We start from the raw sequence: 121896 nt of genomic DNA, 5'->3' as shown, positions 1-121896 counted from the left end.
CACCACAATCATTACATTTAATTTCATAAATTTCATACAGATTGTTTATTTTATTATTATTTTTGTTAAATATTTTATTGTGAAGTTATTAGGTTTGTTTGTTGGTTTAAATATTTCTTTATTGTAAGTTTTAGTAATTTGTTCAATGATATTATTAGCGTGTAAATACTTCATATATATTTTCACATTTTTGTGTCTTATGTATTTTTTGTAATGTTATTTTGTTTTGATAGTTGTTTTTTATAAATATTACTAGCTGACCCTAAATAAAGCATTACAGAATTCACAAAATTTAACCTTTCACTTAACCCCCTGTTCCCTTTCCCTATTCCCCCTTTTTTATATATTTCCTTTCTACCTTTTTTCTTTTCCCCCATTTCTGTTTTTTCCTCCTTTTCCAATTTTCCTTTTCTTTTTTATTTTTCCCTTTCTACCATTTTCCTGCATGTAAATTCATCCAGTAGTTTTTTAGTCTATAGCAGACACACATATGAACTTTGCCTTATTTATATATATATATATATATATAGTCTGTTTGTATATTTCTTTGTTTGTTTTGTACCACCTAGCGGATATAGTTTTTGAAAAATATTTGTTTTCACGCAACTAATAAATATTCTGAATATAAGCCAAATTGGACCGTAAATACAATTTTTCAAAATATCTTAAATCTAGCGCCACCTATTGGGTCCAAAACTAATTTAGAAATCATCGCGGGCATCACACAACTCACCAAATTTTCATCACAATTAGAAGAATGTCTGGAGCACATACTGAATAAACAAACATTAATTTATATATATATAAGATTAATTAACATAGCATCATATACATTTTCAATTGATATATGTTTTATGTTTATTTTTTTAAACATCAAAATCATAGGTTATTTTTTAATTTTTCTTTGTTATTATGGGTGTACTGGATTGCTCTATTAATCATATTTGTATGTACATGGTTCATTTTAGTATTTTTAATTTTAACAGTTTTAATATCTTTTGAAAAAATGCAGTTTAATTAAATGAATTCAATTATGACTAAGGATGCGGGATACCACAAAAGTACTTTCATTATAAAATTAAGGTAAGATTATCCTATCTTAATATTCTATACTAGATGGTTTAGAATGTAATATATATATATATATATATGCACACCTGAATGTGAGGCTATCAACATAGCCTCACATTTCATTTAATTTTGTATATGTGTATTTTTCAAATATGCTAATGCAGTGAGTCACAGTGATGAGGGAGTTTAAACTTGATACTTGCATGTAGGGTCTACTTGTTAATCAAACATATGTAGTGCATTGTACTCTGAAAATCACTGCATTTCTGACTGTCAAATAGTGAGGATGTCAGAAACGAAAAGTCTATCTTCTTGCGCAGAATTGTGCAAGTTTTATAAATTTTCAGCATGATAAGGTTGGCTATGAAATTTTTCCTTGCAATCTCTAAAAATCAAAAGAAGTACATCGGTGCAAAAACTTTCTGGATACATAAATATAAATATTCCATAAAATACAGGGTTATCATAAAAGAATGGTGCGGTTTTGAACATGGTTTAAATTAAAACAGAATTACTTACAGTTTATGTTTTTATTTTTCAAATTTGTCATCTCAAACATTTTTTTACATAATTAATAAATTTCAATATGTGCGCCCTTAGTCGCTCGACAAATGTCCAAACGATACTCAACTTCTCTCCAAACATTAGTTAACATTTCTTTGTTAATGGTTGTCATTGCTTCATTAATCCTGTTTTTTAAGTGATTTAGGTGGCGAATGTTTTGTGTATAAACAACGCTTTTGATGTACCCCCACAAGAAAAAATCGCAAGGTGTCAGGTCTGGACTCCTTGGATGCCAAAGTATGGGTCCTTGCCGGCCTATCCATCGATCTCCAAATTTTTCGTTCAAAGCGTCAGTGACCAATGCATTGAAGTGAGGGGGAGCACCATCTTGTTGGAAATGAAGTTGATGAATGTTTTTGAGTTCATCCGCTGAGGAAAGCAATAATTGGTTAACATGTCAAGATATACAACTCAATTAATTGGTTTTTCAGCAAAGAAGAAAGGCCCTATTACACGATTTTTCATCACACCACACCAAACATTAACTTTAGGCAAATCGCGTTGTTTCTCAATAAGTGCGTGTGGGTTTTCAGAGCCCCAAATTTGTGAATTGTGTCTGTTAACACATCTATTCACATGGAATGTAGCTTCGTCTATAAAAATTATATCATCTAAAAATGATTCATTTTCACTTATATTCTGTTCGACATTTCAACAGCGAAATTGTAACGTTTTACAACCATCATCGGGTTTCAATTCCTGCAGTATCTGGATTTTATAAGAGTGTAATTTCAGTTTTTTATGTAAAACTTTGTGAACTGTTGATTTTGGAATACCTAATTCGACGCTTCGACAGGGGATGGACTTCCCAAGACTTCTAATTGCCAATTGTCTAATTAGTTCAACCATTTCGTCTGGTTCACTTGGTCTGCCGGTTGATTTCTGTTTCTTAGCCGATCCAGTTTCTTCGAATTGTTTGAACCAACGTGTTATGTTATTTTTGTGTGGTGGAGCTCTTCCGAATTCACATCGAAACACACGTTGAACTAAAATTATGGATTTTAATTCAGCCATCAATAAAACACACTTTGCTTTGTCTTTATCCGCAACAACAATACAAGAACTGGCGTTGTGGTTACAACTGCTGATAAACAAACTTTTGGGTTGGAGGCTTTCAGGGATACCAATATAACATCTAGAAATTTCACTACAATCTTCCTATGAATTACTGAAACCGCACCATTCTTTTATGATATTTTTTTTTTTTTTTTTTGTCTTCAGTCATTTGACTGGTTTGATGCAGCTCTCCAAGATTCCCTATCTAGTGCTAGTCGTTTCATTTCAGTATACCCTCTACATCCTACATCCCCAACAATTTGTTTTACATACTCCAAACGTGGCCTGCCTACACAATTTTTCCCTTCTACCTGTCCTTCCAATATTAAAGCGACTATTCCAGGATGCCTTAGTATGTGGCGTATAAGTCTGTCTCTTCTTTTAACTATATTTTTCCAAATGCTACTTTCTTCATCTATTTGCCGCAATACCTCTTCATTTGTCACTTTATCCACCCATCTGATTTTTAACATTCTCCTATAGCACCACATTTCAAAAGTTTCTAATCTTTTCTTCTCAGATGATAAGCTCCGATTGTCCAAGTTTCGCTTCCATATAAAGCGACACTCCAAACATACACTTTCAAAAATCTTTTCCTGACATTTAAATTCATTTTTGATGTAAACAAATTATATTTCTTACTGAAGGCTCGTTTAGCTTGTGCTATTCGGCATTTTATATCGCTCCTGCTTCGTCCATCTTTAGTAATTTTACTTCCCAAATAACAAAATTCTTCTACCTCCATAATCTTTTCTCCTCCTATTTTCACATTCAGTGGTCCATCTTTGTTATTTCTACTACATTTCATTACTTTTGTTTTGTTCTTGTTTATTTTCATGCGATAGTTCTTGCGTAGGACTTCATCTATGCCGTTCATTGTTTCTTCTAAATCCTTTTTACTCTCGGCTAGAATTACTATATCATCAGCAAATCGTAGCATCTTTATCTTTTCACCTTGTACTGTTACTCCGAATCTAAATTGTTCTTTAACATCATTAACTGCTAGTTCCATGTAAAGATTAAAAAGTAACGGAGATAGGGAACATCCTTGTCGGACTCCCTTTCTTATTAGGGCTTCTTTTTTATGTTCTTCAATTGTTATTGTTGCTGTTTGGTTCCTGTACATGTTAGCAATTGTTCTTCTATCTCTGTATTTGAACACTAATTTTTTTAAAATGCTGAACATTTTATTCCAGTCTACGTTATCGAATGTGAATAGGATAATAGGGACAGAAAAAACCATTTCATTAGAAAAGAATGATCTCAACGGGAAACATTCATTTCTGACAAAAAATGTGAAACATGAACCATTGTGTAGTCCTAAAAATGTGTATCTACCTCCACCACATATCAAACTATGATTAATGAAGAATTTATCAAGGCCATGGACAATACTCCTGAATTCATGTACTTAAAACAGAAATTTTCTAAAAATTTTTGATGCAAAAATTAAAGAAGGAATATTTGTGGGTCCACAAATACAAGCATTAATCCACAAAGAAAAGTTTGAGGAACTATTGAATCCACTGAAGAAAGCAGCTTGGCAAGCATTCAAAAATGTTACAAAGTTTTTTGGGAAATCGAAAGGCAGAAAATTACCATGATATTTTCAACATTCTTATAACATCTTATAAAAATTTGGGTTGTAATATGTCCTTAAAAGTACACTTCCTACACTCGCACCTAAATTTCTTTCCGGAAATCATGGCGCAGTGAACGATCAGCATGGGAAACACTTTCATCACAAAATTTCAGTTATGGAAAAAAGGTATCAAGGCAAATGAAATCCTAATGTGCTTGCCGATTATTGTTAGACCATCAAGAGGGATGCTTCACAGGCAAAATGTAGAAAATCGTCATTTCTTTCTTTCTTTCCTTCCATGATGGGGAAAAACTGATAACATATTTGTACTCAGGAAAAAAAATCCTATCAGAATCACATATTTTTTTTCTTGATAAAAAAAATTTTTTTGTTCCCCTGTGTTATTAGTACTAAACACAACCATTAATTATTAGATAATGTAATAAATTACTAAAAGAAATTTAATGATATTATATAAGTAAAATTATTGCATATTTTCACAAATACGTAAATATTCATTTACTATTCATTATTTTAAAATAAAATGTTTAATAAATAATATTAATTAACCATGTGAAAACTTAATTATTAAAACAAAATTAACAATTTTCAAAATGCTTTATTAATTTAACAGGAGTAGTGGGTATAATGGAATAAACTAAATATATTCTAGTAATTCCTTGATAAAGTAATGATTTACTACAAGTTGATCGGGGGGTTCCACCTCTGCACCACCACTATGTTCATTATCCTCATGCTTGTGAGAATAATAATAATAATTAAGTAATATGATAAATAACAATTAAAGCCTGTCTCGTGCTGATCAAACTTAGCAAGCAACAGTTTGATCAGCACAACAGTGAAAATTTATGAAGTATGCATGTTCCAGAATAGTCAGCACCCTTCTTAAAAATAGTAGTTATAATACAAAATCATTTTGACAGTTCTTAGTAATACCTAACACACCATGAGGAGAAGGTGACTATACTGTACTTCTCTTTTTTTTTTTAATTCATTTTATTTTATATTTATAACCTTTCATGTATTTTGGGTAACAGTTTGTGAAAAACATAATCTAACGAATGTACTTGTATACAATATTTACAGCTTTTCTCTCTGGAGTATATATATATATATATATATATATATATATATATATATATATATATAGGCAACACACAAGAAACAATGACTCTCCAAGCAGACTAGCCACTTATTGAGTCTGCTCATGCGACTTATTTATTATAACATCAAAAAAGCAACTTTAGGTAGAAGCTGAAGGAGCTTGAGAGTTATGGGCAAGTCTAAATGAATGCCTTTCCTAAGTCTAAATTCATAATTAAGTACATAAGCACTATTAGTCCCTTGATGCCCCTAAGTACAGAAACATATGACCTAAATGGCATCCACATGTAGAAACCCTTTACTATCAAAAGCCATAAACGTTCTCCTCATCAACTTATTATGCAAGCACATTAATTTTTACGCACAGAACAAGAAGATATTAACAAATTGTACAAGTAGACAATACCAGATTGCTATCTCGTATCCGTAAGCCGTACAGGCCAATAAAGGTTACAGTTTAATAAAATCATTTATCTAGGACATTATTTAGTCATTTCATATAACTTTTATGATATTGTATTGTAATTATATGTAAATCCTCGATAAATAAATAAATAAAGAGTACAGGGCAAATAACAAATAAGTTGATAAGTATCCTTAAGTTTCAAAACAGAATGAAACCAATCACAAAGTGAGCCATGACACAAAGTAAATCAGTGAGACTACTAGAACAGAATAAATAGCCAATCCATCACAAAAATCCCTTACTACATTTATCTAAGAAATCTTTTTCTTATTAACAAAAGAAGCTTTTTGTTATTGAAAATATTTAACATAAATAAATACACTTATTTATGTTAATAAAATATTTATTGTAATAAACATCACAATATGATATTATCAGTCTCAAGCAATGAAATAAGTATATTTACAATAAATTAAAAAATATATCGTTACAGTAACTAACTGTAAGAATAAACTAATAAAAAAAATTAATTAAAAAAAATATTTATAAATTAAGAATTATTATAAAAAACTTAAAAAGATTAAAAATGCCTTATAAAAAAGACCCAAGTTTTTATTAATGAAGTCAGAATTTAATGGTTCAAACTTTTGGTAAGTAGTCAATAAACTAAAAATTAAAGAACACAGAAAAAATACTTGGGTCTGTTATTCGCCCTATACTCTGTAATTATTTTTCAAGAATTTATATAAAATTATAACACAATATGTTAAAGGCAAGGAAGGAAATATAGTGGGTGAATACGAGTGGAACAAAAGGAATGAAAGAGGGGATCGACGAGTTTTGCACGAAGTATAATTTAGTACTTGCCTACACCCAGTTTAAAAATCATAATAGAAGAATATACACATGGAAAAAGCCAGGTGATACTGTAAGGTATCAGATAGATTATATCATGGTTAAGCATAGATTTACAAATCAACTCGTCAACTGCAAAACTCACCCTGGAGCAGACATTGATAGCAACCATAATTTAGTGATAATGAAATGTAGATTGGGGTATAAAAACCTGAAGAAAAGGTGTCAGATGAATCAGTGGAATTTAAAGAAGCTTGAGGAAGAGGAGGTAAACAAGATTTTTGAGGAGGCTATCACAAGAGGTCTGAGTAAAAAAGATAAGGTAGAAAATGTAGAAGAAGAATGGGGAATGTTAAAAAGGAAATTCTTAAATCAGCAGAAGCGAACTTCGGCGAAACAAAGACAACTGGTAGAAAACCTTGGATTTCAGATGATATATTGCAGCTGATGGATGAACATAGAAAATAAAAGAATGCTACTGATAAAGAAAGTAAAAGGAACTATCGACAATCAAGAAATACTACAAACAGGAAGTGCAAACTAGCAAAAGAAGAGTGGATTAAAGAAAAGTGTTCAGAAGTGCAAAGAGAAATGAACATTGGTAAAATAGACAGGGCAAATAGGAAAGTTAAGGAAAATTTTGGGGTAAATAAATTAAAATCTAATAATGTGTTGAACAAAGATGGTACATCGATATTTAATATGAAAGGTAAAGTCGATAAGTGGGTGGATTATATTGAAGAGTTATATGGAGGAAATGAATTAGAAAATGGTGTTATAGAAGAAGAAGAAGAAGTCGAAGAGGATGAAAGGGGGGAAACAATACTGAGATCTGAATTTAAGAGAGCATTAAAGGATATGAATAGCAGAAAGGCTCCTGTAATAAACTGAATACCTGTAGAATTACTGCACAGTCCAAGTGAGGAAGCGATTGATAGATTATACAAACTGGTGTGCAATATTTATGAAAAAGGGGAAGTTCCATCAAATTTCAAAGAGTGTTATGTCATGATACCAAAGAAAACAGGAGCAGATAAATGTGAAGAATACAGAAAAATTAGCTTAACTAGCAATGTATCAAAAATCTTAACTAGAATTCTGTACAGAATAATTTAGAAGAGAGTGGAAGAAGTGTTAGGAGAAGACCAGTTTGGTTTCAGGAAAAATATAAGGACAAGGGAAGCAATTTTAGGGGCTTAGATTAATAATAGAAGGAAGATTAAAGAAAAACAAACGAACATACTTGGCATTTATAGACCTAGAAAATACATTCGATAATAAAATGTTCACCATTTTAAAAAAATTAGGGTTCAAATAGAGATAGAAGAACAATTGCTTACATTTATACGAACCAAACAACAGTAATAATTGAAGAACATAAGAAAGAAGCTATAATAAAAAAGGGAGTCCGACAAGGATGTTCCCTATCCTAATTATTTTGTAATCTTTACATAGAACTAGCAGTTAATGATGTTAAAGAACAATTTAGATCCGGAGTAACAGTACAAGGGGAAAAGATAAAGATGCTACGATTTGCTGATAGTATATTAATTCTAGCCGAGAGTAAAAAGGTCTGAAAAGTCTGATTTTTACATTCAGTACATGAATACCGTTAACTGTAATATTATATTAGTGGCCTAAACTATTTCAAAACATCTACAAAATGCAAAAAACATATCTCATGGACATGGTCCCTGTACATAAATGCTAGTCCTGAAACACACATATGTTTCTTATACAATGCCATCAATAATTTATTCACTAAATAGATAACAAATAACTGTGATCGCCTAAAAAAAAGTCTACAGTTGACATGGAGCACTGATTAACGGATCTTTTTATCTTCATCAGTTAAAAAAATGTTGAAATAAATATACCAGGATTACCTACACATTCATCTTGTGTTCTAAATAATAATTAAAAATGACTGCATAAATAAAATAGATAAAAGAGTAAAGTAAATCATTAAAAATATTAATAAATTGTAAAATAAAACACATTAATTTACCTCAAGAGCATGTTTAAAACAGAAATGCTAAGATTTAACTAAAAGAAAATAAAAATATGAAAAAATATAATACAATTTTATGCACAATAAAATAATAATTTATTGAATTTGAATCTCTATTTTGCATAATTAAAGATTTATAAAAAACACAGAACAGCTTCTTAATTACTTTCAAACGTACTTTACAACAAACAACACAACTTCTGGCACGTAAACACCTGTTGGTCGCAGTGTTGAAACCTTACGGCATCCTAAAATAAAATTAAGTTATATTATATGATTAAACACTATGATTAGTAAAAACTAAAATGTATTGTTAACAGTTTCTAAATATCGTAAATGTTTTTTTATAGTATGAAATATGTATAACTTCCTTTAAATGGGAAGTTACATTAATATAATTATTTAACATTAACATAAATACGACAGAAAATAAACGTAAAACTTTTGAATAATTTTGACATTATACAAAATAAATATTAAATTGCAATCATTGTTTTTCAATGAAAGTGGCAATTTTATTTAAGTCTGCGTTCATTTAAGAAAAATTAAATTATTGTAGAGGTTTAATCACATGGTTTATTATAGTATAATATATCTACTTAACACCATATAATTTAAATATTTATTTATTATTCTCAAAAAAATCATAGTACACAATTCCTTTGTTTTATAACATTGAACAGAAAAATTCTTAGATTTTTCTTGATTAAGCCCCCCAACAATTGAATGAGAATGATTATAATTTTAGTTTGTTTGCTTTTTATTTTCATATACCATAGGTTTTTTTAGAACAAATTTATTTTTGATACTATTACATAGTATTACAAGTGATATGTATATCTTGTAGAAGAATAAAACAACCTTTGCTTGCTAGTCAAAGTAGATGGTCAAGTTTGGTGCTGACCTCCATGGCATGAGTGGTAGCGTCTCAGACTTTCATCCGGAGGTGCCGGGTTCGAATCCCGGTCAGGCCTGGCATTTTCACATGCTACAAAAAAGGTCATTCATCTTGTACTCGGAAGCAGTACCTAACGGCGGTTTTTTAACGGTCCCGGAGGTTAAAAAAAATTAAAAGTTAGGTTTGGTTAAATTTTATTTATTTTCTTGTTTCTGTGGAGCAATCTAAGTAATTGCAGTGGTACTACATTAGTAGTAGGCGATCTACTAATATTATGTCCATAATATTATTATTATTATCTACCAATATTTTGTCCATAACTTGGTGTTGTGATATCTCTGTTATGATAAAAGTTAACCCAATTTAAGGTTTTGTTGTTGATTATCACAACTAACATTGCTAAATAGAAACAAGAATGATTTTAATATTTCACACTTTCAATTGCCATACAAAGTTTATTTACGGTCAATGAGTTGTAGTGCTTGATTTCTAAATCATCTTGAAAGATTAGCTGCAGTTGCTTAGCAATTAATAAACAAGCCATAACCTCTCTTGTGAGGTGTAGTTCTATACTCAAGAAAAAAGTTGACTTTATTACAGTTATTTGTTCATCATAATGTCAGATTGTATTTTACATTCGGCAGAAATTGATTTTTACGTTTCTCAGATTTCATTATCAAAAATTGAAGATTTGGGTTCTCTTGGGTATTGTACATTATATTAATAATTAAAATACTTATGCTATTCTGTTAAATGACTAAGAACCTGTAATTGTATTTTGTAGGGTATATTGAAAAAATTGTATATATGCTTTTGATTTAAATCTTATTATGAAACTAATAAAATTAATATTCCAAGGAAAATAATATCTGCCATTCTTTACAGAGTAATTTTTATAATTATACAATTTCTTGTTTACTTAAATATAAATTTTGAGCATTAATCTAGAATAATAAAACCAAATAACTGAATTTTAATTTAAAAAATTGGGAAGTTTAAAAAATCCAAGTATGCTTTTTTAAAACTGAATAAACCTTACCTACAGCTGTGCTATCTTATATCCTACAACAAGCACTTTCAGAGACTACAGATAGACACAGTGAGTGCAATCATGTTGTTAAATGCAAACCATCCTGTAAATACTTGTATTTCTGAAACAATCGTAGTTTTACACAACCAACCAGATCTATTTTACCCTTTAAAATTAATTTTATACAATAAATAAATAAAAGTATTGTTCCGATCAGCACATAATTATATATTAAATAGATCACTTAAGAAATGAGTACATATGCTACTGCATTCATGAAAAAGGAACTGCCCAGTACTTGCCTGAATCATAGTTATATCATGGTAAATCTTTGTCAGAAAAGAATCACAAAATAATTTTGAATAGAGATGTAGAAAATTCAGGTTTTTTTAATATGTATTACAAGGGCTGCCCAGAAAGTAACTTGCGTTTTGGAATAACAAAAACAACAGTTGTTGGAAAATATCTATTAATACAATTTTAAAATACATTCTTAAACAACTTTTGCATGTATTCACTAAATAAATTTGCTGATCTCTACAGCAGTGGTAGTGTCTCAGCCTCTCATCCAGTGGTTCCGGGTTTGAATCCTGATTAGGCATTGCATTTTTCATAAGCTACAAATTTATCTGGGCTAATGACCATAGCAGTTAAGCCTGTAATCTACAAAAAAAGAAAACAAATAAATTGAGATTTTGTTATAACTGTGGATGAGCTTCATGAAAAAATTCTGTCACCTGGCTTTTCAGCCACTCGGTAACACCTTCCTGTAGCCCGTCATTGAGATCTTTTTTGGTAAGCAAGTACCACATTTATTTTTTTCTCAAAAATAACAATAAAAACATACATTTTTACATTTATATAACAATAACCAAATAATATTTTTACCAAAATAGGACTAATTTTCCATATTAACATTAAATCTTAGATTAGTTTTCTATTTTGGATTAGTATTTTTTTTATTTCCACTCATCAATTTTATTCAAACATAGGTCTTCCAGATGTACCTGAGAGAGGTCCAATGTAAACATTATTGCTTATAATTATAAATATAATCTAACCTAACTTAACCTATACTCGCTTCACTTCTCAACTTTGACAAGTGAGCAAAAACAAGCATAGAATAAGTTTGGTTAGATGATATCTATAATTTCTCTACAAATAATTTCAAATAGCCATTGATCTGGAAGAATAAAGTGGTAATCTTACTGAAAAAGGTTCCTACAATTTCAACAAAACATGTAGTTGCCAGTCAGTTTTCATCTAAAGAAACAAATTTTAATCATTTGGTGCTAGATCTAGGCTATACACAAAATTATAGAAAATTCTCTATCCAAATTTTACCAAAATGTTCTTGAGTACTGTGAATGAAGCACAAACTTTCATTGTCATGTTTGAAGAAAATCCAGAAGCCAAACCAACATGTTGCATCACTTGTTTTGCATTGCTTTTCATAGCAATTTTTAAGGTCTCATAATGCACTTCTGTATTTACTTTAGTGCCATGCTCCATGAATTTAATAAAAATTACACTTTTTCCATCTCAGAAAACTAGCCTTCACTTTTCTTGCAGTGTTTTTTGACATTTTCACCGGTTTTTGGAAAGTGTGTGTGTGTGTGTGTGTGTGTGGGGGGGGGTCCCATTAGAAAAGTCAAAACAATTGCCATTGGCTGCAATTTGTGTTAATCTGAAAGAAATTTTGGAACCCATGAACTGCAAAACTTACAATAACCCAATTTTTTCATCAACTTCATTCAAAAGGCTACATGAAATTTTTACCCAAAAAAATATAATCTACTTCACTTCACAACTGGTGGAATTTTCTAGTGATACAAATTTTAAACCCTCATAAAATATCAACAAGAAGTATCATGGTCGTTCACATAGCGCAGTTCAGTGGGTACAGTACAAGTCCATATTTTATGCCCTAGAAAGACAGGTTTTTTAGTTCTTTTTTCAAGGATTTTGCCATTATTTTTTTTTATACAGAGAAAAATATATTGATAAAACTCTTTTCTTTTTTATAATTATTATTGCTAATTGCTTAGCATTTCAGTTATTTCATTCTATTTTACGGACCTTATTTTATTAACTTAAGTATACAGTTATTATATTTTCTCAGTACACCTACAATTCTGTTGTTTTGTCCTCTGTAACTTCACTATAATTTTTTTTAAACTTTTTATAATTTCTGGTTACACATAAAATAAAATAACTTCTTCTTGTATAGCACTACTTTTGGTGACTTGTCTGCGGCAACACCATGTTGATAAAATTTAAAATAAGGTTTTCATCAAAAAGTAGAGAATGGATTTTTAAAAATCTTTTGTACACTTTGTACTTAGTATTTATTATTGTCCTTTTTATAGGGGAGCATGAGTGCAGATGTGTGTTTTATTATTGTAGTGTTCATGACTTTTCATACTCGTATTTTATTTTTGTTCCTCTTTGAAAAGCATCTGTAATTTCATACTAAGATTTTTCCATAACATTATACAATGTTTAAATGCATAAACCGAACAGGATTCAAAAGAACTATAAAAAAGCTTTAAAACAAAGATTAAGGGGAATAAATGTCTAAGATTAAGGATTAGGGAAGGTAGATGATTTAAAATATAAATAGGTTAATGGGTTTTATCAGCTAAAGCCTTTTTTAGTTTCTCTTCAATTAAAGCCTATTGCAATATTATGAAATCGCTTTCAATTTAATTTTTAATGTATACTTTGTTCTCCATAAAGCAAAATGATATGTTTGTTTATATCTTTATTCTACTACAGTATATTGTTATACATAACAAAAATAATTCTATTATAAACACTAAAGATGGAATTAATTTTGTTACTTTATTTTCAAACTTATCTGATTCAAAAGTATATCTCAAAAACATGTCAATTCAAACAAAATTATATTTTAAATCATTAATTATGTTTATTTTACGAAATTTATTGTCAGTTATTTAAGTGCTTTTTCAGCTGGTTTGAAAAACATAAGCGTCTACAATTGCTGCATCAACAAAGTGTTTTGGAAGCCAATGAATCAAGTCATGAAAAAGTGAAAGAGTTAATTGTCTTTCACAAGAAGGTAAACTCTATGGTATATAAATTTAATAAAATTAATTCTCCTTTTATTGTATTTGTCCATATCATCTTCTGTACTAATTATATCAAGACAAAAGTAAAACGTAAAACTTTCCACCAACAGAACATAATCTAACAATATTTCTTATCTTATCTTATTGTTTCTTCAATTTTTACATTAAAAGTGCTTTCAAGGGTTTCACTCATCGTCAGTTAATCAAAGATTTTTAAAAAATTACACATTTAAAATTGTCACATATTTTGTAACATGTAGTCAAAAATTAAAATAAAATATTGCCTGTGGCCAGCCACACATACAGTACAGTACTAATTTTATATGAATTTTACGTAATAATTTGTACAAATGTACTGCTATCTATGGCAGTTTTGATAAGAAAATCATTATTAAATTCCTTCTGCATATTAATCAAGTTGAACTTTTGTCTATATAATATGTTTCTAAAATGTAATTTTTTATTGTTATTATCACATTCTTTTGTAATTTCAATTATTTTTTAAATTTGTATCCAAGTCGATGGTGGAATGTTTTTTAACTATTAAATGTCAGCAACATTAGAGAAACCTAACTTAATGTTTTTTTTTTTTTTAAATCTAAAGTGTTTTGCAAATCTGCAAATGATCAAAGAGAAGCATATTTGAATAACTAAAAAACTATCATTGTTAGAGAAAAAAGTGTGAAATGAAATAAATTTTAATTTTTTTTGTAAAGAATTCGATTCTGCGATAAAAAATGTAGGTTCTTATTTAAAAAAAATTACGTTGACCTTGAAATGATCTGTATTTGACCTTATTTAGGACAAAATAGGTTGTGAACGTATTTGCCTTATAAAATGGAAAAACTTTAATAGGAAACATTTTTTCCTAAAATGTGTAGTTTGTGAGATTGGTTTTTGATTTTGGGTTGGTATAGTGGTGAACGCGCCTTCGCAAATCAGCTGATTTCGAAGTCGAGAGATCCAACGCTCAAATCTTAGTACAGTTACTTTTATACGTATTAGAATTCTTGATCGTGCATACCGGTGTTTTTTTGGTGGTTGGGTTTCAATTAACCACACATCTCAGAAATGGTCGATCTTAGACTGTAGAAGACCATACTTCATTTACACTCATATAATCTTTTGAAGTAATACGTAATGGTGATTCCCGGAGACTAAACAGAAAAAAGATGTCTAATTTTAAATAGACCACCCGGTATGTTATTGTTTAATATATGTTAGTAAACTAGTTGATTTTAAAAACAATGCGTCTTTGCGCTAATAATGAAACTATGTTGTACCCAAAAAAACAGCAACAAAATAATGTAATGATGTAATTTAATACATTAATTTGAAATAAACTTATTCTGTTTGTCAAAAATTATTAATTTTCATTATTGTCTGCCTTGAAAAAAAACAGAAATTAAGTTTTTTATTATTGTGACTAACATTTGAACAGAAAAAAATTTTCTAATGTACAAAAATATAGAGTAGAGATGTAGAGAGTAATAATAATAATCTATAGAGTAGTAATATTTTGTGATTTGTTTTCAGGTTGAATTACTGGTGTTTGAAGCTATCACTGTTAATGTATGGAGAGAAAAAGTATTTCCTAAAATACTTAAGAAGGAACTTAATCCAGATGTGACATTTCCACTATATATAATAGTATGATTTTCTGTTTTATTATCTTAATTAAATTAAATGTAAAACAACGTAGTTGTTTTAGGAAAAGTTTTGTTATGCTTGCTGAATGAAAGGCTTTTTCTAAATCTTTTCAGGTTTTGAATCTAAAATGTATATTTCATGCAAATTAGTTTCATATGAAATACAACATTAGGTATATTTACTTTGTATATTTATAAAATGTGAATATTTTATTATATTAATATTTCTTATTCTTCATTTCATTTGCTACTGTTTCTGTAGTTTATTAAAAGATTACAAATTTTTATATAAAAAGCTCTTGATCAAGTAAAACAGGTTCTTTGAGAATGATTCTGGGAAATTTTAAATGTATAGCAAAGTTTTATAATTGGAAGAAACTTTGTGTTTTGCTCTAATACGTAAAAAATTATTGTTGCCTAAAAATAAAAATAATTTTATTATAAATTAGCTCCAGTACATTAATTTAGAGCGATAATTAGACTGAAACGTCAAACCTAGTAATAATTTGATTTGTTTTCTTACTATCTTGTACATTAGTACCTAGTGGTGACATGCATAAAATTAAATTTGATTTGGTTTTGACTTGAATTTTATATAACTTTTCTCAAAATTTAATATCATTACAGTTCTGTGAACCATTTTATAATTTTGAGGTCAAATATCATAAAAAGTCACTAATATTTTTTACCAAAATTAGTGTTTTTAAAAAATGTTATTACTGCATTATACTGGATGAGCAAGTCAGAATTGATACATTACGGATTAAACATGTAACATTCTATCAATGAAATGAAAACTTAAATTCAATTTTATAATTACATTTTTTTTTTGTCTTCAGTCATTTGACTGGTTTGATGCAGCTCTCCAAGATTCCCTATCTTGTGCTAGTTGTTTCATTTCAGTATACCCTCTACATCCTACATCCCTAACAATTTGTTTTACATATTTCAAACGTGGCCTGCCTACACAATTTTTTCCTTCTACCTGTCCTTCCAATATTAAAGCGACTATTCCAGGATGCCTTAGTATGTGGCCGATAAGTCTGTCTCTTCTTTTAACTATATTTTTCCAAATGATTCTTTCTTCATCTGTATGCAGCAACGCCTCTTCATTTATCACTTTATTCATCCATCTGATTTTTAACACTCTCCTATAGCACCGCATTTCAAAAGGTTCTAATCTTTTCTTTCCAGATACTCCGATTGTCCAAGTTTCACTTCCATATAAAGCGACACTCCAAACATACACTTTCAAAAATCTTTTCCTGACATTTAAATTAATTTTTGATGTAAACAAATTATATTTCTTACTGAAGGCTCGTTTCGCTTGTGCTATTCGGCATTTTATATCGTTCCTGCTTCGTCCATCTTTAGTAATTCTACTTCCCAAAAAACAAAAAAAATTCTTCTACCTCCATAATCTTTTCTCCGCCTATTTTCACATTCAGCGGTCAATCTTTGTTATTTCTACTACATTTCATTACTTTTGTTTTGTTCTTGTTTATTTTCATGTGATAGTTCTTGCGTAGGACTTCATCTATGCCGTTCATTGTTTCTTCTAAATCCTTTTTACTCTCGGCTAGAATTACTATATCATCAGCAAATCGTAGCAACTTTATTTTTTCACCTTGTACTGTTACTCCGAATCTAAATTGTTCTTTAACATCATTAACTGCTAGTTCCATGTAAAGATTAAAAGTAACAGAGATAGGGAACATCCTTGTCGGGCTCCCTTTCTTATTACGGCTTCTTTCTTATGTTCTTCAATTATTACTGTTGCTGTTTGGTTCCTGTAAATGTTAGCAATTGTTCTTCTACCTCTACTATTAAATCTAATGCAGTTATTAATGTTTTCATGAAAACAACAGTTCCATTTAAGTATAAATCAACTTAATTATCTTGACATATGTAATGAATGTAATAATAAATTATTTTTATGATTATAACATCAATAATGCAGGCAAAAAAAATAATTAGCTTAATATTTAAAATAAAAAAAAAAAAAAACTTGGTAAAAATTATTTTAGGAGAAGCTTTGGTAAAACATACTTGTAAAACTGTGTGCTGTGATGTACGTAGAACCGCTTCATTAAAATAAAAATGTGAGTACATACAGCAAGCAAACAAACAAACAAACAAACAAACAAACAAACAAACAAAGGCATCATACTTTTTGATGGAAGGGATTAAATATTTGTCCCTTATCATTATTCAGCAGTGAAGTTCACATATAATTGTTGAATTTCGAGTAAGTTTTCCAGCTACCTAATTTGTGTTAATTATAAAAAAAAAAAAAAAAAATAGTTTTTAAGACTTTCAACTAATTTCAGAAAACTGATATCTATCCTCAATAATGCCAGTAGTAACATTAAACTTTTTGAAAACGCAGGAATTTATTAAATGATTTGTGAAGTCAGTGATTGTAAGTAATATGTGTAATAGAAATTAAAAAAAAGGACTAAAACTTGAATAAATGAGCCTTTAGTTTATTATGAATACAAAAGACCAATGAAATTGACTTCAGCCAAACATTGCCTGGAAATTGGTTAAAATATAATTTTGTTAGAAAGAAAAAGTTTGAAAAATACTTGTTACAAACAGGAATTGTATAGCTGGGAAACTTACTTTATAAAAAATTATGTAGAAACTTCCTATTCTTTAATAATGGTAGGGTACTAATATTCAGTAGTCCTTTAAAATTTTAACTTCATTAAAAATAATTCTATGAAATTTTCTGTTGTAAAAACATTAAATTGTTATTCCTCCCTTGAAATGTGTTCATGGAAGGGGGTATGTATATGATCCACTCATATAAATGCTATCTTAACAACTGTATATACGGGTGTTCATTAGATTGTTGAAAGCAACATGTGTTTGGATATGTCATTTATTTTTAAGGCAATTTTACACTTTTGACTGGGTTTGCCTAAAACAATACATCTTACTTTTTGATCAATACATTTTTTTTCATATGTTTATTTATTATTTGGTTAGGTTTGTTTTATATCGACTGATGATGATTGTTTAACCATCAAAATGGCCATCTTTTTATAGAAATAAGAGTAGCCTTATTTACGAACAATCTTTGAACATTTCTTTGTTTTCCAATCTTATTTCAATAATCTCTCACCATATCTCCTTCTTTGGGTTTGATAGATGTATCATGAGACTACGGCCCTCGGTCTGCTTCAAAATATCCTTTACCATCAAGATAGTGCTGAGGAGCTTGGAGATTCTGCGGTTGATTTGGTTGATTATTGTGTTTTAAATATCTTACACCTTATTAACTGGTATGTTTTTATATTAAGGTTATTATAATTTTGTTTGTGTATTATTTTTTTATACGTAATTAAAATAAGAAATAAATATATTTGAATAAAATTCTTTATCTATGTTAATAAGAGTGGAAATCTGCTTTACAGCATCATGTCTGAACTGGCAAACATATCTGACAAAACTTGCAAAGTAGTTCAACCTTGATTCCAACTGGGTATTATGATCAAAACAAAATTACAAAGATGTACCTTATGGGTCCCAAAAAAGGAGGAAATTCAAAATTTGAAAATTACTGGACCATTTGGTCTTATTTTTAGTACATTATACAATAGGTTTGGGCTAAATTGTTATTTAGCCCATAAACCGAACCCATAAAGTAACCGCTGCAGAATCGGTAGGATATGTTGGAATGACATTTTATGAATTATACCGATAAATTAAGTAAGAAAAAATAAAACATAATTTAAATGTTGCATTTATTTACCTTATTGTTACAAAAGATGTTCAAAATGCCCAGTCTGGGCATCAATGCACTTTTGTGCTCGACTGATCGATCATATTGAGAGTAGTTTGACACAAAAGTGTTGTTGTCAGTTGTGTTGATCTCTCGTTGAATGTTCACCTTCAGTTCATCAATATTGCTGGGATTAGATGCATAGAATTTATCCTTTAAGTAGCCCGAAAGGAAAAAATTGCAAGTAGAGAACTCTGGGGAATGTGGAGGACACCGTCCTCTGCTGACAGCTCGTTCATTTGTGAGAGCTGCATGAACGCGATTCAGCAAACCGTTTGATGTGTGACTCGTTGCGTCGTCTAGTTGGAAGAAGCTGTATTATTTTTAATTGCGTATAGAATTTTTCGAAAATTGTGTGGTAAATCCGTGTATTGACAGTCCGGTCAAAAAGTCATGGTCCCACTATAAGATTACCAGAAATGGCACCAAACACCAATTTTCTCATCGTGAAGTGGACACTCGAATATCCAGTACCTGGTGTTAAGCGAATTAACATGGCCAGATAAATGAAACCGTGCCTCGACTTACACGAAATACGACAGCGGGTTTATCTGCCCACCAATAATATTTTTGAGAAGCCAGTTGCAATAATCAAGTCGCTTTCGGTTTGTCTGTCTCTTTCAGTTGCACAGTTGTAACGCGGTACGGTTTCAGTTTTAATTAATGAAGAATTTTACAAGATGTGTATTTGACATCGATTGTTGGAATAACTTTCATATTGATTTTTTTGGTCCGGCCGTAATTGCCCTTTCAATATCGGCAATGGCCTGTGGAGTCCTAACGGAAGGTTGCCTATTTCGTTTTACATTTGAAACCAAATCTGTTGTACGTCACTTTTTTTAAACTAAATCGTGTATGCTACTCTACGCTGGGATGCAGGCATTCGGAAATTTTTCTACAAGTACTTGACGTGATTTTTCAAATGACCAGAACAAATATAGGCCTCAACGATAGCTATCCTCTACTGGATTGAATAAGGCATTTTACACAAATACACTGTAATCATCTGACAAACGGCAGGAACATCAGTAATAACCTATACATTCACTAGACGCGCTAGTTGTGTGAGAATCTTACGTAAATAGTATTCGGTAGCGGTTTCATTATGGTTTCGGTTTTATATTTCTCACTGTATATATGTATATAATAAATAAAATAACTAATGTTTATAAACAGCAAATCTTAATTTTTAGGTAGTTCAACTACGTAAATCAATATTCTATGAGAGAAAAAGAGATTGATGTTACTATTAGTTGACTTATCTACTGTGAAAGCATATTCAAATTTGCTATTCTATTCTGCGATTGTCCTATGCTAACTCACTTTAAGAAATGCTGTTGTAAACAAACTGCGTGGTGTTGTAATGGACTGTCTCAGAATTTACGCTTACAAATCAGTCAATAATGTAAGAATGATTCATTTAGCATTTTGATGTTTTCATTTGGCAGTGATTGAACGAATTATTTATAAATTACATGACATCTATATTTATACAGTTATATCAGTGTTACGAAATCACAGTATAATAAAGTATTATAAATACTGGTAACTGACATTACTAAACAATCGCACATGCTGCATCTCACTTTTTAAATAATAGCCAAGATAGCTCTTTCACTGAACACGGTATAAGTTAGGTTGTTATTACAGGCATTAAGTTCAGCCGAGTTTAACAAAAGAAACAATTTTTTTTAATTCATAGCAATATTTGGGATAGAGCTGAGGGGATTATCTGGGCAAAGCTGGATGCACAGTTAGGTTAAATGTAAATCATGTTTATTTGATTTGAAGTTTATTTATTTACGATTTAAAGTTTGAAAGCTCGTTAATAAATTTTATGTTGCTGGTAATATAAGAATATATTTCTCTGAACTAGGTGGTCCCATAGACTTAATTTTATGCTAAAGCTATTGAATTTCAGTAATAATTTAGACTAAGCTTACACATATTATGGCGTTACATTGTAATATATATAATATATTCTGAATTTGTTATTAATATGTTTATATTCATTACTATTATAACTTTTGTTTTAACAAACTAATATAATATATTTGTAAAGTTTTTGGTAAAATAAGTCATTAAGTAACATTTTAATTTTTGTACGTTTCTTTTTTTCATTTGTTCATTTATCATTTGGTTAAGTTTATTTTATATCTGCTGATGATGATTGTTTAAGAATTTAAAATGGACATCTAGTTTTAGAAATAAGTAGAAATTGTTTGAATTTGCAAACAATTTTTTAACACTTTTTCATTCATTCAAGACAAGCAACCAAAATTTTATTGGAAATGAAAATTACATTTTCAGATTTTTTGAAAATATTTTTTTTATCAAAGGTGTATTGGTATAAAAAATACAGTATTGCCATAAACCAAGTAAAATAAAAAAAATGAGAATTTGAATTGTTATCAGAAAGAATTGATTTACTTTTTGATATTGCCGCTTTCAAAGTAATCCACCAAGGATACAACACAAGTCAGCATTTATTTCCCATCTCCAGAACATTTGTTGAAAGTATTTTTTGTTATATCCTTTAGTTCAATTGATGATTTTTTTCTGTATTACATACATTGTTGCAAATTATTGTCCTTATAATTTTCTCTTAATCAGTAGGAATAAAAAAAGTGGTACCAAATACATAGAATATGGTGGCTGCAACAGCACTGTATTGTTATTTTGGTTAAATAATTTCAAATTAATAGTGAAATATGAGCTGGATTGTGATCATGGAGTAAATCCAAGTATTGTTGGGCTAAATTTGTGATGATTTTTTCAGATTGTCTCATGTAAATGGTGTAGAATTGTTAATACTGTTTGTTGACAATTCAACTTTTTGATACGAATTCCTAATGGATGATTGACATGGTAATGTAAAAAAAACAATCAGGAGAACTAGGCAATCTAACAGTATGCTTTTTTAAGTCTTGCCTATTGACGAAGCTTCAGTTAGGATTATTGAATTTTTGTTTCAATATTCTAAACATACACCCACTATTCATAACCATATATGACATGTTTGAGTATTTCTGAGCAATCAGCGATGTCAGGTAACAGTTCTTCTGTGTTGTTGGCTTTATTAAATTTCAACAGTTTTGGAATAAATTCTGCTGCTACATTTCTGTAATGTCAGTGGAAATTGTTTCACACAAGCTGTAAGAAATTCTAATCTCTTCAGCAATTTCTATAATAGTGATTCGACAATAACACTGGGTAAAAAAATATTTTTTTTGTCAGGAAGAAAATTATGTGATTCTGATAATATTTTTTCTCCTGAATTCAAAATGATATCAGTTTTTCCCCATCACGCAAGGTTTCCAAGAGACAAGCATTTATAATTTCAAACATTTTAATACTCTCTGCATTCGTAACTAAACAATATTCTAACATTTTACTCACCTAGAAACTAAGAAATGATGATTTCCTGCTATATTTTGCCTATGGAGCTTCCCTCTTGATGGTCCAACAGTAATCGGCCAGCATATTAGGATTCCATTTGTCTTGTTACCTTCCGTAGCTGAAATTTCCAGATGAAAGTGTTCCATGTGCCATTGTTCACTGTGCCAAGAATTTCCATGAAGAAATCTAGGTATGAGTGCAAGAAGTTTACTTTTAAGGACATATTACAACCCAAATTTTTATAACATGTTATACGATTATTGAAAATATCACGGTAATTTTCTGTCTTTTGATTTCCTAAAAAACTCTTGAGTAATATTTTTGAATGCTTTCCAAGCTGCTTCCTCCAGTGGATTCAATAGCTCCTCATCATGTATTAGTGGACCCACAAATATTCCTTCTTTAATTTTTGCTTCATTAATTTTAGGAAACTTCTGTCTTAAGTACATGAAACCAGGAGTATTGTCCATGGCCTTGATGAAATTCTTCATTAATCCTCTTTTGAAATGTAATGGAGGAAAATACACAATTTTAGGATTACACAACTGGTCATGTTTCACGTTTTCAGGAATGATTGATTTGCATTTAGGCCATTCTTTTCTAATGAAATTGTTTTTTTTTGTTCCTACTAAACTATTCACACAAAAAACAACCGTACTTTGTGTAACAAAGTTGCAGACCAAGTATAAGTGCAATTACCTTCAAATCACCACAAATATTACATTCATACACTGCATATTGAAGTTTTTCCAGTATAAATTTATAGTTTTCATATATTTCTTTCTTACTAGCAGGGTGAGCCACAGGTACTAATGGGAATTTATTGCCATCATGCAAAAGCACAGCTTTTAAACTAACTTTAGGGGAATTGATGAACAATCGCCATTCTGTTGCGTTATGTTCATTACAAAGGTTCTCCATAATAGAAGAAATATCATAACAAATCACTAAGACATTTTCTTCAGAACAATAGTCCTTAAATTCTGAATGTCGATTATAATAAGAACACATCATTGTATTATTTTGAAGAAGATTCCATCCTTTTAGCCAGAAAGCAAGCATTTCAGACTTTTTTTTGGATAACTTTAAATCTGATATGAGATTGTTAAGATTTTCTTGAGTCTTAGAGGAACTACTGTTCAAAAGTTGTGTCACTAGAACCCTTTTTCTTTCTTACTTCCATGAAGCTCTTTCATGGTTCTTTCATGAAGCTTCTTTCTTACTTCCTCTGAGCTCTTTTCATCTGTCACATGTTCTGGAAGCTTTGATATGGGCAATTCTTCGCAGTGTGGAACTGGTCACACTGCAGATTGCAAGTTAGGGTACACTACTGTGTTTTGATTTTGACGTAATCCTTGTAATGTTTTTAAGCAAAAATAACAGTCAGAAGAGTGATCTTTGGGTTCCCTCCAAATCATAGGGATAGCAAATGGGTTGTGGCGTGTGCCATTTTCACACTGCAGATTGCAAGTTAGGGTACACTACTGTGTTTTGATTTTGACGTAATCCTTGTAATGTTTTTAAGCAAAAATAACAGTCAGAAGAGTGATCTTTGGGTTCCCTCCAAATCATAGGGATAGCAAATGGGTTGTGGCGTGTGCCATTTTTCCATGCAGTGAGAAGTTTATAACGCGATAAACAACAGATTTGTGGCACCCAGGCCCTGTTTTGGTCCCCGACTTTACACACAAAATAAAGTTTGTAATACTTTTTTACTTATTGAGTAAGATTTCGCCTTTATGACTTATGCATTAAATCACCACATACATAACAAAAATTGTTAGGATGATTTAAACAAACTCTAGGCATTTTGTAACTAACGACTAATTAAAAGAAATAAAGTTGTAAATATGTAATTCACAATAATTCAGACACAAAGCATTCATAATGATGTATTTAATGGTTCACTACTATCTTAGAACTGGCGTCGTTCTGATGATTGTATGCATCACTAGATCACGTTTGTACATGTCTATACACATCTAAATCTGCAAAACAATAGCAAAGCTACCCTTTGAGTTAGCTCATTCGCTTCTATCATGTTTACAATGCTCTAGGAGCTTTTACTTGACAATGGACAAATGGACGAAAAAATGTTCTAAAATATTTATAAAAATTAAAATAACAAAAAACTGTGGGTAATGGAGAAATTCCGAATACAAATTTGAATACAGGATAAAAAACTGCATTACATGCACCTATTGGTATTCGTGAGACAAAAATCATGTTGACTATTGTAATTATTGATCATAATATTTTTTGTTTTGTTGATGTGTTAAAAAAAAAAAGATCAGTTATATGTTAGAATGTCCACTCGTTAGACATCTTTTTCATCTTCACAGCCTTCTTGAAAGAATTTTTACCACTCGTTATTATTCATCATTATTACCGTCAAGTTAATTATCCCTAATCTTTAAATAAGGAAGTAACATCAAATTAAAAAAAAGAAGAGTGTATTCAAGTATTGTAGTGCGGATACAATTTGATGCACCAAAGTCAATTTTATGAACAAATTGAACCCAGCCACAACTCCCAGACAATAAATAAGCTAATCATAAACCCCCCTGGTCATGCATCAAAAATCATAACTAGAATTCTATACAGAAGAATTGAGAGGAGAGTGGAAGAAGTGTTAGGAGAAGACCAATTTGGTTTCAGAAAAAGTATAGGGACAAGGGAAGCAATTTTAGGCCTCAGATTAATAGTAGAAGGAAGATTAAAGAAAAACAAACCAACATACTTGGCGTTTATAGACCTAGAATAGGCTTTCGATAACGTAGATTGGAATAAAATGTTCAGCGTTTTAAAAAAATTAGGGTTCAAATACAGAGATAGAAGAACAATTGCTAACATGTACAGGAACCAAACAGCAACAATAACAATTGAAGAACATAAGAAAGAAGCCCTAATAAGAAAGGGAGTCCGACAAGGATGTTCCCTATCTCCGTTACTTTTTAATCTTTACATGGAACTAGCAGTTAATGATGTTAAAGAACAATTTAGATTCGGAGTAACAGTACAAGGTGAAAAGATAAAGATGCTACGATTTGCTGATGATATAGTAATTCTAGCCGAGAGTAAAAAGGATTTAGAAGAAACAATGAACGGCATAGATGAAGTCCTACGCAAGAACTATCGCATGAAAATAAACAAGAACAAAACAAAAGTAATGAAATGTAGTAGAAATAACAGAGATGGACCGCTGAATGTGAAAATAGGAGGAGAAAAGATTACGGAGGTAGAAGAATTTTGTTATTTGGGAAGTAAAATTACTAAAGATGGACGAAGCAGGAGCGATATAAAATGCCGAATAGCACAAGCTAAACGAGCCTTCAGTAAGAAATATAATTTGTTTACATCAAAAATTAATTTAAATGTCAGGAAAAGATTTTTGAAAGTGTATGTTTGGAGTGTCGCTTTATATGGAAGTGAAACTTGGACAATCGGAATATCTGAGAAGAAAAGATTAGAAGCTTTTGAAATGTGGTGCTATAGGAGAATGTTAAAAATCAGATGGGTGGATAAAGTGACAAATGAAGAGGTGTTATGGCAAATCGATGAAAAAAGAAGCATTTGGAAAAATATAGCTAAACTAAGACAGACTTATAGGCCACATATTAAGGCATCCTCGAATATTATATGCTTTAATATTGAAGGGACAGGTAGAAGGAAAAAATTGTGTAGGCAGGCAACATTTGGAATATGTAAAACAAATTGTTAGGGTTGTAGGATGTACGGGGTATACCGAAATGAAATGACTAACATTAGATAGGGAACCTTGAAAAGCTGCATCAAACCAGTCAAATGACTGAAGACAAAAAAATCCCCTGGTCTTGATATATCATCCTGATCAAAAATTTTTAACATCTTCCACTGTACATTATAACATTTTTAATGCATATTCTTTTTCCATCATTTTTAAATAAAATAAATCAGTAATAATAAAATACAACCTAATTACCCAGGTGCCAAATTTGAACTGTGCATCTAATATGACTAAAAATATTGATACGCATTATCAATAACGATGACAGTGTTGCCATTGGTTAGGAAAAAAACTTTGTTGAAAAGATGTGGCAGGCAGAGTTTATAAATTCTTGTTATTTTTTGGTCACATCTCATTTATTACTTGGCAATCTTAAAAAACTGCAGATTAATAATGTTTAATAAGCCCAGTGCTACATTTTTACAAACTGTTGTATACTCATAAGATTAAATGATACTGGATCTGTCCTTGTTATATTTTTGTAGCACTTATTTTTCTCTCAGAAAAACTGAAAATTTTGATAAATAATTTTGAATTCATTGAAAACAATGAAATAAAGTAGGTTAGCTGAGGAATTTTACTTGGAAATTTATAGATTTTGTTTGTTATTTTATTTGATAATATTTTATCTGTAAATTTTTATATATTTGTTTAGTTATAAATATGTGGATCTTGATATTGAAATTCAAGACTTGTCAGTAGTAGAAGACTTGCAGAAAAAAGAAAAGTCTGTGGCATTTGATATTGGAACAAGATGTGTGTCAGTGCTACGTTACATGGTTGAAAATTTAAACAGGTGAATTAAAGTAAAGAATATATATTTTGTTCATGTGGTTGATTTTTAAATATTAAGCAGTATTTCTTGTTTATATTTTTATTACTAGATATGAGGTGACATGTTTCAAAAGTAAGAAACAGTTGATAATAAAAGATGCTTGCAATAATGAATATCTCTATGCAGTAGGTTAGTTTAAACCGGTTCGTTTGCTAGCTATTGTTGTTCTGTCACAGTTTATTTTTGCCTTAACATTGGCAGTGGTTAGTGATGCATTCAACAGTAAACATCCCATCAGTTATGTAATTCAAAGTGTGATTCAGTTTCTCTAAAATGTTTCCAAAATTCATGTGGTTATAGTGAAGCGTGATAAGTTCATAAAGAAGAGAGGAGTGGAAGGGTTGTGCAGTGGCAGCTCGTGTATAGGCACTGTGGAATTGCAGCATCCCTATTTCTTGATATTATTGATAACATTTAATTATGAGTCCTTTTTCTTTAATTCTTTCTTTATACTTATACAATATATAATCCTTAAGCTTAATGTCAGTAGCCATTGTCCAGTTTATGAAAAAGATACAAAAATCTTTGTATGGAACTGTGCGCTTACAGTTCCAGTGTGTGGTGTTTGGCTGTTGTATGCATGCGCATGTAGGAAGCTGCACGCGATGCTGCGAGGGAGAGATAGCACTGTAACTCCTGCAGTTCCAACCCTGGTGTGTTGGTGGAAGGTAGTTTTTTTTTTTACTCTGCATGTATATAGAACATTCCTTGTTCATTCCCTTTTCTAGTTTAGTTGGTGGAAGGAGTACGATAGCGGTTTAGTTGTTTTTTCATTAGCAATCAGAAGGTGGTGGAAAGCAAGTGCTCTTTGATCGCCAAATCTGCCCAAAAACATGCTGGATGAAATGGGCAAAGGAGAAGGTAATTAGTGTAAAAACTAATTATGTATTTGTTTCTGTGTACATAGAAATTTAAATTAAACACCATTGGACTATAGTGTTTTTAAGCGAAAATTTTATTAAGTTACTATCTAATAATGCTGAAATATATTATCTGTATTGATACTTTTATTATTTATTTGGGTAAACCAAATACAATTTTTGGTACTTACGTATTAACGCCACTGCAGCTACAGCTTTATTTAAAAACAAAGTAGTCAATCAGATTTCGGTGGAAAATGAACAGTCTCTTTATTAATTATAATAAATGGTTATTTATATTTATTTATTTTATAAATATAATTTAACCAAACTTAACCTATGCTCGCTTCGCTCTCTAACTTTGACTAATTAACACCGTAATTTGTTGAGTATTTATTTAATAAATTCAGTAATTATTGCAATTATTTATTATTTAAATAATCAAAACACTCCTGTTAATTAGTCAAGGTTAGCGAGCGTAGGTTAAGTTTGGTTAAATTATATTTATAAAATAAATAAATATAAATAACCATTTATTAAAATTAATAAAGAGACTGTTTTGAATCTATGTTAAACTCTATATCGGCCCATTTTCCACCGAAATCCAATTGACTACTTTGTTTTTAAATAAAGCTGTAGCTGCGGTGGCGTTAATACGCAAGTACCCAATTTTTAAGCAAAATGTGTTTAAAAATTGTGTACCTTATTCTAAAGTGTAGAATTAGGTTATTATCCTGCTTCCAGCTATTCTATTTGATTCATTTTTTTTTTTTTTGATTGTTTTATTTTACAAAAAACTTTAACCATGCCTTGAAAAGGTCCAGAAAAAAATATTCTGGAGCAGCACCCCTACTAATTTTATCTACGAGCTGCCACTGAGCGTGTGTTTTTAGAACTATAACCTAATTGAATACAAATTCTTGAGAAAACTGATGCTTTTTAGCTAGTGTTCTTGTTAACAAAATTTCCATACATTTCACAGAGTATGTTGTACAGAATGGTTACTGTAAAACTAGGCTATCATTGATCGTATGAAAGGTGGGTTCTGAATATTATTGTTGTGCACAATAATTAAAGAATGGCATCTATGCATATATTTTCAGTCTGTTACAAGAGCGAGGGGAAAGTTTTATCCTACGTCATATCTTGTGATGAAACATAGATTTTATATGTCAAAGTTCATCAAAGCCAAAAAGTCATCTCAGAAGATTGTGGTGGGATAAAAAAAGATGCTCTACTGCTAGTTTTAATTACCCTAAAAACAACAATCACAATGGAAGGAAAGTGTACTGTGAAACACTTTCAAACTAAGGTATGATTCAGAAATGGCAATGCAGGATGTTGTTGTCAGGAATTGCTCTTATTTATGATAAGATACCTCACACAATGTTGAGAAGATTCATTAATACTGATGGAAACTACTTATTTATCATCTTTTTGCTGTCTGGACTCCACATTAATGACTACCATGTTGTCTCTTATATAGCGGCTTGGCTTTTAGTTGTTCAAGGACAGTTACAGAGTTGAAATCGAGAATAATAAACAGTAATAAGTTTTTTATTGTCTTAATTTTTTTTAATGAATTAATCACTTCTTATTTTTGAAACGTGCCTTGCATTTTTTTAAAAGAAAAACGCTATGTTTGTTAAATACTGTGGATATGGATCTGTTTACAAAATATAACAACTATGCAGTTCACCTCTGTTATTGGACTAAGGAAATAATACTGTCTTTCTTTTTACAGTTACGGTATAGATAAACCACCTTATGAATTACTGTAATCTTTTGTTTTTTGTCTTGAACCTGCGGATGAAAGGCTAACCGATTTACCTTTTTTTTTTTGTCTTCAGTCATTTGACTGGTTTGATGCAGCTCTCCAAGATTCCCTATCTAGTGCTAGTCGTTTCATTTCAGTATACCTTCTACATCCTACATCCCTAACAATTTGTTTTACATATTCTAAACGTGGCCTGCCTACACAATTTTTCCCTTCTACCTGTCCTTACAATACTAAAGCGACTATTCCAGGATGCCTTAGTATGTGGCCTATAAGTCTGTCTCTTCTTTTAACTATATTTTTCCAAATGCTTCTTTCTTCATCTATTTGCCGCAATACCTCTTCATTTGTCACTTTATCCACCCGTCTGATTTTTATTAACATTCTCCTATAGCACCGCATTTCAGCGGTGCTATAGCACCGCTGAAATGCTTCTAATCTTTTCTTTTCAGATACTCAGATTGTCCAAGTTTCACTTCCATATAAAGCGACACTCCAAACATACACTTTCAAAAATCTTTTCCTGACATTTAAATTAATTTTTGATGTAAACAAATTATATTTCTTACTGAAGGCTCGTTTAGCTTGTGCTATTTGGCATTTTATATCGCTCCTGCTTCATCCATCTTTATTAATTCTACTTCCCAAATAACAAAATTCTTCTACCTCCGTAATCTTTTCTCCTCCAATTTTCACATTCAGTGGTCCATCTTTGTTATTACTACTACATTTCATTACTTTTGTTTTGTTCTTGTTTATTTTCATGCGATAGTTCTTGCGTAGGACTTCATCTATGCCGTTCATTGTTTCTTCTAAATCCTTTTTACTCTCGGCTAGAATTACTATATCATCAGCAAATCGTAGCAACTTTATTTTTTCACCTTGTACTGTTACTCCGAATCTAAATTGTTCTTTAACATCATTAACTGCTAGTTCCATGTAAAGATTAAAAGTAACAGAGATAGGGAACATCCTTGTCAGGCTCCCTTTCTTATTACGGCTTCTTTCTTATGTTCTTCAATTATTACTGTTGCTGTTTGGTTCCTGTACATGTTAGCAATTGTTCTTCTATCTCTGTATTTGAACCCTAATTTTTTTAAAATGCTGAACATTTTATTCCAGTCTACGTTATCGAATGTCTTTTCTAGATCTATAAATGCCAAGTATGTCGGTTTGTTTTTCTTTAATCTTCCTTCTACTATTAATCTGAGGCCTAAAATTGCTTCCCTTGTCCCTATACTTTTCCTGAAACCAAATCGGTCTTCTCCTAACACTTCTTCCACTCTCCTCTCAATTCTTCTGTATAGAATTCTAGTTAAGATTTTTGATGTGTGACTAGTTAAACTAATTGTTATGTATTCTTCACATTTATCTGCCCCTGTTTTCTTTGGTATCATGATTATAACACTTATTTTGAAGTCTGACGGAAATTCCCCATTTTCATAAATATTACACACCAGTTTGTATAATCTATCAATCGCTCCCTCACCTGCACTGCGCAGTAATTCTACAGGTATTCCTTTTATTTCAGGAACCTTTTTGTCATTTAAATCTTTTAATGCTCTCTTATTCAGATCTCAGTATTGTTTCTCCCATTTCATCCTCCTCAACTTCCTCTTCCTCTATAACACTATTTTCTAATTCATTTCATCCGTATAACTCTTCAATATATTCCACCCATCTATCGACTTTACCTTTCGTATTATATATTGGTGAACCATCTTTGTTTAACACATTATTAGATTTTAATTTATGTACCCCAAAATTTTCCTTAACTTTCCTGTATGCTCCGTCTATTTTACCAATGTTCATTTCTCTTTCCACTTCTGAACACTTTTCTTTAATCCACTCTTCTTTCGCCAGTTTGCACTTCCTGTTTGTAGCATTTCTTAATTGCCGATAGTTCCTTTTACTTTCTTCATCACTATCATTCTTATATTTTCTACGTTCATCCATCAGGTGCAATATATCGTCTGAAACCCAAGGTTTTCTACCAGTTCTCTTTATTCCGCCTAAGTTTGCTTCTGCTGATTTATGAATTTCCTTTTTACCATTCTCCCATTCTTCTTCTACATTTTCTACCTTATCTTTTTTACTCAGACCTCTTGCAATGTCCTCCTCAAAAATCTTCTTTACCTCCTCTTCCTCAAGCTTCTCTAAATTCCACCGAATGATCTATGCAATCAATATATTTCTTTTTGTCATTTTTTAGAACTGTTTATAATCACTTTCAAATTACTTATTACTTTTGTCTGTTTTATTTGTTATGTCTATTACTATGTTAAAATTTATTTTCAGTCCGTTACATTTAATCATTTATATTTTTTTAGGGTAAAGTCTAAGAAAGTTTTTTCAATTAAAAAATAAATTATTTAACAGTTTTTAACTGTTAAAATTTTACAGTTCAAATTGTTTTAATTTTATGATATGAATAAAAATTAAATTATAAAAATGATGATCTGATTTGAAATTTTAATTATCATAAACTGTTTTTAAAATATGATGATGCTTGCTAAATAAATAGCAAATTAAACATATTAATACCCAGTATTCAGTTATTTCTGTGTTTTTTTTGATAAAGTATTCTAGATCTTTTACTAATATTCTTAAAAGCTAAGCTTTTTTTAAGGGCTTAGTAATAAAAAAATGATTCCTTTAAAAATTATGAAAATGAATCTAGTAGTATTTTTAAAAAAATATTTAAATGAATTATTTTTTGGGGAAAAAAGTATTTCCTTTTTATTTCTCAACATAATTTCTGTTTAAAACTGTACATTTAGTTCAATGATGCTTAAGTTTTTTGAACTTATTCTTAAAATATGATGTATATAGACAACTTCAAAATTGAGAAATAACAAATGGTCTGGTAGGAAATTCATCATTTCATGTAAATTCGCTTTCAACAAGCTATTTCTTGATATCTGAAAAAAAAATAATAATTTGAAAGTGCTGTTATGAAGATGTGACGAGTAAAGAGAATATGAAAACATTTTGCTGACACAATTACAGAAGAGTGAGCTAATGCACTGGTTTGGTGAGTAAGAACAGTCTTTTCCATCAAGTGTGGTTGATTTTTCTGTATTTCCTTATTTAAACCATCTGTAAAAATATAAAATTTTATCTGGTTACAGCTTTTCTTTTCTCCAAAAAGACAATAAAGATTTTGCTGTCACGAGCGTCCCAAAAGAAAGCACCCTCTACCTTTTTTGAAGGAAGTTCTCATATGTGTAACGCACTGCTTGAATTGTCAGGTCAGCAGTGATAAATTCAAGTTTCATCAACTGTTATAAAACAGCAAAAAAAATTTTCTCAATTATGTTCAAAAAGCCTGCAAAGAAATATTTACTGGGTAAAAATTTTGATAGATTTTAAGAAAATGCCACACCCATCTTACAGACAGTTTTTACACAAGTACATATTTGTGTAAAGTATTATGAACCCGCTCATTTGAGATGCCTATTGTCAAAAAGCAGGCATGTATTTTCAGTCTTATGTTCTCCATAACTATCTCATGGATTTTCTCAATATTACCTGCAGTTGTATTCTCGACAGACCTGGAATGTCAGCATTTTTAGTGCTTATATGATAACTTCAAAAAAGACCACTTTTAAACTGTTCTAATCAATCGAACTAATCATTTTCATATTTTTAAGTGTCCCGCTAGTCCGATTTTCACGATTCAAACGGTGTATGTATCACCAGGTCTAGCGTTAACTGTTTAACGTATCGGGTACACTCTTGATCGACCGGATCTTGGTTATCCAGAAATTAAATCGTTTAGTCCTATGTTTTGATTGCACTCGCTCACCGTTAAACGTACTGATTCTATCTTTCGCTAAATACGCTCAAAGATGTGCGCCAGCGCAACTGTAAAATATACACTTATGTAGATTAAAAAGTAGAAAATAAAAAATATATAATAAAAATTTAAAACGTTCATAAATTAAATGCACTAAAAGGTAAAAATATAATTTATAAGTCATAGTTTCAGATTAAAATTTGAAGCTATGACTCTCTCATAATGTTACACATCACCATCAAAGCTTGCTGTCAAATCCATTCTGAGATACCGTCCTAAAATTACTTTTTTTACATTTTAATGGGTTTAATTTAAGAGTGGTTTTTAAAAAATTTTTTACTTATTTTTTTATGATTGTTTTTTTTGTGATTGTTTTTCTTTATAAACTAATAACCCAACAAGAGGACCGGAATGTACCGATCATTACCGGAAAATCCCGATTCGTTAGTATCAATTTCAGGAGTTGAATTTCTAATTTAACTTCCCTTATATCAATTTTTATCATTAAAAAAAAAAGAAGTATTTCTAGAAATTTCTTACATTAATTTCATCATACTGAACATCTTATATAAATCATTTCATATTATAATATGTAGAACAAAAAACAGGTAATTAATGGTTGTAATTGTCGGGTTTTCTTAGGTACCAGCAGTTAAATATAGTTTTTGTTTATTATATTATTTACTTCGTATCTTGAAAAAAAATTTAATCCATAAATAATTGTAGAATTGTAGATGAAATCTAAATTAAAGTTTAATATTAGAATAACACTTATTATGAGTAGAGTGATTACTTCACCAAAATATTTATTTGCTATTTAAATGACATTTCAGCCTTCCACTGGCCATAACTACACGAATTTATCAACGGCATGATGTTCCGCTTCTGTTTTGTCAACTTATCGAACTATCTCCATGGACGAAATGGGATGAAAAAGGACGCATGTATAAATTTAACGGTAATTTCAGCAATTAGTGTATCTTTTAATGAATAATATTAATAAAAATTTGATGTGGACACCACATGACTTCCTTGTATGCCTATTAAATTAAATATACACATTTTTAAAAGCACATAAAATTTTATTTCATTAATAACTTCTGATATTTTTTTCTTGTTATAATTGAATTTATTATTTATCGTAAATTTGTTTACAATCACAGGTTAATAATTATTAATAAATCAATGTATTTAAATAAAAAAAAAAAGTTAAAAAAAAGGAAATGAAGTCTGATTTGAACCGATGTCTCTTCTTCTGATAAGATCCAAATATTTCAATAATTAAAATTTCATTTGGCCATAATTCTGGAACTGATCAAAATAAGTACCACTTATTAAGTACTCTTTGAATAAGGGCTTATTACTGCAGTAATGAAAAAAATTATTTTGGATCATTCTTTTGGCTTCAGTCGATTGCAATCAAAAGGGAAGTTGCATAATTAGATGTTACAGCAGTCCTAAAACCAACATTTTAACAACCTACGGCTAATTGTTTTTGAGTTGTGCGAAATACATATGTACAGACACACCAAAATTAGTCAAAATGGATTCAGGGATGGTCAAAATGGATATTTCCATAGAAATCTGAAATTTTTCTCGATCATAATACTTCCTTTATTTTGTACAGTATTCTTTTAATCGGTGGCAGCTCGTGGCTAAAATTAGTGGAGGTGCTGCTCCAGAAAAATTTTTACTGGGCCTCTTCAAGGCCATAATTAAAATTCTCTGTAAAATAAAAGAACTGAAAAAAAAACGAAACAAGTAGAATAACTGGAAGCAGGAAAGTAATCTAATTCTACACTTTCTCACATTTAAGAATACGGTACACGATTTTTAAGCACATTGTACTGAAAAACTTATTCGGTTTAACTGAATAAGTAATAAAATCTCAATACAGATAATATTTTTTAGTATTATTAGATAATAACTTAATAAATCTCTGCTTAAAAACACTATAGTCCAACGGCGCTTAATTTAAATTCTATGTACACAGAAACAAATACGTATTTAGTTTTTACTGATTACCTTTTATTTCGCTCTTCCAGTGTGTTTTTGAACAGATTTGGTGATCAAAAAGCCCATACTTTCTGCCATCTTGTAATTGCTACTGAAAAAATAACTAAACTGCTTTCATATTCCTTCCACTGACTAAACTAGAAAAGGGAACGAAGGACCGTTTCATACACATGTGGAGTAAAAAAAACTACCTTTCACCGGCACACCAGGCTCGGCATTGCAGGAGCGACACGGGTCTCTCTTCCTCACAGCTTTGCATGCAGCTTCCTATGTGTGCATGAGCACAACAGCCAAACACCATGCTGCTGGAACTGAATCACACAATTCCATACAAATATTTTTTTATCTTTTTCATTAACTGGGGGATGGCTACTGACATATTAAGCTTAAGGATTATATATTGTACAAGTATAAAGAAAAAAGGACTAATTATATTAAATGTTATTGATAATATCAAGTGGAAGTAGGGGGTGCTGCAGTGCCACAGTGCCTATATGCGAGCTGCCACTGTGATTGCATTTAAATATTTTCATCGAAGGACAAAATTTTCTTGTAAGAGCTAGTGAGAATTTAATCATTAGACAACCTTAAATGCCTGCTATTTCTAAAATATGAAAATATATTTAAACAAATTAAAGCTGTCTGAAAGTTAATTGGTTACCCTTTATTTTATTTAACTAAACACCGCATAATGATGTTTAGTCTTTTATTTCCATACCTAATTTTCTTTTTTTTAGTTTGATTTATGTTTTAGTTTAATTTATTTGGTGTAGGTAGATTTCATAAGAAAGCTATCTATTGTAATGGGTACCATGATTCGACTTCCAGAAAATTTCAACATATCTTCACGTTTCACATTCTCCAGACCCCAAAACCACCGTCAGTTCAAAAGTTTGTATTTGCATTTATTTATATTTCACTTTCTTGTGGACATGATAAGTGCCGGAATTTTCCGCCAATCACTTTCAAATTGATACATAAAATATAACGACCCAAAATTTCAGTCGAATTCGTTAACAGGCAAAATTGGACAATGGGGATGGAAATAGGGGGCTTTTTTGAAAAAAAAAAAAAAATCGGTATAATTTTCTTATTAATTAAAATATCGAATTCGTTTAAGGTTCCTACTATTCTTTTGATAAGGGCCTAAAACTTATCTAAGTAAAGTTTTTTTATATTACCAACCATTGGCCCAGAGGGTGGAAAAAATTGGGTTTTGAAGACAAAAAAAAAATCATACCTCCCTTAATAGGCACAGTATCAAATCAGTTTAACATGTTCATTAGTCCTCTAAAGATTACCTAAAACTTTTGTCTGAAACAATTTTTGATATGACCAACCCTTACGGCAAGGGATGACCAAAATTTTGCTAGAATTGTAAGAAAATGCTAAACATGTGAAACTTTTTTTGACGTGTAACCATTGTAGTATTGAGTAAATTTGAAGTTTTTCTTAATTAATTTTTATCCCCTACTTAGCAATAGTGAAATCTACCTTCACCTTCCAGCGTGCCGAAAGGGATGTTTTTATTTTGGCAGTCGTGGTTTTTATCTTTATAATTTTTTTATGATCATCGAGAAAAATTCACAATTTGAAAACTTTTGATTATAACGTATTTAATGTACTAAGCCAAATGAATGAATTGTAAGCATTTCAGTTTATTTATTTAATTTGCGTATACCAATGTAAACTTACAGATTTCTCAAGCTATTGAGTTCCTTGAGAGTCTTTTTATTAACCGGATCATGAAACAGTTTTCTGGGATCCAAACAACTAATGGCTAAACTCTCCAATTGTCTCGTGCGACTCATTGCTTTGTAGGCCTGACCCTTGGCAAAGATGCGAGTGCTCAGATCTACGACAGCTTTATCTAGGGTAGTCCCTTGTAGTTTATGCACTGTCAAAGCCCAGCACAATATTAGTGGCAGCATATGCCGTTCCACTTTACTCTGTCCTCCTAAAGCATCAAATTTTGATGGGCTCGATCCTCAATCCGATGTCAACAGCATTACCTGTAATCATATCATCATCGAATTCTACAAAAACTTTTGTAGGAGCTCACCGTGCTTAAACTGGTCTCAGCTTAGCGCAGGCCATTAAATTTTTTTGAGTATATCAATCAATTTTTGTTCTGTTTGGTTCAATCGTGATTTTGTATTATTGTAGTAAATACTTCGTTAGAATTTTGAAAATCAGAAGATTGTTTCTAAGATATAACAGCATTTCTGAATAACATTGATCTGTTACATTGAGATGTACCTGATGCATGCAAAAATTAGACGATGGAATCTGCTGCTAGGAGATTTGATATATCTAGAGTATTGAACTCAGAGTTTGGTGAGAGATACAAATTGTAGATATGCAATATTAAGGGGATAGAGTTTTTTACAGGAATAGCAGGAATGAGGGTAGCTGGTGGTGTCCTTGTAGCCGACACCTCATTCTGCATGACCAACTCCACAATTTCTCTGCTGCCTACCAGACAGTCATATCTCTCACACCAATAGCCTCTGAATGTTTCTGCAGCATATTATAGAAGGTGTGTTTTTTGGAAGCACATTATTAATGATTCATGTGCATGGATCAATACTTTTAACATCTTCAATACGGGACCGAAAACCTCTTAATATTCCACTTGTAAATAAATATAGTTATAGATAGAATTACAGATAAATAATTATATGAAAAAATTAATTTTAAGGGATTCAGTTTTTCTTTATTGAGATGTTGATTTTAAAAAAACTCTGATGCCTGCCTGGGGTTGGGCGGTTCCTCAACCATATCCTCCAGTATACAAGGTGATAGAGGGGAATATTTTGAAAAATGGGAAGTCGCAGACAACATCCCAGAGAGGGTAGTTGTGTGGCCTTCCTTAACAGGGAGTTTATTAGATCGTTTACCGCCAGCTGTATTTATTTCTGTCCGTACAGGTAAAACTTTGGGGATGGGAAGACCTTAAGAGGGATCCCAGTAGTGTCAGTTTCACCAGCTGCTACTAACGACTTCATATTCATCTTCATTAGCTCTGAAATAATTACAGTAAGTAAAGCAACCTGGTCAGATAACATCTGAACAAGTTTTTTCAGCTCATTGCAGGATCTGTACTGTTGAATACCTGCATTTTCAGGAGCTTTACTTGATGTAGCGATGGCAATAATCTTATTTAACCAGGTTACGAGAGTTTTGTGGCTTTTTATATTCTTTTTGTGCAGCTGGGAAGGATAGTTTATTCTTAGAAAGTCACTCAGTCTTGTTTGAGACTTGGCTAAATGTGTATCTTGGCTGAGACTTTATTGAAAGATGTCATAATATTACCGAGGTACTGAAGATGATCTCAAGTAAACCCCATAAGGGCTAGGTACGGAGATGGTGGCATAGCGACCAAAACCGTCAAATAGAGGGTGTTTCCCCTATGAGGTCAGGATGCTCCGTACATATTTTGAAAATTGCCTTCTCTTCTTTAAAAGTTGAGAAACCTCGGAAGCGAGACGGGTTAGGAATGAATGTTGTACTTGAACTGACAGGTAACAAACTTTTATTTTTTCCGGTGGTACTGGAAGGTTAAGAGTCAATTTAAGATAAAGTGTTGGTTCTTCCATTCCATTCTGCCACTTCATTATTCACTTAACATCAACTACTTCCTGGGGATGAAGCTCATCAGCAATTTCCGTAATATTCATATCCAGAAGGTCATGGCAAAAAATTATCCTTTGTCTTGTAGTTGTTCAACGTTTTGTAGCACACCCCATTACGTAAACGCGGTGTGCCACAAATCACTTGTATGATTTATGTCATCCATATTAGTAAGATGTAAAAGAGATAGACTCTGCTCATTATTATAAATGTTTCATTCAGAATCGATCCGTCTTGTAATTTTCTGATGTTCTTTGTGGAACCGCTTGAACCTGTTACAACTTTATTAATTAGGAAAGGGGGGAGACCTTATGAAGTAACCTTCCTGTTTATTTCAAAGAACTACAAATATGATGTTCTTATATTGGAGACTTAATTTGTCACCATTTAAACTGACATTTTGTTCAGAACTATCCTTGTCGGACAATGCTGAGCAAGGCTTCTTCACAAGACTAAAGTTGGTGGTTTTTTCAGATGAACCACCAACTATCATATTAGTATTTTGTGGACTTGTAATTTTGGTTCCATGAGTATTGGCGATATAATGGTCCACTCCAACAGAGCACACGTGTACTGGAGGTAGAGCTAAATACAACTGGGCACCCAGGTGCTCAGAGGACATCGTTTGAGACTCACTATATAGAGCCTAATGGCTGTAATAACGCTAATGAGTTAATACCCATCGGCATGATAGTTTCCACCTTGAGGTAAGATTGCATTTCGTAAGATGTCACAACACCATCAAGTTTAAATGTAAGAAGAAACAGGGTAGGATGTTGTTGTGAAAGAGTATATGCAGTGGCGGCTCGCATATAGGCACCCCCCCTATTTCCAGTTGATATTATTGATAACATTTAATATAACAAGTCCTTTTTCTTTAATTCTTTCTTTATACTTGTACAACATATAATCCTTAAGCTTAATGTCAGTAGCCAACCCCAGTTTATGAAAAATTTGTGTATGGACAGTTGTGGCTTCACAGTTCCAGCAGTGTTTGGCTGTTGCAAGCATGTGCACATAGGAAGCTGCACGCTAGGCTTCAAGGCAGAGAGAGCACTATCACTCCTGCTGTGCCAACCCTGGCATACTGGTGGAAGGTAGTTTTTTTTTTTACTTTGCATGTGTATGGATTTCTTGTTCATTTCCTTTTTTAGTTTAGTCGGTGGAAGGAATATGAAAGCGGTTTAGTTGTTTTTTCAGTAGCGATTAGAAGGTGGCAGAAAGTAAGGGCTCTTTGATTGCCAAATCTGTCCAAAAACACGCTGAAAGGATGAAAGAGAAGGTAATTAGTAAAAACTAATTATGCATTTGTTTCTGTGTAGATGGAAATTTAAATTAAGCATTGTTGGACTATAGTATTTTTAAGCGAATATTTTATTAAGTTATTATCTAATAATACTAAAAAATAATACATGTATTAACATTTTATTTTTTATTCTATTAAAAGAAATATGGCTATAACCGTGTACCGTATTCTTGAATGTGATAAAGGGTAGAATTAGATTATTATCCTGCCTCCAGCTATTGTATTTGAATCATTTTTTTCGATTCTTTTATTTTACAGAAAACTTTATCCATGGCTTTGAAAAGGCATAGAAAAAACTTTTCTGGAGCAGCAGCCCCACCAATTTTAGCTATGAGTTATAATTAGCTATCGAGTGATAATTTTAGCTATCACTGGGTATATGTTGTAATTTGTGTAGTGGTTCTTGGTGTAGATTGTGTGCATAGTATAATGTGTTCAGCAGCTTTGTGTGTAGTGGAAAGGAAAGCTGCAGAGCCTAGGACCATGGGTATACCACCGCCTCCCCCCCCCCCTAGTCATAAGTGTAAGAGTCCCTGTCGGGGAGCAGCAGAATTAGGAAGAATGCTGAAATTCTGAAGAAGGGAATAACAATTCAAGCTACAGCATCTAAATAAGTGCTTTCTCATGTACTAATTGTGAAGTCTGTATTTTTAACTAGAATATTTGAATGTAGATTAAATACATTTTTAAGAAAACAAAAATTTTAAAGTTTCCAAAATGAATTGTATTTATTCATACCTGTTTTGATTTTCAGTGCCAATATTTTGTTTACGATATTTGATTATTAACATAAACAATATATGTTTATAGCTAATTTAATCCTTCCTTGTTTTATTTGTAGATAGTAAATGGAAAAGAATCGGTAAACATCAGGAATCAGTTATCACTGTGACAGAAAGTCAAGTTTGGTTAGCATTGCGCCATATTTTGATGGATGAGAGAGCACGACAAAATTATGAAATTGATGATTTTAGAAGAAATCAGATTCTCAAGGTATATTTAATACATGATTATTCTAAATATTTTTTATAGTATATGATTATAAATAGTCTATTAAACCAGTTTAGATAAATATGCAAGTTTTCTAAAAAAATATAATATACAAAATTAGTCTATTTGAAGCAGAATCTATTTAAAGATATTTGAAAATAGTTTTTACTTTCTGGAGCTTTGAAACATTTCTGTTATTAAGAAACTTTCAATTGTAGCTCAGTTATTATGTACGAAGTATACACGTATCAGACTTGGAGAGGTTTACAAACAGGAAAGGTTTACTAATATTATCTGGATTTAGAAGATATTAATATTGTACAATTAAAGTAAAGCTTAATTTTAATCATATATAATTTTTAAATTTATTATAAGAAAGTTTTAAGTGTATAAAATTAATGAAAACATCACATTGGAGAAAAATATCAGTTAAGTTGGTCACACTGTGTTTAGCAGGGCTACCTTTGTTGGTTATTTATAAAACAGCTGTGTATGCAGTTATTTTGTGTCTTTGGTAATCTAGTGTAATGTTACACTAGACAGTATTTGGTAAAGTTATTAATTAGATTTTTTTTTCATTTTTGTGTCAGTGTTTTTGGTTTTTGCTACACTTTGTGTAATTTTTTTATTGCGACCATTCAATTTTATTAATTTAGATGAATCTTATACAAAGAAAATTTCAAACTGAAATTGTAAACACCACAAATATATTTTGTCTCAATATCAAATTACAGCACATTGTCAGGTAAATTTAAAAGCTGTCAATTTCATTATCTGCCTGAAAAAAGAAAACCGTTCTATCAGAGAAGGATCATAAAAATAAAAAAAAGAAGTAAATGTGGTAGAAATATCCTTCCCCTACTAAAGGGCATTTGTGTGTATGTGTGTGTGTGTGTGTGTGTGTGTGTGTGTGTGTGTCTCCCCCTCCCTTGGCACCCTCTCACTCCCTCTCCCCTGTCACCATCTCCCTCCCTCTTTCATCTCCCTCCCTCTTTCATCTCCCTCACCCCTTGCGCTCTCTCACACCCTCTCCCTCTCCCTCCCAATCTGCCTGCATCCCTCCATCCCTCCCTGTGTTTGTGTGTTTCTGTGTGTATGCGCGCTTTCTTTTTCCTTAGCCTTCAGGAATTACTGTTCAGATATTACTTCAGAGGATGAATGAGGATGATATATGTATGAGTGTAGTCTTGTACAATCTCAGTTGACCATTTCTGAGGTATGTGGTTAATTGAAACCCAACTACCAAAGAACACCGGTATTCATGATCTAGTATTCATATCCATATAAAAGTAGTTACTTTTATATGGATTTGAATACCTTTATTAGGATTTGAACGCTGGAACTGTTATCTTCCAAATTAGTCCCCGTTAGCTGAGAACATGCTTACATGATCGAACATACTACCTGTCAAAAAATCATAAGATATGCTTATAAAAAATAAATAACAGTAATAATAATTATAAATTTTACTACTGTTCAATATTGTAGCATATCATAAAACAACTATTTTCTATACAAACAAATCGATACTGAAAGTACTATCAATTATCCATTTAGATTAACTTATTTTCTAATGAGGAAGGGTGCTTAACTGAACATTGACGAACCCTTTTTCACTTTTCCTTAATCAATTTTCATCATTTAAAAAAAAACAACCATTTTTATACAAGAGATAATCAATTTTGGACATCTAATAATAGCATTCAGAGATGCCACCTGCCAGGGCTACCTGACCGGAGGACCTACCTGTAGAGGCGTGCCATTGCATCCCCTGCGGCTAGTATATATATTTATATTATTTAATGTGAGTTTATTATTTTAAATAATTGATATGGACTTTAATAAAGTCTATTTTTTATTTTATATATTAAAGTTTTTTCCGTGTCTTCCATTCAGGCAAATGTTGAAGTAGTTCCTTTTTTACCTGTAGAATAGGATATTTACCCATTTTTGATGTGAAGTATATAATGTTACAGTCACAAAAATATCTTTTTTTTATCATAACAGTGGTGGCGCGTAGCTAAAATTAGTGGTGGTGCTGCTCCAGAAAATTTTTTTCTTGGCCTTTTCAAGGCCATGGTTAAAGTTTTCTGTAAAATAAAAGAACCGAAATAAAAATGAATCTAATAGAATAGCGGGAAGCAGGATAATAATCTAATTCTACACTTTATCGTATTCAAGAATCTGGTATGCGGTTTTTAAGCTCATTGTGCTTAAAAACCATATTGGGTTTAACTGAATAAATAATAAAATGTTAATACAAATTTTTTTTAGTATTATTAAATAATAATTTAATAAAATGTTTGCTTCAAAACACTATAGTCCAACAGTCCTTAATTGAAATTTCAATGTACACAGAAACATACGTAATTAGGTTTTACTAATTACATTCTCTTTTGCCCTTTCAGCGTGTTTTTGGACACGCAATCAAAGAGCCCTTGCTTACTGCCATCTTTTGATTGTTACTGAAAAAACAACTAAACCGCTTTCATATTTCTGCAACCAACTAAACTAGAAAAGGGAACGAACAAGGAATATTCCATACACATGTGGAGTAAATAAAAACTACCTTCCACCAGCACGTCTCTCCCTTGCAGCCTCGTGTGCAGCTTCCTATGTGCAGATGTGCACAACAGCCAAATACCACGCCACGGAACTGCGAAGCGCACAGTTCCATAGAAATATTTTTGTACTTTTTCATGAACTGGGGGATGGCTATTACCATTAATCTTAAGGATGGATTATATATTGTACAAGGATAAAGAAAGGATTAAGGAAAAAATAACTCATTATATTAAATGTTATCGATAATATGAAATAGAAATAGGGGGTTCTGCAGTTAAAAAGTTCTGGCCCCGTGCTAAAAAACTTGTGTTTTTACTGCTACCGGTAGTGATAATTTGCTTTCTAGAAGTAGAGCGTGCCTATGTTCACATCGTCGGGGCGACAACAATCAGTGGCTGTTAGTCAACCTGCGGTTCTGTGGAGTTTGAGCTACTCAGCCGTGTAGTGTGTTGCAGCAGTGCCACTGTCGGCTAAGTAAGGACGTTTCCTCGGTTGCATCGTGCCCCCATTTCATAGGTTCATGAGGCCAAAGAATTTTTCTAGATCCTCTGGCAGGTTCGGGAAGCGATTCTCTCCGACCTTGCCGGTGATATGACTTAGGAGATTTTAGACTACTCGAGCGGGTTGTGAGAACGGACGGCCTTGCTCGTGTAAGAGATTGTGAACGCTTAACAGATCTTAAGATAGGTGATAGTTTCATTCAGGCTGAAAATGTAGTGCCTGGCGTTTCAGTCGGTGCTATTTAATTTAAACTGCTATGGAGCAATCTATAGGTTGTTTGGACGACTTGGTCGATGTGGCCAAGTACCTTTTTTCTTTCTTTTTCCTGTTTAGCCTCCGGTAACTACCGTTTAGATAATACTTCAGAGGATGAATGAGGATGATATGTATGAGTGTAAATGAAATGTAGTCTTGTACATTCTCTGTTCGACCAATCCTGAGATGTGTGGTTAATTGAAACCCAACCACCAAAGAACACCGGTATCCACGATCTAGTATTCAAATCCATCTAAAAATAACTGGCTTTACTAGGACTTGAACGCTGGAACTCTCGGCTTTCAAATCAACTGATTTGGGAAGACGCGTTCACCACTAGACCAACCCGGTGGGTTGTGGCGAAGTACCTAGTAGCTGGTAGCCCGGTGAACCCTTCCAGCCGAGAAGGTCAATTGGCAGGTCTCAGCAAAGGAGATCTCGGAGGTCTGTATGAGGATTGTGGAGCGTCCTTGTGCATCGGCGGATTGAACTAAAATTCCTTCCGAAATCTCTGCGTCGAGCTGTGCCGGGAAAACTGTAGTTGGAACCGTGCAGGGAGAGCGAGACTGTGGAGGGCGCCTTGATTGGCCGGAGGTAGTCGTATTGGCATCGGGCAAAGGTCAGATAGAATGTGTGGTTATTAAAACTGGATTTAAGCTGTCGGCGGAGCGACGACTGCGCTACCGAGTGTGCGGGTGACCATTCAATCGTGGCGTAGCGTCGTTTCGACGAGAGAATTTTTGAACGAACATACACGACTGTCGGTGAGATGGCGACTGCACTACGGGGTATCGATTCCATGCGGCCGTGGTTGTAGCGACATCTCGACGATAGTATTAAGTGAAGTAAATGTCACGCGGGGCTCTGCGATGAAGCTAAATGGGAATAGAGGTCTGTCCGCCACCCCCTTATGGACCAGACCGGAGTCCAGCTATTCCTAAGTGAGGGGGTATGAACTGAAAATGAGTTCACTGAGGGAGCTAGAAGTAAATTCCGTTGTTGCGGGCAACATTACTATGGGTTTGTTGTTATTACTATTACCTCGATCTAAGCGACATTTACAAATTGGCTCTGTAAAATGTAGAATTAGACACGGGGTTCGTGGTTCTGCGAACTCGGTTAGCTAGTTCAGAGGGCAACGATGTAGGACACAAGATGTCCGAATCAGGCCTACAACGAAGGGAAAAGCCGAGTTAAAAAATCACCGATGTAAATGTCTACCGAGGCATTTACGTCGGTGGCATCCCAACCGAGGCCTGGCTTATTACTGTGAGGTGTAAGCAGTTGCACCTCACAGTAATAATTCGACTTCCTAGCCCTAATGGGCTTTGACGAAACTAGAAGCGGGGGGGGGGGACCGGAATAGTCACAAAATGGACGTCTTCCCCCATGGGGGTATGGATGTGCAGGGCGCCTGGCTTATTGCTGTGACTTGTAAAAAGTTGGAAGGCGAAAGAACACTCCCGTTAAAGCGCATCAAAGCTACGAACGGGGGGGAGGTGGCGACCGGAAGCGTCACAAGGCGGGTGTCTTCCCCTACGGGGTTGGGCGCTTCCTCACGAAGTCGAGGATGGTGAAGAACAGTGATGTGTTGGTCGGCCCTAATCCGGAGGTCTCTGGGGCTTAGCCTTCTATGGGGAGGTCTGGTTCTGGGGCTGATGGCTTGATCGAAAAGTGCGGTCCGCACGGACTAAATTCTTTTCAAAGAAGGAGTCTCGGAATTCGGTGGTGTCAAATCTGTACAAGGCGTGGGGTTCGCGCTTCCGCGGTTTCTGTCACTTAGTTTGAGGGAATTATGTTAGGATGTTATGGATGTGAAGATGTCCGTTTGAGGCTTTTGTAAAGACAAAATTTGATTTTTATTTTACTGATGCAAATGTCTGCCGAAGCATTTACGTCGGTGGCATCCCGACCGAGGCCTGGCTGATGGCTTTGAGATGTAATCAGTTAGAGGGTCTAAAGACGACCTCCAGTAAAGCCCCTCAGGGCTAGGAACGGTGGGTGTGGTGTGGCGACCGGTAACGTCAGAAGGTGGGTGTCTTCATTCTACGGGGTTGCGATGGAGGCTCGACAGTTAGTCGACACTTACCTGTCCGAGGGCAGTTTGATAATTGCTGAACTGGCTTTAAAGTTGAAAGCCACCGTGATCGGATCATTCTTAGACAGATCGTCCTTCTTCTTATCTTTATTAAATGCAGGAGGAAGGATCGGTAAGCTCTCTTCATTTTTATTTAGATCTGTGTTTGTTGGTGCGTCCTGTTGTAATCTTTCTTCATCTTTTTTTATTAGACTTGTTTGCTGCTAGGCACCCTGACATTGTCTAACAGTTGCACAAACGCGTCCCGATCAATATTTTGAAAATTAGGTTAGTAGAAAAATCCTCTAAATATTGCATTATAAATGTGTAAAATCTGAACAGATATTTCACAACGCAACCCATTGTAGTTAGATTTGATATATCTACCGGTATTTTAGCGTTTGTAACAGCACTTTTTTTGGCATTTACCATTCTATCTTTGCTAAACAAACAAGTTTCATCGATACATTTTTTAATCTAATGCTCCCTAAGATACACATAAGCCTTCGGCTCCATTCTAACTTTTTTATCGATAACAATTTTATTTCCTTTGAACACAACGTCCTGTTTTCCGATCGTCCACCGATCGTTTACGTTTTTCACTCCGTACACGTTTTCAATTTGTCAATTTTCTTACGTTTAGCCGTTACGACCTGGCCCAAGTAATGCTTTGCACTATTACCGGTGACGGTAAGGTTTAAAGAATTGGTTGCGGTGTAAAAAGTCTTTTCCTAACTGTCGGTGTAGATACTCCATCCTCATCATCTGCCTCCTGCTTTAGTTCTTGTCCAACTTCATCCTTTTTTGTTTCATTCTTCATATTTTGTTTAAATGTTTCCTGAAGCTCACGTAAAGGTCGACAGTTTGTTTCAAATGCGTTTGTAGGACTTCATCCGTCTCCATTATTCCTTGGGTAATATCATGATGTTTTCTTTTAATCGAATCTTTTATTCTATTTCCATAACCACCTTTTTCGAGGTGGACGGTGTAACATCATACTTGATCGACATCGTAATGACCGATTACATCCCATTCACGTCATTATTTTATTTCGACAGATCTAAAGAACATTGCATGTTTCTTATTTCATTGTAAAAAACGAACATCGATTAGAGAGATGTTAATCCTTACAGGGCGTCCTCGTCTTGCGATACACGATTCGCGGTAATACTGCGTAACACCTTGTTCAATAGATGGAATCAAGAGTTTTGTACTGGCATTTTTAAATAAAACATATTTTTACATACCAACCCACAAAGGAATATCCACATCCACCGAGCGATTATGTTGTGTAGTCTTTGCAATGGATTTTTGGGAAAATCTTCTAATCGGATGTTGATCGCCTTGCGGAATATAGATTCAACAAATAGCTGTTGAATAGGCAAAATTCATCCGGCTTTGCCGCCTCATATTCACACCAACTTCGTAGCAAGTCTTGGTTTTGGATTTCAAAGAGACCACTACCACAGCTTTAATTTTTATATTTCAATCCGAATATATTGGCGTGTAATTGTAATGTTGGTAACGCTGTCTTTAGGAAATCACTGGAAAAGAGAGCCTGGGCTTTATTGCTACCAATATCGAAGGGTATCCCTTCACGTCTGATTGGTAAGGTTTCCGGTACATCGTCGGTAAACTGTACTCCGTAGGCCTTGTCGACAAAACATTTTCGTCCATAAGATGTAGCCAGACGGTACAAAGTTTTAGGTGATCTTATCGGTGTAGTTCGTTCTGTTATCACAATACAACATCTTGCTCCTCCAAGTCGACTACCATACTCTAACATGTGCATGTAGACATTTGTATAATGTATGGACGCGTGTCGGTTTCTTAGCTACAATAATGGGTTTTTATATATTTGCGGTGACGATCGAAATGTTGAGATAAAGTTCCAACCATGTCGGACTGTAGTGTTGAACATGTTTTTATCGTAAATCACGAAGTTGATCGGCAGTCCGTATTTATCGCATTCTTCTAGAAACTTTAACCGTGTACGCTTGTTGAAAATCTTTCCTTCGCTAGTAATCAATAGCAACACTAAAGGATATTCGCGATTTAATCGTTTCACATGACGCCAACGCCTTCTATCTTTATTTTCACAGTAGTGTACCCGTCGGCAAACGCAGTCGCCGCATAACTTTTCACTTTCGGTAAAGTATTTCGAGAATAGGGTATTTTGCGGTTTTTCTTTAAGGTGTACCGCGTTTGCGTTCGGAATGCCGACCTCGTAGCTGTTTATACTTACTGCTGTAACTCAATTGATCTCTTTCGCAAAGATATCAAAGCTTATTCGATCTCGACCGTTGTCTATATCGCTTTCCTTATCCACACATACAAATCCATGTTTTGTTTTCCACACTTTTCCACATAGGCTTTTAAACTGTTCGAATTTCATATCGGTGTTTACATGATCGTTATATATGACGAAAATTGAGATTGTCGTACTCGAATAAAATAAGTAGGTTGGCATTGTCGCGTACCAAGTGTTTACCCACATTAGAATACGTTTGTGTGAGATAGATGTTATTGTGACGTCCCATAGAAAAGTACTTATGAATCTTATGTTGTTTTTTGGAAGCCACCGTCGAAAATCATTATCGAATTCGGTTTAGCCTCGTCAGGAGCCATTACATAGACGTTTTCAGAATAGGCAAAATAACTGATCTGCGGTATACCGGTCATGACCTGGTACAGCGATTTGGAAAAAACATAATTTATTTTTGTAAGCCGTCGAGTGGCAACAACAAATTGAATAGAAGATTTGTTTTACCGCAATCATATGGTCCGCAAATAATACATCTGATTGTGTTTCGTAACAGAGGTCCGTGTCGTTTTTTCCCCCCGCCACCTTCTCCTCCACCAGTATATTGATTGAAATTTTGGAGCGCAATATTACCGACTTGACGTTTCAACCTCATGTTTATGACTGACGTGTTCACCGTACCAGATACGTGTTATTTATCCAACTGTTGTGCTTACCGTCGAACCCTTGCCACTTGAAAATCAATTTATCACCATTTCTTCGTAAGACTTTCGCTACTAAATACACGTTATTTTTAACGTTAGTTTTAGTGAGCTCTTCACCGTAAAATTTACCACTCAACATTTGACCGTGAGTATCCATCAGCGTGTAAGTACAGGAACGTGTATCGTCGTGTACGTTTTGTACATTATATATTTCATTTGTCCAATTCGGTAAATATTGTTTGGCGAACGTCTTTAAATTTGCTTATAGTCGGTCACCGACTTTGAATTTCGGTAAAGTAGGCTTTCGATAAAGTACCGTATTTAATCGTCTTAAATCGATATCTTCGATTTTCTTATTTACATCTTTCGAATTCATTCTGATAGTGCACTGACGGGTATTGTTGTATTGAACAATTAATTTCGGTAGCAAATCTAACCACTTGTAAGTACCCTGTTCGGTAAATTTTGTCTTTCTTATTTACATCTTTCGAATTCATTCTGATAGTGCACTGACGGGTATTGTTGTATTGAACAATTAATTTCGGTAGCAAATCTAACCACTTGTAAGTACCCTGTTCGGTAAATTTTGTCTTCATCGTTGTTTTCAGAGTTCGTTTAAAACGTTTGATGATCGAAGCTTTTTTATCCGAATGTGGTATATTGATTTATATTGTACAAATATAGTGGGGAAATAGGAGTACGGACGCCAAATCAGAGATGGCGGACAGTCCGCCATCTTAGAATTCAAGATGGCCGACCACATCCACCTTGATTTCGTGCCTCATCTCTACAAAATCGGCTTCATATAAACCATTTATACCCTTCAGTTCAATTTTTCTGGTAAGGAAATTTCGTTGAGCCTGACTAGTTCTTTAGCTATTGCCGCCTTGACGCTCATTGTCATACTGACTGTATTTCGTGTGGATACAAATATAAGAAGAAGAAAACAGTTTCTTTTTTTTTACCCGCCTCACCACTTGCTTTGTGTCTCACCGCTCACTTGTCAGTCATATATTTTAAAATGGGTACGCGCATCCCGTCAACTACTAAAATATATATGATATTCAATCAATTAAATTTATCTCGAGTCAGAAATTCGCTGCCACTCCTAGATCGCTGAATGCCAGCAAGTACGTGGTGTCCACAAACACTAAAGCGCTTGGAGCTTTAATTGCCTGATGGCCAGCCATAACTCTCGGGTAGCTTCCCACAACAGCGAGGTAGGAGTCCTGCATAAATCTATGCAAGGATCTTCCCTTAGTCCTGGCGTGCCATTCTTGCTGGCATGCTTCCATCGCGAGGCTGTAAAGCCTCCTCCGCAGGCGGGAGATGGGCAACAGTTCGAAACTAAGAACCGGTGCATTGAGATCACCGTTCCGCTCCGGTACAGGCCCAACTCGAAAACGCATCCCAGATACCTCAGCCTCCCTGCCTCTTCGAAATTTCTTCATGGTCGCCTCAACTTTCACCACAAAATCGACTGGGAGAGCCTTTCCCAATAGAGTATTAGTCTCGTAGGAGGTTGTTTTAAAAATAACAGTGCATACAATTAAGGTTCTGCGCTGGGCACTCCTTAAATTTTGAATAAGTGCTTAATTTCTTTCCTACCTATGCGCCCAAACGGACGCCGCGTAAGAGGTCATACTTTTGAAGAAACATAGGTACACTATGTACAAATGACCGCCCGACAGCCCGTAATCCTTTCTAGCAATCCTACACTTAAGCATCACAGAGACTGCGTTCGTCGCTACTTGCCTAATGTGTTGCTAAAGAGTAACTTCTAATCAAACAAAACACCTAGGTACTTATGAACTCTAACTTTGCTAATTACACAGTCTTTATACTTAATACGGGGGTTACGACTGTATGATAATTTGTTTGCACCCTTCAGAAAAATAAACTTCGTCTTGTGCACAGAAATCCTTAAATTTTAGTCCATCCAGCCCTCTACGGTTGACAAAGCCGTCTGCGCTCGGTCTTTTAATTGCGGTCGTGAATTGCTACGAACTAACAGGAGATAGTCATCGGCGAAAGCCTGAGCCGTGACCCCTTCCGGGAATGTCAGTCTCAAAAATCCGTTGAATACCAGGTTCCACAGCAAGGGACCGAGAACGGAGCCGTGGGGGATTTTCCCTGGTGACGAACTTTTCAACAACTAGGTGCGCATCCTTAAACAAACCCGTGCGATCAGACAAGTAGTCACGTACTACGGCCTGCAGGCCTACGGGAACATTGCGGCGTTCCAACACATTGAGGACAGCCCTCCAACATAAGGAAGGAAATGCTGCATCTGTATCAATAAAAATTGCCAAAACATGTTTACTTACGGCGTTTTCCACCTCGGCAAGAGAATTTAAGATGCAATCCTCAGTGCTAATTCCTTTCGTCAAGCCATACTGGCCTCGATTAAGAAATGAGTTCATATCGATGCTTTCCCAGAGCCGTTCTACAACCAGCCTTTCAAGCAATTTGCCAATTACCGGCAAGAGGCTGATGGGTCGATAACTGCTGACCTCACTCGGATCCTTTCCTGACTTGGAAAGCACGCTAACCAAAGCCATCTTCCAACAAGTCGGAAAGCAACCCCAGTTTAGGCACCCCGAGAACAGTCTGCCAAGCGGCTCTCTTATGACAGGCAGCAGATGATAGAAAATATCCGGGAAGTATCAATCCCCGATGCCTTTTTTTCAGTGCCATTCGAGAAACCACTCGGTCTATATCTGCAAGTTCCATTGCCCGTACGCCAGGGAATGGTGTCTCACCCGCCCTAACGCCGACTTTGCTTCATCCTCCGGACCATCTGGAAACAGAGTATCCAAGAACGCCTGGTAAGACGCCACAGATTCTAAAGTATGGTCACGACCACCAAACTCGCATCGAACACTGGACAGCAGGTGCAATGGCTTTGGCCGATAACACGTCTTAGTTAGCTGCCTGGGTTTGCGCTGCAACTCATGCATGGTATCTTGCCAAATCTTGAGTTTGGCTTCCTTGATGGCATGAACTCATTACTGCCGTAGTTGGCATAGATGGCATAGCTGTACTCATTACTGGCGCCTTGGTAAATCCGCAGACCCTCAGCGCGCACGTCATCCACGATGATCCCCGTTATGGGGCGACGCTGGTATCTTCTCCTAGCGGACCTAAATCTTGCGCGCAGCATGCTAAGGTCAGAGGACCACCACTTTTTCCCTGGTTAATCTCTGCGTTTAAGAGACGGCTGTCCAGAAGCAGCGGTCATGACGGCTCCAGACACTCTCCGATCAGCGGAGAGTGATCACCAAGGTGACGTCGATGTAACTTTCTCCCGGTTTGTGAGACAAGGTCGGCGGTTGTTCTGCCTCGTTAAGCAAGACTTTCCTGGCTTCAACGAACTGTGCGAGACCAGCGGCTCTGGGGTCAGTGAGTGGTGAACCCCAGACGGAAGACTTTGGCGTTAGCGTCCAGAGCAGCCAGCACTCTGAATCGACGCCAGGGAGACCGTCCAGAATCCGCCCCAACGTCGCCAACAAGTCATCGATACTCCATCCAAGCTGTAAGTATCCCGATATCAGTACAACATCGAGCGTACCCCTCGTGATTCGCACTGGTTCCGACTCAAGTCTTTCCCGCACAGTTTCACGCAGAGGTTTTAGCTGAATTCTTCGTGCAATCCGCTGGTGCACGTGAGGGTAGGGCCTCCCCCATTGTGGAGACCTCCGTGACCTCTTTCGAGGACCGTGGATTCGGCGGAGACCTTCCCAGTGACCTTCTCGGCAGGAAGATGTCACTGGTAACCAAGTCCTTGGCTAAACGAACAAAGTCCTCCAGGCAATCTCCCCTGGATTGCTCCATAATAGCTTACCAACGAGAAAATATACACCAACTGCACTGCCAGGCACTACAGCTGCAGTTTGAAAGAATCCTATCACCTATCACAAAACAAGTGAGCGTTCGGCTTAGGCTACTCCGAGCAAGGCGGCCTGTCCTTACGCAATCCCGCTCGAAACAGTCAAAGCTTTAAAGCTGCTATTATAGACCACCGGCGAGGTCGGAGCGAAATCGCTTCCCGAACCTGCCAGAGGATCTGTAACTTTCCTTGGCCTCACGAACTACGAAGATGGGGCACCGACACACAAAGAAAACGCCCTTATTTAGCCGACGCTGCCCCTCCTGCAACACATTACGCGGCTGTTCCGTATAACACTTCGCAGTAACGCAGGTTGACCAACTGCCACCGATCGTTGTACAGCCCCGACGACGTGTACGTAAAACACTGTTCTTGCAGAAAATCGTACCGGTATTGCAAAGCAAGTTTAGAGTACGGGGCCAGAGGCCTAGAAGCGATGCATTCTCTTTGAATAGGAACGCCGCAATGTTCCCGTAGCCCTGCAGCCCGTGGTACGTCACTATTTGTCTAACCGTACCGCTCGGTTTAAGGTTCTGCACCTTGTAGAAAAATCAGTCACCAGGGTAAGCCCGCAGGGTTCTGTTCTCGTTCCCTTGCTGGGGAACCTGGTATTCGACGGATTTCTGGGTGACATTCTCAGAAGGGGTCACGGTCCAGGCATTCGCGATGACTCTCCTGTTAGTTAGTGGTAATTCAAGATCACAGCTAGATCAACGGGCGCTGGCGGCTTTGTCAATGGCAGAGGGCTGGATGGGCATGCAAAATTTAAAGACTTCTATGCCTAAGACTAAGTCTATGCTTTTGAAGGGTGCAGAAAAAATATCATGCAGTCATAACTTTCACATTCAGTATAAAGGCTGTAATCAGCCGAGTTAGAGTTCATAAGTAGCTAGGTGTTTTGTTTGACTAGAAGTTACTCTTTAGCAACACATTAGGGAAATAGCGACGGAGCAGTCTCTGTGATGCACAAGTGTAGGAGGATTGCTCGAAAGGATTACGGGCTGTCGGGCTGCCATTTGTACATGGTGTATCGAGGTGTCTTCGAAAGTGTGACCACTTGGGTTGTGTCCGTTTGGGTGCATAGGTTGGAAAGAAATCGAGCCGTTATTCAAAATTTAAGGAGTGCCCAGCGCAGAACCTTATTGCATTAACTTGAGTATTTAAAACAGACTTCTATGAGGCTACTACCGTATTGGGAAAGGCTCTACCAATCCATTTAGTGGTGAAAGTTCTGGCGAGCATGTGGACATTTTGAAGACGTAGGGAGGCCGAGGTATTTGGGATGCGGTTTTGAGTTGCGCCTGTACCGGAACGGATCGTTGATCGGTCCTTGTTTAAATTTTTACAGGACTTGGGTAGATTAGATGGTTTGCCTTGAGCTCGCTTTTCAGGGGAACGGGAGCCCAGGTGCTCTTCAACCACGCGAATTTGGACCAATATTTATTACTGTTCCACCTGGCCGCTTATGAGCTGTGCAGCTGCAGGTAGATCCAGTCGAACGAACACATGATATTCGACTGCCCAGATCTTGGGTGGGGCCAGAACTCGGGTTACCCTGGAACTTAAAAGAGGTCAAGGGGAAAATCGGCCGCTAATAAAAGGCGAGTCAATGTGGGCCGCATTGTCCGACCATGTGGGAGTTCCTTGATGATGTTGTTTAGTTAAACCGGCATCAGTAGTTTAAGGGATATAAGACTCCTATCGCTTACTGTAGGAAGCTACCCTCGAGAAATGGCTGGCCATTGGTCAAATGTAGCTCCAAGTGTTATAATATTGTAGACAGGTACTTGCTGGCATTCAGCAACCGGGTATGGTTGCAAATTGCTGTCCTTGACAAGTAAATTTTAATTTATTGACAAATCATATATTTTAGTATGTAGACAGGTTGCGCCTACCCATTTTAGTGATTTATGAGAAGTGAGTACTAATTTATGTGGAGCACTGCTCACTCTTCTTAAATATAGCTAATATAGCAGTTATGTTTAGCAGTTGATCCTATTAAAAACAATCTTGTCGTTACACAAAACACTTTCGTAAATATGAGAACAGTAGACAATATATTCAGTCAACGAGCGGCTACCAATAACACTGAAAAATGTATTACAAAGTCAAAGAAAACAGTTACATTTGAATCTGACATGCAAGCATGTGGTGTGGAAAACCACGCTTATTCCACTCACGCAGTTAGGTAAGCTGTAGGACCTAATTAGGATATTGGTCGCTAAACCGTTTTGAGACACAGTAGCTGTTTGTGGCACAGGTATTTGGTCTAATGTGGTGGTGAGAGAAATGTCAGACAAACCAAGCTAACCACCAGGTTTATGGCAAAAATGGGTACATATAATACTTAGGGAGTACATCAAGGGAAACCAGTTTTAATACACTTATCTGAGCAATATAAAAAATACCAGAATTAATTATAGAATAAAAAATAGAAAAAAATTGAGGCTCATATTTATAATTACGATATATATAATACAAATAATTTATAATATAAAAATAAATTAAATATGAGGATTCTAAATAAATAACAATTCAGAAGGTTAATGAAAACTATTTGAGCATCTTGTGCTCAAGATGCACTGAACGAAGATGCCAAAAATTCTGATTTAAAAATTTTTTTTTAAAATTAGTTTTTATTAAAAACTCAGCGCAAAAGTAATATTATTACTGTAAAAGAAAAATAATTTTAAGTAAATTGATGTAAATATCTTTTAGATGGGACAGTAATTTACTGAAAATAGCAATAGAAGCATAATACAACCTTTTCTCGTAAGTCAAAGCATTATATTGAGTTATATAAAAACAATTTTGGTGACTAGTTTATTTAAAGTGATGTCTGTGTTGTTTTGGCTGTTTACATAATTCATGTTTATAGGTACCAGTGATCTCACATTCCGAAATAGTATTTGTTCAGAATAACTGACTGAGCAGTAGATCTTCTTAAAGCAGATGATCGCAGAAAAAAATGTATTTCTTTCAAATAATAATATCTATTTATTGATGCGATTTGTTACAGGTTCAGCGACATTTAACAGAGGTTGTTTTAGATCAAATTTCACCATTAGTGGAGTTAAAATATTGTTTCAGTTATATGGAAATGGGATCAGCAGGTGCTGGTGGAAACATTAAAAAACCATTTATACTTGAAGTAATAGCCGAGGTGAATTAAAAAAGATCTTGCTTTTTATTTGTGATATTAGTATAAGCACAGACAAGTTAATTTACTGTTTTAGACAAATCTTATTTTATTGTATTAATTTTTCTCATTTCTTTTTAAAGGAGAAAAAGGTAACTGTATGAAATATAAAATAAGGTCCTAACCTTATTTTATGCCATATGCGCTTCAAAAACATAGATACATATGAAAAAATTTACTTAAACTCATATTCTTTTATGTGATACTTCAAATGCTAAAAAGAAACAAAAAAAAGGCAAGAAAAGTACACAGAAAACACCTAGCTGGAAGCAGGTTTGTGAGAACTTGTAGAAAATTTGATTCTATGACTAAAGTTCATGTAAACTAAATACAAATATTAGAATTTTGAAGTTTATTAAAAACAGAACATATCAGGATGTGGTAGATTTCACTCAATATCAGATTCTCTGTTTTATTTAAACCTTTTCATGTTTATTACTGGTTTAATAAATTTAACAAATTTATGTCAAACATAAAATAGTGTTTTTGTTCCCATATTTTGTCTCTTAATCCAAATTTCTTGAAAACTACTAAAAATAGAGTTCTGGAACTTTTTTTTCAGTTTTGCAATTCATATTTTAGATAAAACCACTAAATTAAAACTTAATTTTGTTCCCAAGAACTTTTTTTTTTGGTTATGTTTTGGCTGTTTTTTTGTTTCAGTCTCTTTTTTTTGTTGTATTTATTTATTTGAATATGGCAGAAATCAGTGTGAACCTTTCTCAAACTCTCTAAAGAAGCGTTTTCAAATTTATATTTATATGACTTTCTTCATTATTTTCACCAATAAAATATTTCCTGAAAATTTCTTACATTTTTCTTGAATCACTTTAAATTAAAAATTTTTGTTTGTTAAATACTAATTTTTTTCGTTTTTAAAGGCAGACGGAAAGTAAAAAATTTTTACAAAAATGTTCGTTTATAATTTATTATTATACAAAAATTATTTCCATAATAAAAAAATATATTAATTTACTAAGTCAGGACTGATTTTACTCCTGATTTCTATTCAAATACAGCATACGTTGACAACTTCTGTAATATTGGGCAGAATTGCAGCTCGTATTGGCAACAATTCTAGCGAAGATGTATCAACACATGTTGTTTTTACTTACGTTTGTGGTTATGTTTATGTTTTGATCACTGAAACATAAAAAAATATAGTTGAAACGTCTATATTGTAGAACACATTATAGAGATTAAATTTTTTTGAAATACAGATTTCTGTAATCTATAGTGTGTCGTTTATTGTGAGTTTTATTGTGTTGTTATCTGTTATTTTCGTGTTGCAAATATGGGACGAAATACAGGTAAAGTTTTCAATAAACGAACCAAGGTAGAAAAACCGAAAGAACATTCACAAGTGCAGACTGCAACTTCATCAAAAAAAAACATGATAATGCTAACCCTAAGAATCCAGCAACATCATTTACCGCCTCAAAAAAGCTATCTGCTTGTGATTTAGTGAGTTTGTAATAGAAACCCAGAAGAAAGCTCCTGGAAGAGGCAGAAGATGAACCTGATTGTGCGCCAGGGATGTTTAAGAACAGGTAGGAAAATTTGGTTTTATGTTGATTTTAGAAAAATGTTACTTTCCGAAATATATGCATCTTCTGCAAAACCTATTGGAGCTGATTACCTTGAAATTTTGCAGGATTATTCCACTTACTAGGGGACCTTACTTTAATACATGGATTGCTCAAAAAAAAGTTTAGAAAGATTTTACAAAGAAAAATATAATGAAATTTAAGAATTTCTGTTATATCGTCAAAACTTTTTTCTCTGTGATAATTTGTTATTTTATCATATCCCTGTGTTAGAGTATTTTAGACGTATGTAAAGATACCTGGTAAAAAATTCAAGAAGATTAGTTTTGTAGTTGAGAAAAGGTGCATAACGCTAACATTGTGAGAGATAAACTTTCCATTTGCTCTTAAATTGTAAATGGATGAGATCCAAGTAAAAAATAAATTGATTAATTTAATAATATATTTTCTGAATATTAATAATAATAATATTAATAAATGTTCTGCCCAAAGGCAGGTTTTTTCATGGCCGCCCTCCATTCTGCTCGATTCTGTGCCATCTGTTTAATTTTATAGTAACTTTCTTCCCTTTTTATATTGTCTGTCATTTTCATTCGTCTCTGACCTCTTGCTTTCCTCCCCGTTACAAATCCTTCCAATGCTGTCACAAACAAGCAGTCACGTCTTAACCATTGTATTTTCTTTTTTTTATTTCAATAATCGCCCTCTCTTCTCCTACTCTACGAAGCATCTCCTCATTCCGAACTCTCTCCATCCTCCTCCAAACCCACATTTCAAAGGCCTCCACTCTTCTCTCCACTCCCTTCCTAATAGTCCATTTCTCTTTCCCATAAGGGGGCCATGCTCCATACAAAACATTTTGCAAGTTTTATTCCTTAGTCTATTTTTCTACATAGCATTCTCCTCATTTTGCTGAATGCTTCCTCTGTTCTAGCAATTCGTACTTTAACTTCATTTGGTTGATTTGCTAATTATCATGCTTTTTCTTTGTATTTATCGTCATCCCATACTCCTTGCAGGTTTGATTTATTCTTCTGAACATTTCATTCATCATGTCCTCACACTCTGCCAACACTGCCATTTCATCAGTGAACCTAACGCAATCTGTCCTCCTTCCTCCAATATTCACACCCTTATTACCAGTTAGGCTCTTTTCAGTTATCGCTTTTCTAGGTAACAGGTGAACAGAGTCTGTGATATGCAACATTCCTGCTGCACCCCTTTCCCAAGTTTGCTTTCCTCCGATAACTCATTCCCAATCTTTAATTTTACCTTCTGTGACAAGTACAGATTTCTTACTAATCTCCTTTCTCTCCAAGCAAGGGAAATATATTTTCTTAAATATTATTAAAAAGTATAAATCTACCTTTCCAGCAATTAATTTTGAAATTCTCAGGATCTTTCAGTTCTTAGACCATCATCAGGAGATTATAATATCATGATAAAATAAAGTTAAAAAATTAAAATATTAACCAGTGATGACTGATTGCTAGTTATTAGTATACTGTTTGGTAGTTATTACTACTGAGTATACTACAGTTACTGGTTATTAGTATACTAATAACTAGCAATGTGTGGATTTATACTTTTTTTAATAATTTATTAATATATCAGCAGTAATCATGTTTGAGAAATTGAATATATTTTCTTTTAGAGCAAATTAAGATTGTTTAAAGCATAGTTTTTTTAGTAAGTAAATAATCTTTAATTTAAAATTTTATTATAATTAAATGATATTTTAGTATTAAAAGAAAAATAATTTAAATATTAGCAAACTCATTTGTTTTTTAAACTGTTAACTATTGTATTCAGTTGTAACATTTTTTCAAAATTCTTTTTCTTTTGTACCTAATTTTTTTATAATGGCAAAGTTCCAGAGTATTAATTCCATACCCTAAAAAATATTATTTTGTTATTTTCATTTAGTAATAATAAATCTATAAATTTTTTGGTTCAGTTAGGTTAACTTATTTAAAATTACAGCATACATTTATATTTGAAGAAATACATAAACAGTTCAACAGTATGTTGAACAAAATAATGCAACATTTGTATTAATTGAATTAAACAGTTATGCTTTGAAAACAGAATGTTCTCAAAAGCAAGTTGATCTGTTATTATTAAAGTAGATCATGGTAATTCATGAAAAATATTTGTTTTTACTTTAAATTTGTAATATTATTTACATCTCTTTCATTAATGTTTAAATTTTATTTTCAGTTTAGAGATACTTTACTAAATAAACCAAGTAAATTTTGGAAAAAAATAGCTGAGAAACAAATTGAAGTATTCACAAATGTAGAGGAATTTGATTTACGTCAAGTAGCAAAAGAGTCAGTATTAATATTTATAAATATTTTCATTTTTTGATAAGTATTTACGTTTTACTGATTAATCGTAACAAATATAATTTACATTCAGCAGAACTGGATAGAAAGAATTTATAGGTACATCAGTTCTTAATAAATTGATTTAAAAAATCTTGAGTGCAGTGTTATCAGTATTTACTAGTTCTTAGCGATTGTAGGGATCAATGTCGATTAAAAAAAAATTACAACACGTTCTGTACATATTTAATAGAAATTTGCAAATATTATTTTTTGCATAACTCAAACCATCCCACTTTTTTTAAAATAAATTCCAATTCTTAATTAATACATCTCTAACAATTTTATTGTCGTATCAATTAGATAAGTGTTTAGTTGCAGTACCGAGAATCACATATGCTTATTATGGTTATTTGATAACAAAGTACCATATTTCAAAATCAAGCAAGATTTTTAATTAACAGTTTTTAGCTGGATCTACAACGGCTGTCTGAAAAGTTATGAGCCTAACATAGACAGACATATTTTTTCTGTCAAGTATGGTTTTATTTTTCAACAGTCTCCTTTCAAGTCGATACACTTTTCCCAGTGATGTTTGAACCTCTTTAACCCTTCCAAATAGTAGCCGACATCTTTCTTCGCAAAATTTCCGTTTATGTATGCAATATACTCCTCATCTGATGAAAATCTCTTTCTTCCAAGCAAAACTTTAAGGTTAGGAAACAAGAAGAAGTCGCTTGGGGCCAGATCTGGTGAATACAGTAAGTGGTCAACCAATTCAAAGTGCAATTCGTGAATTTTAGCCACGGCAACTGTCGAAGTGTGAGCAGTCGCATTGTCCTGATCGATAAGCACTTTCTTCTTCTTCTTCAAATGTGGTCGTTTTTTTGCAATTTCTGTCTTCAGAAAAAATCACAAAAATTCACAAAAACATCACTGTGAATTATGTATATTTCTAGACAAAGTTGGGTACATTATAATTGTGTACTTGACAAGCTATATAAAAAAGTTAGCATTTAGCTAAAATTTTCAAATTTATCAGCTTATTCTCCTATTATGAAACATGTGTGTGTTCGTGTGCATTTGATAAATGAATGATTATTATTTCATAAATGTAACTATAATTTTTTTACAGATCCTTTTATTTAAATTAACTATGTAGTTGACAACATTTACGTTAATGAGACAAATTTTTTTTATATGATTCTCATTGGCAGATAGTTCTTTCCTTTACTTACTCCTATCTATCTGAGTATATATATATATATATATATATATATAAATATCTAGTGGTTTTTGTGTTTAAACCACCGGGTTGGTTTAGTGGTGAACGCATCTTCCCAAATCAGTTGATTTGGAAGTTGAGAGTTCCAGCCATTATGAAACCTAGTAAATACAGTTACTTTTATATGGATTTGAATACTAGATCGTGGATACCAATGTTTTTTGGTGGTTGGGTTTCAATTAACCACACATCTCAGGAATGGTCGAACTGAGAATGTACAAGACTACATTTAGTTTACACTCATACATATTATCCTCATTCATCCTCTGAAGTATTATCCGAGTGGTAATTCCCGGAGACTAAACAGGAAAGAGAAAGAAATAAGTGGTTTCTGTGAGTCTTTTACTCTTTCATGCAAAAACTATTCAACCGAATTTTGCATGAACATAGTTTTTATACTTGGTAAAAGTTAGGATTATGTCTGTTACGTAATGTGTTTCACAGTTTCAAGATGGTGGCCGTTTTAATGGGTTGCAGTAACAACCGGATTATGTACCTTGCTGATAATCAAGTTTATTATTCCCAAACCACTGATCAAATCAGATGTGAAGACCATTTTCAGTAACTGGGATTAAATTTTCTACAAAAAAGATCTTGTTTTTTCGATATTTCTTTCAGTCATTATCTCTTATATACTTCAGAAAAAAACAATAGTAAGCATCATTTCACCCCCTTAGTAGTCATATTTTAAAAAGTCCTTTTTTAGGAAAACAGAGCGTTCAGAAAGTGTACAGAGTGTTCAAAAAGTGACGGAACCTTATGGGAAAATGAGTAACTTACATTTGGTGTTGAAAGCGGCCTCCATTATGCGATTCACATAATCAATGTTGTATCAATTGTTGAGGAATTGCAGTGACACATCGTTCAATTTCGCTCTGCAATTCGGGGATGATGTGAGGATGAGTTTTGTAAGCAGCATCCTTAAGGTATTCCCACAAGAAAAAGTCAGGAGGGGATAAATCAGGAGACTGAGGAGGTTCACAACCCCTTCGAAATCACTTTTCCATGAAAACACTGATCCAAGAAAGTCATAGTGTTGTTGAGGCGTAGCATTGACCTGCTGAAACCACGTTACTCTAGCCGATCTGCAGTTATAGTATTTAAAAATTGTTGTACGACCTGTATGTAGCGCTCACTATTCACTGTGCCATGGAAGAATGTACATCAAACACCCACTTTTTGTCCGTGTAGAGGAGATTTGTGCAGCCGATGTGGATTTTCTGTACATCAAACGCACAAATTGTGTGCATTCATGTATCCATCAAGGTTTGGTCTTGTTAGACCAAAACCAATCATTGAGTTCTTCCCGTCTGGCGTTACTGATGACAGTAAGCTACACGTTTTCCAGTGTCTGCAGTTAAACCCACCGGGTTGGTCTAGTGGTTAATGCGTCTTCCCCAAATCAGCTGATTTGGAAGTAGAGAGTTACAGCGTTGCAAGTCCTAGTAAAGCCATCTCGATTCCCCCCCGAGGGGAGAAGATCCCACCTCGTAGCATGTCCGGTCGCTACACCACCCCCTCCGTTCCTAGCCAGTAGTGGCTTTAACGGAGGACATCTTCTCGCCCTCAAACTGATTGCGCACCACAGCTTTCAGTCCAGGCCCCGCAGAGATGCTACCGATGCAGATGTCCCGAGGGACATCTGCATCGGTAAAGTTCACCCCGAGATAGTTTTTCGTGTTTATGCCTTCAGAATGAAGACAACGGACACCTGCAGCTACCACGTCGCCCTCAGGAACTAAGCTAGAAGCCTAACCGCGGAATGAAGACCCCGCGCCTGGTCCTAACTATTATAGAGCCAACTACTGAATGTCTCAACAACAAACTTTCCCACTAAAGTTTCATACATCGAAATTTAGACCTAGTTCCCTTAAGAACCCCGCTTAATACTGAAAATGAGTTTCTATCTGACTCCGCTCCGGTCCGCCCGGGAGAGGAGAATTAACGCCTACTCCCGCACAGCGCGATCACGGAGTCCCGCGTGACATTCACCATCTTTCGCAGACCGCCTTCAAGTCTCCCCTGCATACCACCAAAGCAGTACCCAGAGAAGCCCCGCCGACAGTGTCATTAGCTCATAAGTGCCCCCGTCGGAGCGCGACCGCACCCACCGGGCAAGGATAACCCCGCCCACCGACAACGGCCGCAACTCCGCCGACAGCGTGATTAAATACATGCCACCAATGCATCTAACCGAGGCACGCTGCCTTAAGCGCCTACCTTCGGCCAGTCAACTGCCCAGGCGATTCCTAGCCACCCAGGTTCCTATCACCTACTAAATCCCTTCGGCAGCCCTGCTCAGGGCGAGGAAGCGAAGGAAGCCAGCAACTATTGTCCACTCTCTACGAGTCCTCCAGTTGACTCGTAAATCCAAAATAGAATTTACTCTCTCGAGTTCCCTAGCAACTCTGGTACGCTCAGCTTCGTACCGGGGACATATGTGAAGGACAAGGTACACGGTGTCATCGACCCTACAGTCCGGACAGAAGCCGGAATCAACCAACCTAAACTTAGCCAATTTATCCCTAAAGGCACCATGTCCAGAGAGGAACTGAGTGGTATGCCGATTGGGGGATACCCAGCTAACAGCTCGCAACTCTCTAACATTGGGAAATATACCACGCGTATAACGACCTGTCAAAGAAGTGTCCCACCTATCTTGCCAAGAGTCGAAACCTTGGTCTTCGATCTCACGCATACGCCCAGCAGTAAGAAGGTTTCCCTTCTTTGCAACATATCGCTGGCTACGTTCCGTAGCCGAAATATCTACAGGTTTGATGCTCGCGATCACAGTTACTGCCTCTCGCGAGACAGTCCTGTAACCACCGACAACCGCTAACAAAAGAAGACGCTGGTCTCGTAATAGAATGAATAACATTGGTACCGCAAACGATGAGCCCAGACGGGCGCAGCGTACAATATAATGGCCTCACAAACGCCTTTATAAAGAATCCGCATGGTACAGAAATTCAACCCCCAATCGGGATGGACCACTCTACGGACGCCGAAGAAAGCATCAACGGCCTTCTTCGCCACATACTGAAGGTGCTCCTTGAAGAGAAGCCTCTCATCAAGGATAACACCCAGATATTTCTGAAGGGTGACATACCTAGTTGAACGACCGTCCATCACAACCCGCAGATGGCGAGTCGCAGCTAGACGGCCCTTCAAAAACATCATAGTGGTTTTCTCCGCACTGAAAACCATCTTATGCTAAGACTCCACAACCGCAAAACCCTACATGCCTGTGCCGCTCTGAGTTCTATCTCAGCACGCGAGCCACCCTCAACCAGCAGCAGTCCATCGTCGGCATAAGCCACAACGCGACAGCCACCGGGCAAACGTAGCCGCACGAGAGAGTCAAACTCGATGGTCCAGACGAGTGGACCTAATACACTGCCCTGCGGACATCCTTTTGACAGGGTCTTTCCTACTTGCGAACTGCCGTCACGAAGGACAAGAGTTCTTTCGCTGAAATAACTCGAGAGAGTGCTAATTTCATCCTGCGTGCAACCACGCTTCTGCAATTGAAACAAGGCAGAGGGCCACCACAAGTTATTAAATGCCCCAGTTATGTCCAAGAAGACACCGAGTACGTACTTGTACTCACTGTCTGAAGCCAGATCCAGGATCCTAAGAATCGCATCCTCTGTACTCTTACCGGGTCTAAAGCCATATTGGTCGTCCATCAGCATGTGATTCAAAGTGAGCCTACTATTAATGCGAAGGTAAAGTACTTTCTCGAAAAATTTTCCAACAACTGGTAAGAGCGTCAGAGGACGGTAAGAAGAACTAACGGTGGGGTCTTTGTCGCCACCCTTGAACAACAACTTCAAGATTCCACGCTTCCAGCAAGCCGGGAAATACCCGGTAAACAAACACCTATTGAACACCCTAGTCAACGGGCCAAGAATTACAGGCAGGGTGCGAACAAGGAGCTCCACCGTGATACCATCATATCCGGGGGCTTTGTTCCTAGCAAGACTACAGATTACTTGGCGGACTTCCGCCTCAGCAATCTCCAAAGACACAGAGTCCGTATTGAAATTTACAACTGCCGCTCGAACTCTCCGGTGATACGAGGTCTCACCAACCTCGGTATCATCGGGGAGTAGATCGTCCATCAGAAGAGATAGAACACGATCTTTCTCAAAAACAACGCCGTCCTGGGTCGAGAGAGCCGACAGAAGACTGTCCTTTTTACGTTTGTGACCAAGTACACGATAAACAACACCCCAAGGGTCTTTATTCCCTTGCTCTTGAACAAAAGAGCGCCAGGAATCTCGTTTAGATGTCCTAATTCTATGAAAATACTCGTTCCTTTTCTGACGATACTCCGCAAACAAGGCTTCGCGCCGGTCAGGATCACGCGCACGCTGTGCAGCTCTCCTGAGTCGGCCCACGGCCTGCTTTATCGCAGTCAAGTCCCGAGACCACCAACCAGCTACTCTCTCTCGAGCCGTACTACGAGGGATTGAGAGTTTTGCGGCTTCAACCACCGCAGAGAAGAAATTCTCTGCCAGGTTATCTAGTGGGACCTCGTCCAGGGTACGAGTGAACACCTGCATCCTGGCCGCAAGAATATTGGAAAACTTGGGCCAATCCGCCCGCCTGTGCAAGAAGTGCCCCTGCTGAACAGGGACGTCCGCCCTAAAGACATCGCGCAGCCCACCTATCCAATCAAAAACTATGAGCCGATGGTCGCTTTCGCAATCATCGACTACAGACCAGTTCAGAATCCTACCAGGGATATCCTTGCCTATGGTAACATCAATGTTGGTACCTAGGATGTCCTCCGCAATCCCACCGCACCGGCGAAGGTTGCTGACTCGCCGGCGACATTGTACACCTCAAAACGGTGCTGCGCGATGAAACCTTCTAGCAATTCACCGCCGTCGTCTGTGATCCCACTGTGCCAAAGAAGCAATTTGGCATTCGGATCAACTCCTATAAGAATAGGACGACCCGCTACCAGCCTGATAATTCTATCTTATCTTTCCAAATGTAATTCAGTGGGATCTCTGTACTGAAAGTACGAACTAACCACAACTAGATCGAAACCATCGACAGCAAGCTTAACAACAACATGATGTGTGTCAGAGGCTTGCCGTACAAAGACGCTATCTATAGACTTCCTGCACAGAACGGCGGATTTACTTTCACCTACATGGAACTTATTCCAGCCTGAAAAACCTGGCAGGTCACCATTGACAACATACGGGTGTTGAAGTAAAACATCGAGGCTCCGCTTTTCAACGACGTTACCTAACTCTACTTGGACCGCATAGGCACCCTGGGCATTGAGTTCACCGAACCTAACCATCGAGGGAGTTGAAGTAGACCTCAACCGCTCTTAAATAACAACCACACTCCCTACTATTGATGGAGTGCCTATGGTTTCTACGTAACCGCATGCAGTTAACGCAGACCGGAGCCTCCTTCTTTTGCGAGACCAGCACCTAATTCGAATACTCCGTGATACCGAGGGGCATCACGCTTTCCAGTCTTAAAGACTAACCTACACTGCTCTTTGAACATGGCCGCATCCAAATCAGTATTCTGCTCCCGAATGAGAGACAGAACTTCCTCATCAGAGAGACCCCGCTCGATGTCATATATGATGACTCGGGGCTTTCTTAACCGCTTGGGGTCCACCTTAACCTCAAGCTTCTGCACCGCTGGAGAGTCCTTGATGACTTGGGAGTCCTTGTTATCCGCAACAACGACTAAACCTTTGCTGGTCTCCCGTATGTCTCGAATCCTAAGCCGATTCCGGTCGCCACGAAGGGCTTCCTGGAAATCGCGTTTCAACTCCTGACTCGTGGTCTTGGAGCCCTCTGCCTTGTTAACAAAAACTACCTCCGGCTTCTTCACCGCTTTGCTGGCCTCTCGTTTGGTCTTCAGGATCTCAGCGTAGCGCCTGGGCTGCGCCGGGGCCTGAACAACCACCTTGGGAGCCTTGACCTCTTGGGGCTTGGAGGCCAAGGCCTCGAAACCCTCGGTTACCGCCGTAAAAGCTTCCCTCAGCTTACCTAGCCGGGGGATAATTGTCTTCCTCGCGCCCGAGCTGACTCCGCCGGGAAGCGAAAGAAAGTCTACAAAGTAGTCCAGCTCCTCCTGGACTACCTTCAACAGCAGGGCAGAACTACCAGGTCTGCCCTTTGAATTTTTGAATGCCTCTACTACAGGGGAGGACCGCACCTGGGTGGGTGCCCTGTGTCCATCGCGTCGCTTACCTCGTCCTCTGAGGAGCTAGTCGACGGCACCGGTGCTGGTTTCCTCTTCCGCCTGGACTTCTTTACTACTTGGAACCTCGACATGGCCGAAGATTCCCTAACGCACTGGAAAACTGAGGAAATTCTCGCTGTCTCCGTACTAGCTGGTTTGGGGAAGCCCACGGTGTGACAACCACCCGCAGCGAGTATGGGCAGCTGGACACCCTTACCCAAATCAAGCTGATTTGGAAGTTGAGAGTTACAGCGTTCAAGTCCTAGTAAAGCCAGATATTTTTACATGGATTTCAATACTAGATCGTGGATACCGGTGTTCTTTGGTGATTGGGTTTCAATTAACCACACATCTCAGGAATGGTCAAACTGAGAATGTACAAGACTACACTCACACATATCATCCTCATTCATCCTCTGAAGAATTATCTAAACGGTAGTTACAGGAGGCTAAACAGGAAAAAAGAGAGATCGTGGATACCGGTGTTCTTTGGTGGTAGGGTTTCAATTAACCACACATCTCAGGAATGGTCAAACTGAGAATGTGCAAGACTACACTTCATTTGCACTCATACATATCATCCTCATTCATTCTTTGAATAATTATCTAAACGGTAGTTACCGGAGGCTAAACAGGAAAAGAAAAGTGTCTGCAGTTAACATTTCGTGAACAACACGAATGCTGTATGGATACTTCTTCAAACAGTTGTATGATGCTGTGTGGGCACAGAGAAAATGGATAAATAGGCGTCACACAGATGTCTTGGGACTAACAGGATATGCAGAGTTAGCATGTTGATCAACTTTTCTGGTGTTAGCACTGTTGGTCGACCAGTTTTGGTGCATCTGCCATATTCCCTGTCTTTTGGAACTTGTATTGCCGCATGATGGAGGACTTATTTGTTGCATCCACAGCATACTTTTTTGTGAAGGCATTCTGGGTTTCTCTCTCTCTTTTTTCTGTTTAGCCTCTGGGAGTTACCATTCAGGTATTACTTAAGAGGATAAATGAGGATGATATGTATGAGTGTAAATGAAGTGTAGGTCTTGTACTGTCTCAGTTCGACCATTCCTGAGATGTGTGGTTAATTGAAACCCAACTACCAAAGTACACCAGATTCAAATCCGTATAAAAATAACTGCCTTTACTAGGAATTGTGAACGCTGGAACTCTCGACTTTGAAATCAGCTAATTGTGAGGGCGAATCCACCACTAGACCAACCCAGTGGGTTAGGTTTTGTGGGTCTGGGCGTAATTGCTGGCACATCTAATGTTTTGAGAAACAATGAATATTCTCTGCTGTATTGGGTAACCAATTTTTTTTTCAATTAAATCATCAATAAAAGAAGGAAATATTCTTCCTTATGATTGTTACTTTTTGAAGACGGAATGTTATAGACGATTTAAATATCAATATAATCATGTATAAGTAAAGTTATGGTTACAGTGATGAAGTAAGGATTCTAGTAACATTACTTTAACAGAAAGTTAGGTGGAGATTATTTTAAGAAAATTCAAAGTGGAAAGAAAAAGGTGTGAACACTAAAGTTAAAATTATTTTAAAGCGAGATTAAAGTGGAAATTATTTTATTCGAATTTCAGAACCAAAATTATGTTAAGAGGAAGTTTAAGGTGGTTGCTCCAAATAATCACCCTAACAACATTTTTGAATTTATATATTTAATTTTTAAGTACGATGAAGTATAGTAATCATGAAAAATTTCGGTTTTCAGATTTCAATGGAAATATCCATTTTGACCATTCCTGAATCCATTTTGATTAGTTTCGATGTGACGTTTGTATGTATTTATGTATAACTCAAAAACGATTAGCCATAGGATGATGAAATTTTGGATTTAGGACTGTTGTAACATCTAGTTGTGCAACTTCCCTTTTGATTGCAATCGACTGAACCAATAGTACCCAAAAAAGCCCAAAATCAAAAATAATTTGATTTTGGACTTTTTCTTAATTGCAGCAATAAGCACTCCTGATGAGAGCTGCTTTTCAACAATATATCATAAGTGGTATTCATTGGGTCCAGAGTTATAGCCAAATGAAATTTTAATTAATGAAATATTTGGATCTTACAAGGGGAAGGCACATTGGTTTGAATCAGACGTCTCCATTTTTAAACTTTTTTTTTTATTTAAATATATTGATTTATTAATATCTGATTGTAATCAAAGTTTTACAATAAATAATAATTCAATAATAATTAAAAAGTTATTAATAATAAAAAAAATTGAACGTGTAATTTAATAGCTGTACAAGGAAGTCATGTGGTGTCCAGATTTCTTTTTAGATTTTTTCTATTTTGTATTTTAAAGATCATATTTTATCATATTTTTTCCTTGTACGAAGTAGAGGACATATTATGATCATGAAAAATTTTGGTTTTCAGATTTCAATGGAAATATCGATTTTAACCATCCCTGAATCCTGAATCCATTTTGACTATTTTGCTTGATGTCTGTACATAACATTATGGCTGTATATGTATCTCGCATAACTTAAAGACGATTAGCCGTAGGATATTGAAATTTTGGATTTTGGACTGTTGTAACATCTAGTTATGCACCTTCCATTTTGATTGTAATCGACTGTACCAAAAGTGTCCAAAAAACCCAAAATCCCAAAAATTTAGATTTTAGACTTTTTTTTACTGCAGCCCTATTTGAGAGCTTTTCAACCATATATCATAAGTGCTACTTATTTTCATCGGTTCGAGAGTTACAGCCAAATTTTAATTCATTAATTATTTGGGTCGTATAAGAGGAAGGTACATCGGTTCGAATCAAACTTCATCTCCTTTTTTTTTTTCATTTAAATATATGATTTATTAATAATTATTATCATCTAATTGTAAAAACAATTTTATGGTAAAATAACTTTTCAATAATAACAATAGAAAAAAAAATATGAAAAAATATCGGAAGTTATTAATGAAATAAAATTTGATGTATTTTTATTTTAGAAAAATGTGTGTGTAATTTAATAGGCGTACAAAGCAAGTCATGTGTTGTTCACATCAAATTTTTTCATTTCAAAATGAAATTTCTTGTCAAACTTAACTTTCATCAATTCAAGAAATCGTATTATTTAATTTTACTTTGAATCCCCCCTCCATCGATAATGCTAATAATATTATTCTTATATTTTTACCTGTTGTAATTTATAGTGATTTAAAAATATATCATACAATTAAAATATGTATGTAAAATAAAGAAAATTTGAATTATATATTTATTTATGTTTAATGTTTTAAAATATTTGATTATGACTTTCAGCCTTGCTTCTGCATATGATACATTAGATCGTATTGATCCTGATGTACCAATCTGCAGCTATTGTGGAGATCCAGCTGGAAAATTTTGTTCTAAATGCAAACTTGAGTACTATTGCGGCAGGTAATATATAAATACAATGATAATAAATAAATAGAACGTTAGAACTTAAAACAAAGTTTTTAAATCGTAAATGAATGCTGACGTTTTATTATGTATCTTGCTCCTTTTTACCGTTTATCTTCATGCTTACTTTAATGTTTTCAAAGGTTGTTGATAATCTTTATCAGAAATAAAAAAGCCGGAGACTCATTTTTTCATTTCAATAATTTTTTAACGATTAAAATACTCAGCGAGTATTAGGTTATTTTACTGAATTTATTTTTAAATAAAATAAAATACATTTTGAGCATTAAAAATTTGAAATTGCAAAAAAACTTTTTTTCATAAGTATGGGGACCCCCATACTCATGAGGAGGAAGTATTCTGAGTAAAAATAATTTTTAAGAAAATAATTAGTGGTGATAATATTTATAAAATAATAATACTAAGGCGATAATAAATTAAAAAAAATTACAAAGATGAAGACATAATTCTAAATAAAGTTGTAATTTTCTAGGAATGAGGGTGAACATTTTTTTCAAGAAATATTAAAGAGTAAGGGCCAATGGCGGCTCACATATAAGCACTGTGGAACTGCAGCACTCCCTATTTTCACTTGATATTATCGATATCATTTAATATGAGTTGTTTTTTCTTTAACTCTTTCTTTATACTTGTACAATATATAATCCTTCAGCTTAATGTCAGTAGCTATACTTAGTTTATGAAAAAGATACAAAAACCGTTGTATGGAACTGTGCGCTTCACAGTTCCAGCAGTGTGGTGTTTGGCAGTTGTGCGCCTGTGCACATAGGAAGCTATACGCGAGGGAGAGAGAGCACTGTCACTCCTGCAATCCTAAGCACATTCGACCCTGGTGTGTTGGTGGAAGATAGTTTTTTTTTACTCTCCATGAGATCAAGAAGAAAATTATTTATCTTTTTGTACAATTTAAAAGAAGAATGATTTCATTTTTAAATGAATAGATCAAGCTTGAACTGTAACAATTTAGGTTAAAGTAAGTAAAAAATATTTATCCACCGGGTTGGTCTAGTGGTCTTCCCAAATCAGCTGATTTGGAATTCAAGAGTTCCAGCGTTCAAGTCCTAGTAAAGGTAGTTATTTTTACACGGATTTGAATACTAGATCGTAGATACCTGTGTTCTTTGGTGGTTGGGTTTCAATTAACCACACATCTCAGGAATGGTCGAACTGAGACTGTGCAAGACTACACTTCATTTACACTCATACATATTATCCTTATTCATCCCCTGAAGTAATATCTGAATGGTAATTCCTGGAGGCTAAACCGGAAAAGAAAAAAGTAAAAAATATTTGATTCTGTTCTTTTAGGATTTTATCAAGTTTCTGAATAAATTTTATTTTTATACACGTTTGTTTCCTTTTACGCAATTTTAAAACAAATGTTAAAAATTTTCTGGAGTAGCTAACTATGAACCACCACTTGTAAGGGCTTTCAAAAAATTAAGATTTTCACATTTGAAATGCAGTAAGTAACTTGCAAGATGGATTTATATTTAAAACAATTCCAACAAAAATTTTTATTTAATAATATATTTTTGGTTTTCACATACCATTGGAGGGGGATAGGCAACAAATTTTTGCAGTGGTTTGAAGACTTATTGATGTAAAAAATATAGTGATTTTCTTTGTGGAGGGGTAAATATTAAATAAAACATTTCAGTAATTTGTAATCTTGATATAAAAACTTCTGTAAGAAAATGTTTTTCCTAAAGTGCCCCGGTAAAAATTTGAGGTAATATTTCGGCCAAAACACCCCAGGTCCTTTTCCAAGTTTTTGTAAAAGTTTAATACTTTCCTTTACAAAGTTTACAAAGTTTGAAGGAAATTGGTCAATGGGGTCCCCCAGAGGTATAAGAATAAATACAGCCAATATACGTTTTCCTGATAAAAATTGATTCTTTGAACTTTAAATTTTTGCAGATTATTTACAATTTATTTATTTGTTTTGTTAAAAAAATTTTTAATTTCTAACAAAAATATGACTCATTTTTTACATTGTTTCACTGATTCTGGGATTACTGTTAAGTAGTGCTTCAGAAGATAAGATGAATGAATGAAAATTTTTCTTTTGTAGCATATGAAAATGCTATGGGGCTGACCGGGATTCGAACCCGGGACTCAGGTTGAAAGGTCGAGACGCCACGCAGGTCGGCAGTATATATATATATATATATATATATAAAGTTTTTCTAACGTGGTATCATTGGTAAAATACAATTATTATCCAAAATTTCAACATTCTATGACTAATCCATTTTGAGTTACGCAAGATACATATGTTCAGACGTCACGCTGAAACTAGTCAAAATGGATTAAGGGATGGTCAAAATGAATATTTCTGTTGAAATCTGAAATTTTTCATGATTACAATACTTCCTTGTACTTAAGCTTTTGTTTAAGTATTAATCAAGTGATTGAGGTCTTGTTCACAAAAGAGTTTATTTTTATCAATTGATTCTTAAAACAGCAAAAAAAATATATAGTTAACCAAATCCTGATCTACGACACTAACAATTATATCAACAAATAAAAAAAAATTTCTTTACCTATAAGGTAATGTTTGTTTCATGTGATTATGAAGGGACTAATTAAACATTTTCCAAATAAAAAAAGTCATGTAATTTGGTTTGGGGATTTTTGCCATGTAACAAAGACAATATACAGAGAAATGACATCAGCAATCAAATAGAATTTATAACACAAAATAAAAAAAAATCATTACAGTACCAACCATTACCATATTAAAATACTAACCAGAAAACTCTGTATTCTGCCTAAGATCCTCCAATACTTCTGGCTTAAGTTTGCTGTTCTGTTTTCCCATTGTCTGCTATATACAATTCTTTATCTATAACTGAAATGAAAAACAAAGCAAGTAATGAAGAGATGATACAGCTAGTATAATTTCATGTATGGAGCATATTTTATTTATTTTTAAGTACTAATACATTAATTTAACAATGTTTGATTACTCACCATTATATGTTAATACTTGCTTTAGTTTATTAACAGAATTATTTCCACTTTCTTTGTCTCCACTTTTCATTTTACATCCATAACACTAATCTGTTACCACTACAGTCATAATAATGTTTGATTAAATTGTGAAATATATATATAATATATTCCTTTTTAAAAAAAATTACCTTTAAAAATAATTAATGTTTTCAAATAATCTGCAATATAATTAATAAAGGAATAAAAATAAAGAATATATAAATGATCTGTAAATATAATTGTCATTTTTATAATTTCATAGGGACTCCTTATTAGCAGACAGCTTCACAAGTACACAAAAATTTCCACAAGAGGTGTTTTGCACTCAATAAAAATTCTGATCTTGTAACATGCAGATTAAGTTTGTGATAATAAATAACAGTTTTGGAAAAAATAAAATCTAAAAGTTAATAAGCTAATAAAAATAAATGAGTGCTGCCCATTAAGTCTTTATTTCTTAGTCTTATTCAACACCATATATACAGAAGAAACCCAGTTTACATTTTTGGACAATTTCATCTGGGCACTTTACAATGAATTTAAAATCAATTTAAGGAGGGGTGTCTTTCATGGTCATAAGAAACTTCTCCAAGTCATTCATAGAGAAAAGGGAGAGAATTAAAATAGATCTGTACATTCCTAGTGCCAGACCTCAAACAATGGAGTCAAACAAAATAAATCGTTTGAAAAAACTAGACAGAAATAAGGAAGACTTAGTAGGTTTAACTGTTAAAAAATTTGAAGGAAATAACTTTCCAGATATAACCAATAACCGAGTTAGATTATATTTTGAAAGTGAATAATAATATATATATCTATAAAGCAAAAAATAAAAGAAGCAAAAAAGAATTACTAGTCCCAATTTACCAAGAGTATTAATTATGAGCACCAGAGTTAATATATCCAAAACTGAAGAATTCCTACCTGAAATGACTAAAAGAAAAGGCTAATTCCTACACAGATGACACAAAACTATGTTTGTTTTGATATCATTTAAAAAAAAAAATTAAATTTTAGACAGCAGTAAAAAGCAATTAGATATAAGTTGGACTTAAATGTAATTTCTTAATTTTTTATTCATGAATAATATGCTGACAGATTATACAAAAACTATAAAAAATGAAAAACTATTATTTGAATTCAAGTCATTGTTATGTAGGTCCAAAATTAATGGAGGAATTAACATATGAAATTAATACCACCAGTAACATAATTAAATGTAACATAATAAATACGCTATTTCTCTACATAGTTGCCACTCCGATTTAGAAATTTGTCGTAGCGTGGTACCAACTTTCCAATATCCTTGTTATAGAACGGAGCCGCCTGTGTTTTCAGCCATTTTTCTACGCTGGTCTGCAGCTCGATGTCTGTGCCAAAAATGTTGTCCTCCTAGCCAGCATTTTACGTGAGCAAAGAGGTGGAAATCAGATGGAGCCAAGTCTGAGCTGTATGGTGGGTGAACAAACACTTCCCAATGAAAATGCTGCAGGAGCTTCTTTATTACAGCTGCAGTGTGCGGCCGAGCATTGTCATGGAGAAAGACAATGCATGATGACAACATTCCTCTCCACTTATTCTGAATTGCCCTTCGTAGACGTTGAAGAGTCACGCAGTATGAGAGTGCTGTGATGGTCGTGCCACATTCCATGAATTCTACCAAGAGAACTCCATTCCGGTCCCAGAACACAGTAGCCACACACTTTCTATTGGAGAAGACTTCTTTGGTTTACTGGAAGAATGAGAATGCATCCACTGTTTACATTGTTCTTTTGTTTCTTCATTTTTAAATGGACCCATGTCTCGTCCCCTGTGGCAATTTTGTTCAGAAAATCTTCTCCTTCATTGTGGTAGCGCTGGAGAAACGTTAGGAAGGCGTCCCTTCTCATTGTTTTGTGATGGTTGGACAGCATCTTGGCAACCCATCTCGCATACAGTTTGCAGTACTGAAGTCTCTCACTCACAATGGTGTAGAAAGCTGACCTTGAAATTTCAGGAAATGAATCACTCAATACAGAAATTGTGAACCGACGATTTTCTCGAATTGCCTCATCCACTCGCTCAACGAGATTATTGGTTGACACTCCCTTCCTTCCCTGACCGTCTGCATCTTGAACATCTATACGTCCTGCTTTAAAGTTCCTGCACCATTGTTGTACTTTGCTGTCACTCATTGAAGTTTCACCGTACACATTACTTATTCGTCTATGAATTTCAGCCGCATTACACCCCTCAGCCTGAAGAAATCAAATTACCACAGGCACTTCACACTTGGCGGAAGATGCTATTGTTGTAGACATGTTTACGGGCTAGCTGCGTGTTCAGAACTAAACGAAGTGAAGTGGCGTGATTGAAGACCATACTAGAGACGCTGTGCAACACATAAGCGCAAAGGTTCATCCGATTTTTGTGCGGGTTTTTATTTTGTGATCGATCAGACGTTGAAAAAAAATAACCCTCGTATCATGACAGGTATATCTTTTTTAAAAAAAATGTGTCTAAATCATTACTGATCAGTAAATATCACCTGCACCTAAAAATTTTGAACCATCACTTATTTTCAATCATTATTTACAGATTAAAATAAAACTACTAATATTTTACATGAAACTAACAATTAAAATTAGTTCAGTACATATGTCAATTATGAAAAAAGGAATCTTTGTATATGGCAATGATTAAATAATTATAATACAGCAAATTCCATCACTTCAATCATTGAATAAATGTATCAGAAACACTACTAAATCAAATTGGAAAATATCAATTCATTTACACAATATAGCACAAGAAATTTTCATATTTGTCAATTTTTTTTATATTACTGAATCATATGTTTTTGGTAACTGATAATAAAACTGGCAACGACATGTATTGCGATGAGTTTAAAATACTTTTTAGAATGAATTATCAAAAAATGATTAAAGACTGTAAAGAAAAAAATCACTTGAGTGATCGAGATATGGAAAATGAAGAAAATGTATAGAAAAAATTCATCTTAATCTAATGAATGTTAAAAAGTGCTTGGAATGAGCCGACACCTTCAACAATTAAACAGGTTAAAAGAATCAGTATTTTATTTAAAAGTAAAAACAAGAAAATAACTGAAGCTTCAGTTTCATAATAATAAAATAATTCTACAAAATACTATTGACTGTACCCATTAAGTTTGACATATCTAGAGACTGATATATTCCTAAAGTTTTAAATAAATAAATCCAAAATAGGATAATAATGATGAACAACAAATTGCAATATCAGCGTAAATTTGAAGGAAATTCATATTATTTACTTTTGTTATGTAGCAACTTACATAGAATTGGTATAGAGTTAAAAGGAGGAAAATCAAAAATGTTTATTAATTTTTAATAATCAGAATATTACAGTGTTAATCTTTGAAATAACCATGTTCAAATCTTACGCACAATTTAAAAAATTGTTAGCTATTAAAAAGTAACAAAAATTATACTGTGTTGATTACTGAATCCATATTTGTATGGTACAGATGATTGATTACTCAGGAAAAACTAAGTTAAAATTAATAATAAATATTGTTTTATACAATCTAAGGTTTTTGTACGTTAGGTGAGATGAGATAAAGTTAATCTCATAAATGAGATAGCTATTATCAAAAATAACAAAATTACAAAGTAATATGAGGAACAAAGTGGTTTCTGTTCCGACTGGCTTCTTTACTGAGTCTCACACACTACTTCAAATCAATAGGTCAAACCCGCAAAATGCAGATTACCTTTAACCCTAAAAGTCAAATCTACTCTCTGTTCAATTTTATTCTCATAGAGAAAGGAACTCTTATAGAGATTAGTACCTCTTATAATATAAATGTTTCACTATGTCAGTCAAAAAAAAGATGAACTGTGATATATTGTTTAAAGCAGCAACAAATGTACCTGTTTCTGTAGTAAAAATGTATTTTATGTATTTACTAGTAATAATAAACCAGTATTAGTTAATTGGACATTAGTGCACTCTAAGAAAAATACATCTGCAAATATGTATGTTATGATGTGTGCAATACAAAAAGTGGAACGAAAATTAAAATTAAAAACTCCCAAATCTAATATTGTAAAGAAAAAGTGGTAATTAATATAAATACTTAACAAGAAAATATGAATACATGTATAAACATTTTCTTTTTTTTAAATTAAAACTTTATTTACACATCACTTTATTTAATTTAATAAAAATTTAATAATTTTTAAAAAATATAAATTATACTAAATCATAATTATGGTAACATTAATTCAATTTTTTTTTCAAGTATCAAACATCCACACACCAATAAAAGTTATCATTAATTTTATATATATATATATATATATATATAATGAAAATCCTGTTAAGTTTTTTTTATGACAAAAGTATTATTGAATAAAAACTGTGTTTACATGTGACTTTGTTTATCATTAAATTATTAAAACACTAAATTTAACTACAATTACTTTAAACATCATTAACCAAATAATTGAATGTTGATTTATTTCCAAAAATAATCTGAGTGTAAAAAAAAAATTATAATAAAGAATATTTATCATAATTACTTTTTATAAAGATATAATTCACAGTAATATCTGCCCTCAACAGAAACTTTTGCAAGAATAGAAAATTTACATTAAACAGAATTTATTACTTTGTAAGAAACATTCTTTTAGAATGTACTTCTGTATCAGGCACTGTTACTTCTCTACTGTACTAAGTTTATGACATTATAAAGTATCAAAAAGTTGTATCCGATTTGTTAATTTTGTCCATTATATAATATTTTGAAGTTTATAACATATAGCATAGAAAAGAAAATTTCAAAACTTACTTATCGATTGCATTTTACAAAGTTTTCCAAACATCCCATAAAACTAGTAACATCAAAACAAATATCATTTGGAAATATTTAATGGCTGATAAAGATTGGAATATAGTTCTAAAAAGAACTTCCCACTGGCAAACATGACTCTGAAAGTCAATCATAATAAATCTATTCAATTAAAAATTTAATAATATGACTTTTAATGATGAGTAAGACAAAACAAAGAATTATCATGTAGCATATACGTTCCATCACACTGAAAATATGGAGATTTATGCTGTGCACCACATGTAGTCAATACTTCTTTTACCTGACAATTAGATCCATATTCTTAAATAACTATTAATTAGAATGTGTTATCAGTGAACAAAAAGAAATTAATATTATTATTTACATAACAATTTATGAAAAATAATGATCAAACATTGAAACAAGTAGATTTTTTAATCTAACATAATAGTAAATAATTTATTAAGACTTAAACAGAAATGGTGTCTGCAAATAGTAACTGTTTACATATTCATTGAACTCAAACAATACTAACTACATTAAAAAACAGTTTTCTAAAATTACACTTATTACTTATAAACCCCCTCACGTCAAATATGAGATCTAGTGCAGAAAAATAAATTCTGTTAAGGACAGCTTTTACAACTATTACTGTAATTGTTTTAGTAAATATGATTTATTTTATTTTTTAAGATAAGTTTTTATTACATTTTATTAGGCCATTATTTATTATTTTAATTTCATTTTAAATGGAATAATTTAAAGAGATGAATGGACACTGTAGTAAAAGAATCAGAAGAACTGAATTGAATTTTAAACATTGAAATCTTATTTTACATTTGAAATATATGATACATATTGATTTTTATTACTTGTTTACAATTAATAAAAATAATAAATAAATAAAAATATATTACAAAAAATTACTTAAAAATACAACATCCAACACAAATAGTAATAATTAAATTTGTTATAATAAAGATGACAACAACAATAATAATAAAATAATAAATTTCATTTTAAAGAGAAGTAAATTACAACAATTAATTAAAACGATCAATTTTATTATTACTGTACAATATGTATGTATTAATATATATATTTTTTCAGGAAAGTATAAAAATACAAAAAGTATAAGTAATGAGTGCTGCAGAATTCATAAATACTTCTATAATAATAATAATAATAATAATCCACAAAACTCTCAGTGCAGTTTTAAATATTAAACAATAAAAATTAATAAATTAAAATAAACAATCATAATACTAAATTTCAGTTAAAAGTACTTTTAATACAATATAATAAATTCAGAACTTGACCACAGAAATCGCTAATTATTTTTATAATGGTATAACCCTTAATCAGCTGCTATACATCTAATGTCAATATGGTCTAATATTCATCAAGTGAATAGATTTAGCAATATAAACTGGAACAGTTTTAACTTTATAATAAAATTCACAGCTTATTTCTTACCAAGCTATGTTTTATCCTTAGTTTAATTAGTCAACAACAATTAATATGTATACTGTTTAAAATATTTTATTTTTCCAATCATTATGTTATACATGAAAACTCATCATTATTCCAAAAATACTTCTTGTAGATGCTCTGGAACTATTTATAAAACAAGAATAGTTTGTATAGAATGTTTTGCTCATAGTTAAATGGATATCTCTAGATTAAGTTTATCACAATCTAACAGACTGTATGTCTATTGAATTTTTTTTAAGATTAGCAGAATTATAACAGAACTGAAACATTTTAAACGTTTGTAGTCTGTGGATCAATTTTTAACTCAAAACTCGAAAAAAACATTACTATAAAGAAATCTTTCCACAATATTTTGGATATCACAATGATAGTTTCCTAAAAAATAAAAGAGAATTTGTGAAGAAGGATTAAAATGCAAAAAGCAAACTGGTTCTTATAGATTACTTAATACATGTGATCTCGCTTATGTTAAATAATACCACATATGCAATCATACTTTGATAGATGGCTGCATGCCATACTTGTTACTGACCAATAATCACAGTGATCAGAGCTATATAATTCTTTAGTGAATTTACAACTTTGCACTGTGCATCTTTCCTTTTATCAAACAACTATAATGAAAAAACAAATTAAACTAGATATTATCTATGTTTTGTCAACTCCAGATAAAAAAGTTTATCAAGCCATCATATTATACATAGGTGGACTAATTTTTGTTAAAAAAAAAAAAACAAAAATAGAGGTTACCAAATTCTCTCTAGAAATGTGAAATTCTCTACGATATTTTGGAACAAGAATATTGGTAACACAATCCAAAATTATTTAAGCTCATATGATTAGTTTACATGAGGAATTAATCAAAATTTTATCTAATTATAGAAATTAATCAGATAGTAGGGTATGAGTAGGAAGGGAGATGACTCATAATCCAATCATAGTGCAAGAGGAACTGATGTTAGAATCGGATCAATCGCATTTTAGTTCAACATCAATGAAGTTATGTATGTATTAATTACATCTTGATATGTTTAGAATATTAACATTTTCAAAAAAATGATCCTAACTGATAAGGACTCGGTTCAAGACTGCAACATTGCATTAAAATAGTTATGTTTTTAGCTATACTAAGGTATCGAAGTCAATCTCAGAAAATGAAATAAATGACTTATTTATTATTTATTACTTACTTATTATTTTACTTAAAATAATTTGTCTCGTAATGTTCCTATGATATTACCAAAATCTGCAAACATAACATGTTACCATGTTAATTGGTAATACAACTGATTAAGGGTTAAAATCTACAAATGTGCATTTAATAATAATAATAATAAAAATTTAAAAAAATATTAAAATGTATGTGGCAACATAATCAACTATATTAATTAATAAATTATTATATTAACAAATAATAAGATTTATTTAATTTATGAACATGATGATATTGATAATAATAACAATAATGATGACAACTTTATTAGCTTTATATTAGGTTATATTATAAGTATATGGATTTTAATTTTATTTATTTATTATAATTTATTTTGTACAAAATAAAACAACTGACTGTACTAAGGCGACATGGATAAATATACTATGCATCCCCTTAGAATCTGCTGATTTGACATCTGGAAAATATCCCAGGAGGTGTACCATCCTGGAAATTAAAAGCTTTGAACTAAGGTTAACATACCAATGGCAAAAGACAAATAAAGTTTCCTTCATGCTGTTGTTATTTTTTATTAGCGGCTAATAATCATAACAGAAAAAAATTCTTAATAAAAATAATAATGCAGGAACAATTTCCATGACATAAAATAAATTATGTAATAATAATAATTATTATTTACTGAAAATATATTTATAATTTCAAGTTATTTTTCTTACAAAAAACTGCCGGCAAAAGTTTAAAACCTTAATTTAAAACATCTGATGAATTAAAAAATATAAAATTACAAACAAAGGAATGACTAAAATCTCTGCAGCAGCTATTCAGAATATTTACTTAAATAATAAATCATGATTTCTGGTTAAAATACTTATATTTAACTATTTAAATATTTTTATTTCCAGTATGTGGATACATGCAATTAGCCCAACGGGAGGTTTAACCTATTTAGTGCTACTATAAGCTGCTAACAAGCCTAAGCGAACTAGAAAGGTGTCCTTGGTCAGGATTAATAGGATGTGGCCAGTTTTTTCTCCCTCAGAAGCATAATATACTAACTAATAGTCCATATGTTCACCATGCTCTGAATAACAAGCACAGGTTAATAATCAGAGGGTATTTTCATAGCAAAATTAAATACTCTGTTAGCAATTATATAAAAATCTATTAAAATGAAATAAGCAAAAGCTCTGAAAAAGATTATATATAAAAAGTAATTTCTGACTTATACTCATAATTATAAGAGCAAGTACATAACAGTTATAACAAATTAGAATGTAAAATACAAGATGTCAATAAAAATTAAAATCCTTAATTTGTCAGGGAACTCTCATTAAAAAGCTACAAAACTAATCTCCTGGTATCTGTGATAAACTCTTAAGAAAAAAATAAATTCCTATACATAAGTAATGCATCAAAATACACTTTCTAGTGGAAACCCAATAGAGAATTTATTTAGAAAAAAATAGTGAATATTTGTATTGCCTGAAAATTCATCTTATAATAACTATAATAACAATTCTGGAAGAAGAAAATTACCCACTTAAGTAAATACACAATCAAATTTTTGACAGTATTTAATAATTTTCCTGGAAAGAATGAAAATCAGTTAATAATTTCTCTGATAAAGTATTCATCATACAATAGGCATTAAGTTTTTTTAATAAAAAATTGATAAACCTCTGCTAAGTAGATGCAAGTGAAACAATGAATTTCAGATCTTGCGTGGATAAAAATTATATAAGAACTGAAATAAAACAAAATACTGAAATTTGTAACTAAAATTACAAAAGAGAAAGTTAGGAAGCTGTTTTGAAAACTGTATAAACTTTAAATAAAGTTAACAAGCCTTCTCTGAAATATTGCAATTTATTTATCTTTTTGAGTTCCTGTAGGAAATCCTGGAAAAATATTTAATTAAGATCAGATTTTGGGAATAATTTCGACGAATCATACTAGGATAATGAAAATTTGAGCAACAGAACTATCTTCTGATATTCACCACCATCTCTTTTTTTCTTTTTACAACCAAATAACCCATCAAAATCATAATTGTTCCTTTCATTCTATTCACATCAACAAAATTCAACAGATCTGGGTTATAAATAATTCCTGAAATACATCAATTATAAGATCAATCATACAACTCAGGAAAACATTACATTTATTTATTTTTTTCTACACCAAAGTAGGCATTTCTGCCACTTTATTCCTACAGCCCAATATACAGACGCCATATTAACACGGCTCTTGCCAGTTACCATATGTAAAGTTGCTGTACATAAAAATATATGATCCACTATCATTTCTTCTTCACTGCATAGGACGCATTGTGAAGTCTCAGCCACTACTCCTATTCTTAATCAGATATTAATTGCATCACGTTTATATGCAATTAATATTTCATCATTACAATTACTAGAGCAGACTAAGACCAAGTTTCAGGCATTATAAAATATTTTTATATAACCATAATTTTTATTTTAAAAATGATTAATGTTAATGTTTAATGATTATTAAGCAAACTACTTTTTAGACATTTTTTTTATAAGAATCTATAATTATTCTAATAAAATAATTATTTTATTAAATGTTTCCATTAAAATTACAAATAGGAATTACATTTAATAAACACATTTTAATATTTATTAATGCGACTGAGCAAGTTCTGAACTATATGCATAATCTGGTTTTATAAATATTTTTTATACAAGAAGCATTAAAAAGTTAACTTAATTTTTTATTAAAAAATAAAGTAATGAAGATAATTTAATTTTTCAATTATTAGTAAAACAAATAATTTCTAGTGTTTGTTTAACTGTCAGTTATCATTATTATTTTTGGGTAAATTAAGAGATAGAAAGAAAGAGAGAAAGAAAGAAAGAGAGAAAGAAAGAAAGAGAGAGAGAAAGAGAGAGAGAGAGAGAAAGAGAGAGAGAGAGAGAGAGAGAGAGAGAGAGTTCATCAAGAAAAATTCTTTAGTGGTAAATTAAAATCTAATAAGTTCAAACAAAAGATAAAAATAAACCTTCTACAAATGGGGTTATCTATATCTATTAGGCTATACAGTACAGCACAATAGAAAGTAGACCTACTGTCTTCTTAGTGTGAACGATACTTAGGTGTACTTATATGACCAATAAGTGGATATACAACCATTCTTAGAATCAGATACAAAAAAAAAAAAATAAAGAACATTTTTAAAAATGAGGAGTAATAATAAAAAAATATAACTGTGTTTGCAATCAAAATGAATTTATATAATATTACTTGCTCAAAAAGACATTTTAAAAATGTATTTCTAATGTAAAGACAGCTACCATATTAAAAACCTGTAAAAGGCAGACAGACACCATACAAATTCTAGATCATGAAAATATCTGCATACGTACTGATGTATTTAAACTGCTATGAAGTATATTTTGGTCAGGTAATTAGTCTACTTCTGCAAGAATTTTGAGTTGAAAGCATTAGAAGCCTTTAAAATACCCTGATTTTTCAAAAGAGTGATAGTCCAATATTATTAATATGCATTTTAAGAATCTGAGCATCCCATTTAAAAAAAAACATTTGAAACCAAGTTAAGAAAATCGTAAAGCAAACCAGTAAGCTACATCTTTTACAAACAGATGACTCTGTTAAGTACAGAATATTTCAGGAAGAAATTTCCTACAATATTTCAAGGCTATTGAGAGCATAAATGATAAAATACAAACTGCTGTAAACTAGTTCCTGAAAATAATAAAGTTTCATGGCATGTAAAGCTTCCCTATATGTGAACAACTCAAACACACTGACGATATCAATGATCTGCAGCAGTAACCCAACTAAGGACATTTAACATAAATTAAGAAAAAAATTAATTGAAAAGAGACTCTTCCTTCATGGTATCCCAATGTTTTATGTGACAATCGATCCTTTGAAGAGAATTGAAGGGAACCCTCATAAAATAAAAAAAGATTTGGTTCAAGATATAAAATATTAAAAACGCTTTGTAATAAATGCATGAAAGATGAAAATTAATCTTAAAAAAAGATATTCAAATTCTTTTAATTTTGTAATAAAACATAAAACAAGATGAACAGTAAAATTGCAATCAACTTTTTACAATGATGCTAATATCCTGTTTTTGTTTTAATTCTGTTAACACTTGTTTTTATAAATACTACTGAAACCACACAAAAATAAACATAGCTGACACTGTCACTACTTTAGCATGCTAAGGTGTTATGTTTTTTTTTTTTAAATTAATGTGTTCATAATTGAAAATAACTGAATTAATTACATATTTACAACAGTGTTAAAAAAATTTCTTTACTAAAAATTCAATTGTGCTTTAAAAATATGAGTACAAATGTATTAAACAATAATACTGTAATGCAAAAATATTAAGTACACACAACTTTTAGAAGTTCTAATAACATGTAAAAAAAAAAAAACACACACAATTACTTCTGAATAAAATAAAAATTTGCATACTTACATTTAACTATACATTTAATTTACAAAATCTTATTGATAAATCGTTATAAATATATTAAAACTTGTGCAAAACAGAATAGAGAAGAACAATGCAAAAGTCCTCAATTTAATAACAGTAATTTTCTATACAGCCTTACTTTGATGAAGTAAATCCTATCCTTAAATCCATGAAGTAACAGATACATGATGAAACTGGTAATTACATTTTCTATGTATTTTAAATATGAATTACGTTTAAAAAATAATTATCAAATTAAGATATAAAGATTAAAAAACATACACGTGAAATCAGAATACATAACCTAAAAATACCTCAAGTTTAGAATATTAATAACTCCAGTATTTGGCATTAAGTTTTATTTCTCTAATTATAATTAAAAACTTTTTACGTTAATATTATTAAATTATAAGCATAATAATTATGCAAACACATAAGATGATAATACATAAATAACCGGTTTGTAATTCAGTAAACGATTTTTTGCAAGTGTGTCCCAATGTGGAAAAAATTGTATTTTTGTTTTATATGAAAACCATATGAAATAATGATTATGTACCAAACTTTCCAAGGTTTGTAATTTGCATAAAAAACTTTTGTTAACGGTAATCCCTAGTTTTGCACAAAAAAGATTCTCTGATCAGAAATTCTGTAATGGAAAAGTTTCAAAAATTTTATATTAAAGAATTAATTTAAAATTAAGTAATAAAAAAAAAATTGAACTTCACTAAAGTATATAAATCTGTGCTTTAAATATAACATCATTGTTTTTGGTAAGATTATTATTTTTATGATTTAAAAACTACAAAACCTAGTATGCTTATTTTCTAAGTACTGGATATAGATTACACATATAATAATTTAAATATAGATTCAAAATTCTGCATTACGGTACAGAGATTCCTCACTTATGGTAAATAATCAGTTTCTAAAAATTCAAGTGTTAAATGTGTCTACTAAACGAAACACTATAGATATATGCAAATTAAAAATAAAAAAAATATACTTTTTGAGGAGAAAAGATACATACAGAAATACATTACATTTACTTCTTTGCAAATTTAGTTATGATTGATAAAATTACTAACTGAAATTAAAAAAAGAGAATATTGTATTGTATATTAATCTATACTACTGTGAGAATTATACATTACTTAATATCCTACGTAATGTAATTTACAAATTTAATGTATAATAACATTGATTCAATCAGTATTTAAGTAAGTATAGTGTTATAAATTTAAGTTTGTATCTGTGTATGTAGTTATTTCTAAAATAATTTATATGTTACACCATAACAAAAAAATACAAAATAATATCATCTGTGGTTTACCATGGTCTAATAATATTTAACAAAAAAGATTCTACAAGTAAACTATTTATTAGTTTCAATGGTCGGTTAAATCCTGATTATTTACAAACAATAATTTTTATTTATGATAAAAGAAAATATCATATATTCTGTAACAAGAATTGAATATGCAAGTTGTTATTATTAATTAAACTCAAGGAAATTAAATATATAGCCATTAATTAGATAGCCAAGAAAGCAAATATGAATAAACGTTTTAGAGGAAAACTAACCGGTGCTTCGGTAATGCTAAGAGGGATAAGTATACTGAATGGGATGTTTAGTTGAAACTACAGAGTAGCACACACTACAGTAGCTGATAACTACTATTCACAATAAAACCATTCTATTCAGTATCGGCAGTTCATCACACCAGTGCCTAAGTTATCGATATAATTTCAACAACATATTTGTAACATTATAACTACAATATAATAACAAAGTATAAAAATACAGATTAAGATTTATATGTAAATGAAAAGATTTCTGTATGAATCTGAACATTATAATAAGTCGTTAATCACAATCGACTGTTTTATAAATACATATGTATTAAAAAGAATGATGCAATACTTGTTAATGTTAAAAATAAATTCACATGGAAATGTTAAACAATATGCGATGAAATGTAAACAAATCATTTTCTCTTCCCACAGCCGACCATAGATCGCAATCTTTTTTAAAAAGAATAATACTTCAAGTCATCTTCATTTCAACAACAGTCTCAACTAAACATGTCATTTAGTATAAAAGATGTCACAATCAAAGAAGCGATTAAATGAAACTCAGCAAGGGTGTTAATTTGTTACATATTTGGCTATGTGTAGAACCATATTAATTACCACCATTAAATGCTTTTGTTAAATGTTGAAATGAATTATCATTTATGAAATATTGTTAATCGCATAATTTATAGTAAATCATATGAAAAATTTATTAACTTTTTTATAAAGCTATTTGAATCTTTTAAAAAAGATTATTCTTGTTAAAAATTATTATTTTATTTAGTTACACACTATTCTTTCTTTTAGAAAATACATTTTTAATCATTCTCTTTATATAATTTTTAAGTTTTAAACAAAAAGTATTTGAATGCCTTTTATTATATAAACCTGCATTTAAAAAACAAAATCCTTAAAAACTAAGTTTTGTAGATAATTTGTGCAAACTCATATAGTTTATTATTCTATATTTCAATGAAGAAATAGAATTACCACCATAATTATTTAAAGTAAATTTATTAAACATAATGTATGCTATTAGTATTAAGAAACTAGTATTTTATTTTTAATGATTTCAAACATGTTATAACTTTTAATCGTCCATTTAACTAAATAAAAATAATATGTTATTATGTCATGCTAACATATTTTAAAGACAAAACATCTCATTTATTCAAATAATTTTGGTAATCTGTAACATATAACACAATTCAAGACATTACTATATTTTATACACATGCAGCAAAGTATTATTTTTTATTTTTTTTTTTGTATGATTATACGGCTTTAGCATCATACAAACAGAACTACTGTTGCTTTCTCATCTACATATATATGCATATACAACATATATATATATATGTTTAGCTTTGTCACAAAATATGTATGTTTATAAACAAACAACAATTTACATATATGGCTATTTATATATCCCTGTTCATGTATCATAGGGCCTAGATAGGTCTTCTTCGATGGATGTGAGAGACAACCATAAATTGACAACCAAATTGAATTCTAAAAGTTTTGCAAAACTAAAACTGTCAATTTCATGGATGGTTATAATTATTTAAGAGTAAGAGGCTAATACTTTCTATTAGTGTTAAAAAAAATCTTTTTAAGTGCTGCTGTTGATAACTATTAATTGTACAATTATGCTGTGCTGTATATACTTAAAGAAAAAACATTATTTTGCTTCATTCTTGTGATTTTCAAATAAAAACTTATTTTTAAATGATTTTTTTTATACAAAAAATTTTAGTCTTATAAAAATTTGGTACTTATTTAAATTTCCTTTAAAATAATAATATTTTAAAGCTATCATAACTACAATTCAAAAATTTATGCAGAAGTATGGTAATAATACATAAATTTTAAGATTCAATACAACCTAACTTTACTTTTGCTCTTGTTTATTTTCGATCGTTCTTGCGTAGAACTTCATCCATGCTATTCATTGTTACTTCTAAATCCTTTTTACTCTCAGCTAGAATTACTATATCATCAGCTAATTGTAGCATCTTTATCTTTTCACCTTGTACTGTTACTCAGAATCTAAATTGTTCTTTAACATCATTAACTGCTAGTTCCATGTAAAGATTAAAAAGTAACGGAGATAGGGAACATCCTTGTCGGACTCCCTTTCTTATTACGGCTTCTTTCTTATGTTCTTCAATTGTTACTGTTGCTGTTTGGTTCCTGTACATGTTAGCAATTGTTCTTCTATCTCTGTATTTGAACCCTAATTTTTTTAAAATGCCAAACATTTTATTCCAATCTACGTTATCAAATGCCTTTTCTAGTCTATAAACGCCAAGTATGTTGGTTTGTTTTTCTTTAATCTTCCTTCTACTATTAATCTGAGGCCTAAAATTGCTTCCCTTGTCCCTATACTTTTCCTGAAACCAAATTGGTCTTCTCCTAACATTGACTTTACCTTTCGTATTATATATTGGTGTACCATCTTTATTAGATTTTTATTAGATTTTTTTACACATTATTAGATTTTAATTTATGTACCCCAAAATTTTCCTTAACTTTCCTGTATGCTCCGTCTATTTTACCAATCTTCATTTCTCTTTCTACTTCTGAACACTTTTCTTCAATGCAATATATCGTCTGAAACCCAAGGTTTTCTACCAGTTCTCTTTATTCCGCCTAAGTTTGCTTCTGCTGATTTAAGAATTTCCTTTTTAACATTCTCCCATTCTTCTTCTACATTTTCTACCTATCTTTTTTACTCAGACCTCTTGCGATGTCCACAATTTAAAAATGCAATATCTAATATACTTATATCTAATTCTTTTCATTTTTCTTCCATTTCTTTAAAACAATTAAGTTTAGTCTTACATTTTAAGAAGCAGTTACACAGTTGTTATTTATTTCCAATCTTTCTTTTTAAATATCTAAAGAAGCAATACTTCCTTTTTCATACTAAATCTGTATTTATTTATTTTTTCAAATTTCCGGTATAGCTCTTCATTTGACCTTAGTATATTTTTATTATCTTTGTACTTCAGGTCTAATATTTTACTTTCTTTTTTAATGATTTTTAAAATTTTAATTTATTTGCTGGCTTCATTGTTTCTGTTGAATATAAACAATCAAGTTCATTGTAGTGTTTTGGTGCCTAGATTTTGCTTTGTAGAATATCCAATTTTTTTTATAGTAGATGTTTCTTGTCAATTAATATGCAAATACCACTTTATTTTTTTCTCTTTCAATGTTAACTTTTCGTAATATGTATTGTTTTGTGATATTTCTGCTAAGTACTTTTTTCCATCGGATATTTGAAGAGTTGTTATTTCCTTTGACTATTAAAAGGAAATAATAATATTTTGGCTACAGTTAAGTCATTTGCAGTTACGGCAAAATCATCAGCAAAGACAAAACAGTTTACTTCTGTTTTATCTTCTTTACATCCCAGTATTTTTCTCCATGCTTTGATCAACTGATCAAAGCATGGAGAAAAGATAGTTATCTTTTAGAATGCTATTTTGTCTCTTCATAATTAAAGAGAATTTGTAGGCAGACCATCATCCCCCTGCCTTACTCTGTTTTCATTTCAAAAGAATCTGTTATCATGCCCATAAATTTAATTTTCTGACAAGTTTTGTGCTTGTCTACTTAATTATGTTTTCCTTCAACTTCCACCTTTGTTAAAATTTGTGCTTGTCAGAAATATAGTGAATAAATCATAAATTTAGAAATAAATAATCAATAAAACACTTTCTTTGAATAGAATAATGCTCCACTTCACACAGTACCACCATTATTTGTTTCAGATAGTGAAAAGTGAAATTCTCTTTTTAAAAACTTATTTAAAGAAAGAAAATTTATTTAAAGAGGATTTTAATTGGTATACTCAATGAGCTAATTTATAAAACTTACTGATCTAGTATGAACTTAGATTGATTTACAGTCAAATTGTAGCAGGCTAGAGTTATTACCTTGACCTCAGAATATATTCTAAATTAATGTAAATAAAAAGAATTTCTACTCAGTAATTTTCTCAACGAACAGTGAACAGCATTTGTGATAATTACTCTATGAATCAACTTAATGAAATCTTAACCACAAACACACACACACACATACACACACACACACACACACACCACAACCAGCAAACTAAAACCTGAATATTTTTGCTGATTCCATTTTGAGAAAGAAACAGATAAATTATCAATTTTGAATAAATAATATATACACAAAACAAAAGATAGACAAATAAGGACTTAGAAAAGCAAAGTCAATAAACAGAAATATGCAACAAAACATACATAAAAGTTACTTTCAGAGAACAGATCCATTATTTTTTTTAAATAACAGATCATATCCATTAAGGATATAAACAATTTGATTACGTTTACCTCTTTACTTTACGTAAAATCACATTTTACTATTGAAATCATTATAACTCTTAAGTTTTGACTTGGATAGCATGAAGGAAGTCTCTAAGTATTTTCTTTTGTCATTATAAACAATGAAAACTAACAGTCAACATAGAATAGTCTCACCTACCCACAATATACTGAAGTCATCCAAGGAAGGGAGTAAAAGGCTACCGATTAACAAGACTTAAGGAGAAGGAGGTCTAGCTTTACCAAACAGTAATTTCAGCCACCAATTTGGCTTTTTGTATAACCAATAGATAGGAAACAATGAGTCTCAGGGCAGACAAAATGTCCTCCCTATTAAAAAAGTGATGACTGCTTCCACCACTACAGAACAAGGTTAGATGAGATAACAGATGGAAAAGGCAAAGTAACTAACAAATCCCATGGTACCTGTAAAGGAAACAAGAGTCAGAAACTACAGAATAGGAAATAACAGACAAAGAACAGGGTGATATCAGTGTGAAATGAAATTCAGGGCCATAAAATATGTGATAAATTTGCTAACTTTATTACTAAGACATGCAAGTATTCTTTTTGTAGGCGCAGAACCGACCTGACGTTTTATGCGTCCTCCAGATCTATATTTTTTATTTAATTTTTTTATGTTGATTTAATAGCTTTTAGTCATTGTTTATAAATAATAAATTTAAACTAAATTATACAATTAGTTCATAGCTTAAAAGTAAGATTCTTCAATTTTTTCTTTTTAAGTTTATTTTACACTTATCTCTTCTTCTTTTAACATTTTTTTTAAACAAATTCATTGGTATATTTTTCTTTTAAAAAATGTATAAAATAAAAAAGTCTATAAAGTCAATATAGTAAATATAGTCATGCAAATATTATCAAACTATGCATCCCAAGTTCTAACAGAAAAGGAATTCATCAACTGTATAGAATGAATAATCTGATCAGAATGGTATAGGTAAATAGTTTACACTCGCCTTCTTGTGTGAAAGGAAGACAGTTTCAGGCTGGCCTGGCTAGGCCTGGCCTGACCTGACCTCATCACTTATATAATTTTTAAAAAACAAGTCTGACCATCATTCAATGTTTTTTTTAAATTTTAATTCTAATTAACAACACATGCCAGGTGAAACAGGAATATAATAAGTAACAGGTATAATCACTACAAGAACAAGGGTATAGCTGCCTAACAGCCTCTAATTAATTTCTTTCAATTTAAAAATGCTCATTAAAAGAAATTTGTCAAATAAAACAGAATGATCAAATAATAAATTAATTATCTTTATCATGTGGTCAGAGGGTAAGGTATTATTTAGTGAAGTTTACTGATGCGGCTGCACTTAATTTGTTCACATCGAGAAACAATAAAGAACATAAAAATTACCGGGATGATCATAAAACAAAAATATATAACTATGTGATTCAGAGAAGGCAGAAAAGCAACTTCTTATAATTTAATGTAACTGTAATAAACAAACATCTTAACATTCAAGATGTAGCATCATGAATATATAAAAGGATTTGAGGTGAAGATTCCTCACATTAAAAATGAGAATACTAACAGATATTAGGTTGGATTGTGTTGATTAATGTATATCAATAGCAGAAGCGTTAGCTAATGAATTAAACTCACAAAAGAAGGAGAACGGATAAAAAGAAGAGAACATTAAGGATGGAAGGAGGAGGACAAAACACAAACTGAACGCATCTTACTCAACACTGCAGCTAATACTACTGTTTATCTTATCCCCCAAGCTACTATTACCCATTGCTGCTGTAATTAATGTCCACTTATATTAAATTCAGCATTAGAATGATAAATTTTACAATATAATGAAAACGCTACACAGATTTAATAACTTTTGTTGTAAGAATATTACAGTTTTTTAATTCAATATCCTCCTGTGTAGCTCGAGATGATTATCTAACAAGTACAAAATAAATATATCTAATTGTTATAGAGTTCAATAACTTTTGGAATAACTGATATAATACTATATGGTTAGAAAGTTTATAATTTTCCAAATAAACCAATTAGAGATTTTTAGATTATGTTAGAAACAGCATAATTTAAAAACATATTACATTAGATAACTATATGTTACTTATCTTTATTTTAATAAAAAAGTTATAAAATTGTTACCAAAGAATAATGAAGTAAGGAAATGTAATTATTAAAAATAAAACTGTAAAATTAAATGATAATGCAAACAGAATTACATTTAATCTACTTGATGCATAAATTCAGACAAGATAAAAATATTAACTTCATTTATGAAATAATATTACTAAAATTATTACAACTTAATCAACACAACAGATGGCAATATATTACATATAAATAAAAATAATATATTTAACAAAAATATTTCAAAACAAAGTTTCTGACATCATAATAATAATCATCATGGTCTGAACTTTAGAAACTTTACTTTGTATTCAAATTATCATCACATGCTTTATAACTAATCAATCAACAACTTATGTCATCAATCATACACTTGTGACAATTAACATGTTCCTTTATTAACGTATATCTTTTTTTTTTAAATTACTTTTTCATAATTTATACAATTTAATTTTTTTTTTTTTTTTTTTGTCTTCAGTCACTTGACTGGTTTGATGCAGCTCTCCAAGATTCCCTATCTAGTGCTAGTCGTTTCATTTCAGTATACCCTCTACATCCTACATCCCTAACAATTTGTTTTACATATTCCAAACGTGGCCTGCCTACACAATTTTTCCCTTCTACCTGTCCTTCCAAAATTAAAGCGACTATTCCAGGATGCCTTAGTATGTGGCCTATAAGTCTGTCTCTTCTTTTAACTATATTTTTCCAGATGGTTCTTTCTTCATCTATTTGCCGCAATACCTCCTCATTTGTCACTTTATCCACCCATCTGATTTTTAACATTCTCCTATAGCACCACATTTCAAAAGCTTCTAACCTTTTCTTCTCAGATACTCCGATTGTCCAAGTTTCACTTCCATATAAAGCGACACTCCAAACATACACTTTCAAAAATCTTTTCCTGACATTTAAATTAATTTTTGATGTAAACAGCTTATATTTCTTACTGAAGGCTCGTTTAGCTTGTGCTATTCGGCATTTTATATCGCTCCTGCTTCGTCCATCTTTAGTAATTCTACTTCCCAAATAACAAAATTCTTCTACCTCCATAATCTTTTCTCCTCCTATTTTCACATTCAGTGGTCCATCTTTGTTATTTCTACTACATTTCATTACTTTTGTTTTGTTCTTGTTTATTTTCATGCAATAGTTCTTGCGTAGGACTTCATCTATGCCGTTCATTGTTTCTTCTAAATCCTTTTTATTCTCGGCTAGAATTACTATATCATCAGCAAATCGTAGCATCTTTATCTTTTCACCTTGTACTGTTACTCCGAATCTAAATTGTTCTTTAACATCATTAACTGCTAGTTCCATGTAAAGATTAAAAAGTAACGGAGATAGAGAACATCCTTGTCGGACTCCCTTTCTTATTATGGCTTCTTTCTTATGTTCTTCAATTGATACTGTTGCTGTTTGGTTCCTGTACATGTTAGCAATTGTTCTTCTATCTCTGTATTTGAACCCTAATTTTTTTAAAATGCTGAACATTTTATTCCAGTCTACGTTATCGAATGCCTTTTCTAGGTCTATAAACGCCAAGTATGTTGGTTTGTTTTTCTTTAATCTTCCTTCTACTATTAATCTGAGGCCTAAAATTGCTTCCCGTGTCCCTATACTTTTCCTGAAACCAAATTGGTCTTCTCCTAACACTTCCTCCACTCTCCTCTCAATTCTTCTGTATAGAATTCTAGTTAAGATTTTTGATGCATGACTAGTTAAACTAATTGTTCTGTATTCTTCACATTTATCTGCCCCTGATTTCTTTGGTATCATTACTATAACACTTTTTTTGAAGTCTGACGGAAATTCCCCTTTTTCATAAATATTACACACCAGTTTGTATAATCTATCAATCGCCTCCTCCCCTGCACTGCGCAGTAATTCTACAGGTATTCCGTCTATTCCAGGAGCCTTTCTGCCATTTAAATCTTTTAATGCTCTCTTAAATTCAGATCTCAGTATTGTTTCTCCCATTTCATCCTCCTCAACTTCCTCTTCTTCCTCTATAAAACCATTTTCTAATTCATTTCCTCCGTATAACTCTTCAATATATTCCACCCATCTATCGACTTTAACTTTCGTATTATATATAGGTGTACCATCTTTGTTTAACACATTATTAGATTTTAATTTATGTACCCCAAAATTTTCCTTAACTTTCCTGTATGCTCCGTCTATTTTACCAATGTTCATTTCTCTTTCCACTTCTGAACACTTTTCTTTAATCCACTCTTCTTTCGCCAGTTTGCACTTCCTGTTTATAGCATTTCTTAATTGCCGATAGTTCCTTTTACTTTCTTCATCACTAGCATTCTTATATTTTCTACGTTCATCCATCAGCTGCAATATATCGTCTGAAACCCAAGGTTTTCTACCAGTTCTCTTTATTCCGCCTAAGTTCGCTTCTGCTGATTTAAGAATTTCCTTTTTAACATTCTCCCATTCTTCTTCTACATTTTCTATCTTATCTTTTTTACTCAGACCTCTAGCGATGTCCTCCTCAAAAATCTTCTTTACCTCCTCTTCCGCAAGCTTCTCTAAATTCCACCGATTCATCTGACACCTTTTCTTCAGGTTTTTAAGCCCCAATCTACATTTCATTATCACCAAATTATGGTCGCTATCAATGTCTGCTCCAGGGTAAGTTTTGCAGTCAACGAGTTGATTTCTAAATCTTTGCTTAACCATGATATAATCTATCTGATACCTTCCAGTATCGCCTGGCTTTTTCCAAGTGTATATTCTTCTATTATGATTTTTAAATTGGGTGTTGGCAATTACTAAATTATACTTCGTGCAAAACTCTATAAGTCGGTCCCCTCTTTCATTCCTTTTGCCCAGCCCGTATTCACCCACTATATTTCCTTCCTTGCCTTTTCCAATGCTTGCATTCCAATCTCCAACTATTATTAAATTTTCATCTCCTTTTACGTGTTTAATTGCTTCATCAATCTCTTCGTATACACATTCTACCTCATCATCATCATGGGCGCTTGTAGGCATATAGACGTTAACAATCGTTGTCGGTTTAGGTTTTGAATTTATCCTTATTACAATGACTCTATCGCTATGCGTCTTGAAATACTCCACTCTCCTCCCTATTTTCTTGTTCATCACGAAACCTACTCCTGCCTGCCCATTATTTGACGCTGAGTTAATTACTCTAAAGTCACCCGACCAAAAGTCGCCTTCCTCTTCCCACCGAACCTCACTAATTCCTACTATATCCACGTTTACCCTATCCATTTCCCTTTTTAAATTCTCTAGCCTACCAACCTTTTTTAAGCTTCTAACATTCCACGCTCCGACTCGTAGAATGTTATTTTAATTTAATTTAATGTTAATTTAATGTTAATTTAATTTAAAAATTAAAATTCTTATAATTAAAACAACAACATAAAGTCTTTTATGCTTTTTTTTACTATTTTTACTTTCTTGTTATGTTATTTATAAAGTATTTTCTATTAGTAAAAAATGAAAACCAACCAAGATTCTAATATCTTGACATTTAAAAATCAGTGAATCACGAAATTCTAAACAAAACTAGTCAATAAATTTAAATTCATGTATATGTTGAGTGACTGGTTTTGTATCTCAGAAAAATATTTAAATTATTAACAGATTTAGGTTGAATAAGGAATATTTAGACTGAATTAGAGATTTGAAAAAATTAAGAGGTAATTTTTTTATCTTAATTAAGATGTGATGGAAAGGTACTTTTGAAAGGGGCTGGACTTGATATAAAATTGTTTTTATGTTAAAATGTTAAAATAACAATATCAGGAAATACTTTGAAAACTGTAATACTGAAATACTTTTGAACAATATTTTGATTGAAATGCCCCACTATATCTAATAATTTTATTTTTATACAATTTTTAACTTCTCCTTTTCTAAGTGGTTTCATATTTCTTATTACTATTTTTTAATGTAACATTATCAGAGTATAATAAGTTTTAAAATCATATTGCAGAGTGAACGAGTAAAACTCTAACTTCGAAAAGAAGTATTTCTATACTTCAACTTTTTATGACGTGTCAAACCTATATTTCTTCTAAAGTGAATATGATGGAAATAGTTTTCAAAGTTTATCAAAGAGGTAGAGTTAACATTTTTTTTTTTGTTCAAGCGGTTCAAAACGAATAGGTATGGTCAACAAGAAATCATTATGGAATTATATATTATAACCAAAAAGTATAGGATTAAGAATGAATAATTTTCAACTTTATCACTAGGGAAAAAAAATAAATTATTAGCTCTGGCAAATTTCTAAGAAAACTTTAACCTAGCTGCCAAATTTGCAAACACTAAAAGTAAATATTAAATGATTAGTTTTCCCCACACCAGAGTAATGTATTTTATAGTTCAATCCAAAGGTGAAATGGGTTGGGCGATAGAGTTACACTTAATTACTTTCAGCTGTTTAGGGAATGTTTGAAAATTAATAACAATATTTAAATATTTAAAATATTTAAATATATATATATTTATATATATTGTATATATATATATATATATATATATATACAAAAATCGCAACTGGATACAGAACTACAACTCTTAAATTAAAAAGTTAAAAAACTCTATTACAGAGCAGAAAAAATAGTTTTTAAAAACTACATAAAATATTTATGTCTTCAATACAAAAACATAAGAATTAAATACATTAGCTCTTCATGTTTCATAAAACTATAATAGGTGTAGTATACCACTTTGTGTAATGATGGATGCTAAATTTTAAATTAGGTAGTCTTGTGTCTGATTTCCATGAATCTGATTCTTCATCTTCCTCATTAAAATAAATGAGTAATCATGTATTGATTTCATGGTAATGAAAAAAATAATTTATTGGTACGTGAGAAGAAAAGGATACCAGATATTCTGGACATTTCAGAGAATTAATATGACACTAATATACATAACAAAATGTTAAAAAATGCAAGTTTAGAGTCTTGCACTATAATAGAAATAAATAATAAAATTTTAATTTTGTACATCAATTATTATATAATTTACTTTTATAAACAACCACAAAGTACTTTATAAAACTGTTTAAAAATACAGTTAATTAAATCAGAAATGAAAATCGATAATTAAAAACTGCAGATGTGAAAATAAAGGTAGAATATGAATAGTATTACCAATAGAATATTAGGAACTTTTACAATGATCATACAATAGAATTATAGAGAATATAATGGAATGGCAAATAGGACAACAAAAAAGTAGAGAACTGAATGTTTGAAAATGCTCTACAAAAAGAAAACATTTAGAAAAGATAAAATAAATTTAGAAAATATTTAAGAAAGATATTTAGGGACTTGCAGTTGGCAGTGCAAGTCACTAAATATCTTCGTTGGCACGTAATTAAAAACGTTCAGTCTTTTTTTGAACAAACCTCTTACAGTCCAATTCAGGTAAAAGTACATTCATGCAATGCAATGAGCACACTATACTGCACGCAAGTAATACAGTTTTAAAGGGACCCAACTAATCAAAAAATGTTGAAAGTAAATAAATATGAAAATCTAACCCTATAAGAAATTACATGGAATATAGTCTTAAAAATACATTTAATAATAATTAATAACTCATATGAATGCTCAACGATTTTTTTTTTTTGTTGGAGTGACACTTTGGTGTCATCATTATCCGGGTACGATATTTGTTCTCTAAAAAACTGGACACTTAAAAATTAATTAAAAAACTAAAAACCCTGACACGCAAAAATATATACTCAAAGTAAAAGGGAGTATAAAGCGCTCCCTGCAAAAATTAAAACTAATAAGAAATAAACTGAAATAAAAAATGTTATGGTATTTTTATGTATTTATGTATGTATATGTGAAAAACCTATTGTATACATAAATATGACTGACAAATATAAATGGGGATGTAGACCAACACATGTACAAGCATATATACAGAACAGTATGTGTGATTTCATTTATGCACTGCAACAACTGTTTACATGACATGTAATATATGTATGAACTGGATAATTTAATTTTTTCAATTGTAGGTTAGTTATTATAATTTCACATATTTCTGGTAACAAAGCCAATATTCAACAATTTTCCAGTTATTATTTCATTAATAATCTTTAAGAAGTTATAATTTTCAATTAAAAGGTAGATAAAAAGTAAATTACTGCATTCATATAATAGTATGGTAATGATATTTTTTATCTTAGTTTATTTATGTGAATCATGAATTTTTACAATTAAAATCATATGCTAAATATCAATAAAAAATAAATTTCTAATAGTGAAGGTTTAAATATGTTTACTCATGTCAGGAAAGTAACTTATTACTTTACTAAAAAAATTCTAAAAAATTCTGAATAGTAGTAGTAGTACTATTCTAGTAGAATAACATAATGTGGAAGTTACTTCGTAACTTCCATATTCTTCAAAATTTTGAGATTTTGAACTCATCCCATAAATAAAAAAGTAATGCTAATCCACTAATCTAATTTAAAGTAATCGTCTTCAGAAGAATTAAAATTGTAAAGAGTTTTGGTAAGGTTATTAATTATTAAATCGCAAAAACCATCTTTTGATTAGAACAAATTATATATTTTCAGACATAATTGAAAGGTAAAAAGTAATAAATTAATTAATTATTTGAGAAATGATAAAATAATTTCTTTCACTTTTGTAGAACTGCTCTTGGAACTAATCAATTCTGTTTAATTATATAAACGATTAAAAAAAACTATATAATTTTATCTGTTTAAAACGTACAAAAAGACAATTATCATTTTTTTTAACAGACAGCTTAGAACACAGGACGAGTAGTAATTATGAGATTCAAATATTAGCACGGAACAGAAAGGAATGGAGAGAATTATCATCAAACCAACTGAATAATAAAAAAAAAGGGGGTTCTGAAAATTAGGTAACCTTGTGGAATCGAATTTATATGCCAATGATACGTGTAGCTGGATCACCTTGGGATGATCTAGATCAAATCTCTCATACATAACATTATATGTTATATCTCCTTATGTATATTCTTAAATGTACTGTAAAAGAATTTAAAAATTTCCTAAAAATCTTATTAAATCTATATTAGAATTTCCTGAATACAAATGTAAACTGTTAATAAATCAGTTATGCATATGATGAATCATAAAATAACTGAATAACTAGACCAAAGAAATATAAAGAGATCTTCAATAACATGCAAATTCCTATATAATGGAGATATTAATTTCACTTTTATTATGGTTAAATTGACAAAACTGTTATTTTTTTTGTTTTTTCATCAGTATACAAGTAAAAATAACAATTTTTTTCTTTTTTTACAGGTGATTACAGTTTTGTTTGGAACTGGTTATCTCACAAAGAAAACAACTGATGAAACTGCAGTCAACCACACTTAAGAATTTATTTTCAGGATGTACCATGCTTAAAGGATTTTAACAATCGAGTCATTAAGAGATGAATCAACAGGTAACCCAGTCATCTAGTAAATATGATCTGAAGATTTTCAACCTTTGTTTTTGTGTAACTCAGCACAGTATTTCAATAGAAAGGATCTTATTATGCTTCTATCACTATTTTTAATAAATTATAAATCGATGTAACACATGTATTTTATTAGAATGATGGATATATTTTCAATTCCAGTAAACAAGTCTTTAAGATAAAACTAATTAAAAAATTATAAAATAACATTAAAGAATAACATTAATTTTTTTTTGTTTATATGTATACGTATGTGCTCAAACAATCTTCATTAACGCCTTCTTAATTATCATTATATCATTGTATTTGGATTTCACTTATTTATTATTTTTAATTATTAATCAAAACATTTAGGTAAACATTTCTATTTTTATTTTATAATCAATCTGTATTTAGTGGTGCAGGTCTTACAAAAGTTTTAACACATTTTCTTTTGACCTATCTCATTTTTTTATCTTAAAACTTAATTTTTTCGCTTATTTTAATATAAATTTATGAAGTACTACAAAACCAAGCAAAAATAATATTTTCAAAATGATAAAAATGAATTTAATCAATGGAAAATCATCACACACAATTATACTAGCAAATAAAACATGTATGTTCTGTACTGTATCGAAAGCATGTTTTATTTATGATTCTGTAATTTCTTAAAAAAAAAAGTTGAAATAGGCTTCAATTATACAAGCAACTAATGAAGTCAAAACTTGGCTAAATTTATATGGAGAAATTGATGCATGATACTGAATTTATATTAACGCGCGCGCACACACACACACACGATGGCTCTCTAAGGAGAAAAACAAGTAGATTGCATGGTCCAGCTGGAATGTACAACACTTTTTTTTATTTACCACACATTTTAATAAATCCATAAGAAAATACTAAACTCACTTTAATAGAGAGTTAAAGAAAATAGCATAATAAAACAATTATTTTACATTTAACAACACAAAAAAATAATTTTTCTGTTAGATGTATTTTTGACACTCTAAGGACATTTTCATTTCAACATACAGTAACATCAAAAGCAGTTGAAATACAAAAATTACTTAACTGAATAATTAACCGGATACCAACTGACATAAACATTCAAAAAATGAAATGTCTTAGTTTCTGCGTATAAAGAGGGACAAAAATAAAGTATGGAATGTTTTAACTTCTTGGGGCAAGCCTCAGCTACTGGATGGATTGCAGGTGGCAGATAGCAAATGACTTCCAGATATGAAGGGTAGCTGTAATAAGATTTGTTCAAATAAAAAGTCCCAAAGTGAGGCCATATTGGAAGATGTGATGGGATACTCTGCAGCAAGGTAAAAAAAGGAAGTCGCACATATCCGTTAATGATGTGGAGACACGTTAAGTATGTGCTGCCATTAAATAGAACAGCTGAAGGTAAATGGTCGATGGTCTGAGGGGCAGAAGAGTAATTCATTCCCGATGGCAATGAGGACAAATGAATCTGGAGTTAACCCTGACAACAAATACTGTAGGCTTGGCTACAATGAGGTGGCATGCCTACCATGAAGAGTTCTCAGCGTAGTGCTCATAATGCAGCCTGGGAAAATCTTATTACTGGCAAGCATTTATTGGCCTCAGAAATGTGTAGGACTAATCAGATTAAAAGAATTGGAACGTAAAATCTAAAAATAAATGGATATCGGAAACAATTAAGATCACTACTTAGAGTGTCAGGGGGGGAAGTGTCAATATAAGAGTGTCAATTTAAGGAGATGGAATTGGTTACGAAGTTACAAGAAAATAAGAAAAAATCGGCAGGTGTAATGGAAACAAGAAAGAAGTTGAAAAGGAGCTACTACAGAGGCAATTATTTGATGTTGTATAGTAAGGTTAACCAGACACAGTTCGCTACTAGAGATGTTGCTCTTTTAATTGATAAAAGTTTGGAAGAAAAAGTTAGAGATTACAAGCTGGTGAACAATAGGAGATTAGAATGGCACAAATAAAACAAGGTAGGGGAAACTTTATAGTAATAGTGGCTTATGGCCCAGATGAATCAATGGATCATGTTAAGAAACAAGAATCTGAATTTTTTACAAACAGATGCAACGGTTACTCAATGGAGTCAGTGCAAGTGATGATATCATACTGCTTGGTGATTTGAATGGTAGAGTGGGGAGCCTACCTATTCCTAAATGTGTAGGCACTTAAAGAGATTGAAAGACTTTGTTACCTTTATAACAACTCTTAAAAGTAACAAACAACTTTTTTCATAAAAAGCACATACATAAGTACACATGGTCCACAAGAGGGAGTAGGTCAGTGATTGACTGTATTGTTGTTAAACAGAGATTGCCTAGTCAGGTTCGAGATGTATACCCCGTGAAATTGACCTGTTTTCAGATCACTTCTTACTGGTTGGTAAATTGAATTTATTTAAGTGTTGGAAATACCTCTGTTGCAGAAAGGAACATGGAAGACAATGCTTTTAAAGTATCACTCTTGAGAGATGAGAGTATTAAAGGCATATACCAAAAAAGATTAACTAGAAAGTTGATGAATTTACCAATGGTAGAAGATATTGATGAGGAATGAGATAACCTCTGTCGCACTATTGAAGAAGGAGTCGATGAGGCTGTTTGTATGAAATCGAAATTACATAAGAGGAGGGGGCCTGAGGATTTGGAATGAGAAGATATTAAGTGCCATAAAAGAGAAGCAACGTTGGTATAGAATAGGGTAAAATGATCCATCAGAAGGAATTCGATTTTCTTATAATAGATTGTCACTCTAAATATATTGTCAGATGTGCTCAACAGGAATCTTGGGAACAATTTATAAATACCATAAAGCAAGATTTGCATGGTAAGCAAGAACTAGCTTATACATTTCTGAAAATGATGGGTCAGGAAAACAGGGAACACATGCGGCTACAATGTGTTTCAAAGAGAAGTGAACAAGAACATTATGCTGCCTTGTAGTGTGATAGAAATGTAGATAAAGAGAATTTTGCTCAGTGTTCCTCCTGCCAGATCAATGTGAACTAACTATTGATGAGTTATAGCAGATAATTAAAAATATCAAGAATTGAAAATCGCCAGGTCCAAATGGAGTCAATGCGGAATAGATAAAATATGGAAGATTACTGTTGCATATGAAGTTGTTACACTTGTATAAATATTTGTTGGAAGAGTTACAAAATTCACAGGGCTTGAGGTAAGTCTGGAGTAACCTCATTCTTCAAGAAAGGATAACATGCTGATCCCAATAATTATCGAGGAATCGATTTGTTAGATACAGGTTACAAAATATGTGGGATTGACAGGCTCTTTAGTTGGGGAGAACAAGATGGGTTTCAGGAAGAGCGAGTGGATCATGCAAACACTATGAATGGTTATTGAGAGACACTGAAAATTTAATCATCTCTAACATCTTTCCTGTGTGGATTGGGAAAAGGCTTTCGACAACATTTGTAGACCTATGATGTGGAATATAATGTTGGATAATGGATATCACAAATATCTTGTTATTCTGCTGCTGGTTAACATTCTGAAATGGCTATTATGATTGATGTGGGAAGAAGAAAAAGAAAAAGAAGAAAAAGAGTAAGAAAAAGAAGAAGAAGAAGAGGAAGAAGAAGAAGAAGAAAATATAAATCTAATAATAAATTGTCAATAACTGTTAATCTATACATAAAACTTCATGATGGATATAGACATAAAGTAAAATAAATGACAGCTCGATGTTAGTGGAAAAAAAAGTATTTCCTGGGTATCTTTGAAGATTTTATTATTAGAAAAAGGTAGTTTGTGAGAGTGAAACAAGATGATGGCCTTTCTACAATGTAGTTAACTTTATGTTGTACAGAGCATTATGTGATGTAAAATTGTGTAAATATATTTTACAAATCAACCTGAGTATATCCCTTTATAAATAACATTACATACTTTATAATTACTTAAATTGGGATAACAGAAAGAGTAAGTAGTGTAAACAAAGGATACGGCATGATAACAGGGCTTACTTTACCAGAAATAAAATTTTTAAGACAAATTTTTAAGCAAGAAGCTATATCAGAATGAGTACGATAAACTTTTTATGAGCAATGGTTAAATAATTCAGAGGCCTGGTCAATATCATTATATTGACCAGGCCTCTTGTCAATTTGAGGTTTTTTGAAAGAAAACTTAAGAAGAGCTCTTAAGTATTAACAAAAAGAGAATGGAGATCTGTAAGCGGTAGAAAAGAGTAAAATCTGTTAATGCACAATAGATAAGCTGCACCTGAGTCATATTAAAAGGATGGAGGATACAAGAATGTCTAAAGAAATATTGGAGAGTAAATTGGGGAAAAAAATGATCGGTTGATGTTTAGGGAGACTTGTGAAAGATGGATGTGAGATACCAAAGGTGACATGACAATGTTAAAGATAATGATGTTTTAAAAATTAATTTTGTTGCTAATGCAAATATATATAATATACAAGTATTTAGCAATTTGTAACATTTTAATGTTTTTATTGACTACTTACTTATGCGACATGAAAAAATGTAGAATTATTCATTTTTTTATTATATATCTATAATCAATCCAAAATACAAAGTTTTTATAGCAGTATAGATTTGCATACACATTTTTTTGTGAAATTAGTAGTTACAAATGTTACAAAACCATATAGTAATGTAATTTTAAATCGCTGTAAAACCCGATTGAAAACCTTTATTTAAAACATAGTATTTCAGCTCTTGAATTATTAATAGAATAAAAATGAATAACTACATATTAAATTTAAATTAATATCAATAAAATAATAAAAAACAAAATGAAATTATTTACTTTACGTAATATATAGAAAGGAAGTTAATAGAATAGTCTAGGAAAGTTAGAACAGTGTTGTAAATAGGTAAAGTTAGAAACCCAGATGTTCAGCAAGAGATCAACCAAAAGTTTAATCAAATGATGAAATAGAGCATATTTAAACTAATCACTTTCTTAATCGTTTACCCTAACAAATCCCATTTTTTAAACACAATTCTTTCTTTGTACAATATCAAAATTAAACATTCGCTTTTATTTATTTATTTATACATTTAGATAAAAATTAGTTTAACAAGATGATTACATAAATAATAATAATAACACTGAACATAAATACAAGAAATACTGTAAACAAAGAATAAATAGATTTTAAAAAACTATTAATTAAAAGGAGCCTAGTAAAGATAAGTTTTACTGCTATTAGTTCAGTTAATGCACTTAAGTTATTTATTTTAGTTATTACAGTTTATACTGCAGTTGATTTAACAAGATTATTCTTTAGAGTGGCATAAACTGCTACCGTCATTAGACACAAAATGTAGCTTGCAGCAAGGGAAAAATGCAAATGGCATTAATTAAATGACAATAACCACTCTCCTTCATGTTTCAGTAGATTAACCTTTTTTTTTTTATAAGCTCACTCGGACATTAATACTGGACTGGAGTGGTTCAAAAGTCATCAAAGTAAAAAAATAATACGTAAATTAACAAATAAAAATTAAAAATGGAAACAAATATTTTAATTACACAGATTTCATTTTATTTGTTTTTAAATATATTTTTTTTAAATTTTAGAGCAGAATTCTGTAATAAAATTGTTAGTACCATCAAAATTGTTAGTAAAGTACCATCAATCTATCTCTTGACGACTTGGATTCTTATCATTCACACTAACACTCCTACAATGATTTCAATTTCATTTTCATTTTTTATATAAACAAAAACCTTTTGTAGAAGTAAAAAAAATGAAGCACCTTTTTATATATATATATATATGTATATGAAATTACCTACAGTCATCATAAAAATACTCCTAAATTTTGAGTTAATACTTAGCGATAAAGAAAGAAATATGCACAAATAATAATTATAACATTGTTTCTGGCTTCACATAAAAAAAATGGTTAAACGAAGAGGCATGTTCATCAAGCATCATTAACTGTAGCATAAAATAAAAAGACTAAAAGTATATTTTCAATATTATTTCTAAACTTGTATTTCTTCAATGTATCTAGTATTTTTGTAGTTCAGTCATCCAAGTGACACTTTATATTCCATAAAAAATATACTCTTTATGTTAAATTTCATAGTTTATGTATAAACATTAAATTTTACAACTTAAAATAAAATAAAATAAAAATACTGTAAAAAACTATATATATATATATATAGTTTTTGTATATATATATATATACAATAGTTACAACTATATATATATATATAGTTTTTTTTTCAACTATATATATAATTTCTTTACAGTATTTTGTTTAATGAGTTTAATTTTGTTTATTTTATCAAATAAAAAATGATTCATTAATCTATTTTTATGTAAATAAACAGCAAAATACATAAAATAAAAAAAAATTACAACAGCAGTATTAAAAAAGATTTTTATTATAATAATCCCTCGTAAAAAATTGTTTGTTATAAAAGTAGCAGTATTACTTTACAAACGGTAAAGATATTTTGTAGTTCTATGTTTGGGTAACAGTGATTAGCATTCTTTTTGCACGTGGAGATCAACAGATCACAAAACAGCCAATCCCTGTAGTGTACACGATTAATGTTACAATAGTAAAGTCAAATTTCAGCTGCTTTTTACAGGGATTAGTGCGCTGAAATGCAACAGTCCCTCAGTTCACTGAATAAAATAAGGGGAACCGATTTCATAACTCCCTTTTGTATGATTTGAAATGCGTGATTGTTATTTTTGAGAATCGCTATGTAATTTTATGAATGTCTTATTATGTTTGTTACATTTCCTAAGCCCTAAGGTTATATCAGCACCTAATAAATATAATTAACTCATCACACAGTTTAACAAAAAAACTAAGGTGTTAAACATACACGGCGTAAAAAAAATGTTAATGGCTAACTATACGTAACATTAATTTTTTTATCGTATTTTATTAATACGATTATTAAACTTTCAATTTTTGAACTCTCATTAACAAGATGTTTAAGAATGACAATACTTTTTGAGAAAGTAACAACCTGAAACTTTTCACAATAAAGGTATATTTATGTTTATATATTTAACACCTACTGTGTTATACGCTATTTTATCAAATAAAGAATAAAACTTACATATAGACAAAATAAAAAGTATCCATATTTTTAGTAATATAAATAAGAGCTTTGACTCTCATAAATCTTAAGAGTTACCAATTTGTGGTTGACAGTTTAGTAAGTTCTGATTTTACTTATTTTTATTGACAGAGCATAGATGAGAAGGAAATATATATGAGGAAGGAAAATTTATGATAACTATAAGCAATATGCAAAAAAACTTTCATTATTACTAATCAAGTGATTTATTTGCTTTAATCAAACCGTTTCACGATAACCAATAATTCATTACTACCCAAAACTACAATTTTCAATGTAGAGTCATTTATGGTTTTGGCACCACCATCTTTTTCTAATTAAACTCTTTTAGGGATAGGTATATTAGGAAGAGTATATCAGTGTTTCTGCAATAATCCTTGAGGTATCTGAAGGTTGATAATTCTATACTTACACTTAAATTTACACTTATATAAAATTTTTCTATTCACTGTAATTTAATATTATTTTTTATTATTGCTTAGAAATCTCAAGTATTTCTATAAAAAAATTCTACGATTGTTACTTTATGTTACAATAAAGTTAAAAATTACATACCCTATTTTGAATATCGGATTTTAGTAGCAAAATTTAATATTTTCATTCCACAATAGTTACAATGGTATTTGTTTCCCCCAAAAACACTACTATTTATGGCATTAATAATATAAGTAAATTACTAATTTAAAGGCTTAAGATGACTAAAAGAAGTCTCTTATTCAGCAGTCCTAATTAACCCAAGTACTCCTGAACTAGAACAAACTGTAAATCCATAATTAGATATTACAAAATTAATACTTTAGGTTACAAGCAAATATAGAAGCTTTAATATTTATCAGCTTACAGTTTAAAAGACATTACAATAAATTTATGTACCGGCATAAAACATCACTACACAATTTCATTTTTCAGCTGTACTGTTCGGTTGATTAAAATAATATACTGACTAAAATTTCAAAAGTTACAATTTAATTTTTTCTTAATCAAATAAAATGCGTTAATAAAATTACATTTAAGGTGTGAAAAAAATGCTGTAAATAATTAATAACATTATTAACTTGTAAAATAAAATTAAATTAAAACTGTAATTTTAAATTTTTAATGAGAAATAAGTATTTAATTGCTTTAAAATTAATTTTAATTTTGCTACTGAAACATAAAACTGAATTTCAAGAAGGTTTTTTTTAATTAATTTTTTTCCTTATTTTGGTTAGTTAATACCAAAAAAATAAAAGGATAAAAACTAAGACAAAATAAAAGGGTAAAAAAGGAAGACAAAAAACAGAATTCTTTTAATATTGAGGTATAAAAAAGGTAAAAAAATATTTTAAAATTTAAGATTACTCAAGGTAAAAAGAAAAGATTTGTGATAAATCATAATTTTTTGTCCTGAGCAATATAAACGTACATCCTGAGCGTATATATCATGCAAGTGAGTGTGTGTGTGTGTGTATATATATGAGATATGTCCTAAGCTTAAACATATTCATATGAAAAGTAAGTTGTCTTCTGTATTCAATCAAAATTACGAATCCCACCTACGATATACCTAAATGGAATATAAATAAATAAGTAAAATGAAATAAATATTGGGTGTAGGAAGTCTGTGATTATAGAAATCTTTATTATTAATAATACTAGTTGAAATTCCTCCTCTATGAATCATGAGACCTTGCCGTTGGTGAGGGGGCTTGAGTGCTCAGGGATACAGAGTAGCTGGACCGAAGGTGCAACCATATCGGAGAGGTATCTGTTGAGAGCCAGACTAAGGAATGATCCCTGAAAGAGGGCAGCAGCTCTTTCAGTAGTTGTTAGGGGCGTGAGTCACAATGACTTAAACGGCCGTATCAACATCACTCAGTCCTCTGAGTACTGCGCAGCTGAAAGCAATGGAAAACTACAGCTGCTTTTTTCCAAGAAAATGTGGCTCTCTGCATTTTCACATATCAATAATGGAGGCGCCTTCCTTGGTAAAATATTCCGGAGGTAAAATAGTCCCCCGTTCGGATCTCCGGGTGGGGACTACTAAGGAAGGGGTCACCAGAAAATTAAAAAATAACATTCTACGAGTCGGAGCGTGGAATGTTAGAAGCTTAAAAAAGGTTGGTAGGCTAGAAAATTTAAAAAGGGAAATGGATAGGGTGAATGTGGATATAGTAGGAATTAGTGAGGTTCGGTGAGAAGAGGAAGGCGACTTTTGGTCAGGTGATTTTAGAGTAATTAACTCAGCGTCAAATAATGGGCAGGCAGGAGTAGGTTTCGTGATGAACAAGAAGATAGGGAGGAGAGTGGAGTATTTCAAAACGCATAGCGATAGAATCATTGTAATAAGGATAAAATCAAAACCTAAACCGACAACGATTGTTAACGTTTATATGCCTACAAGCGCCCATGATGATGATGAGGTAGAGTGTGTATACGAAGAGATTGATGAAGCAATTAAACACGTAAAAGGAGATGAAAATTTAATAATAGTTGGAGATTGGAATGCAAGCATTGGAAAAGGCAAGGAAGGAAATATAGTGGGTGAATACGGGCTGGGCAAAAGGAATGAAAGAGGGGACCGACTTATAGAGTTTTGCACGAAGTATAATTTAGTAATTGCCAACACCCAATTTAAAAATCATAATAGAAGAATATACACTTGGAAAAAGCCAGGCGATACTGCAAGGTATCAGATAGATTATATCATGGTTAAGCAAAGATTTAGAAATCAACTCGTTGACTGCAAAACTTACCCTGGAGCAGACATTGATAGCGACCATAATTTGGTGATAATGAAATGTAGATTGGGGTTTAAAAACCTGAAGAAAAGTTGTCAGATGAATCGGTGGAATTTAGAGAAGCTTGAGGAAGAGGAGGTAAAGAAGATTTTCGAGGAGGACATCGCAAGAGGTCTGAGTAAAAAAGATAAGGTAGAAAATGTAGAAGAAGAATGGGAGAATGTTAAAAAGGAAATTCTTAAATCAGCAGAAGCAAACTTAGGCGGAATAAAGAGAACTGGTAGAAAACCTTGGGTTTCAGACGATATATTGCAGCTGATGGATGAACGTAGAAAATATAAGAATGCTAGTGATGAAGAAAGTAAAAGGAACTATCGGCAATTAAGAAATGCTATAAATAGGAAGTGCAAACTGGCGAAAGAAGAGTGGATTAAAGAAAAGTGTTCAGAAGTGGAAAGAGAAATGAACATTGGTAAAATAGACGGAGCATACAGGAAAGTTAAGGAAAATTTTGGGGTACATAAATTAAAATCTAATAATGTGTTAAACAAAGATGGTACACCAATATATAATACGAAAGGTAAAGTCGATAGATGGGTGGAATATATTGAAGAGTTATACGGTGGAAATGAATTAGAAAATGGTGTTATAGAGGAAGAAGAGGAAGTTGAGGAGGATGAAATGGGAGAAACAATACTGAGATCTGAATTTAAGAGAGCATTAAAAGATTTAAATGGCAGAAAGGCTCCTGGAATAGACGGAATACCTGTAGAATTACTGCGCAGTGCAGGTGAGGAAGCGATTGATAGATTATACAAACTGGTGTGTAATATTTATGAAAAAGGGGAATTTCCGTCAGACTTCAAAAAAAGTGTTATAGTTATGATACCAAAGAAAGCAGGGGCAGAAAAATGTGAAGAATATAGAACAATTAGTTTAACTAGTCATGCATCAAAAATCTTAACTAGAATTTTATACAGAAGAATTGAGAGGAGAGTGGAAGAAGTGTTAGGAGAAGACCAATTTGGTTTCAGGAAAAGTATAGGGACAAGGGAAGCAATTTTAGGCCTCAGATTAATAGTAGAAGAAAGATTAAAGAAAAACAAACCAACATACTTGGCGTTTATAGATCTAGAAAAGGCTTTCGATAACATAGATTGGAATAAAATGTTCAGCATTTTAAAAAAATTAGGGTTCAAATACAGAGATAGAAGAACAATTGCTAACATGTACAGGAACCAAACAGCAACAATAACAATTGAAGAACATAAGAAAGAAGCCCTAATAAGAAAGGGAGTCCGACAAGGATGTTCCCTATCTCCGTTACTTTTTAATCTTTACATGGGACTAGCAGTTAATGATGTTAAAGAACAATTTAGATTCGGAGTAACAGTACAAGGTGAAAAGATAAAGATGCTACGATTTGCTGATGATATAGTAATTCTAGCCGAGAGTAAAAAGGATTTAGAAGAAACAATGAACGGCATAGATGAAGTCCTACGCAAGAACTATTGCATGAAAATAAACAAGAACAAAACAAAAGTAATGAAATGTAGTAGAAATAACAAAGATGGACCACTGAATGTGAAAATAGGAGGAGAAAAGATTATGGAGGTAGAAGAATTTTGTTATTTGGGAAGTAAAATTACTAAAGATGGACGAAGCAAGAGCGATATAAAATGCCGAATAGCACAAGCTAAACGAGCCTTCAGTAAGAAATATAATTTGTTTACATCAAAAATTAATTTAAATCTCAGGAAAAGATTTTTGAAAGTGTATGTTTGGAGTGTCGCTTTATATGGAAGTGAAACTTGGACAATCGGAGTATCTGAGAAGAAAAGATTAGAAGCTTTTGAAATGTGGTGCTATAGGAGAATGTTAAAAATCAGATGGGTGGATAAAGTGACAAATGAAGAGGTATTGCGGCAAATAGATGAAGAAAGAAGCATTTGGAAAAATATAGTTAAAAGAAGAGACAGACTTATAGGCCACATACTAAGGCATCCTGGAATAGTCGCTTTAATATTGGAAGGACAGGTAGAAGGGAAAAATTGTGTAGGCAGGCCATGCTTGGAGTATGTAAAACAAATTGTTAGGGATGTAGGATGTAGAGGGTATACTGAAATGAAACGACTAGCACTAGATAGGGAATCTTGGAGAGCTGCATCAAACCAGTCAAATGACTGAAGACAAAAAAAAAAAAAAGTTGAAATTCTAAATTTATGATGTTTTAAATTATTTTAAGAATCGGGGCATCTAAAGGTAATATATGAGGTATATTCGTAAAGTAAGGGCGTTTTGTCATTAAAAAAAAAATTAACTCATGAGAAAAGGTTTTTACTTACAGATTTAATTTACTTATCTACTTCACTTTTCCACATAATCACCATTCAGTTCTAAGCACCAGTTTCTTTAACCCCTCTCCATAGAAGTTTGCCGTCTGGGAATTGAAACGGTTGAAAACGGCAGTCTTGAGTTCCTCATCGTTTTCAAACCGTTGTCCACCAAGCAAATTTTTCAAATGCAAGAAGAGGAAGTAGTCGCTAGATGCAAAATCGGGACTATATGGAAGGTGGTCAAAAAGCTAAAAAAAATCTTGACTCTTCTTCTTGGTTAAGGCAGCGGTTTGAGGACACATGTTGTCATGAAGAAGGATTACGCCGGACCACAGTTTCCCACGTTGACAATTTTGGATCGCACGTCTCAGTTTGGTGAGTATTTTGCAGTACACATCAGCTGAAATTGTTGATCCACATTCCATGAAATCAACCAAAATGATGCCCTTTTCGTACCAAAAAACGGTAGCCAACATTTTTCAACTCGAGTATGGAGATGGGTTAAACATTTTCGGTTTTGGGGAAATTGAATGGTACCACCGCATTGACTGCTGTTTCGATTCTGCATTGGTGTAGGATATCCATATCTCATTGCCTGTAACAATGTGGTAAAACAAATCATCTCCATCTTGTCGATAACGGTCCAAAAACGTTCCGTCACTGCACATTCATTGCTGTTTGTGTTGGTCGGTAAGCATTTTCGGTACCCACCTTGCACACAATTTGTGATATCCGAGCTTTTCTGTGAAAATCATGTAGATAGAGGTGCGTCCAACATGCGGAAATTCATAAACCAGAGCACACATCCTTTTGGCCCTGCATACGTGAAACTGTGTTCAGACCTGTTAATATAAATATAATATTTAAATATAAGCCGATGGCCCTTACTTTATGAATATGCCTCGTAAAATATGAAGAGAGATTCTGTGCTGTAATTATTGTTTATAAATAATTCCATGATAAAATTTCTTAGCGTTTCATCTGAAAAATTCTGGGTTCAAATCTGGTGAGGGTTGTTATTTTTCATAAGTATAAAATTCATTTAACGTACAAAAAAATTGGAATTGGGGAGATGCAATGAAGTGTGAGTGTAGTTAATGAAAACAGTGTAGTTATGAAAGTTACTACAATGAATGATGTCAATTAGCACTGTCTTAAATAGAGTTATGTTTAGGTCAGCAATGTAATTTTTAAAATTTTAATTAACTACTTCATTATATATAAGGAACAAATAAACTGTAATTAAAACATGTTCTTAGCTAATGTAATAAAATACATATAAAGCAAATTCTCCTAATAGCCATTACTAAATTAAATAAACTACAAATACTCACTAATATAAAATCAAAATAAATTGTTAACTACTAGATAACTAACAAAAAAAAAGAAGAAAAAAAGAACAATTAAATAATGAAGAGAGATGTATATGTAGGGGAAAAGACGGAAGGAAGGAAAAGTGTAAACCGCACGAGGTGGGATAATCAGCTTTCCTAAAGGAAATGAGATTACCTCTTTCCCTGATCTACTTTTAAAATTGTTTTAACTGTTTCACAAGTTAGGCAATTTTTGAGACAAATAGCTACTCTACGTGTAATACATGTATATATTTTTTTAATTTATAATATTTGAAGAAAAAGTTTAAGAGTAACCATTATTTATTGTTATTTTTATTAAGTTTCAGATAAAACAATGGTTTGTATGTAAAGCAAATCTCTGAATAAACAGAGGAAGCTTAACAAAATCTTGCAACTAGAAAATTATTTATGATTTCCTTATACTAAATTTTATTTTATTTATCAACATTATTATTATTATTATTGTAAGTTTCTATGAAAATTATAATCATATTATTAACATAAAAATAAATACTGTAATTTATTGTAGTCTCATCATTTTATAAAAAAATATACTCACATTTTACTAATTAACAAAAAATAAATTTTACTAATCTTATGTCTTAACAATCATCTAATAATATTTTGCGTTAAGTAATATTATAAAAAAATATGTTTTTTATATTAACTCAGATGTTTTTAAATAAAAACAATTATAAAAATTAAAAAAAACGACTGTCAAAAAAAAATTAAAAAGCATGATTGCCAAAAAAAACACCGTTGACAATTATTGCTCTTTAATGTAGAATAATTAAAGAAGGTGCACGTGACAAATTGTATATATATTTTTTCAAACTTTTTAAATCTATTTAAGCATATTTATATAGCCTATGGCATTCCCAGTAACATAAGGATTCCATCCAACACGTGGTCATACATCTAAATCGGTACAGCCATTGAGCTGCTACAATGAAACAAACATATGTATATACATATTATAAACAGTAACAGTTACATGGTATTAATGTGTAGGCGATCTACCTCTGTCATTAGTTAGTTCTAAATTGGCATCACTGAAATTCTATATTAAAATAAGAAAATAAATACAAAAAAGAACGAATAAATGGACTAATTTAAGAAAAAATTAACCTTACTCATGTTATAATTATACGCTTATAATTTATAAATATAATCAAAGCAAACTTAATCTATGCCCGCTTTACTCAATAACCTTGACTAGCGCGCGAAGGTTAGTGAGCGAAACGAGCATAGGTTAAGTTTGGTTAGATATTTATAATTTCGGTATTAATTAAATAAAAATAATACCATGTATTATTAAATTAGTCCATTTATTCATTCTTTTTGTATCTATTTTCTTAGTTCAATATATCGTTTCAGCAGCACCATCTAAGAACTAACTACAGAGGTAGATCGCTTACTACATTAATACCAATTACAATCCTTTTTGGGGAGTCGTATAAAAACACTAGTTACATGAATAAAAGTGATCATTTGATCTATCAAATGTAGATTTGAAAAATTAATCAGATGAATGAGTCGTTTTTGTATAACTCACATCTCAACACTTCATTCTGAATGACTCGGAAACCTCATATCTCATATGCAAGATGGGAATTATTTAAAAACGACTCAAGTCATTTGATAAGATTCTTTCAATTTAAACATTTTTTTAAACATATATAAGTAAATACAGTGGTACCTTGAGATACGAATTTAATTCGTTCTGTGATCATCATCGTATGGCAAAAAAATTGTATCTCAAATTTTTCCCATTTAAAATAATGTAATATATATTAATACGTTCTATCGATATGAAACTAACCCAAAACACAGTTAAATTACATATAATATACACAATTTGTATACAAATAAACAAGTAATAACACACATAATGTTTATTAATTTATTTATTAATATATTAATAACACACAATGGTTATTTATCATCACTTTAACGTCGGGCCTTTTTGGCCTCACTTTCCTGACTTTCACTGCGTGAGACCTTCACAAGGCAACGATCGAGGTCTGTTTCTGCCTTCTTTTTAAAATTTTACGGAAGAATGTGAGACACCTATCATCAAATAAGGCACTCGCTCTCCCTGTAGATAATTTCTCTGGGTGTCTTTTTTCCACAAAATCAGACACTTCCTGATATGATGATACGAGCGCCACACGCTCATGCTTTGCAATAATTTCATGTTTCGCTTTCATTGAGATCATTTTCTTAGGCTTTTTCTTTTCACCAGTTTTGTCTTTAACTTTGGGATCCACGGTTAAAATAACAAAATATGCAGAGTACAGTATATATACTATCCAAAATGACACGAAAAACAGGCACAAACAAAGCGAATAACACGTCGTGGCGGCCATACAGAGGACTCTGGTCTCAACAACCAAACAGAGCGACATAGCGGGCAGAAGTGGCGGGAGGAAAGCTGAGCGAACGCTCTGCTATCTAGGGATCACCTATGCAATTATCGCACATCGCAAATTCGTATCTCAAATTTTTCGTTGTATGTCGAGGTTTAAATTTTAGAATATTTCATGTTGTATCTCAAAACATTCGTATGTTAAGACATTCGTATCTCAAGGTACCACTGTTTATACATTTATACAGCCTATGACACTCCCAGTAACGTAAGGATTCCAACGCGCGGTGATACATCTAAATTGGTTCAGCTGTTGAGGTGGAAAAAACATATATACATGTACTCTAAATACATTACAATCTTTTTTGTGCAGTTTGTGTAAAAAGGAACAGTATAAATAATAAAAGTAATAATTTAAGTCTTTCAATTAGTAAATGAAAGAACATTAAGCAGAATAATAAAAATAAATAATGTTGAAAAAATAAAGAAAAACTTGAAGAGTGGTACCTTAGCAGAACTGTGGGTATTCTAAGCGACAATTTTTCTACAATAATAAGATTTGAAACTTACGCAGAGATTTGACATTTTTAATACAAAAATCATTAATACTTGCACAGCTTCAGAAATAATTAATCTCAAAATAGCTTAAAAAATTTGTTACATTATTATATTTAAATAATATGTTTATAAACTCTTTTATTGATGGTTTAAAATAAACCATCAAAAGTTAGAAGAATCTGTTTAGTACATATTCTTGGCAGCTTTTATCTTACAGAATCTACTTTTGATATCGTTTAATTATTTGTTGAAGTTCGCATAGTTTTTCATTTGAAATTTATTTCAAAATGACTAATGGTTATTGTTTTGTAATTAAATACAATAAAAATGTTTTTAATCAAGATTTAAAAAAAAAATTATATTGTAACGTACGACTGATTAATTGCAATTCAATTAATTGATTCTTAAGTTTATATGAATCTGATATAGGAGTAAATATTTTTAAGATATATTTAGACGAGAAATCCATTATTATAATGTTAAAGGGAAAATAGTTTTTATTATTCAAGATTTATATCTTAATAATTGTTTATAAGTACAGCAGAATCTTAGAAATCCAAGTTTGCTATTATTATTATTATTTTTTTATAACATTTTTCTATAGTATCCATTATATATCTTTTCAAATATGTGTACAGTAAAGCAAATTAGTTTAATGTCGTCTAATGAAGTTGCTAAAACATAGTATTTTACAACATAGATTACATTAAAGTAATACTCTACAATCATTTTTTAAATATGTTTTCTTTTGTTCAATTGGTGTAATTTTTTGGATTAAAATATGTTTCATCAAATGGAATTAAAAAAAAAAATTCTGTATAAATGTTGATACAAATCATTAAAATTTACAATTTTCATGGATGTGCTAGATCAGACCACCAAGAACTTAGAATTAATGGAGTCTAGATTACATATGAGTATAATATATTAGTATTGTCTTAATTTTTAAAAATTGGGTAACTATTCTATATTTATTACAGGTTGAATGAGGATGCAAACTATTCAGATTTTTTTTTTATTAGTTGTTTAAAAATTCACTGAAAAAGTAATAATGTTTTTGTAAAAGAAAATCTTTTAATTGTATTTTAAATAAATGAATTTAAATGGGATCGGTAATTTATTAAAAAATGTAAGTATAATAAGATCCTTTCTTGTTGGCCAAAGTACAGAATGGACCAAATAAAACTGAGCCCAGGAAATAAAAATTTAAAAATGAAAAGCAATAAGTAATATTAAATTACCTAAATTTATTGATTTTAATGTTTAAAAGTGTTGCAACATAATTTTAAAGTCTCTGTTTCAAAAACTCATCACCAGCCACTATATAAAGTTCGGCGTGGTGAATCATGTTCAGAAAAATTTCCTGCAATTCTCAAACTGGAATCCTGGCAATCTCTTGTCATACATTTTCTTTTAACTTGTCCAGCATCTGCGAGTTGTTCTTGTAGACTATTCCTTTCGGATAGGCCAAGAGGTAAAAATCACAAGACGATAAGTCTGGAGATCAGGTGGCCACAAATCCTTACAGATTGTTCTATCCTTAGTGAAATCTTGGTGGATTCGAGTGAGAGACCAGTCAGAGATGTACTAAGCTGTTCCATCTGTTGGATGTACCCGTAAAAAAGTTCATCTGGAGTCTAGTTATGCGTAAATTCTATGTAAAGTCATATAAATAGACACTGATATTAACAAACAGTCTCCTCAAAGAATACAGGTCCAATTATCCGGCTTCTAGAAATTGCAGACAAAACACCAATTTTTAAATCATATACTGGTTTCTGATTGGTCTCATTTGGATTTTGTGAAGCCCACTGCTGCATATTCTGAGAATTAACGTAGGCTGATAGATGTTACCACGCTTCACATGTTGAAATGAAGAGAAAAGGATTAAGGAATCATTCGCTTATATTCTATAAGAGCCACCGGTAGTAATTCACTCGTTTGTCTTTATTATGTTGTTTTAATTTATGCACTATACTCACATGATAGGCTTTCATTTGTAAAACATGAAGTATACGCAAACAAGATGTTCAAGAAACTCCAGTTTATTGGGCTAATCACCACGCTGACTTGTGACGGCTCCTTCCAATGTGATATATAGTATATCAGCAACAACTTTCGGAGTTTGAACAGTTGGTTGTTTCACTCTCTTCACATTAGCAACAGAGCCATTTCTTTGTAACAACTAATACGCATACGCAACAAACACCATCTTCTGACGCAGGATGTGTCAGATGGCTGAAACCGGTTTTATACGGCCGACCCGGTATTACGCTGAGTTACAAAAAAATAATTCAGCTGTCTGATTAGAAAAGGGCTGGATATTGTATCTTTTTTTTAAGATTAAGTGATTGCTGTAGACTACATTTATAACGTAGACTACAACCGTTGTTTTATATTTAATATTAACACATGTAAATGTATCCATATACAGCACACTACCCTTAAAAATATATGTCCGAATCGATTATAACAGAAATTAAGAGAAAAACTCGTAAAGAAAAATATAACAAATAGAACAATATAATCAACCCAAGAGTACAATATACATATGTGTAACTTTAAAATCTCCTAAAAGAAATTGATATTATTTTAGGGATCTCTTGATGAATCCTGAAAATTATAAGTAGATCTATTTCTAAATAAAACAAATTTAAAAGAAAGAAAACATATAGAAACAAGTTCCAGTTCAGTTAAAAACTAATTGAATTATACATGTAAGAAAATGAATTATTAGGTAATTAATTTGTTGAATATAAATTTTTAACTGCTTTACAAAAGCCTTTAAAGCTCAATGAATGGTTTAGACCGATTACTGAGACCAAACCAGTCTCAGAACTATTTTGAGATGGTACCACTAACTGTGTCTTAGTTAGTGGTATCTAAAGAAACCAGTCAAATAACAGATCAGTTAAAAATTCATATTTTTAAAAATGGACTTACCAAATGGATAACACAGTTTGCGACCATATCTGTACATATAAATTCTCAAAAAAAAAAAACCTCCAGCAATACAATACGCAAGCTGAAAGTCTGCCCCTCACCAACTGCTATGTCTGTGTGCTAGTGTATCTAGTGCGATCAGATGATGTCATCTGGTTTGATAGTACAACAAATCCTTCTTTCTGCCTACCCTTCTTTTCTTGCCTT

General features: G+C 32.2%; 1 protein-coding gene across 1 annotated transcript; it reads left to right on the top strand.

Moving 5' to 3' along the window:
• Positions 1–10173: 10173 nt before the first annotated feature.
• LOC142317343 (zinc finger MYND domain-containing protein 10-like) lies at positions 10174–102573 on the top strand. Its single transcript, XM_075353824.1, has 11 exons — positions 10174–10273; positions 13572–13680; positions 15227–15340; positions 18496–18629; positions 26950–27090; positions 34399–34523; positions 41362–41513; positions 56784–56927; positions 60731–60843; positions 71641–71760; positions 102143–102573. The coding sequence occupies exons 1-11, from the start codon at positions 10185–10187 to the stop codon at positions 102144–102146; spliced, it is 1245 nt and encodes a 414-aa protein (XP_075209939.1). The 5' UTR covers positions 10174–10184; the 3' UTR covers positions 102147–102573.
• Positions 102574–121896: the final 19323 nt, after the last annotated feature.

Source organism: Lycorma delicatula, chromosome 1 (assembly GCF_047948215.1).
Source record: "Lycorma delicatula isolate Av1 chromosome 1, ASM4794821v1, whole genome shotgun sequence".
Taxonomy (NCBI): domain Eukaryota; kingdom Metazoa; phylum Arthropoda; class Insecta; order Hemiptera; family Fulgoridae; genus Lycorma; species Lycorma delicatula.
This window is presented reverse-complemented; position numbering and strand designations above follow the sequence as displayed.

Coding starts and splice junctions, on each gene's coding strand:
- LOC142317343 (XM_075353824.1), top strand. CDS start 10,185: ATGTCAGATTGTATTTTACATTCGGCAGAAATTGATTTTTACGTTTCT. Junction 41,514..56,783: donor GAAGAAATCAGATTCTCAAG/GTATATTTAATA, acceptor GATTTGTTACAG/GTTCAGCGACATTTAACAGA. Junction 60,844..71,640: donor TTACGTCAAGTAGCAAAAGA/GTCAGTATTAAT, acceptor TATGACTTTCAG/CCTTGCTTCTGCATATGATA.